Genomic DNA, 130831 nt, shown 5'->3' with positions numbered 1-130831 from the left:
ACATGCAGTGCCACGCTTCAACATCCAAAGCCACTCCTTAGTTAAGTTTAACACCATATGTAACTCTTTTGTTTTGTAACAACCAATAAACTCGCAATTTTGAATAACTATGAGTTTTTTCATTGATATTGTAGAGAAGAACCTAACTAAACCTAACCCAAACCTTGACTAAAATAATGTACCTATATTGTGCAGAAAGCTAATATCTATATATGCTACGGTACACCCTACCTAGGTAGGTAGGGTGTATCGTGTATGTACGACAACCCTGCATCACACACACTTGCACCCTCTCAGAGTCGATCGTAAGTAGTCTAAAAATATTGAGGTAGATCGCCAGCAGTTCAAGTTTGAGCACCCCTGGATTACGTGATTTGAAAGTAGTAAGATTATATTTATATACATATAGAAATGAGCTTTTAAGAAATTTCTGATATGATTTCGTTATTTTAAATTTTTATGTAGTCTCTTAGTATTATACCTAGTGTTTTACTTAAAATTATTTTTGAAAGTGAGTTTTGAGTTACGAATAAAGAATTAATGAAACACTCATTAATACAAGAGAAAACCATACCATATTATAAACGGACTTATATAATTACTATGAATAACTTATATGACCTTATAAGCTTCGGTTATACACAAATAACCCCACATATTTAAATTTATTTAATACCAAACGGCGATCAACAAAGTCAAATGCCTTTTTTATGTTTAGGAAGATCCAAAAACATAATTACCTCTTTCCAATTAATTAATATTTACGAAAGGTATTGGTCGAGATAAAAAAGTCAGTGTCACGAGCGGGATTCGAACCCACGATCTTCGGCTAAATACACCCCTACTCTACCACTAGAGCTATCGTGACCTTGATCCACTCGGACACTAACTTCCCATCTCAACCTACTACCGTTCAAATTTTCCCTCCTTTTTGCAATTTTTCAATCATTTCATCCCGCTCGTGACACTGTCTTTTTTATCTCGACCAATACCTTTCGTAAATATTAATTAATTAAAAATGTTAATTGGTCAATCGGACCACGAACTGTAACGGATTTAATAATTAAACTGAAGTATATCTTCACGAAAGCTCTCCGTGGTCATTTCATTTGTCGTCGAGAATCAAATAGATTACAGGACATTTGAAATTTTATTACACCATTCAACAAGTTTCTATATTTTTTGAATATAGGTAATAATGCAGGATTTTTACTTGCTTTCTTATATAATTTATCCTTACTTTTCATAGAAACTTGTTGTTACTTACTTTACAACCTTTGTTACAATATTTAGTCACCCAATCTTTAATTTTAACACTATTTTTCCTTATTTTAACAGTAATGACGGAATTATCTTTGTAATTGTCAACACGCTTGAAGAAAACCGGAATGACAGAACCAACAGATCGACAACTACATTCTTTCCCAATCCTTTTTAAAACATAGTTCCTACTCACAGTAAGTTGTTTTGCAACGATCCGGATTTCGAGCCTTTTAGCTCATCATCAGGTTGAAGGACTTCTACAACCACGTCTCTCGACATGAATTGCCAAAGTGAACCCGCTGATACCTCCGCCAACGCGCCGTTCCAATTAGCAGCTGATTTTTTTTAATGGCGCTCAATTTGAACGTGTGAAACGCGGGAATTATAACACCAATAAATATTATACTAGTAAATACTTAATATTATTAAATTGCTATAAAAAATAATAACAATTAAAATAATTAGTTTTTGAGAGGATGTTTTTAAGTGAATCCGTACTTCTAAAAGCTATTCTAAAACCTTCTTGTTTAAAAATTTTACTAACTTTTTCCGATAATTCACCAATGTATGGCAAACAACGGAAACCTACTGATTCATTTGTTGTGGGATGGCTGAGTCCTATTGTTGATTCGTTTAAAGTTAATTTTTTTATCCTTTTTACTAGCAACCTATCAATAAATATTTCTTGATGCCCGTTGTTTTTTTGCTAAGGTTTTAATAGTTTTTAATTTTAGTATTTAATTTTTAGTTTAATAGTTGTTTAGTTAGGTGTTAGCGGAAGTTTTAACATCCGGTCTATAAGCCAAATGAAACCAGCAGCCTTTTGGGACCATGGTGGGAAGAATCCGCTGGTATCATAGTGTCTGTAGATGTGGGTTTTCTAAATAAATCTATTTCAACTAGGTTGTTTATTATGGACAGTTTTAGGTCTAAAAAGTTCAAACAACCATCTTTGCCAATTTCCAATGTAAAATGTATATTACGGTGTAGAGAATTAATTAGTTGGAGGAATTTTTTGAGAGCTTCTAATGTTCCGACCATAAAAATTCCCAACATGACCCGTGGGTATGCACACTAGGTTTAACAAAGAGGACAAAAATTTCTGGTAGTACATAACACTTTATATCGTGTCCCTTAAAAATACAGACTTTGTTATATTTTTAAATAAATGATTTAATAATCTCTTAAAATATAGTATAACTAAATATATAAATACGTCAACTATTTGGCTGTTTTCTGTTTTTAGATAATGCACAATCGACAGATGAAATCATCTAGGATAGCAAACTAGCGTGGGTATACCATGATTAGCGGGACGGACTAAAACTGCAATTTTATTAATTTTTTTCGGAACATAAGGTAAATCCTTCTTTCAGATTGTTTATATTATTAGGGGAAATAGAGCAGCTATTTATTATAAACGGAATTTTTTTAAAAAGATAGCTCCTTAGAGACGGTATCGACGTTTTGAGCCATTAGTCTTTTCTACGGGGCAAAAGGTGAAAACAGAAAAGATCCGTGTACGCCGGTCCTGTTCAGCCTAGAACGAAGCCTTTTTTTTGGATATTGGCAAATTTCCGCTTTGATCACTGCATATACCAAACGTCCTTCCTCAGATTGTGAAAACCATAGCGCACACCGACTCGATGAGAAACGAAGGTGGGTTCAACTGGGTTGTTTTTATGTCGGGCATAGGGATGCATTGGCGGGTGTGCACGTCTGAATGCGTTATGACACAGGATCGTGATCTCACGACAAAACATGCTTCCTCTCTTACCCACGAACGAAACTGGAGTAGGTACTAATACACATTTCTTCCTCAACTCCCGCAACAGTCCAACTTTTTAGAAAATACCGTCACGACGCGAATCACTATAAACCTGGATTGAAAAATATAATTATATAAAAAAACAACGTCAAAAAACACGATATTAGTTTATGATGGTAATATTATCAGTCTTAAATCAAATAGTTACTTTAGCATCTGTTTTTGACCTTTTTCAAAAGAGAAGATTTTAATCGCTCTTTAAAAAAAATTCTTCTTCGTTAATAAGGTCGATTTTCTTTTTATCAGCCCCGATAAGAATTTATGTCAACTCAAAATACCTATCTCCGTATAATGCCAGTCACTTAAATCAATAAATTTCCCAGGACAGCCGGTCTTTTATCTAAGATTTCTTTAGGCGAACAAGGGAAGATGGAAATAAAAAAAGAGAACAGTTCTCATTTCTCCCAGGTAAGTTAATGCTTTTCATTCTCAGGGTTCATTCATAAGTCTGTTTCATTGAGTTAATTGGTAAGGTGATTTGTGAGCCCCGTGCCACGTAGATCAGTAGCCCACCTGAACCCTCACCCCTCATTAGGGCGGGGTTGAGGTCGGGAAGGATGCCTGCCTCCTAGGGGATAAATCAAACCGTAATCAGCAACCCTCTCCAGGAATTTTAGGGGAAGAGGACGGTTCTTCTTATTAGGCAAGGCATTTTTGTATTTTTGGAAACGTTGTTTATGACAGGAAATGCCCACTCCTTTTACAAAATTTTATCATCGATGAAGTCTGCGAGAACAACTGTCGTATGTTGTAATATTGTTCTATTGCTGGCTACTTTGGCCTGTCAAAAAATGGTCGGAAACGGCAAACTACCGGTTCATCCAAACCGCACCCTATGAGATATTGCAAAACATCTATTTAAATTTAAAATTAAAAAGGTAATTTTACTTTTCTGAATCGTACCCACAGTTCTGTGAATCGGTGGTTATTTCGATTCAGTCTGTAGGCAGAGAAAAACAAAATTAAAAACAAACATGTCTAAAACTTCTAGAGGCTTTGCTGCAAAAGCAGTGTTTTCGAAAAGATTCCCAAGCACTGAATTAAACTTAAAAAATTATTTAAGTTAATTTCCTTACCTTTGGAAGAAGTAGGAGAGGAAGAAGTGTAAGGTGTATCAAGATTTTGGACATTTTCATTTCATTTCTTTTCTCTTGAAAATATTTCTATCTAGAAACTACTTGTTAATTTCTTAGGCATATTAAAAAAATAAAACCAATTTGTAACTAATTTAATTTTTTTATTAATAGCTAAAAGTATTTACCAAATATTATACAAATTTGAAGGATTCAATTCCTTCGTATCCTCCAGACTCCTTTTGGCTTTAGGGCTGTGTTTCTGCTTTTGTGGCTATCTCTTGGCTAAAACGTTTTTCGGATTCAATTCTTTAAATTCACTAATTTCGTGGTCCGCTTGACCAATTAAACATTACAATTAATTAAGGTTTTTAGTTGAGATGAAAAAAAGTTAATGGCACGAGAGGGATTCGAACCCACAACCTTCGACTTGATACGCCGCTGCTCTACCACCTGAGCTATCGTGACCTCGATCCACTCGGACATCAACTCCCCATCTCAAACTCATAAGGTGGGGTTGAGATGGGGAGTTGATGTCCGAGTGGATCGAGGTCACGATAGGTCAGGTGGTAGAGCAGCGGCGTATCAAGCCGAAGGTCGTGGGTTCGAATCCTTCTCGTGCCATTAACTTTTTTTCATCTCAACTAAAAAACTTAGTTTTTCGGATTGTTCAGGATATCGAATATGCAAAAAGGGAAAACGGTAGCATTATATATAAAATGTATATACATCGATTATATTCTGTATAACATAGGTAGCCACGTATCGATTGTCTGCACTTTCTGAAATTAGAGTATAAAGGTAAAACTTACTCTATCAAGAAAAAAACATATATATATATATATATATATATATATATATAATGCAGGGTGGGCGACCAAGATCCGAGGGGTTAAATGCCTGGGTAGACTCGTACCCCATCCCTAAAAGGTCCGAGACTTGGTCGGCTCACGTGTCCTGCATGAATCTCTTGGACTTGTTCACAAACCCCAAGAATTTGGACCATTTTATCTCGGGGAGTGATTTGGTAATGTCCTTTCTTTCAGACTTCAAATCTGGACCTAGCATACCTAGCATCACACTCTGTGAGGTATTGCCTTGCCGTTTCTTCTTCTTTTATTTCGCAAAAACGGCAAAAAGGATCTGGTAGAATACCATTACAGAGAGGTGTCTTCTTAGTGAGCAGTGTCCCGTTAGAATACCTATCAGCCGCCTAATTTCCTTCCTTGAGATAGAGAATAGCCATTTCGATTCTGCTTGTTTGATCACCTTAACAAACTCCTTCGATTGCCTGTGTCGGGGGGGGGGTTAAATTCCACTTCTTGAGGAATTGTTTCATGCCCCAGTTATTAATACTCTCCTTCGCTGTGTTCATAGAATGAGGCAATACCGATTGTGGCCCGACAAACGCAGTATTAGAGCCTTGTTTGGCCAGGCTATCCGCTTCTTCATTGCCATAGTGTCCTTTACGTGCTGGTATTCAAATAAGGGTTACCAGGTTCTCAAACCTGGAAGAGATTCTATTGATAAGATCTAGGTTCCCTCCACCAGTCTTGAGGTTGACAAGTCTTTTTGTAATGACCTAAGACTAGCCTGACTGTCAGAAAAATTCTAATATCCTTCCCTTAATTTTATTTTCCGTAAGTATTCTACAACACACAATAATGGCCAAGATTTTCAACCAATTTTGATGATGAATTTTTAGAATCATTAAATAGATATTATCGTACAGTACGGATCTTTAATTGCAATAAAGTACATTAAGAAGTTTCTTACGGAAGAAGAAGAAACCCATTCGCTCAATTACCGTATGTCGCTAGAGTTGTCACCCATTACTTGGAGATTGAGGGATAACACAATGAATTGGCCAGCAGGTTTTTCTAACATGACTCTCACAGAAACCTTATCGTTCACTGCCTCGAGCAAGTGTTGAGCAGCTTCAATGTGCTATTGCTGAAGAATGGGATTTTGTTTCATAAGTCTAAATTTGGTCACTTATTTACTTGATCCAAGAAAACCCTCCGCGCGGCTAGAGAAGTGTGGTATGGCATAGTATAGTGAAAAAGGATACTAGGCAGCCTTCTGGGTTATTGTACCTTCCTAGTTCCTTAGTTCGGAGCAATAGACTCAATGCTTCTCATCCTTCTCCTTAGAAGTATTGCCTGTCGCTGCTGCAATTTGATTCCCTAAGTTTTTTCCGTACTTTAGCTTAAATCTCCACTGAGCTGTTCCTTCGCATTTGAAGATGATATGAGCGGTTGTTTCCTCCTCCTCATTGTATAATCTGCAAATGGGATCATCTCTGCATATACCCATATTGTGTAGATCTTTTTTCAGATGCCAGTGACCGGTTAATAGTACTACCACTCCTCTGAGTTTGGCCCTCTCCAATTCCAGCAGTGCTTTTGCACGTTTTGGTGAGGGTTGTTTCATCATAAGTTTACTGTCTAGCACCGCTAGAGTTTATCCACTTCTCCTTTTGTTTTGTTTGGATCCATTCTGCGCTGAAGGATTCTATATTTGTTTTTGTTATCCCAAGAATAGTTTCGGGGCCTATTTATGGTCTTGCAGATCCTCCGGCTAGAGAGGTAATAAGCACTATTAAGAGCAAAACCAGATAATAAATTGTTAGCTAAATTTTAATCTTTTACTAAATGATTTTCAAGTTTAGTGAAGTTTCTTTCGAGCTATAATAGTGACATAATTGTTGTTATAACTTATGATAACGTTTCACTTGGTTTACATAAAAAATTATGTTAATTAATATACCAAACAAAGTACATTTAGTTGGAAATAAACAAAAAATACTAGTGTCCGTTTTCTTTTGTCTTTGAATGTATATTATTCCAATTTTTATCAGAAAATTATAGTTTTTGTTAACCGGCATGTTTTAAAGGTTGTTTTGGCACAAGTTCACGAAGTACTCCGTCATTTTGTTTTCACCTTGTGCGAAATTGTTAATGGGCGATATTTAAATCTTTATTCAAGAGGGTGACATACATAAAGTTGTTTACAAGTCGAAATAATCCCACGCGCTTTCCTCTTCATTAGCAGTCAGGGCGTGCGCTGCAATACGCTAATGGCGTTCGAAAATAATTGTTCAAAACCTTTAGAGTTTTATACCGGATGGACTCGATGGACACTGGCACTCGGGTGGAAAATAATTTTTATAAATTGCCGTTAAATAATACAAAATATAAAAGTTATTGCAATTAATTGGGAACGAATGCCAAAAGTGTCCGTGGACGGAATGCTGCTTCGAACTGGCAAAAAATCACACTGATTAATGGGCAGATATTTTGAATCGATGCCTCTTAATTGGCCCGGTAGGTTAATCACGGCTCGAAATGACTAGAGTAATAATATGAAAAGTTTGACTCGTTTCAGGACAGTGCAAAAATTGAAATAAAACTTAAGATATGATTTTACCTCTAACGCTCTGATGAACCATCTCGATGGTTTTTAATTCATCACGGCTGAACTCAAACCGAAGATGAAGAAAAACGGGTCAAATCAAACAACGTGAGAACATTTCATGCTCGCCGCTATTGTTGACATGCAACATGGTAGGTAAATATTGAAATAGCTTACATTAGCAGCAAACTTATGTTATTAATTAGGTGCTAAATTTATATAATTGTATTATAAATTTATATATAATTATATTTCTTAGTATTATTATTTGGAGATCGAGAGATGCTCTGGTGTGATGTAGTTTTTAGAAAAACATTTTCTTTATCGTGCCAAAGTTTCGATCTTTAAATTCACTAATTTCGTGGTCCGCTTGACCAATTAATATATTACAATTAATTAAGGTTTTTTGGTTGAGATAAAAAGTCAATGGCACGAGCGGGATTCGAACCCACGATCTTCGGCTAGATACGCCGCTGCTCTATCACTGCAGCTATCGTGACCTCGATCCACTCGGACACTAACTTCTCATCACAACCGCACCTTTTGAATTTTCCCTCCTTTTTGCCATTTTTCAAATGTCGTGATTTAAAATGAAGTATACTTCACTAAAGCTCTCCGTGGCCATTTCATTTGTCGTCGAGAATCCAATCCGATTACACATTTGAAAAATGGCAAAAAGGAGGGAAAACTCAAAAGGTGGGGTTGAGATGGGAAGTTGGTGTCCGAGTGGATCGAGGTCACGATAGCTCAAGTGGTAGAGCAGCGGCGTATCTAGCCGAAGATCGTGGGTTCGAATCTCGCTCGTGCCATTGACTTTTTTCATCTCAACTAAAAACCGTAATTAATTGTTAAATTCACTAATTTCGTGGTCCGCGTGACCAATTAATACATTACAATTAATTAAGGTTTTTAGTTGAGATGAAAAAAAGTTAATGGAACGAGCGGGATTCGAACCCACGATATTCAGCTAGATACGCCGCTGCTCTACCACTTGAGCTATCGTGACCTCGATCCACTCGGACATCAACTTCCTATCTCAACCCCACCTTTTGAATTTTCCCGGCTTATCTAGCCGAAGATCGTGGGTTCGAATCCCGCTCGTTCCATTAACTTTTTTTCATCTCAACTAAAAACCTTAATTAATCTTAATTAATTGTTTCGATCTTTATTGAGTTCATCTTCAGGGCATTCTCAATATCGAAACTTTATCAATATAAAGATCGAAACTTTGGCATGAAAAGGAAAATGTTTTTGTAAAACCTACGTCACACCAGACCGCATCTCACGATCTCCACATAATCATTGGCTAACGGTCATTTAAACACCACACATTTCTTAGTATTAGTTATTTAACAGTCATTGATATAGGCAGAGGGGCTAAACTTCGTAAAAATTATGTTTATGTTCATGGGATCCCACAGATTGATTTTCATATTGGTTCGACGTACGGACATCAGACCTCTTCGATCGTACGTGTATCCTACGACCGAGCGTTGATAAAAATGTTACAAAATTGTATTTAGGCCGTAGCTGTCCGTTATCTGTTAAAGTGTTCGTACAGGTTTGTCCATATCTTTGAAGTTATAGACACGAGTAGACGTATATTATTTTTCAGGGTATATTCGCTTTGTCGTATCGCCTAGACTAAAACTGATTAGTCTATCTCTTTCTACAGTGTGACGATACTTATTTAAAAGAAGCATTGCACACCGGCAGAGCTTAAAAAACGAGGGCGTAGCAATATCGGAGAGAAATTTTGCCTAACTTGTCTATCCTACAGTTTGACATTATAAATGTTTAAAAATACCTAATGGTGCTAATTTATGGTACGGATTTTTAGCATTATCTGACTCTTTGAACTTTGCAGTCTTAAAAAAATCACTTTAGTGCTCACATTATATTGGAATGAACAAGGTAACTATTTTTTGATTAATTCTTTGTCAATGTTTTAAATGGATTTGAACATATTTCTCAATCAGCTTTTTTAAATTAATTTTAACAAGATCTTGACAGACTGTTTACATCGTAACAAAGCTTGGTTTTTAACTGTTATACGATATATAACTTTTCCCATACAATTAAACCTTTTAATTTTGAAATTAAGCATCTTTCGTATTAAATTAATTAATTAATTGATTAATAAAGTAAAATCCTTGCATTTGAAGCAAAGTAAAGCAATCGAACTTTTAAAAGCCAAATTAAATTTACATTTGAAATTAAAAATAGTATCAAATGAAAATAAAGTATACATTTCAATTTGAGATATATTTTTAAATTTCAATTTGGTTATGAGACAAAATATCTGCGCTAAACAGAGACATAAGAAAAAAGAACAATACAGAAGTTGTAAAAATCAACTTTATTATGATAAAAGCGCAAAAAATGTGTTTTATTTGATTTTTACATTGATTTTTTAAACTTTTTTTGTTAGATTAAAGATGGGGTTTACAACTTACGTATTGTTACTTTTTTTGTCTGTGTTTGATGAAGATGTATTCATAATTTTTCTGAGACGGTGTTCGTTATTTTTTTAGTCTTTTATTTATGTCTTTTGTTTCTTTTTCTTTCTTTTTAAGCTTTTTTATTACCACTTTTTATCCAATACTTTTTTCCCATTTAGTATAATGTTTTTTGCATATTGATTCGATATAATGAAGCTTAATAAACGGTGAAGTTGTTATGCATTTGTTTTCTGTGAAGATGTGTCATTCTTGTGTGTCGCGTTGAGAGTGCCCGAGAGTGCTCTTTTTAATGCTTTTTGAGGAGTCTCCAAATATGAATAGTTAATGGGCTACGAGTACATTTATGACGAAACCCGAACATAGTTGAAAAAACATAAAATATTGGATATTTGCGAAAGGACAATCGGGCTGTGGTTCGAACGAACATTTTTGTTGCATTTGCAGTGAGGAAGACCGGAACCCAATTATTTTATATTTAATTGTACATAATTTTTTATTTTAATTGTATTTAATTTGTATGTGGTGTTCTAACAGCCGAATTATTTTTTCTTCTTCAAATATAAAGGAATTTTACTTTACCTGATTACATTTTATAACATTTTCTCCGAATTTTTAACATTTTAAAGAAAGTGTTAATTTGATATTAAAAAGAGTTAATTTGAAATTTACAAGTGTTAGTATGAAGGTAAAAAGTTAATTTGCAGTTAAAAAAGGGTTAATTTGAAAGAGAAAAAAGTTAATTTGAATTAAAAAGGGTTATTTTGAAATTAAAATGCTTAATATTAAGTTAAAAAGGGGATATTTGCCGAAAGAAAGCTGTATATTGTAAAAGTTTATATTCAAAACATTTTAGAACTACTGGAAATAGGCGTAAATTCTGAATATACTGTGCCTTTTATCCGAACAATGATGTTAGCAACAAAATAAGAAAATTGTCTGATAGATATATTCCGTGGTTGATAAAATGGTATTACAGTATTTATTTTTGAGATAATAAAATCTGCCCAAAAAGAACAACAGCTTTCTACGGGCAACTCTGCTTCTTGAAATCTACGATTATTTTATCTAGTTAAATTACTGATAACTTACAATGAGACCAATAATGTTATAAAGCGTCGATGTTCTTCTGACGCGAATGTAGTGCCGGCCAGTATGACACTCAGTCAGCATAGAGAAGGCGTCTGGACGCTTGGATAATTTCGGAAATCTAGGTCATTAATAAAGAGCAAGAATAACAAAGGGCTAAATACATAACCCTGTCCAACCAGCAAATATTTGCAAGAAATGATGTTGATTTAATACCGGTACCTGAATGTGCAAATAGGGCAGCTAGCTTCTGAAGAAGAATACTTCGGACGATTGGGTATTTAAGGCGATTTTAAAGTTTTTTTAACCCTATATTTTGGTATATACTATATTATTTACAGTATGTTTTAAAATGTTGGGAACACCCTGTATATCTTCTTAAGAAAAGTTAACAACCAACATGGCTAAAGCAAGGAATGGATATGGCGGTGAAACCAAAGTACCACAAGGAGCAATGTCTTCCCATTCGTAGCTCCACACATAATTCAATTCTTTTAAAGAAAATCATTTTGGAAAAGTGTGGTGATCAGTGATCGTTAATCGATAATTATTCAGAAATCGTGAGATGCGTTCTGGTGTGATAGGTTTCAGAAAAACATTTTCTTTATCGTGCCAACGTTTCGATCTTTATTGAGATCATCTTCAGGGACTGGGATTTACAAACATTGTTTACATTTAACAAATACATTTAGGATGTGAAAAAGGGAATTTATACTATGCAAAATATATTTTTTTATTACGATTAATTAAGGGTTTGAGCTGAGATAAAAAAGTCAATGGCAAGAGCGGGATTCGAACCCACGATCTTCGGCTTGATACGCCGCTGCTCTACCACGTGAGCTATCGTGACCTCGATCCACTCGGACACCAACTTCCTATCTCAACCCCACCTTTTGAGTTTTCCCTCCTTTTTGCCAATTTTTATCTCAAAACCTTAATTAATCGTAATATATTAATTGGTCAAGCGGACCACAAAATTAGTGAATTTAATATTTTTTTATATTCAATCAAAGTATTTCTACTCACTCAAAGTGTTTGTCTTCTGTGTAATTGTGCCATTCTTGCGTGTTGCTCAACACGACACGCAAGAATGGCACAATTACACAGAAGACAAACACTTTGAGTGAGTAGAAATACTTTGATTGAATATAAAAACATATATTTTGCATTGTATAAATTCACTTTTCCGCATCCAAAATGTAATTGTTATATGTAAACAATGTTTGTAAGTCCCAGGCCCTGAAGATGATCTCAATAAAGATCGAAACGTTGGCACGATAAAGAAAATATTTTTCTGAAACCTACATCACACCAGATCGCATCTCACGATTTCTGAATAATTAGTTTTGGAAAAGCTTCCCTAGGAACATAAGATGTTGAACCGTGGCGTTTGCCGGAAAAGGTCTGGAGGAATACTCTTGCCTCTTCCGCTGGGGTTGAAATCTTCCCCGAACACAGCCACCACGCCCCAAAAAATCTATTATGTATGATCCACAAATAAATATGATAGCGGGGCGAGTTCGACCGGCCATTACCAGAAATTTATGGCTGCCCCTCCCCGACGTCGCAGGGGGGCGTTCTCAGATAACTTCCACAGTGGAAGGAACGGGGCGAAGGGGCTTAAAAATTTATGGCCTGATTTTAATTGTCCCGGGAGTAGGTGTGGCGCTATTGTTTTATTGGTCCCGCTCCGCTTACTTTTGTGTTAATTCAATTTTTTGTCTCTCCCACACAACGGGGATTTATTGCTCGGGCCCCATATATTTATTAAAGACGTCGCCGTCGTCGACCCCCCGATCTACACTCCCGGTCATCCCCGTATCGCCATTAGCCTATGTAAATGATTTTCGTTTTTAATTGGATAAAACTTTTATAATACCTCTCATTCTTTCCGGCCAGAACATGCATTTAAAATCCGAAGGTGCACTTAGTCAACCTCATTTAAATCAACTCATTCCAGGTAAATAACGCAGTCCTGGCTCATTTTTAGGGTTCTGGTTTTTGTCCTTCTCTCGATTAATACACAACGGTAACTCTTTTAGAAGCACATTTCGGTTGTACAGCCAGTCAACATTGTACGCAGGGAAAAGCACTAAAAAGAAATCTTGAAATTCCAAAAAAATACATTTGTTGTTTACAAAGAAAAAAAAGAACACTAGTATTGTTTAAGTTAACCTTACGTATTTTTATCGTTATATTAATTCCAACACACCTATTTTATTGTAAAACAAATTCAAGTGATCAGAAATTCATCAGTTTTAATAAAAAATATTTAATTAAGAAGTTTTGAAACCAAATTCACCAAACCACCATTTAGTTAAATTGGATTGAATCAAAATCAAAATTAAAATGAAAATTTATTACCTAGTTTTGCTCGTAGTATCTGGGATTAATATCCTCTGGCCTCGTGGAGGGTTATCTCCTAATAAATAAGAACGGGATTTCGGCTTGTGAAAGAGCATCCCATTCCTCAACAAGAGCGCTTTGAAGCCGTTGAAAGCTTGTTGGAGGCGATGAACAGTGTCTAACCCGTCTCTTTATCATGTCCCATAAGTGTTCTGGTGGGATTCGTGTCAAGAGAACCTGGTGGCCAAGTCATTGTGGTAACCTCTAAATACTCCAAGTAATGGGTGACAACTTGGGCTACGTACGGTCGAGCATTATCGTGATTAACACGAAGTTGACCCAAATAAATCGAGGGAATGAAGTTTCTACAAGAACATCCTCAATGCGCCTTAGTGCAATCAAAGATCTGTTCTGTATGATAATCAGTTCGATACGGCCATAGACGTTGATTCCACTCCATACCATAACTGACTGTCTTTAAAATGGCTGGACTTACGCACGATACATGAATTGATTCCGTATTGCTGTAAGAGCAATAAAACGAGCCGTCGTACTTCGTACTTACTGTCGACCACTACCTTCTCTTCTATCGAGACTTCCCGTGTCCTTAAACCGCAGTAGACAATCGTGGACTTGGTTTAACGTCCGTCGATGGCCAAAGCATGCTCGGACGAAATCTTCTTAACTTAAAACACCCTTTTAAGTACAAAAACTAATTTTTTTTTCATCAAAGAAAACCGTTTAATAAACGAAATAACAACAAGATGGATCTGAGAAGAATAAAACTGAACTGGTTTTATTTATTTTTAATATAAAGAGTGTAAAAGGTAAAAAAACAACAATGTTGTGCTTATACTTTAGGTCAAATATTTAACCTAGTTATGGAAAGTAAACCAATAAATAAAAGTATCCGGCTGTTTTTATCTTTGAGTGTATTTTAGGTAACATACGAAATTGGGATCACCGATTTTAGTAAAACGTTTTTTGGTGATACTAGGATAACAAATTTTAGACATATTTCCGAGCGTTTTTAACAGTGAGCATACATACTTATTACGGCAAATAAAAAATATATATGCAAGTGTTCACTTTTCTCTTTGTATTTTTCGAAAATAAGAGCATAATTAACTCATTAGTAAGAGCAACTTTTGTATAAGTGCCATATCTGTTCCAGTATTTATAAATTTAAAAAAAATCTTTCTTAATCTTAAGTCAAGAACTTCGGAAACTCGTAAAAGTTAATCTTTTAATTGATTTTGTATTTTATTTGCTTAAGATTACAATAAAAAAACATAGGTTTTTCAACGGGTTTGAATTGATGAAATTACATTTACAGTTGGATTAACATTTATGCGAAATTTTCGGCTTTATGTAATACAGTTGTGAAAGATTGTACTAACCGGAAAAGTTAAATATCTCGATTACAGTTGAGAATCAGGTTTTTTAGTCCAACTTAGCATTACCTGCCTGAAGTAGTGCAGTCTGTTCACAGGACCACTGTGTACGGAGTAGAAAAAATGTTTTTCAATTAAATATAAACACCTTTCCAAAAATAAAGGGGGGGTTAAAATTTAACTTTTTTTTATAACTTATTTTGTGTTAAAAGTGGCTGATCACTATTATAAAGGACTCCCAGAACAGGGTATCTTCAAAAACGTTATTTTGTTATTTGTTATGTTATTTGTTTGAGCGTATAAACGATTTGATTATGTGAAAAAACTTTAAAGATTTTTTCCAATAAACATCATTTCGGCCGTCAAAAACATGCCAAAAATTATGACTCTCCTGCAAGTATACGTATACTTTTAAGTTACATATAAAATTATCAAAATTACCTGAATGTTACCAAAAATCATCTTATTAAGTAACATGCATGTTGGTTCAATAACTGGCAAAATTTGGGCTACAACTTACCATTGTTATTCTCTGAAAATATGATTTCTTCGATGTTGTTGTACATAAGGTTCCACGTCATTTTATTTGTATTTTTAATGGTCACTTTATTCTGACTAAACCAAAAGCCGCATTTTCCCATTCTTGTTACATACGTGCACCTTGATAGGATACAAACATTGTGTAAAATTTTTCAACGTGGTCGAAACTGCTCCTTCCAACATCCAAAAAATTCCGTTTCAGAGGTACTTTTCTACATTACATAGAATGTGTGAGTTTAGTGTGTTTAGTGACCGTTAGTTAATGATTATTTGATGATCGTGAGATGCTGTCTGGTGTTTTAGAAAAACATTTTCTTTATCGTGCCAACATTTCGATCTTTAGGAGATCATCTTCAGGGCTCAAAGTGTTTGTTTTCTGTGCAGAAGTATTATGCCATTCTCAACACGACACACAAGAATGACCCATATACATAGAAAACAAACATTTGAGCTCTGAAGATGACCTCAATAAATATCGAAACGTTGGCACGATAAAGAAAACGTTTTTCTAAAACCTACGTCACACCAGACCGCATCTCACGATCTTCAAATAATCATTACCTAGAATATTTTTGTAAAGGTTATATGACCGTTCGTGATGCCGGTATTTTTGAAAAAAAGCCCATCTCTATGTTGGGTTCGAATGCAGGACCGCTGGATGTCAACTTCGGCCCTTAGAACCTCTTTAAATCTGGTTTAATGGACTTAATTAAATTTGTATATAAGCTTACTGATCTAATTATTTCAGGAGGCGGCAGATGTTCTTTGGGCTAAATTTTCCATGCCAAAAAGGCCGTAAGGTCATATTATTGGACTTAAAAAACCTAAAAAAGACAGAATTATGTACAGATAGACTGTATAAACTGTATTAGAGTGTCGGGAATACCGTTATCTCTGAAATTCAATTAAACCCGATATTCCAAGAAAGGTCGGGAAGCCTAGGAGTTACGCCCTCAGGTTTATAATAAATAAAGTCCCCTGTACTTGTCCTCAGGCAGACTACAAGAAAAGCCACGCTGAGAGGTGCAACAGGTTATGAATAAGTAAATACATCGGCTCTCGCTTCCTCTCATTACATCTCTCCCCTGGCTCCCAAATAAGCCGACCGTTTCTCTTTAAAAGGAAGGACGTATCGCAGTTAAAAACAGGATTGTTCTATTGAAATATTTCATGTGGAACAAAAATCTAAATGGTCAAAATTATGCAACAGCCCTGGACTACGTAGGTGCACGTGACCTATCACGTGGAATTTGGAGAATGTTGAGCTAAATCAAGTAGTTTCCAAATTATCGGCCGTTTATTGAACAATATATTTCTTTAACGAATAAAATTTTCGAAATAAGCCTAACTATGATTCGTTCTGGGGAGTTAAACATTTTTTTAATTATTATTTTAGGCATTATCAGACAGTGGTTTTCCCTTGTTAAATAATAGTGCAAAGAAACAAAATTAATCTTTGTAACTATGTAAGACATTAATAAAACAATTTCTCTTGGTTTTTCATTAAGAGTTCGGTAAAGAAAACTTAAGATTAAAAGAACAACTTTATTTATATTTTCATCATTGAAAAAAAAGCCACGAATAGATTATTTCCGTTCTTCTTCTATTCCAGAAACATTGATCTTAAGAATAGCAAGACACAGATGCCTCTCGCCAAAAGTAGATAGTTCGTGTATCTTTTCCAATAAATAATTCCACATAGCAATCTTAAAATTTATTTTAAAAATTAAAATTTGTGATACTTGGATTCAAGTGTTAAATTTCTCATAACTTGCCAAATTAAAACGAAATGATGGTCGACGATCTTTATGATTGTCTAGAAACATCGTTTTCGTTCTTTCATTCGAACACTTCAAAATAAAAAGGTACAAAATGTTCCTTGTATGTAAGTTAAACGACCGTCTTGTAAATCTTTCCGGTCATAAAGTATTTGTCTTAGCCGACAGATATATCGCCTTGGTTCAGTCTGTCTCAAAGTATCTTATTAACATAAAGATACTCAGAAAAAAAAGAAATCTTTTCAAAAATGTTCATATTGTTCAAATTACTGACCATTCTCATGTGCTCTACCTAAACTGTTTTCTTTTTATGATGTTTATGACTACCCGATGATTTTTTTCTTTGTCAAATGTTAATGATATAATGCTGAATTATGGGAAATCTTGTGATGAATATTACTAGTGGCAAAAAAGAAGGTTTAGTTTAATATGACGAATTCTAACCATAACAAACAAATGTTCAATTAATTTGGTATATTAAATACTGACATACTCTTACTATTTATTTTAATGTGTAAATTTTAAAACTTGTTCCGTTAAACTGAAGAAGAACATAATCTTTTTCTGTTGAAAATTTGTAGGAAAACCTTCAGCTGTTTTAAGTTCAAATAGTGCCTAATATTTTTATTGATGTATTAATTGATCAGTGCTGATTATGTTTCACTGTTTCTTTTGTACTGTGATAAGTTCAAATAATATTTTCACTATGGCCTGTTTAGTCTGTAAATCGTCGATCTGTTAAGTGTGTACCATACGATTTATTTTCAATCTGCCGACAATTATGGTTAGTGTTTCAAAATAATGGTTTTGATCTGGAAGCTCAATGATATCCTACTTTTCACATACTTCCTTCATTTCTGATTCTATGCTTCAAACCGACGCTAGCCTTTCTCAGGGAAACATAATTGTTCCTTCCCTCTTTACAATTTACAGGATCTTCTATGCAGCCCATATTAACGTTTGTATACGCCCTCGATAGAGCAATTCATGTGAGCAAAGTCGAAGACATATCTAAAAGGTTCGTTCATGAAGGTTAAAGAAAATAAAATCCCATAATTTCAGCGACTATTTTTGAGACTTTCCCTACATCTGGACAGTAGATTTGCTTGGAATAGCCAAACCTGATTAAAACGAACTGACTGTTGCTTAAGGTACTATGTTCTGAACAGAGTATTTAACAACAGATCCAAATTGTCATTACCAAACAAAGTAAACGGTCCAACTATGGACATCTAATTCCTCCCAAAGTCCTCTCCATTTTCTATGTTAACAAGAATGTCATCTACCATGAACTAAACATACGTTCCGAACCTTGTCCAATCCTACTCAATTTTCCTCTGATTCCAGTCCATTAGTTGTGGTAAGGATAGGGTGGTGAGGATACCAAGACATATGGATTTGGTGTTCCCTATGCAGTTTAGCTTTTTGTACTTTCAATATATTGTGGTTCATTCTACTCTTCTTTTAACAAGATGAATTTGATTGAATGTTATTGTTGCAATTCTTTTGATAATATGAGAATTGTCAAAGGGGGAGGCGATCAAGTAGATGACGAAGTTAATCAGTTGCATACTGCTTCGGAAGTGGCTAAGAGACTTCGTACAATCACACTCCCTTGGGTTTGCCACAGAACAACGGCATTTGTTAAAAACTGAATGTAGGAATGTACTGTTTTCAGAGGAGTGTCTGGAGTTCTTTTCATTCTCGAGAAGGAGGCTTTCGGGTCTTTCGAAGAGGTGGAGAGTGTTACAGTGTAGACAGTATTGTATAGAGTTAGTTCAGTGATGTGAGGCAGAATTTATTTGGAGTCAACAGAGCTCGATGGTTATTCATCGTCCATTATTTAATACGGAATTGTACGTAACGGACATTGTTCAATTTTATGTGATTCGATATGCTATTGCTTCCGACGATGGCCAGCCGATTTTCTATTTCATTCCGATTGATCTTTAGGGCGAAATCGGGTGTCTCGTGAGACGGCAAAACATTCGTCCTGGCCGTTAGATGACCTAAAGGTTGCTTTGGTACTTGTTTGGGATGTACTTCTGTAAATCTTCGTTAGTAACTCAATTACGAGCCCGCCGAGAAGATAAGAGTGTGTATTCAAAGCAAGAGGTGGTAACACACCCCACTAAACATTTTTCATGTCGCAATAATTTTTTTTTTAGACGCATATATGAAAGTGTCTTTTTTCCTAAAGCTTTTTGTAGTTCACACTAACCAAATTCATTTAGAAAATCTTTTATTATAAAAAAAAAAATTGTCGGTTTAACTAAAAAGTAGGTACATAAAAATACATATACATACACATAAGAATAAATATATATATACATATACATAATTCAAAATATATATACGTACATACACATAAAACTTCATATTTTTATTCAGATATCGTGAGATGCGGTCGGGTGTGATGGAGGTTTCAGAAAAACTTTGTTTTTATCGTGCCAACGTTTCGATCTTTATTGAGATCATCTTCAGGGCCTGGGATTTACAAACAATGTTTACATTTAACAATACATTTAGGATGTGGAAAAGTGAATTTATACAATGCAAAATATATTTTATATTCAAACAAAGTATTTCTACTCACTCAAAGTGTTTGTTGTTTGTGTTGAGAGTGCCAGTGAGATTTTGCTGTTTTAAACACGACACGCAAGGATGGCACAATTACACAGAAGACAAACACTTTGAGTGAGTAGAAATACTTTGTTTGAATATAAAATATATTTTGCATTGTATAAATTCACTTATCCACATCCTAAATGTATTTGTTAAATGTAAACAATGTTTGTAAATCCCAGGCCCTGAAGATGATCTCAATAAAGATCGAAACGTTGGCACGATAAAAAAAAAGTTTTTCTGAAACCTACATCACACCCGACCGCATCTCACGATATCTGAATAACTATCGATTAACGGTCACTAATCTGTACACATTCATATTTTTGTTCTAAATTTATATGTAAAGAACATTCTTGCAAATAAAGATTTTTATTATTATTATTATTATAAATTCATTAATAATTCAAATTGCGTCACTTTTGATGGATTGTTTTTAATCTGTCCAAATATTTCTTTTTTTATATTGTACACATATCGTACATACATCAAGTACAAATCGATATATTCTGTAGAAAGTATACACAGGTTAAAAGCAATATACTCACATGAAAACATTCACAGGAAAATTACACATCCAAATTATTATTTCTATTTTATTTTAATTTTACATATGATATTTTAAAACTAAGCCCTAATCTTTTTCTAGAAATCGACAAACCCATGAAAGCTGGGCTATATTGGAAGGTGGACATCTTATACCTTATGTTTTATTTCTGTAAAATTTCAAGAGTCGCCAATTAGTCGAAATAATTTAAACCCTGCTAATTTTCATCGGGTTAATCACCCACTTTTCTTATTGGAGCCACATTTTGTCTTGTGGATGCCAATAGTGTGGTCGTTTTTATTTCCAGTATTTACTTGTTCGTCTAGGCCCAATCGGCTGACAATAAATAAACTCTTCCCACGCACGTTTCATTCTCACGAGCGTGTCCCCGCACATTTGTACAGCCACCTTCCAACTACCACATACATTCCAAATAGTTGATTTTTTTCCCTATTTGTACTAGTATCGTCTCCTAGGTGGCTGGTTTGTCTCTCGACCTGTTCCCGGGACACTTCAACTCCTTGTAAACCGGGAGAGGGGGTAGAAACTAGTCCGTTTCGCGGATTTATCGGCGTTAAACGACCTGTGTTACGAGGTCCGCGGGGGCGAGTTAAATGCACTTTGTGCACTTTTATCAACACCGAGCACACAGATAGACGAGCGTTTTTTATTCTACGAATGCACCTCATTCAATTTTATCTCCTTCATAAAGCTACCTAAGATGCATCGATTATCCCATAATCGGCCGTCCTTCTATACAACTAAAATGGGTCTGTTTACATTTTTTTTCTTTATTCCATTTGATAAAAACACTAAAATATACGTAAAATCCTTTTAACATTAAAAAATTTGATGTATTTATCTATGAAATAAATTATATGGAATGCAGACAAATAGTCTTTTTTTTCTTGTTTATAAAAAGTATCTATCTCTTACCTTTGTAGCCTGTATATTCGCGTATTGTTGTAGTATTGAGTATGATTTAATATAAACGTTGCTACTAGTTGCTTTTTATTATCATTATCTCATTATTTATTATATTACTTTTAAAAATATAACTGAAAGTAAAAAAACTTACAAATTTTACAGTCACCCGTTAAGAAGTTCGCTATTCTAAGAGAAATAACGTAGGACGCTATTTCAAATAGCGTTCCGTTAAATCTGCGCATGGACACAGCAATCAATTTGGCGTTTCCATTCAAGTTAAAGTTATCCAAAATCTTGCTATTATGTTAAAATGTACGGATTATTAATTTTATTTGATAAAAGACCTGTAAATATTATTTGATAAAAGCTCGTTTTTTTTTAATTTATGAAACTATTTGAATACCTTTAAAATTGAATGGTAATAAAAGGTTAATTAAACATTTAACAAAACTGGAATGGAGCATAAGAACTATTAGTTTAAGACTACATAATCTTTGGATTACCCGACAAATTATTTACTTAATACTATACAGACAATGAAAAAAAAAATTATAAGCCCATGGTATATTAATTACCCCTGACTTTACCTTACTAACTTTAATAGAAAAGTTCAATTATTTTATTAATTTAATGTTTTTAATATATATATTTTTTTTAATTCACTAGTTTCGTGGTCCGCTTGACCAATTAATATCTTACAATTAATTAAGGTTTTCAGTTGAGATAAAAAAGTCAATGGCAAGAGCGGGATTCGAACCCACGATCTTCGGCTTGATACGCCGCTGCTCTACCACTTGAGCTATCGTGACCTCGATCCACTTGGACACCAACCTCCCATCTCAACCACACCTTTTGGATTTTCCCTCCTTTTTGCCATTTTTCAATCCTTCAAATCCGGCTCGTGCCATTGACTTTTTCACCTCAACTGAAAACCTTAATTAATTGTAAGTTTTTAATGTATTGCTGAAATATGACAGCTGAAAATAGTTTTTCTTTATAATCCGCCACGTTTTCCAACTGATTTGATTTGCGAGAATTGTTTTTACCGGTTGCCTTGGCCACGTTGTCCACAATAGCCCACTTTCTGAAATTAGATCCACTTGGATTTTGACGGAGGGCGAATACATACATATTTGATTGTATCGGCCTCCTAGTTAACATCGCCATTAGATTTAATAATTGATCAAAGCCAAGACCGGTCGTATTTGTTATTCTTTCCTTCGCCGGGGCAAATGTAAATGGAATCGGTGTATTTGTCCTGCACGGTCTTGGAATTTCTAACCATAATTCGATTAATATTCTCATAACGACTCTTCAAAAGTATGAACACTTGAGCGAACTACAAATATTTAACGGTGAATACAAACGAGAGGATTATTCAACTTTTAACAAAAACACCCACACAGACACAAATGAAAATCCTGAAATAGAAAAAAAATGTTAACGTTACATTGACATATTATGTGAGGTACTTTGTTATAAATCAGTTATTAATTAAAAAAGATGAAAAAATTATAATCATTTCTCTTCACATTCCTTGTTAGATGTAGAAAATATACCCATTCATATTTATTTACAACCATTCAATTAATTAAGGTTTTTAGTTGAGATAAAAAAGACAGTGTCACGAGCGGGATTCGAACCCACGACCTTCGGCTTGATACGCCGCTGCTCTACCACTTGAGCCATCATGGGGAAGTTAGTGCCCGAGGGGATCGAAGTCACGATAGCTGAAGTTGTAGAGTAGCGGTGTATCAAGGTCGTGGGTTCGAATCTCGCTCGTGACACTGACTTTTATATCTCAACTAAAAACCTTAATTAATTGAATGATTTAATTGGTCAAGCGGACCACGAAAACTACTGAATTTATTTACAACGTTTAATTACAACGAAAAATACACATTATCTATTTATCTATCTCTATCAAAAAAGGTTTTTTTCTTTAAATCTGTATTTTAAAATATTTATTTATTGTAAAAAAGTAATTATTTTCTTGGCAGCTATATATCAGCTTAATTTTAATTGTTATAAGCAGAACAAACTTAAGCGATTTTGATTGCGTATGATAAGGATTTATCACAGAACACATTTTTTGATGTGAAACCAAATGGCTCCAATTTCAAACGAGGGGTAATAAAATCTGAGGTCGTTTGGACTTTGCCCGAGGACAGGAGGAGATTAGCCGGATGTAAGTGCTAATTTAGAGGTTGCCTCATGGTTGTTTAACATCTGAACTAAATATACATGACTCCAGTTTTCCGTTTGAAAAAGGATCCGCTCATTTCGGCGTCTCTTCCCACGCTGGCCCTAGCTCGTGCTCGCTTGACGCTATAATGGCGACTTGCCGCCTGTAATTGGCCGGCCATCCTCCAGCTTTAATTATATGTACCGGCTTCATGAGTTATAATGAGAGCCGATCGCGGGTCACGACTCGCGCAATGACCTCTCGGACTAATTAGCCATATTGTCCACGTGAAATTAATTTAATTGCCTCTAGTTGTCTTATGTCCCAAGTGATAAATCATTGGCCGCGAGTTGGTTCAAATCCGAGGGGCATTGGAGGGACGTGTGCCCGTTTTTTATGAAACCGCCCTTGTGCGGTTGAAGTTATGCCTTTCCAGGGCGGCCAGTCGGTTGTTCATTCTAAACATGATCCTTGTTGATCCCATTCCACATATAAGAGTTCTTTTCATGCCCATAGTTTTATAGATCTTGGCGAGGCTATAGGACTATAGTAATAGGAATATTAAGAAATTACCTTAATTTTGCTTTGAGGTTATTTAAGTTCTGGGTTGGCCTTATTTCCGACCTTTAACAACAACCATGAAAGTGTTATAATGATAGCTTGACAGATAAATAGATACATAGCTAATACAGATAGAGAGATAGATATTATGTATAAACAAATAGATGTGCTGAATGATTTATCTTAAACTCAAAAATATTTTCAAACACAGAGAATAATAGAAATCAAAAGAAGTAGGCAAATAGTAAGTAGTGAACAATTTCTAGAAAACACTCTGATACCTCATTGCCAACCAATAAATACATTTTGTAATTCAGGCTTAAACAACCAACCTTTGGTTGGTATAATATTGTTCAAAATTTGGTAATATTCTTTTGACGTTTTACTGAGATTGTTTATAGAGAAGTAGTTAATATTTTCTAGAAAGGTTCGCTGCTAAGTAAATAATGTGTGGTGATTGTTTAAACTGTCCGGCATCTCACATCGGTCTTACATCCCAATATCTGGACAAGAGAGTAAAGCAACATATCTATGATTGCAAAAAACGCAAGCAAAATCCTACAGCACGCGCTACCCGCCATTTGGAACACAAACACAATTTCGACTTCAACAATGCAAAAATATTACACATAGAACAAAACAAACTTAAACGTAACTTTTTAGAAATGGTTTACATCAAAAAAAATAAACACAGCATCAATTACAGAACAGACACATGTAAACTCAGTCGGAGCTATGCCAATATCATTAATCAAATTCAATATCCGTTCGGTCTCGGCGGGGTCGGGCTGTGGACTGTCCGCGGGACCCACTAACAGGAATGGCTAGATGTACTAATGTACAAGGGGAAAAAAAAAGTCTAATTTTTCAACAATTTAGCTTTCCTTTTCCTATTTATCCCCGTCTATATAATCCTGAAAGGATAATCTGGCCGAACCATTACCAAATTTTTTTCCCTTCACCTCAAAGACACCGAATCCTTATACAAAAATGTCTTTTCTATACCGACTTCCTTCCCCACCCCTTCAAAATCCAACGTATATAAACATAAAACAGCAATATCTCACTGGCACTCTCGACACGGCACGCAAGGAAGGCACAAGTACGCAGAAAACAAAACTTTGAGTGAGTAGAAATACTTTGATTGAATATAAAAAAAAATATATATTTTTTTGCATTGTATAAATTCACTTTTTTCCACATTCTACATGTATCTGTTAAATGTATACAATGTTTGTTGTAAATCCCACACCCTGAAGATGATCTCAATAAAGATCGAAACGTTGGCACGACAAAGAAAATGTTTTTCTGAAAACTACATCACACCAGAACGCATCTCACGATTTCTGAATAATTAATTAAATAATTTCAATTTTTTTACAATAAATAAATATTTTGGAATTCAGATTTAAGAAAACTTTTTGATGGTATAATATTCTTCACATTTGGTTTTTGAGATTATGTAACTCACCTTACCATCTACCTTACCATACTACAAAGGAGATGTATTGATAGATAAATAGGATAAATGTTGATGAATACATAGATAGATAGACAGATAAATCGTTATTCAAAATGAATAATTTTAAATTAAAAGGTTTGTACTGTTTAAAACGCGGAGAAAGAAATACTGCAAACAAGAATAAAACAAAGGAAAAATGAAGAAATACAGAAGGTTTAAAAATGTACAATTACTTGCAAACCGATAATTACTTTTTTAATATAAATATGTGAAATACAGATATAGGAAACAAACCTTACGATGGTATAATATTGTAAAAAATTTGGTAACATTCTTTTGACATCATGCCAAATATTGTCAATGTTAGTTGAGATTGCTCATTTCCACCTTTCATCATCCTCCACGAAGGAGATGTATTGATAGGGAGATTGATAAGTAGGATATATATTGATTGATAGATAGATGATGGGTTGACACTTTGAATGAATAATCTGAAACTAAAAATATGCATTTTTTAAAACACTGAAAAAGAAAGCCATCAAAAAAGAATAACAAAATGGGAAAATAAAGAAAGAGAGATAGATAGAGATAGATAGACAGATAGATAGATAGATAGATAGATAGATAGATAGATGGATAGATAGATAGATAGATAGATAGATAGATAGATAGATAGATAGATAGATAGATAGATAGAGAGAGAGAGAGAGAGAGAGAGAGAGAGAGAGAGAGAGCGGAAAGAAATAGTGAGAGAGAGAGCGGAGAGAGAGAGAGAGTGAGTGAGAGAGTGAGTGAGAGAGAGAGGGAGAGAGAGAGAGAGAATATATAGTTATGGAGAAATTTTATACTGTTGGGCTGCGTTTTTGCACAGTGAGTGATGAACAATTAAAATTATTTTTTCTATTTTTTTTTTTTTTTCAGGAACTAGACAACCATCCAACTCATTTTCTTTTGATTGTCTAGATGATCATCCGAATGTCTAGTTTCAGAAAAGAAACCCAAGAAACGTTGTTTTTAATGGTTCATCAATCACAGTGCCATAAAAAAGTAGCCCAATAGTATATAATTCTCCGTAATTACATATATAAAAAATCAACAACCAGAAAAGAAAAGAAAAAAAAATGTTTGCAGTCCCTTCGGTTTTTAGATTACTATATCTTTTGTCAAATTATCCTGGAATCATCAATTTTTATTCAATAGGATTTTCGTTTGTTTTTCAAGTTGTTTGTTCAACTGTCCGACACTCGTCAAGATGTACTTACGGCTTTGTCTTTTGTTTAGAATTCCGCCATTTTTCCAGGCTGTGTCTACACAACACTGCTACTTAAAATTTGGGTATTAAATTTGCCAAATTGCCTAAATTTTGACCATCGAAAACTCGAATCAAGCAGCACTTATTTTATTTTATCTTATTAATTTGTAAAAAAAGTCAAGATGAATATAATTTTTTTTATCCTCCAAAATGTTTAAATTATGGCTAAAATTCATCTTTTCATATGTGGAAGTTCGTGACACATTGTGGAAAAGTGGTTTTTATTTTATAGTGTTGTTTATTGTCAGTATTTAGTATCAATTGGTTAACAATTGTTTGATAATATGTGTCTAAACCGTCGTGACAACTACTGATGAAGTTATGTTAGTTTATTTGTCATTTTTTATTTCAATCTTATGAGTTTTAGTATTTTCATTTTGGATAATTACACTTACTGTTTAATCTGTTTTTCATACTATACATTTTTTTAAAAAATCTTCCATTGATGTTAAAGGTTCTATTTGACCGAATAATTTTTTTCTTTACTTCACCCCTTCGTCATCTCACATCGAATATCTATTCGGGACAGGAAACCATTTTTAAAACGGTTCATTGTCGGTTTCCATTAGTTGGGTAGGACGATTGACAGATCTTTGGGCCAGATATTCCCTTCCCACTAAATCCAAGCCACGGCACTAAAAAAGGAACTGGTCGTTTTTGTGGGCTATGACGGGTCGTTGACGAACAAGACAAAAAGGAGATACCCTCTCACTCGTTCCCGTCTTCCTCCCTCTCGCTCTTGTTCATTCCCTCTCGCTCTCCTCAAACTCTCCGATTCGTTTATTGTCCCTTTTTATTGTTTTCATATAAGTGTCTCTCGGGGTTTCGACTAGGTATGGCCTGATTTACTCCCTTTTATCTCTGACACTCCAATCAACTCTCCTCTCACACTAAATCTAATTGAGGAATCGTTCTCTCTCCCTTTTTGACACCCTCGCCAGTAAATGTAGGAATACATAAGCGTTTAGTACGATGAAAATCCCCCATTTGTTCTCTCATTCCTCTTCTGTCCTGATTCGGTTTTTGTTGTTATGTAAGAAAGGAAAATAAGACTCAATGGGACTTGAACCGAGGGCCCTTCAAAAAAAAGAATGATTTATGGGCTTTTCTCATTTATTGGCTTGATTTTCAATTAATTTCCAGGTATATATCTTTAAAGGCAATCCTTCTCAAACCACATACCGTTGAAATAAATAATTATATAAATAATTATATAAATAAATAATTATATAAATAATTATATAAATAAATAATTATATAATTTTTATATAATAAATAATTATATAATTGCACCGTTTATTCTGTGTTACTTAGAACCCAAACGCATAATTACATTTTATATAGATATTTAGATTTAAAAAACAAACCCTTATGATGGAATAATATTTTCAAATATTTAGTAATATTCTTTAGACATTTTGTAAGCTGAGATTTTTTATTTCCAGACAAATGATAAAAAAAATAGAAAGGCAAAACATATATTGATGGATAGAATAAATATATAGAATCAATTATCGTAAATTAAAAATATGTATTATTTTAAAAGACACAGAAAAAGCCAATTAAAAAAGAATAAGAGAAAGGAAACATGTAGAGATTAAAAAATAGAGAATAAGAAAGTGAAAGAGTGATAACAGCGAGAGAGGGGGAAAGGAGAAAGAGTAAGATAGAAAGAGATAAAGATAGATAAATTTCATTATATAAAGATTCTAATGATTATTTAATTTTTTAGATAAGGGTAGGAGAAATAGTGTGTTTAAAAAAGTTTTTATGCAATTTTGAGGTATTTCAGCAATATCTGATGAACTTTAGAGAACTATCATCGGCTGAATTTGGTAATACACTGAAATATGGATATAATTGTTTAGTTTTTGGGGATTTTGGAAAATGTCGAGGAATGGAATGTGGGCAAAGTGTTTGTGATTTTTTGGGGTATTTCACAAGTATCAGTGATATCAGTTACAGGTTCTCTTTCTGGACCGTCTGGCACCTTTTGCATGGTCTGATTTATGTGACTTTCACTTATATTAAGCTCTTTTAAAGTCACATGGAAATTGATGAGAAATATTGGACGTTTGGGGGAGGGTTTGTGCTGAGTATTCTGTTAATTTTTGAACGTTTTGCTGTGCAATGTGTGATACGTTTTTAATAAAATTTTTCCGTTTTTTTTCCCCGTGGCTTCTAATTCAGGCCAAGATTTTATAAAACTACCAACGAGTGCATTTATTAGAGCTTTATTATTTTCATTTAAAACTACTCTGTATGTATGTTGGTAAGCTATCAATTTTGACTTTATTGATATCTCCATCTTCAGCCATCACGTGTTTTTTACACTTTCGATTTCGTCCCATTTTATAACACGAAATGTCAAGTTAAAAGAAAAGAATAACAATATAAAATCAATTTTATGATCACTGAGTTTTACGTTCTGCTACCACTATTTGTAATGATTATTTAATTTTTTAGTCGGAGAATCGTACCTGAATGTATCAATGAACAAATAGAACCAAAGAAACTGTTATCTTCTAAACGTATTCTAATCCCAAATTATAAAAAAATAATGCTTACAATAAAGAATAAAAAAATAAAAAATTAATCACAATTTTAGTGCACAAAACAGAAACATTCACTTGTGTATTGTAGACAATAAATCTTCAATTAAAATTAAAATTAAAACATTAAGTCAGAACTTTTTTATAGAGGCAAATATTTAAATCTTAGAGAGAGACAAGTTTCTTTCTCCTTTTTTCTCAACAAGAATCTGCCGGACAGCCCTATCTCACCTCACACTAGGTTTATGTTTTCTATAGTAGCGAAGGTAGGGAGAAATAGCGGGCTTTATGAATCTATGTTATAAGATACAGATAACTACATAAATACAATAGATAGATAGAAGGATAGATAGACAGAGAGAAAGAGAGAAAGGATATATATATATANTCAGAAAGAACGAAAGTTAAGGTATATGAGGGAGAGAGAGAGAAAGAGAGAGAGAGAGAGAGAGAGAGAGAGAGAGAGAGAGAGAAACTACAGCACGCAAACACAATGGTAAATACGATAGTACGATAATAAATAGAGAAATACGATTGACTGTATTGCTTAGTAGTGACTCTCCGAAATAAGTATACGTAACCATTCAATTGGGTTAGTAATAATTAGTAATTAGTAAGGGAATGGGATGACCATTGAGTGAGGAGTAGAATTTTTAGTATCTTGATTTGATAACGTGGGAAACATAAGAGATGATGACGTTTTGGTTAATGGTACGATTGGACACATAGAAAGGTGCTGTTGAAATATAACTTAGTGTTTTCGACTGGAAGGAATGGATTCGCTAGGAGTTGTAAGTTTTTGCTGGGCCCGATATTTCTGTACAGTATGTCCATGTCGGTTTGAGTAGTGTGTTGTAGATTAGTCTTTTATTGTTAAGGGATAGTGAGGATCCCATGTGTAAGAGTCGAGAGAGAAGTGTGTATCGTACATCAATAACTTGTCGTTTAAGTCTAGCATGGGGATTCCTCGTAAGGTGTTCGTGGATGTATAGGCCTAGGTAGCGAACTGTCGCGGGTAGAGGAACACGGTTGAGGTATGCAGGAGGAAGTACTGCTCGACCTAATGTAACGTAAGCTTTTATTTTCATTATTTTTATCTTCCACTTCTTTACCCAAGGTTCAAGGACGTAAGGTGAGACTGTAGGTAACAAACGGCAAGGACAGGGTTATTGTGAGTGGACAGAATTGCAAGGACTGCAACTGCGAACAGGGAAGAATTGGGGTGATTAGGGATGCCACCAGTATCAAGCAAAGGATTGGATCAAGAACACTACCTTGGGGAATCCTACGTGGACAGGTTGGATGAGGAATGGGAACAAGAATATGTCACTCAGAAGTAAAGGTCGGCAAGGTGAATATGAGGATAAGATGGTAGGTAGCACGGAGGATGCCTTTGAATTTACCCAGCATCCCAGAATTCCACGCGCCATCGAATAAGTGCGTCGAGAAAGGCAGCCGGGCAATACTGTTTTTTCTTAAAGGGGGCTGTAATTACGTCTACAATGCAGTGGCATTGTTGGACTAAACAGTGCTGATGTCGAAAAATAAACAGATAATCAGAGATTAAATGAAGGGAATTACATATTGGATAAAGACATTGTATGAGGAGTTTTCCGGGGATCTTTCTCACCAAGGAGACTTGTAGGACGAGTTTGATTTGTTATTTTTCGATACCATGAAAATTGAAGCAAATTTCCGTAGGATTGGGTAGTATGTGGTTCTTAGAAAGGAGGTTATAAACATCTGTATTTGTATAATCAAAAATGTAACAAAGATTTAAGTATTATATTTTCTGTTTGAAAAAAAAAGAGATTATTGTTGGTCGTCTAGGTTTGTCTATTCTATTCCCACTGTATATTTTGTCCAATATGTTTAATAATTTGATCCATAATTTGTGATGGTATAATCACAGAAAGCTTAGCAATTATAAATGTATATGTTAGACATTCTTTTTCCAACTCCTCAATTTTTCAACGTAATTATTTTTTAAATATTTATTATTTGAATTTTTTTATATTGTAGGTATTTATCATAACATAAAAAGAATTAAAGTTGTATTGTATATACAAATGTTCCAACGTGGCGAACATTTCTACCTCCCAGCAATATTTAGTCAGTCACGCCTGTAGAAAACCAAATATTTGTTTTCAAACTTATGTGTTGAAATTGTGGACAAATACTGTCGTAATAGCTTTCCATTTGGCTCTCTTGTTTTCTATAGAAATTTCTGTTGTTTTAGAGGTAAATTAGAATTGGCTAAAAAAATAATCCGACAAGTGAAGACCGATTGGGGTAAAAATGTAATACAAACCGAGTTGCGGAGCTTTCGAATACACTGGAAAAACAAAACAGGCCCACGTATTTTTAAAACCGCAGGACTTCAATGTTTTAAGCACGAGGGAAAAAAAAGAACCGAGTGATGGAAGGCGAGAAAGGCAATCATGTGAGAAAATACAGGTTATTTTTTGAATGAACGCGTAAAGGGACAAAATTGTTGAAGGGTTGTCGAACGTGAATTTGAGGTGGCTGTAAATTCAACTGAAATACCCAGGAGACAGGAGTTGATTTAATTATTTGAGTCGGTTCGGAATATAATGAGCCTTGTGGCCCAGACCTTTCCTGATAAAGTCAATACAAGAGTTATAATGCACTCCGTTTTAATGGCGTTTTATTATATTACTCTCAAACTTCTTGTTTTAAACCTCTTATACATTCCTCTTTCTCTTTTGTTTGTTTCAGCCTCCACTAATCTGTACGTTCGTAATTATTCAGTCCTACCGATGTCCATCACTCATAACATTTGCGAGTCAATATAGAAATCCCTTTTCGGACTCCACGAGGACCAGGGCAAAAACCGGGCTTAAGACAAGTCACAAAAGTCACAAGTTGTCACCTGGTGCATTGATTTATTCTCAACTTCTTCCTACGTCCAAATATAATTACGACGTTTTCTTTTATCAGGGGCCGCCGATTTATAAAATCTTGCCCAAAGCCGAGGTCCAGGACTGTTAAATTCCTGGAAGGCTATTTCCCACATGGGAAATGAACATTACCGTATCCTTTTGGAAATTATTCATATCCAAATAATTAATGGATATATGAACCAACTGTTTTAAACCCCAAAATAACAAACCCAAAACTGCAATTTTTGAAGATTATTTTTAGTTATTACAATCTCTAGGACCATTTGTTTTATTGAAATATGCTGACGAGAAGCTCAGAAGCACAACGCATTATTAAAACTATATTCAAATAAATAATTTTTTCTGGCGCCACTATTCTCACACTTTCTTTCTCTGCTTTGTATGACTCTCTCTTTCTTTTTCTTTCTCTGAATGACTCTCTCTCTTACTTTCTCTGTCTCTGCATGTCTCTCTTTATTTCGTTCTATTTCTCTTTTTACTCTGTATATATCATTCCCTATTTCTCTATTTTTTCTTCTCTTTAAGGGCCTCTCTCTTTCTTGCTTTTTATCATTTATTTATCTCATTCTTTTTCTCATCATTTTTTATTTATCGCTTTATCTCATTCTTTTTCTTTATCTTACTCTGTATGCCCCTGTCTTTTCTCTCTCTTAGTTCTCCTTCACTGTAAGTGTAAGTGCATCCCTTTCCCCTCATTTTTTCTCTTTCTCTTGGTATCTAGCTCTTACTCTCTTACTCTGTCTGTCTCTCTTTCTCAATCTCTCTCTCTCTCTCTCTATTTCTTTCCCTTTCACTTTCTTTCTTTATTCTCACGCTCTCTTTCACTTTATCTCATTCTATTTCTCTTTCTTACTCTGTATATATCTTTCCCAATTTCTCTTGTCGCTTTCAGTCCCATCTCTCTCTCTCTCTCTTGTTCTTTCTCTGTAAGGGCCTCTCTTTTTCTTTCTCTTTCTGTGTATTTACCGTTTTACTTCATTCTCTTTCTCTCTCGTTCTTATGCCTCTTTCTTTTCTCTCCTTCAGTTCTCTTTCTCTGTTTGTGTGAGTTTTCCCCCTCATTTTTTCTTTTGTTATTTCGCTCTCCCTCTATCACACTATTTATCTTTCTCTCTCTTTTCTCACTCAACCTAACGTCTATAGAATGATATAATTAATGTAAATCTTAGTATTTTTTCTTTATGTGAACTAGGCAGGTCTTCGATACAATACAATTTAAAAAAAAAATATCTTTAATGCCTATTTTTGTGGAGAGGTGAATGATGCTTGGAATTTTCTTCTTTTACAAAATTACTCAGCTATCTAAAGCCGAACATTCCACTTTTATAAAAATCCCAGATATCCATCAGAAGGGGTAAGGATATAGCCGTCCACGGCGGCTTTATAGCTTCTTAACTGTCCGTAAAATTGGTACCTTACGTCGGTTTCATGAAGGAAAATGAATGCCGAGTGACAGATTAATTTCACGTTATTTCTTCGGGCTAATTGGAGGACAGGCCTTGGGCCTGCGAGGCTTCCTCCTCGTCCAGGCTCTTTATTCTTTATCCCTAATCCGATGGAGTGAGTCAATTGGGGAGGAAATATCCTCGGATATTCCCTCTTTTCGGGAAACGCGGCGGATTGTTTCCCCGGAACGATTTCACCTTTCAAAATCCTTTTTGAGAAATGAAGTGAGAACCTCTCAGGGTAATTGAGCAGGGGGTTTCAAAATTTACGGGCCGAAGGATCTCAAACTCCGTACAATATTCCAGATAATCGATGGAACATAGCGTCAACAAATGATTTGGAAGTTTTTAAGAAAGAGAATAGGCAATAGTAATAAATTTGTACTGATTTCGTTCTAGATGCATTAAAAAATTAAGTTTTCTACGAATTTACTATCGTCAAAACGATCGACGTCAACGCAAGAAAACTAAACTAAAAAATAGTTTTTGCTAATGTTAATTATTACAGGATAAAATACACACAGATAGATAGATAGTTAGAGAGAGAGAGAGAGAGAGAGAGAGAGAGAGAGAGAGAGAGAGAGAGAGAGAGAGAGAGAGAGAGAGAGAGAGAGAGAAAGTGTGTGCGTGTGTGTATGTGTGAGAGAGAGAGAGAGAAAGAGCGAAATATGAATTAAATTTAATTAACGTTATGAGTTAATTTAATTGTAGTTTATGTGTAGGAATACATTCATCAAAACTCTTTAAGTGTCCATATTTTCCATTCTTTTTCTCTGTATATCTCTTTGTTTCCTCTCTCTCTCTCACTCTCTCTCTCTCTCTGTCTACCTCTGTCTCTCTTTCTCATCCTCTCGCATTTTCTCTCTCTCTGTGGTTCACAGTCACTCTCTCTCTCTCTCTCTCTCTCTGTGGTTCACTGTCACTCTCTCTCTCTCTCTCTATTTCTCTCTCATTTAATCTCCCCTCTATCTTTCTTTATCCTTCTCTCCCGTATTCTCTCTCTCCTCCTTCTCTTTCTCTCTCTCACTCTCATTCTCTCTCTTTCTTATTATTATTATTTCTCTTTTTCTTTATTGTCCCTTCAGTCTCTTCTGTGTGTTCATTTGCAACCCTTTGAACAATTAATGAAGCTATCTTGAGGTTGACTTAAATGACTGAAAATACACACAACACATACGGACATTCACAAAAATATGTTAAAATATCCCACATAATTAATTAGCTACAAACTGAGATATGTTGTTGAAAAGCCAATCGTGTAAATAGATTATTATTTTAAGCTAAGAATTTCCTATTAGCACACAAGTTTAACAATCATAGGAAGCAAATGAGACAGAAGACAGTGCAAAATTTAACCTTCGTTGCCAAAGATGTAAGCATAACGGTTCACGGTCTATGACGATCTAATTTGGCTTGAAATCCTTAATTTATTAATATAGCAGATGGCATGATAATTTTAAATATAGTTCGTCTAAACGAAGGAGTAGAAATATTTCTGTACTGGGCGTTATAATTAGGGGAGGCACATGTTTATAAATCAAATTGCTTTATAACGATTCCAAGAAACAATTATACCAATTTCAACTAGCCAACGTACGTCTCTAGTCTATTTATCATATTAATAAGAACTGAATTTCGCATGTTATTACTTGCCAGAAATGTTCTTTTGACCAAATGATTTACAATAATTCGACTAATGATTTATATTTTTATTCTTCAGAGGTTCCCGAAAGAATTAAGAGTTTTCTTTGCTTTCAAAATGGCAACATACCTGATTTTTTAATAGTGAATTATAATAATAAAGGTCGAAATAAATTTTATAGAAATATCTTTCTATTGACATCTTAATTATAATAAAGTTTCGGGTAGACGGTTTGCGAGCCAGTAATCTCATGTCACATAGTCCGTCTTCATTCGCGGGTTTCAGTATCACTCATATAATCAACAGTTTCTCGCTGAAGATGGCGAAAAGCCAAAACGAGTATAATTGATCCAACGCCAGTTCAACAATAACTAAAAGCGGAGTGGGATCATCGATTTTGATGAACTTTTTCTAATGATACTAGATCGAAAAATATCAGACACATGTCGAAACATACTTGCCAATAGCCGTAGGAGCAGATAAAGTTTTTAAAGCTTATTTTTAAAATATGGTTTTCTACCTTCGTTGTAATTTTAGGTTATTATATATCAGTAGATTTTTATTTTTGCCTTGGATAAAACAATAATATGCCGTATTCAATTAAAAGATAGATATATATAAAATATACGAAAACCAAAAGACGCTTGCAGTAAAGTATGCAAAAAATTGCTTTTTAAAAAGGCAACTCGGATTCGTTTTAACCCTCTGTAAAACAATTAAATAGAAATTTTCATTGCGATAAAAAATGTTTTTTCACATTTTGCGACAATTTTTTTTTGTATCCGATGTTTAGTATTCCGCTTAAAAATTTATAACTTTTCCGGATTTTATTCATTCCTGTCACTAGTTAGCATAAATAGATTCGTTCCTCATAGTTGAGCCAATATCAACGATTTAGATATTTTGCCAATATAAGTGAGAAAAACTAGGATGGAAACGACAAAAACTTTTCAAAAGTTACATTTTTTCTCTCCCGTTCTAAATTATTTATGGAGATTAAGCATAGTTAACGTGTAGTTTGTAAACTTCTAAAATTAAATATAAGCTTCTGAAATTAGTGAAATTATATCAAATAATAGAAATATTTTATATATGTAAAATATTTATTATTCTATAAATAAATAATATATATATATAATATTATTTATTATTATATTTATTATTATTATTATCGTCTGATGTTTAAATATTTCTAATTGTAATAAGACATTTTTGGATTTCAAGGTCAAGGGGGTTTGGTTTTGGTCTAGCCATATTTCCTTTTAGTCTGGTATCTAGTTATCATTTTAGTAAAGCGAATTTTTAAATTATGTTAAAAAAATATTTTTTAAGTAAAACTGGTATGAGATTTACTATGATAGTTACGACTTGAAACGTATAAAAAATAAGCTTTATTTCCAGAATGGTGAAAAGTTACAAAAATGGTTTTTAAATTTAATGTTTAATGGTTGATTCCAGGGATATTTATTTTTCACAATTTACACCTAATGTACAGTTGTATGATATAGATCATTGTTTTAGAATAATTATTCGGAAATCGTGAGATGCGGTCTGGTGTGACTTAGGTTTTAGAAAAACATTTTCTTTATCGTGCTAACGTTTCGATCTTTATTGAGATCATCTTCAGGTCTTGGGATTTACAAACATTGTTTAAATTTAACAAATACATGTATGATGTGAAAAAAAAGTGAATTTAAACAATGCAAAAATATTTTTTATATTCAATCAAAGTATTTCTTTTATAAGTTTTAGAATAAGATAAAAAAGTAATTAAATAGGGAAAAAACTTAAGTCATTAAAAAGAAGTCATACTTACATGACTTCTTAAAAAGAAATCACTCCAATAAATCAAAAATAATTATTAGTCAGACACTTCCATCAAAATTAAAAGGAATTTACAGGATTTTGAGATAGTAAAATAATTGGTTAGTTACAATTTACGATGCTGTTGTTAATATAAACATTATTTAAGTACATTAACAAAAGACAGTCTTAGTGTTCTACTGAGCTGTGAGTTTTCTTTCATTAATCAATCAATAGTATAATTGAACAACCTGAACAGTTGCCATTTGTTATCGTAAATATAATAAAATAAAATCATAGATGAATATTATTCAAATATTTTGAAAAATATTGAGCAAAACGTTTGGACGTTTAAATAGTCAGATAAGCTCACAAAGGAGAACATTTTTGAGAATTTTAGGTTAAAATTGTGGTATATATTTTTGACTGTCTATCATAATAAAGTTAAATACCGATATTTCGTTTATCAATGTATCATAAAAAATCGTATAGATCGTATGAATTTCAACCCCCGCCGTGTAGCGTACTTTTTTCCGCCTTCAAGGTTCTATAATTCGTATTTTAACATAAAAATCCCGATTAAACGTATGATTATAGTGGCAGGGATTTCCTTATAAGGATATACCGAGTTTCATGTCATGTAAACTACAACGGTCTATTGTGACAAGTGGTGGGTGTTTCCAGGATTTTGTTTGTTACATCCGATGCCACTGATTTAAGATAAACCACATTGCATACTGCAATGAATACTGCTGACAAGGAATGGAAAAAGGTAACGGCAACTACAATAAAAAAATGTCTTCAGACCTTGTGATTTTCGAAAGGACGATATAACGGCTATGGGGCCGGAAAATGAAAGACCCTCTTGTCACAAAATGAAAAAATTTCCGACACTTTTCAGGACTTCATTAATTTTGTCGAGGTCGCTGTTGTTACTGGTTTAACGACGATGAACTTTTAACTGAAACAGACGACGGGGATGCTGAAGAAGACGAGAACCAGAAAAGGAAGTTCCGAGTATCACTTTTAAAGAGGCCAAGAAATTGATCAATGGCGTACGTAATTTTTTTACCGAATCAAGCGTGGATGTAAACGTGCTCGGGACACTTATTCGGGGTTTATTGAACACTCAAGACGTTTCGGCTTCTCGCCATCTTAAGTGAGGAAGTCAACAAGAAACTAAAACAGTTCCTCACTGAAGATGGCGCATCCCTGAAACGCGTTTGAGTCCTTTAATAAACCCGCGAGTTAAGACGGACCCAATAAGACACCTAATGCAGGTTCAACATGAATTCACCGACTCACAGACCAACACCTAGCGACAAATCTATATAGGCAAGATTTATTTCAACGTATAAGTTGTTTATATGTAGGGTATTGCTCAGAAATATTAAAAGTACAGAGCCATCTGAATTATTTCCCAAGCGGTAGTTCTCAGGGGTGTTTAGCATTCACAGAAATCTACCGATTGATAAATAATTCATGGACAATGGGAATCTTAATTTTAACACGCATTGATTTATCACCGTCTGTGACATCTGTCCGTAGAAAACGTTTCATCGGTGTGCTCAAGGAGAACCGCTTGATTAGATGTCAGATAAATGGTCGGATTTAAACAATATTTTCGGCTTTTGTGAAATTTACGACAAAAGCTTCAATTATAATAAATAAATTCATGATTGACTGTCGAGGAGTAATTTGCATTGGGATTCCTTTTGAATGGAGGTGGCCACTTTACCTCCTTTGTAAATGGGGAATCGCCTTCTTGAATTAATTTGAGACAGATTACGACCTGGCATGTAAAGAAAAACTTAAGTTGCAGAAATATTTAGGTTTGTACTGGGGGTAGTATCATTTCTACAATTCAAATCACTTTTAAAGGATTTAAAATAAAAAAATGGATGTTAACTTTCATATTTTCAGAACTCAACTTTAGAGGCCAGCTAAATTTTAGCAAAAAATTAAATTAAGATCTAATCCATTACATTTCGTGGTCTTATTGACCAAATAACTTCTTTCAATTAATGAATCTTTTTATGTAAGTTATTGGTTGAAATGAAAAAGTTAATGTTAAGAACGGGATTCGAACCGACGACTTTTGGCTCAATACGCCGTTGCTCTAGCCACTTAGCTATCGTTACTTCGAGTACTTACCTTCCATAAAAAGATTCATTAATTAAGATTTAATGTTGATGTCTGTTGAGTGATGAACGTGGAATTTGGTCGATTTTGATAGTTGTCCTCCTACTTTCGAAGGTTTAGTGTAGTGCGTATCTTTTCACGCCAGCTTCAGCAAAAAAACTTCTCTCTGAACTTAATGTTAATTTATGAAATTCAGAGAAGTTTGTTCTTTTTTATCAATATGACTTTTCATAGTTATTAGTGAGATATGCTGGGTGGTAGACTAGGGTAGTTAGAACATTTCGATAATCCTAGAACGCCCGTCTTGTTCTCTCACTACCATTGTACCAGTAGTACATTAATTTACTTAGTTCCAGCATTCTTTTACTCGTTTTTTGAAGGCCGAAAAATTGTCATCAAATTATGCAACCTATTTCAGACAAAACCACGGCGAACTCTCGGCAATTAGTGTAAGACTGACTGCTAGTCCTATCAATTTTTCTCGTGACTATTTTATGTTTCACGATTGTATGAAAAGAACGTACTAAGAAGGTTAACATGCTGACCAACACAATAACATTTCTAAAATGCAAACCACGTCTGTAAGATCAAAGAAGCATAGACAGACAGATCCTCCATGGTCGGAAACGACCAAATTACAGAAAATGTTTGTGTTAACTGTACTTATAAGCCATGACCAATATATTTTGACAAAAGTACTTGCTTCGACTCAAATTCACAATATTTTGCTGATTTACACCGAAACATCGCGTTATGGCACATATGGTATATATCACCTAATGTATAGTTATAGAATTTCGCAATACACAGACGAGCCAGAAAATAGATTTAACTATTAACCTAAGAAAACATCTTTCATAAAATTGACAAAAAATTCTCAAAACCTCAATTAATCTTAAATCTTAAATCACTCATTACAAAATACAAAGTCTTAACCTTCTCCCAAGAATTAAGCACCTAGGTCTATAAATGATTTGCTAGAGGCTCAATTGGAGATGTCAGGCTACGTTCTGCATAAGGCAATGGCACTTACAAGCATTGGTTAGAGATTATGAATTAAAAATTGGGCAATAAATGCTAGGATGGAGCAAATGTTAGACCCTTGGTCACATAGCTTTTGTATGATGGCCAAAATGAAGATAAAACACAGTGATTATTTGGAGATCGTGAGATGCGGTCTGGTGTGGCGTAGGTTTAGAAAACCATTTTCTTTATCGTGCCAACGTTTCGATCTTCACTGAGATCATCTTCAGGCTCAAAGTGTTTGTTTTCTGTGAAAATGTGTAATTATTGTGGGTCGTGTAGGCACTCTCAACACGACACACAATAATGGGTTTCTAAACCTACGTCACACCAGACCGCATCTCACGATCTACAAATAATCATTAATTAACGGTCACTAAACACCACACACAAAACTCACTGCAAAATTTATAAAGACTAGCGTGTTTTAACATAACAGGGGCAATGAATACTTGCCCCACCATAGCGATGGATATCACACACCAAAAGGTGTTTCGATATTGCCAACAGATTGCTGAATTTCAAGGAAATAAAACCAGGCATAAGGAGAAGCATCACAAATTTCTTGAGAAAGTTGAAATAAATGAGATGGATATAACGGTACCTAAACCTAAATGGGAGGAAAAGATCTTTTGACAGACTCATCGAAGTGTTCATAATAGAGTTGTTAGGAATATAAATAACCTCATGCTTCAGGAAAGGAACCGAATATGGTTCACTGATGGATGAAAGAACAGATACTAGCTTTAGGTGAGTGAGACTTAACTCTCGCAATACCCGTTGAATTGGTTCCAACTATCTTCCGAGCTGAGGTCCATGAAATCCACTTTGTGCATAGGAGTTGATAAAGAAGTAACTGAAAGGTGCAAGGATATACATATTTCTGAACAGGCAGGCAGGCAGCTTTAAAGGCACTAAATGCGTATCATATTATATCTATACTAGTTGGGAATGTCTAAATTGCTTAGAAAAAGTTTACAGAATAAGTTTACCAGGACATGAAGGCAACGAAAAGGCTGACCAACTTGCCAAAGAGGGAAAGCCCTTTCTCCCATCGGTCTGGAATCACAACTAAGTGCATTGGAGAGTGTAATTTAAATTGTCCATGAATTAAATTTAGAGTTAAATGAACTGAGAAATAAAACTCAAGCCCTTAAGACAAAACACCGGGTATGAGGCAAGCTAAGAGATTTATAAATATTCCAAAAAGGAAGGCGATGCTCACTTTCAGGAATTAATTTGGAACTAACTTATACGCCCATTTACCAACAAATGCCAGCTTAACTAACTCCTAAAAAGACGGGTAAGAAACCGAAACATGCCAATCTGTCATGAGAAACCACAGACCTAGGTACATATCCTTTGTAAATTTAGACAAAAGCCTGGTACAGCAATTCTCATACCATGAGAAGTACGCAGAGAGGCAGCGAATAAAGTGCTTAGTTCCACAATAGACCTACCTATATAGGTCCCGTAAAGAAAAGGTCGGAATACTGGAAACCTTCAAATATGTACTTAATAAAAAGTTGTGAAATACCTAGATCGCAGAAGATTCTGGTCATAATAAACAAAGTCGAAAAATCAAAGAGCAATCCTTGGGCTGTACAATTGCATCTTGGGTTTCCCTTGCCTTACTACAAAAAAGGTCATGTGGTCAAGGCAACGTCAGTCTTCTGGCTTCAATTCAGACTAGTTCTGTCTCCTCTTTCGTTGTTCTGCTGCAACAAATTTTATCTTTCGCGTCTGCTGGCAATGTATTTAATGGACAAACTCTCCTTATAATTAAATAGGACTTCCAGAATAAACCCATTCGTCATAACACAGTTTTAAGGATACCGGTAGGAGATCGTTTGATCAGTAAATCGGTTCAGCCTTGAAATCAAAGGACAGCCCTTAGGACTCAAATTCCGATTGGAGCCTCCATTTGCTTTTCTGCTGCACAATTGTATTTCAGGTGCATTCCCCGGCCGGGCTATATAAAGGCGACTTTCCTTATAATTAAGGAGAACCTCCAGCATAAATGCAATTGTTCAAACGCGAAACAAACATTTCAGGCTGAGGCGAGGTTTTATCAGTAATCAAAGAGGACAATGAGCTATCTGGCCATTAACATTCTTTGCCGGAAAATAATTCAAATTGAGCAGACGAGGGAACCGTAAAAATCTGTTGGAATTGTTTTTCAAGAAGAGTCCAGTCGCCCAGGAGTGCGAGTCTCACAGAAATGATAAATATGCAAAGTCCGAAGGTCCAATTTGTTCAAGGATCCTCTAGCAGCCATAAATCGATATCCCTCATTCTTCACTAATGACGCCTAACCAAATTTTCTAGCGTTTTTCGAATGCTCGGCCCCTGGAAGTAGATGGGAAAAAAGACAATCCCGCCTATATTGAAATGCCGGAGCGTTCTTGGAAACCGTCCCAGATTCCGAATGGGGATGATGATGGATTTGGAGGAATGACGAGGCCTCCAAAGGGCGAATAATTTAACGATCGATAAGCATTTTAGCAAAAAAAGTCGTTTCCATTCGTTAATATTAATGTTTTGTTATTGTGTTACCGAACATACTTCCAACGCATAACTTTCAATGTTTAATAAGTTTTGTTTCACTCGCACACGAAATGTATCGGTCAACCTATAAATAAAGGACTAACGTTTTTTATAATCCTTCAATATGTCATTTTTGGGACTTTTACATTTACCATGAATAATTTATATTAGAAAGAAATTGATGAAGAAAAAATATAATCAATAACTGTTGTGATATTACAAAAAATAAATAATGACTTTATAAATTATAAATGAACTAATAAAAAATAATTAAAGAAAATATAACAAAACAGACAATGTATCAAACTTTTATTCATCTCAAACTTCTTGAATTTTTTATTAGGTGATCACAGTTTTGGCTTTGAAAAAAACGAGTGCTGCGTGGGAGCGTTTTCATATATCACCCAAGCTTCGACAGAGTCTGGCATTGGAGGATTATTTTCAAACTAAAACAGTTCTCTCCCAATTTTTATTATCTAGTCCCGAAATTACCTAATCGATCTTCAGAGTAAGTTGCGGCCTCGAGTTATCGGAGATAAAACTGATCCATGCCTGAGTACCACAAGGGACCATTCTTGTTCCCATCCTGTACCCTATTGCTGACATGCCAACTATTCCAACATCTGTCAAGCTATGCGGACGATATTTCAATATTGTGTACGAACCTGAATCTCATTTCACCGTCAATATCCAGGAACTTCTCGATTGATGATTGGCCCAAAAACAATGGACGATGAAATAGATTTCCAATCCAAACAAGAGAAATACTTAGAACTATACATAGACAACAGAATGACGTGGAATTTCAATACGAAACTGAACCGACAAGAATTGCACCAAAGGCTTGGACAATTAAAAAGACTGCTTGGACCAAAACATACATAGCTGGACAAAAAACACTCTACCCAACAATAATTCGACCTATTTGGGCACATGGAGCCGAATTGTGTACCACAAAGCCATTCAATATCCAACCCATCCAAGGATTCTGTTCAAAAGTCCTCATAAGTATCTCCAAGCTCCCTACTACTTATCTAAACGTACCATCCACTAATAACTTCAGCATCCCTGATGTTCCACTCAAACTTTTCTTTAAATCCCAATTCATGCATTCAAGCCCACTATTTCACATCCCCTGAACCTCCACGTCGCCTTAAACAACATTGGCTCAGAGACCAACTCGCTTCCTAATCCCCCGGCAGCTAGACTGGTTTCTCAAGACATGTGTCTTCCGGAATTTATTGAAGTTCATTTGTGTTTTGCTTTATTTTAAGTAAATAAAGTAACCCTGGTTTTATTGTTGAGAGTGGGTTGAAGAAGGGATGGAGTCAAAATTAGTATTATCATGTTTTTATTTTATATTTTTCATTCTGAAAAAAGAAAGACGTTTTGAAAAAGCGTTTATCCCGGCCGATTGAATTATTTCTCGATGGGACGCCGTTTATGTTTCGGAATCGTCGACGGAGCGTAAGAACCCTGAATGCAAGTCATTCAGATCGGCCGGTTGTTGAGACTGGTCAGGAAATCACGGCTGCTGACACCAACTTAATTCTGAGTCAGACAACGACCGTCGTCATGGTCACGTTCCGAGTCAAACCATCCGAAAATGACCAACTACGCTAAAATCTGAAGCGAGGGATGGCGAGAAAACCCCTACAGACGCTGACCAAGAAGGAAGTAGCACTAGAAGACATGGACAATGAAATATGCAAAATTGTTTAGAAAAGATCATGGATAACGTGAATTTGAATGAAAAACACTCAGTTCCTTCATCAGTTCTATTTTAAGAAAACATCTAATTTTATACAAAAGCTTATATTTTTTGTAGATGTATTGCCTCTTAGGTGTTTGACTACTCCTTCTGTCCTTTTTTTAGATTTTTACTGAACATCTTGCAGTATGTTGTCAATACAGCTGACCTTAAGCATTTCAAGTCTAGTAGGGAGTTGATCAGAACATTTTTTTCGTATTGTCACAAACATGTTCCTGGATCAAGATTAGAGCTTTTCGCTGACCACTCAAGGGTATGTTTACCTATGGTGTTTAGGTATTCTGAAACACGTACAAGCCTACGGAAAGCTTAAAAGGCACTTCATGATATTTTAGGATCATCTCTATCTGTCTTAAGCATTCAAGACTCTTGTGGTTTGGTAACAACCCGGTACTTGCTTTCCAATAAATGCCGCCCCAGAATATAATAGACCTCCTATTTCCAACGTGCAGCACTGTATACTCCAGATCTTCTCCAGACTCTTTCACAATTATCAGGCTTGTTAACGGTCTCGTCGCTAAATTGGACGTTTTTCCATTCCTTCATGCGCTGGATGTTGGATGGCTTCGCAGAACCCCACAGTGCCACCTCTTATGTTATAAGTGGTCGCAGTAAATTTTGTATAAGGTTAGTTTAGTTTTGATGGACAAGGTATTTCGGTCCTAGAAGACTCCGTAGTTGTCCAGGTCTTCTGTAAAGGTCGAAAGTGCGGTATCATCCGCGTAGGTGGTGATGATGGTATTTGGGTGTATAGATAGGTCATGATATTTTATAAATGATATAAAGGTGGGACCAAGAATGCTTCCTTGTGAGACGCCTTGTCTGTCTTCTAGAACTCGTTGTCACAGCGCACTCTGAATCAGCGGTCGGTTAGATTATTGGATTTCACTATAAGGCACATAAAAGGAGTGGGTAGGAAGCGTTTATTTTCATAAAGCAAAATCAAAGTCAATTTAAATCGTCAAAAATCCGAAATGTTTTGATTTGTAACCGTACAGTCGTGTTTAATAAGATGTAAGTAGAACACATTTCTCCCGGAATAGACTAATACTGGCTTGATCTTTTGAAATATGCACCTCAAGATTATTTGAATAAACTGTTTCGATTCTATCATGTCTGTACAATTGATAAAAATAACCGATGTACTTACGTTTATGACTGAGTAGCCGTTCATGATAAAGAACTATGGTATTTATTTAAAGTTATTTATGTATTTATTTTTTGTAAATACTATTATTTTTGACCTGAAGAACGATACAACTGACCAATTTCGGATCATATTCCTGATTCTTCAAAATATTTCTACTTATATTGCTTACTTATTGGTATATATATATATACACCAATGATTTAGTTTATTATAGAGTGTAAATGTTTTTTATATTTGATTAAAAATCTTTTAAGGAGGATCAAAGGTTTTAGCCATTGGGGTTAGAGGCAAAAATAAATGTAGGTCTATGAGTCGGTGAACACATGTGAACTGGCAGTTGGTGCACTAACTGGGTCCGAGTTCAACAAGGGGGTTAATGAAAAGATTAGTAATGGCTCGTGCATCGGTTTTTGCAAAGCTGCACTTTTTAAATAGGAATAAAGCACGTTTCTGCTTCTGATCGTGTATGCTCGAGAGAAGAGTTTTGACTTATATTATTGTATTTACTTTGGCAATTCTTCTATATTACTTGTAAAATTTGGAGAAGACATCAAAAATAATATTCTATATTCTGTTACTGTAAAACTAGTTTATAAAAGATTTTCCCCTGGCAGACATTGGAGGTAAAACCGCGAAAAGATATCACCGATAAACATCCTTGGGGGGCAATTAGTCCAAATTAGAAATTCTACTTATTTCCCAATTATTTCGGCTTTGAGCCGTTTCCCAGGAAGCGTTCGTAATGGACTAATGTAGTACTGGAGAAGTAATGGCCCCGTGCGCACCAATCCTCAATGACCCCGTATCCTTCAAATGGGGCTCTTCAGATCCGCTTCTCTCGTCGATTTCACCTTTGTAAAATGTTTTTTCTTTTTGTGTGTGGAAAATCGGTTTGTATCTCACGATAGAGAAGCCAGGGGAAAAATTCACCTGTTGAAATGGTTCAGAAGTTAAGGGAAAGTTATTTAACCGATACGTCCTCACAGCATGCTGTGGCTGCTTTAATGAGGAAAAATATGTCTTCCTTTCCTTTTTGCGCTTTTATTTATTTGTTTTACAACTGCATACAAAATGCAACAAGCAATTGTGTTATTTACAATGATAAATATTTACACATGCACATATGCAATATTGTATGCACATTTACAAGTCAAGCGTGATTGGTTTGAACTGCCAATATTTATTGAAGGTGGCCGTAATTCTCCATTATGACGAGAAGACAACAGCAAATCCTAGAGGTGCCGAAGTTACGCATCAGATCGTAGCGAGGTCACCTGCGCTTTAGTCTTCTATGAGAGTTGAAGGGATGGGTTGAACTGGAGAAGTTACGAATTTAATGGATAGCGATGAGAGTTTGGAGTGAAATTTATTTTAGCGGTAGTTGGCCAGGTTTGAGATCGGAGTCGACAATATGACTGGTGACGTAGAATGGAGCATCAACTATTGTGCGAAGAATTTTGGATTGAAGGGATTTTGGGGCGATTAGGGTAGTGTATAATATTTTTTGTGTTAAGTAATGTCAGTTTCGATCTTTTGTGAAGTCGTTGTTCAGAATTTTATATATAAGTCAATTTGTTTTAGTCGTGTGTGAGGATTCCGTGCCTTTTGTCAAAGTAAAGTCCAAGATATGGTATACTAATCGTTGAAGGAATTGGGATGACGTATACATATACAGGGGGGGGGGAGAGTTTTGCGATTAAGAGTGAAAACAATACATTTAGAGTTTTGATTATTTACCTTGATTCTCCACTGTCGGAGGCAGCGTTCAAATAAAGGCGGGATTGGATTTCGAGGGTAGTATGTAAAATATGTAAAATGGGAAACGAGTCCATTTGAATAGCAGAATGTCAATAACATAAATTTAACATTCTAGAGGAAGGGTTGATATGGGAGGTTGGTGTCCGAGTGGATCGAAGTCACGATAGCTCAAGTGGTAGAGCAGCGGCGTATTAAGCCGAAGGACGTGAGTTCGAATCCTGCTCGTGACGCTGATTTTCTTTATCTCAACCAATAACTTACTTAAAGATTAATTAATCGAAAAGAATTTATTCGGTCAATCGGACCACGAAACCTAATGGATTCTAGAAGGATTTCAAATATCAGCTTAGGTGCGTTTAGTCAGAATTAAAAAAAAAAATACAATTGACGATAAATCCTAGCAAGCTATTGTCTACTAAGAACAGTTGTTTTACCATGTTGGATATCTGCTGTCAGTCGACAATTGTTTCAAATTGTCCGCACATGCTTCAAAACATGCAAAATATCCGCTCACGACACAAGAAAGCACCATTGTTGCCTTCTCAAATGATCAAAATCACAGAAATCGCATTCTAATTGATCATCAATTTTAAATATAGAACAGACAAACAATAAAAATTAAATAAAAGAAAGTAAATCTTTATTAGAATTATTATAATACTGTATTGTTTTAAAGCCGATGAAAAGACACAATATTACAAGCGTTCATGGAAAACTGTTTTCTCAGAAGAGCCATAAAAACTATCATCGATATTCGAGATCCGAACGGCGTAAAAGGAACATATAAAATTTTACGCCTGTTTATTCAGTGCATTTCCTCTTATAGATCGCATCTGTCTGCATATTCAGATTAAATACCAAAGGGGGTCGTTTCGATCTTTCAAACTGGTATGACTTTGAGATGAGTCAAATCGTTGAATTATAATCAATAATTCTTATGCATAATTCATACCGTCTAGCTGCTGTTTACAGTCCGAAGGAGTTATTAATGTCGGACGGCTTGTAAGGCCCTAAGTCGACACTATTGTTCAATATAAATACCTGTTGGAGTGGATATGAGTCATTGAGGATTTATTGGTCATTGTTGACTCCCGTGCGGATTCCATGGGAGCCGTTTGCACGGCCTGACAGATACTTTATTCAAAATCAACTTTGCGGTGACATTCTTGCGGAATAACTAAGAGGGAATACATTATTTTATCATTTTTAAATAAATCGAGTGTTAATCACCCTGCACGTTTTAGATAAAATCAGCGAAAATTTAAAAGATATGCCATATTAATTACATAAAAACGAGCACAATAGAAACCTTATAATTTTATTGGTTGTTGTGATAATGATAACAATTTAAAGAAATCTAAAGTCTAAATAAAAATGAAAGGTATTACAGCAGCTAAATAATCAAAAAGGTTGAACCGGACGGTTTTTATACGGCGGTACAAACAAGTGTGGTAATTTAACCGAATCTCTTCTGCCAGAAAGCTTTCACGTTGGAATATATCGCAGGACGCTTGAAAATGGGTTGGATTATTGAATCAACAGGTGTCGATTGTAGGTTAATTAAAGGGACTGGTTCGATGCACGGCGGGAAAGAAAAAAAAAACGATTTGAAGTAATCTGTATCGACGATATTCTCTAAAATTCTGCTACAACTGGTAGTTCTCCAGCAAGGACATCAAAATTATATCGTACATTAAATTAGATCCACTTTTACAAAGCCTTCAATCGGCTTAAGAAAATAACGACTCATATTGCTCGGCGTTACTCATTCATAGGCATAACTCGCCTTTTCCTGTTTACAAACCGTCTTTGTTTTTACAGCTAGTCCAAACGCAATCCAAAATATGATTTTATTTTTGTCTTTATTTTCAGGTTGTACAGAGGGACAAAACAGAGAAATAATAGGTTTATTAAATTACGATAAATTGTGAAATCTCAGTAGCAGGTGTTCGAGATAATTCACCATTTCACTGCCCCGCTTCATCGAGCAGTTTCAGGCAAATTTGCGTTCATCTGTACAAGAATTATACATTTCAAAAAACTTAATTGCCAAAAAATTCTTTAACCAATAAGCTTTAATATAAAGTAAAAATGATGTTTTATCTGTTCTGGCAAAATTGAAGAAATGTGTAAAAGACGAGAAAAACGTAAAGAAGGATAAATAAAAAGAGGAACAATCCTCCAAAAGGGGTCACTTTTTATAAATTACGAACGTTTGAGCAAAAAGGAGTAAGATAGGAATAGATTTATATAAATGAGAGAGAGAGATAGAAAGAAAGAGAGAGAGAGAGAGAGAGAGAGAGAGAGAGAGAGAGAGAGAGAGAGAGAGAGAGAGANAAAAGAGAGAGAGAGAGTGAGAGAGAGAGAGAGAGAAGAGAGAGAGAGAGAGAGAGAGAGAGAGAACTATTTATTTGGATTTTAAGTTTTTGACTAATCGTGTTTAGAATTTATGCTTCTAATTTTATTATGATTTTACTGAATTGTAGTACCAGTTATTTTTGTCTAATTATTGAAATCAATTCTTTATTCCAAGGTAGGAGACCAGTAGAATTTAAGACGCGGTTCGGTTTTTTCATTACTTCTTATTCTCGTAATGTATTACTGTCATCAGTTATTCTGAATTGTTAGGGTTTCTGGGTATGTATATTTGTTTTGAACAGAATTATTTCAATTATGCCAGAGTAATTTGGTTTAACTAATTCAAAAGGTATTTTCCCTGATTAAGGATAATAATATAAACTGTTTATTCAATATGTATTAAAAAGGTTTTCAGCGGGGTAGTGACTAATAAACAGTATGCAACGGCCTTTATTAAGTAGAATCTGAGGACAAAAGCAACTCTTACTTTCTTATTAAATCCTTCTCCAATGACCTTATTATTCCTTATTTGCTGTTCTGGGTTTAAATAATAGAAAATGTTATCGACAAAATAAAAATCAAAGGTACTTTGATGCCACTAATCTAGCTTATCTGAATAATGCAAAATAAATTTTCTTATTTCGTACTACGCTTTTTGTCAAATTATATTTACAGTATACGATTAATAAATTTTTAAATTTTTTTTTATGTAACCCATGCTTCAATATATCTACAATATAACACTTCGTTTAAATATCTCAGTCAAATCAATATGTTTTTCTGTAGCTGTTAACTTATTCTATTAGCAAGTGATGTACTAAATTGAATCAAAAATAAATTAATTTAAAAAGTAGATTAAGCATGATCGTATAATAAAATCCTGGTCCGAGTCGTATTTGCCACGCCAAAATTTCTTGGTCCGAGACCCGGCATCGTTCATGGCATTTTAATTGAGAATAAAATAAAAAATTAGTGAAGGGTGGTTCAACCCCTCGTCCTTGACACCAATATAAAATAAAAAATTAATTTTAATGATTAAGAAAAAAACTTTAGAAATTAAATTCTATTAAATTCACTAATTTCGTGGTCCGCTTGACCAATTAATATATTACAATTAATTAAGGTTTTTAGTTGAGATAAAAAAGTCACTAAAAACCTTAATTAATTGTAATGATTTAATTGGTCAAGCGGACAACGAAATTAGTGAATTTAATGATTAAAAATGAAGTATACTTCACTAAAGCTCTCCGTGGCCATTTCATTTGTCGTCCGGAATCCAATCCGATTTCACGACATTTGAAAAATGGCAAAAAGGAGGGAAAATTCAAAACGTGCGGTTGAGATGGGAAATTAGTGTCCGAGTGGATCGAGGTCACGATAGCTCAAGTGGTAGAGCAGCGGCATATCAGGCCGAAGAACGTGGGTTCGAATCCCTCTCGTGCCATTGACTTTTTTTATCTCAACTAAAAACCTTAATTAATTGTAATTAAATTATATTATTATTCTTGTTGGCAAAGCCAGGCTAATTAACGTTTACAATTATTTTATTCCATTTAATCATTTGATTTTGAGTTGTTTACTTAACAATGAAACAATGTAAAATAAGGAATTTTGGCTTTAAATCCCAAAAACGGTTCACCTTCGTGACTCCCACAAACGAACTAGGCGAAAACAGGGGTATTGAAAGGTAAATTAAAGGAGAATGAGAGAGAGTGAGTGAGAGAGGGGGAGGGAGAAAGAAAGAGAGTAAGAGAGAGGCCTGATAACAACTTAATTATTTCACTTTATATTTCTTTTTTAAATTTTGTGAGATGTCTGTATGTAGTTAAACGAAGAGAGATATTATAATAGTAATAAAGAGAGAATGTGTGTGAGAGAGGAGTGAGGGAAAGAGTGAAAGAGGGAGAAAGGGTGAGCCGAGAGTGACTTTTACTGATGTAAATAATATTAATAACATTTATAATAATATAAAGCAATAACAATTTCAAAGAAGTGTATCACCAAACACGTATGGGGGCACTCTCCACACGACGCGCAAGAATGGCACAATTACACAGAAGACAAACACTTTGAGCCCTGAAGATGATCTCAATAAAGATCGAAACGTTGGCACGATAAAATGTTTTTCTGAAACCTACATCACACCAGACGGCATCTCACGATTTCTGAATAATTAAAAAAAAGACATCGATCCTGATCATTTTTGCACGCCATGCCTCTCTCAGTTAGAGCAACAGACTAATATCTTAGGAAAGTAATATACTCAGAATAAAACCTTATGTATAAAAATAAAGTGATTTGGGTTTAGATGAGACCTGTATTTCAAAGGATTTTCCTTTTTACAATAATGCATTTACATTGTAAAGTATTTTTTATTATTTATTTATTTATTTACTATTTTTATTATTTCATTTTAATTTTTTGATTAATTATACTAAGTGGTAACAAGAGATTATTTTTTAATAATAAGATTATTTTTCTATCAATACCGAATCCATGCTCTTGTGATGGGCATAATTACAATTATCATAATTAAAAGATTAATTGAATTTTTAACATTTCCTGTGATTCAACTGGTGCGAAGTTATTTTTGAAAAGGTCCACTGTTATTTCCGAAGGGGCCCACTGAGCTGACAGTTTTTGTTTTGATTCCCAATCTTAAGCCGAAAAGAGCATACCGATGAGGACATCGGACGCACAGAAGCTACATCTTAACGAACGTGAGCTCCCAGAGCACATTTCAATTCGCCTTTCCGTTATTCAACTGTCGCAGTTCACGTACGTTCACTTTGGTTTTTATTCTCATCGTAGCCCGACTGTAAACGGCCGGAGCAGCATTTAGCGCCAAGATATAACATAGCTAGAGAAAAGACCGAATCGGTCGTTGAACCTTTTCTTTCCTCTGATCTGGTTATTGGCCTATTGATTATGTTTAATTGAACTAAAAGGGCGGTGTTTTGTGGCTTGTTTCTCTAAATCCAAAACCAGTTGGTGAAAACGACACGTTTTTTCCACACTTTTTACATCAAACAATATTGAAATCATCTAAGTTTTTCCCCTTCCTACTATTGAACCTGTAGGTTTTCGTTTCCGATCATATTGATCAAACTAATATATTGAAATATTGAAAACAAAATCGCATTGCTCACAAAAGGAACGATAATGTCCTATGAACACAAAGCCTTGTATGACCCTAGAGGGGTCAAATATCACCCCCAATCGGCTGACAGCATGAGAAAAATATAACCATAGGAAGATATTGCTGTTTTTTCCAAATAAAACTCTGATTTATACTCAAATTCCTAAATTTACTTTATAAGGTTTGTTAGAATTTTTTTAGTTGTTTATTTAATTATTTATTATTATTCAATGCATGACATATAAGTGAAGCATGGCCAGTCAGATTTATAAATTTATCGGCTGGTTCCTTTACATATTTAAATTTACACAATAGTTTTGTTTCTTGTGCAAAATATAAATTACTTTATTAAATTATACAGTACGAATTTCATAAAAATAGAAATTTCTTTGTTCGTCCTAGGTTCTTTTTGAGGCAGAGAATTTATAACGGTTATAATTAACGTCATAAACTCCCGAGTGATGAGGATGTTGAGTCTTAATACATAGTGAATTATTTATTTTAATTTTTTCCCGCCCCATAGCTTTTTGCTCCATATGGAATTTTATTGATTGAAAAATGGCTTTGCACTATATGCCCTTAGTTTTTTAAAAGTTTTTTTTCCTATTCACACTTTTTTTTTTGCCATACCGTAGGTATTAGCCATCAGCCAGATAGTTTTCTGCTTATTTGAGCTATACTTATTATACATATATACATATGCGCACACACATATACCTATATATACACATACAGGTATTGCAGCGAAATAATATAATTTATATACTATATAAATACACAATTCTACACAATTTCATATATATACAAATTATACCTATATATGTACAAACGTGAATGTACATAAAAATACCTATTCACATAAAGACACACTAATATACACCTGTATATATTTACATAATATAATTTAATTTTGATTATTCATTCTGCAGATTATTATTTTTATTTAATAATTGATATTGGAAGTATTTACATTTATTGTTTAATTTTTCCTTATTCAAACTGCAATGTTACTAGCTTGGAAAAATGAATATATAGCATTGTAAATACTTTCTCTATCTTGCTCTAATAGTGACTTCTAATTGTACGGTTTCAGAACTTCTTGCATGGTATCCATCTTTTTGAACAGAGCTTCCCGTTGATATTCATACTCGGCACACGTGAAGACAATACGGTCGAAATCTTCTACCGTATCACAAGTGGGACAGTTAGGGGAGGGTCTGAGATTTATCTTATGGAGATACTGACCACAAATGCCATGATTCGTTCGTAACCGGTGATAGAAGAAAAATATTTTTAGTATATTACTAGCATAATGACAATTAATAGCATAGACAGTTAATAGCATAATCTCAAAAAGTCAATATGATGTCTGCGAGAAACTCGTGATCTTTAATCATAAACAAGAAAGTAGAAAATTAGGAAAATTAACATTTTGCAAAGTTTGCCGTTGTTGTTAAGAGAAAGGTATCAAATGAAATGTAAATTGTTAAATAGAGATTTTATTCGATTTTGGTTTATCTTTCAGACAAAGCGAATATTTCTATAATGGCTGTTTCTTTTCTTAAAGGCCGAATAATAAATTTCATCTCCATTTCTAAGCAGGCCGAAGAAAAGTTTTTCCAATTGAGGCCCAGGGTCATATTTATCTCTCGGGCCATTCGGCCGGACTGCATTTTGTGCAAATCCACAACGAGATCGGGCACCGGTCAACCTCGGGCCGGCCTGCGTCAAGGGAGCCGACCATTATATTTATTGGAGGCTGGTGGAGAAACAATGCGACCGAGTTGGTTTATGCCCCTCCTCGAATGCGGAATATTGTATCAGGGACCTCCGAGTAGGCCGTATAAAAAGAGAGGAAGGTGTCCCGGGGGCAGCCTGTGAAAGGGCCGACTGTAGATCCTGTCTGCGATATGACGCCCGGACTATCGACAAAACGTAATCGGCGACCGCGCTCAAAAAGACAAATTTCAGAAAGGCAACAAACCACCAGATGATTTTTTTTAGGCGCAGCTAATATTGAGAGCAAAGATAAAATATCACCTGGCCACTAGATAGATACTTCATTATTATTAAACATAAAAATTCATTCATTTCTGATGTCTACCTATTGCTTGAAGAGACAATACCAACACCACAGGTATATCAAATTCTCTCCCAAAATAAACTACATACGAGATAGTCAAACATAAAAAATTACTCATATTATTAGAACACAAATATTCAATGCATACATTAATTAAACAAATATATTTATACATAAATAAATAATTGAATTAAATAATAGCCAACTGCATCTCTCTCTCTTTTTACTATTTGTCTCTACTACTACTACTATTTGTCTCTTTCTTTGTCTCTATTACTGTTTATATTTTTGTCTCTCGTTACCTTTAGTCTGTCTTTCTTTTCACTGCCTTTTTTCACTTTTTCTCTCTCTCATACTTTCTCTCGTTCTCTTCCTTGCTTTCTCATTCGCTCCCTTTTTCCATTTTTCTCCTCTTCTCTCTCTCTCTCTCTCTCTCTCTCTCTCTACCTTTCTTTCTCCTTCTTCCTTTCGCTCGTTTTCTCCTACTTATTGATTCATTTCACAATTTCTCTTGTTTTCACACTCGAATACATCATATCAACAGAAATTGTATAATGAATACATACAAATGAAGTTTTATAATCAATTGAAAATATAAATATATAATAAATAGTGTATAATTAAATATATAAATCAAATAAAAATCAATTGAAAATGGTTATATAAAGTTAAACTATTCAACAAAGGGATTTCTCTTGTTCTCTCTCTTCATCACCCTCACTCTCTCTGCCTCTCTCACTCTCTCTCTCTCTCTCTCTCTCTCTCCCTTTCTCTCTGTCTCTCTCTCTCACTTTCTCCATATCTCTCTCGCTCTCTGTTTCTCTCTATTTCTGTCTACCTTCACATCTTTCCTCTTTTTTTATCCCCGTCTCTATCTATCTATCAATTCATGTACCCTCCTCGCCCGTTCGTAATTTTTAGAAAGTAATCCGTTTTTGGGGATTGTCCACCGATTGTCGAGAACGTTTTCTAAACCGTGTTTTTGTCTGAGAAAGAGCGTGACACAAAAGTTTGGCGCCACCGGTCCGGTCCACAATATGTACCGCTAGGCGGGCACGATATTGTTGAATATGTACCGGTAGAATTGTATGGAGAGTCGCACAATGGTCAGCCCGGCGTGATTACATTCAATCAAGCCTGTCATGTCTTCATCAGCGGGCACCCTGATTGGAAACTTCACTCAATTCACATTGACCAGGACGCGATGGGATGCCGTCCCTTTCCAATCAACCTGCGCAGTTCAACATACTTTCGTACTGGTAGGAATATTTGTTCAAAATTAAATGTACATTTTACTGTCTGAAAGATTTAAATGAAATTTGTCCTACATTTTAATCGTTTTATTAAAAAATTATTTCAATTAATTGGGCGGAATATAGTGGCGGGAAAATTGGAGAATGTACACCATTCGGATAATAATACTGTTTTACATACAAAAGTACTGAAAGAGTTCTATATGTTGGAGAAAAGGAGAAGCTGAAAATGGGTTAAAATACTGGGAAAAATTAAGGTGAGCATAAATAAAATCGTCTGACAAGAAGGCGATAAGATGAAATTCATCTGCCAGACATAAACCGGGATGATAGACAACCAGAAACGATCGGAAACGTCCAAGCTACAGTTCTTTTGTCGAATTGATCGAAACCGGTTACATTACTGGGTCCGTCCATTCTCGCTTGTTTTCATTATACTGTGAAAACGTCAACGAATAAGGTGAAGTTGAAACACGTCTAACTGACAAACACCGCGAGGATAGGAAACACAAATGATCTAAATCTATCCTACTATCTGTTACGTTGAATTGAAACACGGGTTACATTTCGTTCTAACAGGATATTTTCGCTGGTTTACGGTGTATACTCTGAAATCCTCAATGAAGAAGGCGTGAAGCCGAAATGCCTGTGAGTGTGACGTTAACCAGAAAATGAAAGGATTCAGTAAAGTGTTGTTTTGATCGTTTTAATATTGGGTCAATCAAAGTAATATTCCCCGGTAAGAAAAAGAAGATTTAAATATAAGGACTTTAAAAGCCAAATTATAACTGTATTGTCAAAATCATGAGAAAATTGGCGGATCAGAGTCGATCAGTTGTGATTTTTTTGTCCTTGATTTGCGCAGTTTCATAAAATCTGTCCGATTTCGGCCATTTCTTGTTTTATCAAGTTTTATTATCAATGTTCATAAGCAAAATATTTACCACCAGGATTTGAATTATTCAGTTAATGCATTGTACATTTTGAAAATATCAATAATGGAAGAGAACTCAATTTTTTAATTTCCACCATTCCACAACTTTCAACTTTGGTTGCCCGAAGTTGCGGACGTCGGAAAGCGTATTCATGCAATAATGTACTTCATTAACGACGAAGCGACTTGCCCATTTGGTCGGGACCGTCTTGTCCGACAACTACCACTAAATTCATGTCTATTTCCAATCAGGAGTCTTTCGCTGACCATTTCCTTAATTAACGGGCCTTGTCCCACGGCGTCGATGCCACCCTAATTTCCCGGCAAAAGGGATCGATCCGAAAGTAATTCTACTCATCCCGATATCACTAATGACACACTTGTACGGAAAAGTATGATTTTATTTGAATCTAGTGTCAACATTAAATTTCATTACTACTCTTTTTTCCCGAAAGCAACGTGCCAAATTTAAAACTTCTCCCTTGTGTGTAATATCTAGTTATTAATGATTATTTAAAGATCGTGAGATGCGGTCTGGTGTGATGTAGGTTAGAAAAACATTTTCTTCATAGTTCCAACGTTTCGATCTTTATTGAAGTCATCTTCAGGGTTAAAAGTATGTGTTTTCTGTGTTGTCGTGTTGGAGAGTGTTAGTGGTCACATAAAGAAAATGTTTTTTTCTAACCTACATCACACAAGACCCCTTCTCATCATCTTTAAATAGTCTTTCCTCTTATCTTGTTACGAAGAAGGGAAGTAAAATACTTTTTATGGGCCATTTATAGCAAAATAAAATTCTTTACGTGTGTAATTATCAGGTTTTAGGTCAGAATCAGAATAACTCCAACTTCATGCAAGCTTTCACTGTGTGAACTTCTTCCGGTCTTGTAACATAAACATAAATATTACGTTACAATTAATTAAGGTTTTTGGTTGAGATGAAAAAAAGTTAATGGCACGAGCGGGATTCGAACCCACGATCTTCGGCTAGATACGCCGCTGCTCTACCACTTGAGCTATCGTGACCTCGATCCACTCGGACATCAACTTCCCATCTCAACCCGACCTTTTGAATTTTCCCTTCTTTTTGCCATTTTTCAAATGTCGTGTAATCGGATTGGATTCTCGAAGGCAAATGAAATGGCCACGTAGAGCTTTCGTGAAGATATACTTCAGTTTAATTATTAAATCCGTTACAGTACGTACGGTCGGAAAAACATAATTTTCAATACTATTTACTTACTGAACTGGATTATAATTTCGTTTAAGTCATAGAAAATATTATTGATATATAAAATATAAATATAAATTATAAATAAAAATTAACAACTGTTAAAAACTATTAAAACATTTAAAAGCAATTAAATTAATATTTGGCTTTTATAACATGCTCATGCAGCTTTTTTTATGGCCTTATGAAGTCGCATTCGTACGAAGTTGAGTATTTGATTGTTTCAAAGTAATTGGAGGAGGAAGGAAATCATGAAAAAAGAGCCAGGGGCGACGGGGAATCGAACACACGACCGCGTGGTCTACGAGAGTCTATCACGTTAACCTCTCGGTTACTGCTGTCCACGGAGGAAAAAGATGAAGAAAATGAAGATAAATGAAAGTAAGTGTGTTCATGTCACATTCACACTCTAAAGCAAATTTACTCTCAAAGTATACTACAAAAATGTCCCTATCTCCAAATCCGACTGTGTTCATTACCAATCATAGAGCTGAATCAGTATACAGGACTGAAACGACAAGACTTAGTTATAGGATATGGTCTGCTGCTTCAAATTTATGGGACGACAATCCAAGCTGCCGATGAAAAAGAAACTTACAGTCTACAAAACTCTACTACAACGGATTTAGAAATCATGAATAGAACTGTGGGGAACCGCTAAACCTTTCAATATCAAAACCCTTTCCCCAGATCAATTATAAACGCTCCAGTATTATACCTTAAATGCTACTCTCAACAACGAACTTAAAAATTCATTTATTAAAAAATTAATTACTTAAAAATTTACCACACCATACACTCTCATCACTCAAATAGTCTTCCCCAAGCCTTCTCCAGTAGAACCCATAAATAAAATCCCATAAGGCTGGGCCATAGTGAGGTGAAGTAGGAGAATAATATTGGTTATTTGATCCCCTCAATATAAATATGTAGATAGTTGTATTTATGTCTTACATGCTGCAATTACACATTGCGGATTGTAATAAAATATTTTTGAAAATGTACTGTTGATTTGAATAGATATGATATGCGTCATTTATTTTTCCTGATTCCTCCAATCTTTGACTTATGACTACTTAGCCTCTGCTGTAATAAAACGGACAGTTTCATATGATCGAAGAAAGGGACGAATAATTCATTGAGTCACCGCCTATAAAGGCAATCGCGTTATGGCGATCGACCGGACGGAATTCTGAAAGTGGAGCTCCCCGGTCGAAAGAAGGAATCGCTTCCAGCCCCAATAAATATTTGAGGAAGGGTAAGATCGTTGCCTGAGATAAAATTGGCCTATGTTAAAAACTCACTATCTGCCCATGGAGTAACCGAGGTATTTAAACAGATAACAAATAAAAGAAAAAGAGTGTCTGAGTGGTTGTGGAATGTCAGCCGGGTCGTTGTAACGAACGGCAATAAATTTGCCACTGTTATATTTGGCAAGGGTTCTCTCACGGCGGGGCATTAGTATGTCGCGTCGCGTGTGAACCTGGCTATGTGACTCCGCCTGGCTGACAGTCTTGAATTAGTTATTCATATCTCTTCATATCATTCAGGGCACATTTCTATTGCCCGACCTTGAATTCGTAACTATACCAAGGTCTTTGTCCGAACACGGAACGCATTCGGACTCGGCAATGTGTTGTCTTAGATCCGGGTCTACATCGCTGTAACTTACAACGACGAGCCCTTCGGATTTCTCGAGACGGTAACCGTGTAAAATGATTGCGGCAATTGGAGGCGAAAATTGGCCCGGTTAAGTGAGTGACGGGGAGACCGCTGATATTAGTGTCATAACTCGGCGAAGGGCGACATTGATCAACCGAGAAGAGGATGGCCTGATAGAGCGATGATGATTGTGATGACGGCTCTGGCTCGGGAGACGGACCGGAGGATGTGACGCTTTAACAGACATCCGTCCTCGGGTGTTATAATATGTGAAGAGGGAAGTAATTTTGTAAAGATTAACCCATTGTCGACGTCTTGAAATGGATGTGCAGAGGGTCGGATCATGCTCGTTTACCATGCTAAAACATGATACACATTTATATTGGCTTTTTCAGCTTAAAAAAACATATCGTACCACAATATTATTACTTACTTTTTCCCAAGGTAAAACCTGTTACTTTCCAAATTCCAAATACATTCACTAATTTCGTGGTCCGCTTGACCAATTAATATATTACAATTAATTAAGGTTTTTAGTTGAGATAAAAAAAGTCAATGGCACGAGCGGGATTCGAACCCACGATCTTCGGCTTGATACGCCGCTTCTCTACCACTTGAGCTATCGTGACCTCGATCCACTCGGACACCAACTTCCCATCTCAACCCCACCTTTTGAATTTTCCATCCTTTTTGCCATTTTTCAAGTGGTAGAGTAGCGGCGTATCTAGCCGAAGATCGTGGATTCGAATCCCGCTCGTGCCATTGATTTTTTTATCTCAACTAAAAACCTTAATTAATTGGAATTCGAAATACATTTCATTGACATTATTAATTGGACATTGTGAGTCCGCCTTTCAAAGCACAAAGTTCGTCGACATCAAGCAGTAGATAAAGAATTTTTTTCAACCGTAACAAAACTATTATTTTTGTATTCTTGCATCGTGTGACGGCGTTTGATGATAATTGCCGCGAAAATACAACGTTTACGGTATTTTTTTTTTGCCAAAAATCTTTCAATCATTCAATCAATCGTTAACTACAAAAATCAAATACCGCAATTAAATATAATTAATAGCATTTTTATGACCATACCATATATTTCTGCGTAATATTCTGAACGTTATTCCACGCATTTTGAATTTAACTTGATTTCTTAGTCTAAGACTTGCGCTGTTTTTCCGCAGATCTGACAATAAGTCAAACGTAATTAGTTCATCTATTTAACGCTTAGCTTACGAGTGTTGTCCGTTATTTATAACGGACACAATCATAAAGAACTTATTTCCGCATGTTCAAACAATGATCGACCGGTTGTTAGTTCCTTTTTTTGACATGCTTCGAGCGTCGACGTGCTTTAAATCCGTGAAAGTTCAAAACGGTATCGTGCACAGTGCCCTACTCAGAAATAATTTCCAGTTTAACAATCAATCTGCTCGGGCTCTTTTCTAACTCTTTAAAAAAAAATCTTCATTTCTTATCTTTTCAATTACTGGTAAAATTTCCATTGTACAAATTTTAAAATTTCCTGCTTTATATTTAACAAACGTCAAAAAGAACCGTGGAATATGGCGAAAAGTAGAAGGACAGTGCCTGACTAAAACGGGAAAGTTAACAAAACCAAATCGTCTCATCGACCCCCAAGAGGAAATATTACAAAAAGCAAAACGCTTATCAAAATTTGCAAAACCACACATTTCTTGTAACTTTTATAGATTTTTAGAACGAATATTTTTTGTATTTTGAAATAAAGTAAATTCGTCACTTTTCTGTGCATTGGGCGGGACTTACCAGTATATAATCTTACCAGTAAGAAAATAATCAAAAATAAATATTTCGAGTAAAAATATGGAAAAAAGTAAAAAACTGCGATATTAAATGTTATCGTATACCCATAAGAAAAGTTACACAAGTCGAAAAATTCTAAAAACCGGATTATTTCGTGTTGTTTTTAAGTATTCTTATGAAGTATAAGTAAGTATGACATCACTGTAAGAGGAGTCTTAGGTGCTAGGCAGTATGGGTCACTTTTGAATTGGCAGGAACCACTGTCTCCATTCGCGAAAAGTGACATATCATAGTTCTATGTCCAGCTTTACAGAAACGGTGTAAATATTATAATAGAAAGTAAAGTATTTGTAATATTTTACTTTGAAATATTACAAATACTTTGTTTGTAAGTAAAGTAGTAAAATTACACATTTCTTGTTAGGTCAGTTTTCTTCGTGTTCAGCGAAGGATTTTACTGATTATTTAGAGATCGTGAGATGCGGTCTGGTGTGACGTAGTGAAAAACATTTTCTTTATCGTGCCAACGTTTCGGTCTTTATTGAGATCATCTTCAAGGCCTGGAATCTATGAACATTGTTTAAATTATACAAATACATGCAGGATGTGACAAAAGTGAATTTATACAATGCTAGAAATTTTAGACTCAATCAATGTATTTGCACTCACTCAAAGTGTTTCCTTTCTGTGTTGATGTGTCATTATTGGGTGTCGTGTTGAGAGTGCCATTGAGCTATTGATGTTTTATGTTTATATACGTTGGATTTTGAAGGGGTGGGGAAGGAATAGAAACACATTTTTATATTTGGAATCGGCTTCTTTGAGGTGAAAGGTCCAAATAATCATTAACTAATGGTCACTAAACACCACACATTTCTACACGAGAAGGATTTTACGTTGCTTCGGAACAACCTTCCTGTTGTTACAATAACCGAAACATCTTAATGTTTTTAACATTTATGTTTCGTGGTCTAATTGACCAAATTACATCTTTCAATTGATTATTCATTTTATGTAATGTCTTGATTGAGATGAAAAAAGTTAATGACACGAGCGAGATTCGAACCCACTACATTCGACTCAATAAGCCGCTGGTCTAACCTTGAGCTATCGTGACTTCGATCCACACGGACACCAGCTCTCCATCTCAACGTACAGCCTTTCAAACTTTTCCTCCTTTTTGCCATTTTTCAATATATAATAAATAATTTTTAATATATAATACTCCTGTGCGTCAAGGGATCGCAACTTCCAGTATTGATAAATTCATGATTTAGAGTTTATTTGCATATTATATATATATATATTTGTAAAAGTCATTTTTACAAATATTTAATAAATAAATAAGTAAATAAATAAATAAATATAATNTATATATTAAATATTTGTAAAAATGACTTTTACATCACGTGGATAAACTGATTCTAAATTCGTTGACAGCCAACAAGAAGGAAACTGCCATCAATAAGTAATGAAGTCTGTCAGCCTTCCACGTAGGGCAAAGTGGGTAGGGTTATTGGATCTTCTCAGTTGCACTTTGATAACAGGCAATCAGAATAAAAATATGAGTTATAATACTGATAGTTCTAGATCTTTAGATTTCACTAACAAATCTGGGAAGCATGACTGCTCAGCTTCAAAATTGCAGGAAATCGAAATATTGAAAATACCGAATTACTACAATTATTTTTACCGATAGATAACATGTCCTTAATTTAATCTGTCAGCATTCCGAGCTCTTTTACTGCAGTTTTTACTTCACTGTAAGAGCAAACTAGTACTAATTTTATAATTATTTTAGTTTTCAATGTTTGAAGTATGGACCAATTCTTCATTCAAGAACACTCTGGATCAGTCTTTCAGAAAAAAGTAAATTCAGTTGTTACTGCAGATTATCAACTTTTGACCTATTTAAAGGTCATCATTAATAAATTAATTTCACAACATGAAAAAAATTGTTAAATCATGTTTTTAATAACAGATCTTTATGCTTGTTTGTTTGTATTAGAAAAAATTATCACCCTTACAGACATTCATTGACCATTGTTGTTCCAGCAAACAAACTGCTTAAATTACTGAGAGCCAATATACGCAAGAAAAGTGTCACAACTCAAAAAGCAGTAGTTTTTTGGGGTAGTACAGCTGGGTTTTTAAAGTTTTGTGTTTTCGTAAAGACAATATTGAGAGATTATGACAGCTTTTATTGCCAACAACCGTAATGGCGTGTTCTGTGTGATGTCCATTTCACTCCATTTCATCCATTTCACGTATATGAAAAAAGTAATCTTCCACCTGTCTCTCCTGTAAAATTTTCTTTTGTTTAGTTGTGCCAGTTTTCTTGCAGCTGTGCGATATATGTATAAAAAATATATACAAATATGCATATAAATAGAACTTATGTAGAAAACGTTACGTACGGTATAAAGAGGAGTTTGTCCTATAAATTGTAAAATACTGTTCGATTCTGTTAATATTTATGTAAAGCTGACGAGGATGTTAAAGTGTATAGGCATTCCAGAGTGTTATCGCTAGTGTATATTACAATTAAGTTGATTTAAATTTCACCCCCTTCCACCGATTGCGCTGGATAAATAGTTATACCCGGTGGAATTGTAAAAGCCTTGCAGGCCCGAGGGTCAACATTTACCGAACATTATAGTCCCCTACGTACGATTCGACTACAAATTCCAGTCGCGCTCGCTACACCAGCGCGTGTGTGTTTGGATTAAAAATGTAAATAGTCGCCGTGAATACATTCTAATTAAATGGGGGTCTGCCGTCTGACAAATGAAACAGAGGCTATTTTATTGGGCTCGGATGCGCCCATCGGGGCCAAATCATTATTTGTCCTGAAGCGGCGGGGTAGCGCGCACACACACACACACTCACATATACAAATGCACAGGTATGGACTCACATGCCTACAGAACTAACCCGCGGATTAAACGAAATTATATTAACTGCAGAGGTTGAGGGGGGGGGGCGAATGAGAACGTACACAATGCGGTTCGGCTCGTCTGTCGAAATGCGAGTGATTGACGTCAGTACAGTGGCTATGGCAAATCAGGTTATTGACAGATCAGATCAAATGACATTCCATCATTTCGATTTATTTATCCCATTAAACGTAAACTTACTAAAAACAAAGTCAACTCGTGACCTACCACGGTCGTTATACATGTCCACAGACGGGCGGCAAACTTCATTCAGCTCTTTCCCCCGAATTTTCTGGCTTCCCTATAGAAGATGACCATGTCTATTTACTTCCGTCTGAAGATGACCATATTATTATTGCTCAAAATAGGGACGTTGCAAAACTCTTGCTAGAAACACTAAAATAGACTTACGAAAACCATGGGCTTTCAAGAAATTTTCATAAAACAGAATTCCTGGCATTTGATGGTATGCCGACTGTATATGATTTCGGGAAAGTAGTTTGATGTCTGACAATAAATCAATTTTAATAAGGTGAAACCCAATCGGATATTTGTATTATAATGTTGATTCATATTTCCCTCTGTCATTTGAATGCCTCTGCACCTTATAAGAGCTTGGACATAAACATGTCAACGCGTCCTCATCACGAACGTCAATCAATATTTTATCCATCCGGCCAATCTTCCAGGGATCCCATTTAAGGAGATAGGCGACTCTGGGCCAGCCGTAAACGATCTTACATCCATTTGAAAACTCCTTTTCAATTCTTCCGATTCGAATTACCACATTTAAAAACCACTTTATGAAATAAGGATACATAAATAAAATTGAATAGTGAGATTTAATATTTTTTCTTTTGGAATATCAATGTTTAAACATTACGATGTTCAAAAAAAATTGTTATGAAAATCATCGTTGTTTCGAAACATCTTTTTCGCAGGAGTTATTTCAGAATCGGATTATTCTTTTTTGATATATTTTGCTTAATCGGCAATAATAATAATAAGCCGAAGGTCGAGGGTTCGAATCCTGCTCGTGACACTTCTTTATTTCAACCAAGACCTTACAAAAAAAAAAAATTAATTGGAAGAAGTAATTTGGCCAATAATTTACTAAACATAATGGGGTTACAAATAACCGAGAGAGAAAGAGAGGGATGATTTGATATATTTTTACAAATCTCGCAGAGTTAGATCAATTTGACCATTCTTACCCTCAGCGGGAGACGAGCGTTTTACAATTTGAACTTACATTACTTCTAGATGATCATATGTATATAATAATAAAAAATACAAAATTTAACCTGAACGTGGAACAATAATAATCAAATAAAAATTTACATTCATTTAACTAATTCAATTAACACAATAAATCAATAAAGAAAGAAATTATATAATTACAAAATTTACTAACAATGCTATAGAATAATACATATAAAATTAAATCTTCATCACCTCATTAAATACTGTAATAAATCTATTAAGAAACAAATCCGGAAAAGAACTTAAAAATTTGAGCAAAATAACATACAATACACTATAATAGTTTGAATACTCGACAGATATAATAAATTCAATTATTAATCATTCTTTATTAGCAGTTTGATATAACGTTTTTTCATTTCTTCTATATTGGTGGCTTTTTTAATTTCAACTGGTAAATAATTATATAGATAAATAAAAAAAAAGATTTTTTATATTTTACAGTATTAAATCTTGTTATTGTGAAGTATTTTATACTTCATATGCTAGTTGTAACACGTTTAACATGATCTTGAAAAGTATATTATATTTAAAGTAAGTATATTTAGGTTGCTTAAAATAAAATGAGTTAAAAACAATATTCGTATTTAATTATTATTTTATATGTAAGGTCTGGGTTGAGATGAAAATGTCAGTGACACGAGCGGGATTCGAACCCACAAAATACGCCGCTGCTCTAACCACTTGAGCTATCGTGACTTCGTCTTTTTCATCATAACCAAGACTTTACACAAAAAAATTAATTGAAATAAGTAATTGGGTCAATTAGACCACTAAACATAAATGGATTAATATTCATAATAGATACTTTTTGTAGTTGGACATATTTTAGTAAATTAATCTTATTTCTCGTAAATCGAACTATCATAACGTAGTCTTAATATTTATTTAATACATGAATTTAAAGATATTTGAATCTTTCATTTATTTTCTTCAGATTTATCGCACATAACAGGACACTCTATCTAAAATATGAGGTTTTTAGAATTTGTTCAAGTTTCAATCTTATTTTATTACCACATTTTTACAGGGAGATAGTGAGAGAGAGAGAGAGAGAGAGATAGAGAGAGAGAGAGAGAGAGAGAGAGAGAGAGAGAGAGAGAGAGAGAGAGAGAGAGAGAGAGAGATGGTCTGAGAGAGTGAGGGAGGGTGGGAGAAAGAGAGAAAGAGAAATATTCGCAGAAAGAGATTAAATAAAATGAGTAAGAAAACATTTCATATTGATTACATACCAACTGTTTTTTTCATCGATTAAAAATATTGCAAACGTTTTCAAGTAAATTACAAGATCAAACTAACCCACAAATAAGATTTCGTTGTCTCCTTTTCTCAGAATTTCCAAGTAGGCTACTGAAAATAATATCGATAAGTGACCTCTTGAATGATTAATATCATAGGATATTATTAATCCATTGCATAACCTACAAATGAGGAAATCATTGAATGCCCATGTTGTGTAGATGTTTTCTCAGATGCTAGTGCTGGTCAATAGTCCTACCACTCCTATGAGTTTAGCCCTGTCCAACTGGAGACCTGGGTCAGGGTTGTTTCAGCATATGTTTACTGTGTCTAGCGCTTCTATAGTTTATCCTTTCCATCTTGGTCTATTTTGCATCCATTCTGTAATGTAAGATTCTGTGTTTAGTTATCCCAAGAATAGGTTCAAGCCTATGTACTACTAAATTCACTAGTTTTAGTGGTCCGCTTGACCAATTAATATATTTCAATTAATTAAGGTTTTTAGTTGAGGTAAAAAAGTAATTGTCACGAGCGGGATTCGAACCCACGATCTTCGGCTAGATACGCCGCTGCTCTACCACTTGAGCTATAAAAACCTTAATTAATTTAAAAATATTAATTGGTCAATCGTACCACTAAAACTAGTGAATTTAGTAGTACATAGGCAGGAACCTATTCTTGGGATAACTAAACACAGAATCTTACATTACAGAATGGATCCAAAATAGGCCAAGAGAGAAAGGATAACTAGTGAATTTAATAAGTAAAAATGAAGTATACCTTCACTAAAGCTCTCCGTGGCCCTTTCATTTGTCGCCGAGAATCAAATAGATTACACGACATTTGAAAAATGGCAAAAAGGAAGAAAAATGCAAAAGGTGGGGTTAAGGTGGGGAGTTGGTGTCCGAGTGGATCGAGGTCACGATAGCTCAAGTGGTAGAGCAGCGGCCTATCTAGCCGAAGATCGTGGGTTCGAATCCCTCTTGTGACACTGACTTTTCTATCTCAACTAAAAACCTATGTACTACCTTGCAGATCCTCCTCTGGCCAGTTTATCTATGTTAGGTTGTTGTGTTTTCCCAGATTTTGGGTATTTCAGATGCTGCTGACTAATTTTGATGTGATTTTTACGTGCTAATGTACTAACAGCTCCTTAGCTATCCGGTGTTATGAGGATTTTTGCCAGTGTAACCTCTTTTACGATTTTTTATGGTATAAGCGTTGATGGCCATGTATTTCAGCTTAAAAGACCTAAGTGTACTTCCCTAATGAGCTTGAGTGCTCATAGTTTGGGCTTGTTCAAAAAACGCCTGATCAGGTTCCATAATTTATTTTGGAGCCATCTGTATACCACATCATGGCATCTGATATCCTCCTGAATTCATTTTCTTCTTTGTAATCTGTTGAGATTTTATAGCAAGTCCAAAAGGGTGTTTCCGGAATGAATGTGTCAGTCCCCATTTCTAAGAATGTGGGTCTGATTTTATTGATTATTGAGCCGGAGTTGTTTAATTTTAATCCATCGTGATTGTTTCTGGAGTCTAAATGAGCTTTTTCTGCCATGGTATAAATATTTCCAACGGAGGTAGGTTTAGTAGTGTTTCGAGTGAAGTGTTGTTTTCGTGGTCTCTGTGATACATAGGCTAGTCTTTTAAGCTGGCAATGTTGGGTAGGTTGTTTTCGCTGATCTTTTTGGTCTACCAGATTAGTGACCCGTAGTATAATTTAGCTCACTTTTTCATTAGGTTCGTTTTTCATGTTATAAATACCGAAACCTTACCATTCCCCTTTTCTGAAGACAACATACTTAATGCTTAATATATCTAAGGTTTCAATCCTAAGATTGTGGTGTATGTTTTGATGATGTGACAATATTTGGCAGTATCTATATATGTTTATAGCCTTCTTCTTCTTTAATAAAGGAATAAATAAATAAAGACATAAATAAATGTACATTGGAACATACACATGTCCACACGTTGCATTTACCTATCTATTTATTTATTCTTAGAGTATGGATATATGTGAGTTCATATGCATATGTATGCAATCACCTATTTATCTGTGAATATATACATGTACATATTTATTTATTATCAAATTTATTATCTATTTATTATCTAATTTTTTATCTTATTATCTAAGTTATTATCTAATTAAATATTTATTATATTTATTTATACTACTTATTCATCCTATTTATTATTTTACTTTTTAAATTATACATGTTTAATGTTTATACATAATTTATAAGTATGTACATATAAGTTATTTAAATTTGTTATCTCTCAAAAACTCACACTCTCAACACGACACGCAAGGATGGCACAATTACACAGAAGACAAACACTTTGAGCCCTGAAGATGATCTCAATAAAAGATCGAAACGTTGGCACGATAAAGAAAATGTTTTTCTGAAACCTACATCGCACCCGACCGCATCTCACGATATCGGAATTACTATCTCTCAAAAAGGTGATTCTCACTTAAAGTAGTTTTAAATTGTTCATATAATTTAAAATCATTACTATGTATCAAAAGTAACAGCGGGTTTTTTTTATAATCAGTTTTTCCCCGCTAAACGCAGTAACAGGCTACATAATACAAAATGATTCCAATGTTAAGGTTGTAGAAGGTTATAAAGCACAGTGTCTTTCGCACTTCTAACGCAAATGTAAAAAGAGTCAGGTTGCAATCTGCACATATGTAAATATTTGGTCAAATATACTAGTTTTTCTTCTTCTTCTTCTTCTCTTCTTTAATAAATGAAATAAATGAGTGGTTAAAAAAATGTTATCGCTAGTTAAGAAGAATCCAGTACAGACATTAACAATATTTTGAACTCTTCCTAGGCTTTTCCTCATAAATAAACTAAAAATACATACTCATTTTTTGTTTTATTGGAGAAGCATAAACCGTATTATTTCCGGAATTTCTGGTGTATAAAATGTTATATGAATGCCCAAAGCAATTATGTCTCGTGTGGAAAAAAAGGAGTACGGGATGCGAAGACGGCACGAGCATAAATTAAGCAAAAATGCAACAAAAAGATGTGAAGGATGTAAAGAGTATAATTTGTATAAAGAGGCCGTTTTGGGCCCGCATTACACCGCTTCATCCTAGATGTAAAGAATTCCAACCGAGTCACTGACAAGTGGTACATCATGTGGTATATGTTTTTATTTATAGAGGAGTTGACGGACATTTTTTATATTATTCATTTATTTATTTTTATTATGGAGGTTCGGACGTTCATTGAATGGCAACACTGTAGGGATGTAAGGAGGTGCAGGAATGATTGTTGATATGGGAACTTTCAACTCTGTTTTTAATAAACGGTAATAAAGTAAGATGTATCCCGTTGAAATTAACACAGAAGGAAGGTTATTTTATAAACGAAATTCTCTTTGGAAAACAGGTTGAAGAAATAGTTAATAAACGTCTCTGTGTAATGACGGATGATCAGTTATGGCCCCAACAGTTAAAATAAGCAAACCATTGATGGGATCTTATACGGGCTGCAGAACCGCAATTCGCACCCTCTGCTCTATAACATCCGACAAAGTTGTAATTGTCTCTCATCACGTATCTCCCAAAGAGCACATTAGGCGGGCGGGCTAGCCCTTCGAGCTTCCGAGGTTTTACAGCCTCGGCTTTTACACATGATACTAACAATCCCCCACACAGTTCCATCATCATACCCGAGTTTCATTGCTCGGCATCTTCTGGGAAAAATTTCTCCGTTGAGGCTGAGAAGCCCCCAGGGGACCGGTGCCATAGCTCTGGCCGTAAACCTTCCATTTGTCTCCGTGGAGGGACACACGATCCGATGGGTTTACAACCTTTGCTGACTTGTCACCTGTTTCCCATGTAATTTCAGTCTCACCTTGCTTTGCTTTTCAACAGTTTCATGACAATGAGTAACTTGGTTAAAAGATTTTACGCAAATTTCCCATGCAAAACAATCTTAACCCTTTTATGGAAGCGGTTACTATGTAAATTCATAATTACCAAAGTTTGCTCATGGCTATTATGGTACCTTTTCAACCGGATGGGCGGGACATCTTGGTCCAACCAGAGGAGTTTGATTAATTAAGTGATTCAGTTCACCTTGTAATTGTTCGGGCTGAGGGAGCTATCTTCGGATCTGCTCAGCACAATGCATCGGTAATTGGGGCCTCTATAAACTTTGTCCCTTGTGATTTGTGATTTGGCTAAGGGCAAACCTCCACCAACTCGGGGAGGTTTGACAATAAGGCCGGCGTACAATTGGAATTAAGTTTAAGTTGAGAAACCCAGAGAAAACGTTATTTGTACAACGATCTGTTGGGCATAGTACACAATTTGAATTTTAAATAAAAAGTAAGGTTATTTTACGTTGAAAAAAAGTTTTAAAAATAAACCAAGATGAACTAAGCAGAACAAGCAAGGTGATGCTGGTATAAAAGAAAACTATCTAAACTAGCAATAAGTACACGGGCGTATAGCACAGTTTTTAAAGAACTTGCTACTTAGTGAAGCGTATGGGTGCTTTTTATTTATCTAATTTAATATATATTATATAATTAATATTTACTAGATATAAACAAACTGAACTAAACAAAAAAAGAACCAAAATCTTTGTAAATAAATCCAAGCAATCAATTTAAGTTTGTATCATGCACAAGCAATTAATCTTACTGAAAATTTTTCAGAGAACCTGACTGTTAACGTGAGACGAAGAAATATGTTTTATTTTTATTGAAAGCGTTTAATTAATAAATAATAATAAAAATGTCATACTGATATAAACGAAAAACGAAGTGAAAAGCTCTCACATAACAGCTAGTGTGAGTTTTTATTTAATTTAATTTTTTATTAATTCGTTTAAATAGTTATGAGCCAACTAGGCTAATTAAAAAGAAATAACGGTTATTCTAGCATAAATATAAGAACAAGCACTGGTAAAATATCTTACTCAGATTGCTTAGCTGTAACGAGACGAATACCTGTTTTTATTTTATTTTTTATATTTTATTTAACCATTAAATAGGCTCAAAGGATTCCGACCTTTGGAAGTGCTTGGAATAATTTTATGAAGTAGTGAATTATGTGTTTCATAGTATTTTGTTTTGATGAACTTGCAACTAATCATTCCTTACGCAGTTTGAAGACTCTCTCCTTTTAAGCACAGTCTGAGTCAAAAACACTTTCTCAAATCTTCTATCAATTTTCTTCAAGAGGAATCTATCTGTAATGTTTTCTTATCGGCGAAAATTTCCAACTCGATCAGAAAATAGTTTCTCTTAAAAAGTTGAATTTTTTCATCTTATCTTCAAACCTCGTCAATAGATTGAAGCGATTCTATTTTTCATCATGTAGAAGAATAGTTGGTAAACAATCTGAACGAACAATAGATTGAAAAACAGCCAGAAGCGCAGATATAATTTTTTTAGGGTGTTCAATTTCGTCTCAACATTAGGTTTTATTAATAATTTATGTTTACTAAATAACCTTGAAAAAATTCTGAAATACGAGACTATTTTACAGTTTGATGCTTAAAAAGTCCATCCTCTCTGCTGAAAAAGAAACGCGTATCAAAATGAAAATCTTTTAAGTAGAAGTGAAGATAACAGAAATAGGAAAAAACCAGTTGTACCGAAAAACTGTCGCTACCCATACTAAGGGGTATATTACTAACTCCTTAAGTTTGTTCTGTCTCCATAGGGTAAAAATGGACTTATTGTTAAAAAAAAAGAACAAAACAATGGTTACAACATAAGTGCAATCTTAAAACTAGTAAAAATAGACATATATATAAACAGAATGACACCACAAGATAGGACAGTGAGTGGAGAACGATCACATACATAGAAAAAGAGACTGCTAATTAACCAATATATTTAACAAATTAAGTATGTATACAAATTGAACTAAGGACAACCAACACTATTAGAAAAACGCCTGAAAAATGCTAGACTAACTCACTAAACAAAAGTGAAGTTCACAAATAATAGATCGACAGAAATGAAGAAATTTATGTAAACAGTTACAAAAAGAGAACAAAGTATTGAACTCAATGATTTCGAAAAAGTAGAAGTGGAGTTTAAAAACAAATACATAGTTTGTCGGAAATAACGATTCACCTATACCCTTAAATATATTAAAACTAAATTAAATGGAAAATAAGGCCAATGATGGCCTAAGTTTCTTAACCAATAAGTCACTGTGCTTACTGAAACGTTCTCAGTGAGCTTGGCTACTGAAATAGGCATCAAATCATCCAATTTATAAATACTTTTTCAGCTAAGTGTTCTCAAGTATTTAATTTATATAATTTGTTTTAGATACATACAAGAGGTATGTACAATCCTGAAAAAGAAAGAAGTATCAAAATTAATTTTTTATCGAGAAGGGGTGGAGTTCGACAAAAAGAAAAGGAAAAAATCTAGTTTGTTCAAAAACGATCGCTATCCCCTTAAATAGATTAAACCAAAAGGAATTAAACGAAAATCAAAGGACGATGATGTTGGGCTTGGTTTCTTAGCCAGTAAATCCAGGTGCTTAGTCAAACGGTCTAAGAGAACTTGACTACGAAAAGAAACATCAAATTTATAAGTACTTCCTTCTCTATTCTTCAATTTAATTTGTTTTGGCTATGTCTGGGTTTCTTCACACAGGAGGTTGCCCAGATGAGAAATGGGATGTGGTTTTTTTATATTTTTACGACGATGGTGATTGGAAACGAGAGCCTAATCGGTAGGAGTTGTAAATTTCTCTAAAACAAGATGTTCCAACGGCCGTAAATACTGTATGCATTGGCTACTTATCGGAGACGGCCGAGATTGGACCGTGCATAAATTATACGACCATGGTGTCGATATAAACAGCCTCCTATCTGCAAATGAGACAAACACCTAATTCATCCAAGAGGTAGACTTTTGATCGTCACCGGCTGTTCATCAAACCCGACTGGCGATATTTAGTGCGATGTCCTTTCAAGATTTCCACGTCCGGTCGTGAAGAAAAGGGTACATCTAACCCGTCGAAAATTTCAATACTGCTTATCAATTATGCTTGAAATCTGTTGAACCCATCGATTTTTAACATAATAAAGTCAATTATTCACGTTTATTTCCTGGGCATACAACAGCTGGAGAGTGCTGCAAGCGGTTACGAGATCTCAAAGCGATGGTGCTTTGCCTTGAGCGACATTTGTAACAGATGGACAATGGGGTTAGTCTGAATCAAAAAAATGAAAGGCTCGTATTAACTCTTCAAGAAGTGTAACGAGTAAAACACTTATTTCTAAGCTTAAAAGAAGGAATAATTTTATTGCCGTCGTGTTGTCGTTCGTTACAACAATTTTTTTTATTGTGCCCTGCTACAATCATACTGTCAATATATTTAAATAATTTATTTAGAGATCCAAGATATGAAGAAAAAATCAACAAATATAGTGGCTATTCTATTATACTGATATTGACATAATTTGGGACACATATTCAAGATATTAAATTGAATAGGCAAAGCAAGTTTCCTAATATTTTGTTGTATAGATCAAAAGAAAGCATACATTTAGGGGTTCCCGTATATAACGGAAGAATCAACAAAACCGGCGGCTATTCTTGAATACTAATTTGGATCAAATTCTGTATAAACATACACGATCATAAAATGAATATACCAAACCAAGGTTCAAAACATTATGTCGTACAGGTAAAAAGATATTTAAAGCATACATTTAGGGGTTCCCAGATATGAAGAAGAAAGAAATGACTAAATCTAGCGACAATTCTTTTATACTGATTTTTTGCAAATTAGGAATAAATATACACCTTAATAAAGTGAATAAAATAAACCCAGTTATGTGGTATATGCCAAAAGATATTTCCAAAAGTATAATGTTTTATTAAACGTGCTGGCAATTTTGTGAAATTAAGTATTAATACACTAATCGATGATACTGGTAATTAAATAGTACTTCAGTCAAAACTTCCGATCGGCTTATATCTATGGTTATAAAGAACAAATAATTTTTGTGGGAAATCATAACTTTTTGCAATGTCTTACATATCTTATGTTATATACGTTAATGTTTGATGTATAATTTCTTCTTGCTCTGTGTGGTCTGCAAGGTTGTGAACCTTTATAAACTAGTTGGGGGCGTCGGTGTCTGTGGCGTGTGTAGTCTTTGACAAGACGGTCAGGTCCGGGGTTCGAATCCAGCGGCCCTGCAATCGAACCCGACCCACTTACAAATGGGCTTTTTTTCAAAAACACCCTGAGGGTTTATATGACCTCTGCTGTTGCGCACCCCGAAAAAAAAGTAAATTTTTCCGCAATGCTGCCCGTGGTGACTGGTAGAACCAAAAATAAAGCTAAAACAGTCCTTGAAGGCTTGTTTTGCCTTGTTGTTTGTTTTGGTTTTATTTTGTGTTAAATTGTCAGATGCCAGAAGCTAATATAAAAGTAAAATTAATCAACTGTTTCATTCAAAATGCTATCCCTCCAAAAGTACTAACAAATGACACGCTTTAATTGTGCCGACGTACCTAACTTGTATCCTGAGGTCTAACTGCCTACAACTTTGTAGGATATGGGATGTATCTATTATGAATGAGCGCATAAAGACAGGTCAGAAATTAACAAAAGAAATGTGTTGGTCTGATTTGATTAATATGTATTTAAGAATAAATATACGTGTAAACAAAAAACAGCTGTTAAAATCATGGCTGCCATGTTGGGTACCTACGCTCTAACGGATAGCAAAGTGACTACATTTTCGGACCTAACACCTCACAGTGGCTCTGGCCTGTTAGATCGAGCCGATTCTTACAAGTCTACGTAATTTTTTTCGATCTAACAGGACCTAACAGAGCTAACAGGGTTAATACAAAGATCGTGAATACCCCTAATATAGTGGCATGTGTTGGCAACATGTTTTACCAACTACTCAAGGACAATTTTGAAATAAAAACCAAATCATTAGTTAGTTAGTTGGTGTTCGGTTATTTTAGTATGCCTATTCTCGTTGAATTTGTCTGTTTGTCAAAATATTCACTAATAACCTGCATTTATTATTAGAAATCTTAGACATTCCGGAAAACTTGAGTCGAGGAGCACGGCTAAAAATTACATAAAATAAAGCACAGAAAGACGAATCGCTAAAGATGGCGAAACTTGATGAACTTATAAGTCTTTAATAATCTATTTTCAGTGGTGCCTCACCCTGTTAAAAACCTCTGAATAACAACTGTAGTTGACGAAATGCGTTTGACAGCCCAGAAGAACGAGGTAAGCGGAGCAAAATGATCAGAAATAACCTAATTTCCGAGAAAAATTCACCATTGTTGTAATTTAAAGCGGTATCGGTTGTGTGATTATTTGTTGAGATCTGCGGTGGGGTATCCTTTTATGTTGGTCGTCTTCCATCATCCGTTTTCAGTGGTAGGCTTCGTTTCCTCACCCTATAATAAACAGGTTATTAGTTTATTATCCTTACACAGCTAGAGAAGATGGTGAAATGCGTCTAACATACTAAAACAGAGAGGATGGGAGAAACAAAATAGACAGGAATGATCGAACTACGAAAAAAATCTATCTGCACTCGTTCTAATTTAAATCCGTACAGGTTGTGAGTTTTCTTGTTGAGATCTACGGGGGGTATGAATTTGCAGGTTTTCAACTATCTATTTTCGATGGTGTGATTGTGTTACCTCACCCTGTTTTTATCCTTAGCCCTACCACTGTGGATGACGAAATGCGTCTGGCAGGCAAAAACAGCGAGGATAAGAGTGGTATTATAAGAAATGCAAAACTACCAATAAATAAAATAATAATCCCATAGTGAAGTATGCAGTTATTGAAATATGACATTAATATGTGACAATGTGATTTTTTTGGTTTTATTTTTTTGACAATTTCATATTAACTTACCGGTTAATTATTAGCAAAACAATTTTTGCATCCTGATGAATATATAAAATGATCAAGAAGTAAGTCGGTCGTCTTCGATCATCCATTTTAAATGCTCGGTTTGCGTTGCCTCATAGTGGGTGTACTCGTGAACAACCGCTAAAACCGGAATGGAAGTGATGATACTTTTTTTATTTGGAATCGTCGTGATTTCCACAATAAGCACATAAATGTTCGTCTATTTTGTCCGATCATTGCTAATGGAATCTTGCCTGAAAGAATTTCATTTCTTAATTAAGTAGAAAATAGCCTTTTTGTACGTAGCTATTGTTGCCTCTCGATAGATAATGGACATTACTCATTTTTTAATTGTCCCATTTTTATTAGTACTATTACACTAGAGAGTCATCTAAATATACTTGTTAGAGCTTTTAATTCTTTTCCGTTAAGGAAGATTTCCTCACTCTTCCATTGGGTGGTTTTTGCAAGTACTCCTTTGTTTCTTCAAATTTAGGTATGCCTGGTATTTAATTATTATTAACCAATTAATGTTGGTGTATCCATTCAATTGCTGTATATTTTCTTGATAAATTTACAAAAAGGTTAAAAATTTAATTTATTTAATTTAAAAATATTCAATATAAGCCCAGATTTGTGTGGTGATTAGTGACCGTTAGTCGAAAATTATTCAGAAATTGCGAGATGCCTTCTGGTGTGATGTAGGTTTCAGAAAAACATTTTCTTTATCATGCCAACGTTTCGATCTTTGTTGAGATCATCTTCAGAGCCTCAACACGACATGCAAGAATGGCACAATTACACAGAAAACAAACACTTTGAGTGAGTAGAAATATTTTGATTGAATTTATATTTTAAAAAAATATTTTTTGCATTGTATAAATTCACTTTTTTCCACATCCTATATGTATTTGTTAAATTTAAACAATGTTCGTAAATCCCAGGCCCTGAAGATGATCTCAATAAAGATCGAAACGTTGGCACGATAAAGAAAATGTTTTTCTTAAACCTACATCACACCAGACCGCATCTCACGATTTCTGAATAATTAGGCTCAGATGTTTAAGACACCTGATATGGTCTTTAATTTTATATAAGTACAAAAAATTCAAAATTTTCGAATAACTTCAGACATGATCATTCTAAATTTTTTCACGTTTGTTTGCGTCCTACTTGTGATGAGTTTTGATTGCACATTGGGCGAGGCTGATTCTAAAATCAAGGGTGGCCATGCAGCAAATAACGGCGAATTTCCATACCTGGCCCTGATAGCTGGGGGAAACGCTTGCGGTAGCGCGTTGATAACATTACAGAAAATAGTCACAGCAGCGCACTGCTTCAGGATCGAGTATTCACCGGCGAAGTACGTCGATTTGAAGGCGACGTACGTGTTCGCCGGCTCTATTGTATTGGCCGACCAGGATAACGGTCAAATGACTCAGATCAAACATTACAAGATTCATGATCAATACAAACCGAGAGGAGACGGCAAGATGCTTTACGACATCGCTACAGCAGATTTGCAGAAAGCTTTCGTGCAAAACGACATGGTTAAGCCTATGACGTTACCGTCCAAAGATCCAAGCAATTTCAAATCGGCTTGGGATACATTCGTTGCGTCAGGAAAAACTTGCAGGATCATGGGTTGGGGGACAGAATCGGTCACTTTTGCTAGTGGACAACCGGTGCCAGGACAACCGTCACCAGCTTTAAAAACCACCGACGTCAAGCCATTGAGCGTTGCAGAATGTAAATCGGCGCAAGGACCCGGACAAGACCTTATGGACATGGGTTACCATTGCTTTTTGGGCGTAGAGCACGGTTCGATGCCACTCTTCGGAGATTCAGGAAGTCCAATAGAATGCGGGGGTAAAGTTTTTGGTGTAGCATCGGCCATTACATTCAGTAAAAACAATCCAGAGAAACCTACTCCATTTTTTTACGTAATGTTTGGAAACTACTTGAAAGACTTGGGTATTGATGCTGCTAATGGTGCTGTCCCGTTTTGCAACGTCGGAACATGGCCGTTTATATTCATTCTATTAACAACAATCATTCACACAATTTTATCTACTGTGACATGATACCAAGAAATAAAATTTATTCATTCCTCACTTATTATTTTATCTCAAAATAACACCTAATGAGTGTCTAAATAAGCTGAAAATAGTGAAATTTCCTGCTAGAGGTCTGTGGAGTGATATACCTGTAGTTTGGTCACCGATTATTTCTGATCTGACAGCGAGGTTAGGCGGAACAAAATGTTCAGAAATGACTAAACTACCGCAAAATTCTGCATATTTATTTAAATCAGTATTTGTGAGATTCCTTGTTCATATCTGCGGTGTGATGAACTTGTAGGTTGGTCGACTTCGATAATCCACTTACAGCTGTGGGTTTGTGTTACCACACCATGTTTATAACCCTGAACTGGTACTGTAGGTGGTGAAATGTGTCTGACTGATTAAAACAGCGAGTGTAGGTGGTGGAAAATGATCAGGAATAGCTAACTACCGAAAACAATTCTAATTTATTTAAATCGGTATAAGTTGTGAGATTTCTTGTTGAGTTCTGCAGTGTGATGTATTTGTAAGTCGGTCGTTGCTCGGTTTGCGTTGCCTCATACTGGCTATACCCCTGAACAACCGCTAAACATGGTGAAATGGATCTGGTCTATAAAAACATGATCATGAAAAATGATTACATACGACTACTGAATAAAAGATTTTCACTTGTCTTAATAATCAGTATAAGTTATGAGATTTCTTGTTATGATTTGCAGTGTGATGAACTCGTTGGTTGTTCGTCATGATCTCATAATTGTTTCTAATTCTTATGACTTTATTGTTCAAAGAAAAATAATAGGGCATTGTTTGATCCGGACAATCGGTCTTTACAAGAAAAGAATCCCAGTAGACTGCTGGCCGAGATAAGGGCTGATCCGAGGGATTGGCGCTAGAGATCATCTTCCCTTTCATATATCTCTTACGCCAATTATAACTTACCCTCTTCGTGTAACATCTACGGTCAATTTTTATATTCGAGTTCTAAAATAATTCTTATGAAAAAAGTTCGTTTTTGTAAGTTTTATTATGATTTTCAATGTAGTGTTGGAAATTCAGAAGTAATTAAATGTATTATATGTAATGGTCTACTGACCAAATTACTTCTTTCAATTAATTAATCTTTTTATGTAAGGTTTAGGTTGAAATGGAAAAGTTTGTGTCACGAGCGGGATTCGAACCCACGACCTACGGCTCAATAAGCTGCTGCTCTAACCACTTGTCATGATAGCTCAAGAGCGTATTGAGCCGAAGGTCGTGGGTTCGAATCCCGCTCGTGACATAAACTGTTTCATTTCAACCTAAACCTTACATAAAAAGATTAATTGATTTAGAACAAGTGGTGACAACATTACTGTAACGGATTGAAACAATGTTACATTTAATTGAGTTAATAAAAATGGTAATATTTACTTAGTTATAACGTCAGTTTAATCGTTGATCATATTTTGTTTAAAAAAAAAGATTTTAATTGTAATATAAATGTAATATTACTGTAATTACGTAATATTACTACAGTTGTAACAATATTTATGATATAATACATACATATAGATATCAATGTGTTGACAGCTCAAGAGGTGTTATTGGAATTAGCCCAAAATGCATTCATTAATAATTTAAATTTATTTACTAATTAATTTATTTAATTTAATAATGACTATGTTGTAAATAGTAAGTAAGAAATTGTTCTCACCAGACATTCAACTTTACAATATATTTTCCATACTAATTCATTAAAAAACCATGGGCTCTGCCGAGATTCGAACCCAGAACCGCTAGTGTGACGGACGCCCTAACTATTTGGCCAGTTCCATTTGAAAAAAGAGTAAAAAAAATTAAATACTGGAGTTCTTCAATAAAGTAGTCACCAACGTCCACGGGTGAATAGGAACCAGTAATGAAAAAACAAAGAATTAATTTTTTTTTATAAACTTGGACGTTATCGAACATTTTGATCTGCCTGACGTCAGACGATAGCTGTGTAGGTGTGTCTGACGCGTTTTGGCATTTTGCATTCTTCATTTTCAACTGTATTATTAACCTCAAGTGTAAAGTCCCTCGGCTAGTGCACTTCGTGTCATTCCGTTGAAATACCTTAACAGGGTCGACGTGTCTTTGGTAAAGAATAAGGTCTCACGGAAACACTGAAGATGACGAAATACTGAAAGCAGACCAATTCAGTGGGGACAGGCAGACCAAAATGATCGGAAAAACTAGATAAAAATTTACAAATATATAACGCTTGTTCATCCCTGATAAAGGTGATATAATAAAAAATTGTGTAATAAAAGTATTTATTTCCAAACTTGTCTGGAAGATAGCCAGAACTCCACTGAAGATGGAGAAATGAGGAAACGCATCTGGCAGACCAAAAACCGAGAAAAGGAGTAGCAGAATGATCAGCCATGACCTAACTATCGAAGAAAGGATCTGCACCTTTATTTAAATCGTTATACGTTCCGGTGAAGAGGAGATAGTGCTTTATTTGTTATCGGACTTGTCACCTTTTTTGTCAAAAAATAGAGTTTTTAGTTTTAATAATGATAATGCCCGGAATTAAATATTTTCCTTTCGCTCGATTTTGTTTTACTACATTTTATCTATTGTAATAACTTAGTTGAAAACACAACATTACATTATCTTAAATTTCTTTTTATTGGATTCACCTCGGTACAACATTGATTTCAATAAATGTAATTCACTCCAAAATAACTTATATTATTAAAAAAATTATCTAAAAAGTCAATTATTTGTTTACTTCGACGAGATTTTGAATCTGCAACTTACTTTTGTCAATGTTTTCGTGAATTACAAAACGAAAGAATTAATTAATTATATTATGCTTCTTTGTTTTAGTATAATTTATTTTTCTTAGCGTAACTTGGTAGTTAATTAAGTGCAGTATTTAAATGTAAATGCGAATCCACCTACATATTTTACTAGTTGGCTTATAATTGATCGAGATGGCTATCTTGCTTCTATCACAGCCACCGTTATTTGCATAAAACTCGGCCAATAAAACACGGCCAACTGCTAATTGTCATGTGCACAATTTGCCTAGTATTTTTATTTTATTTTATTTTTTTATTGAGACTAGGATATAAATCCTTCCGTCTACTTAATCGTGCGCTGTTACCAGATTACTGTAGTACATATTAGGAAGAGTGGGATAACTATTTATTCCTCGGTTGTAAAATTCATTTTCAGGACGTAGACGAGACTGTGAAGTCGAAGGAGGTAGTGGAGGAAAATAAAATTCTCATTGCAAGTTAGCTTGGCCCAAATTGAATATTTTATCAGAAGAAGTGTATAAGAGATCATGTAGGGTAAACTCGATGGGATTTAGGGGCAAGATAAATTACCAATAAAATAAAATTAAGGGTCCGGTCGCTCCCTGTTAATCTTTAGGACTGTCCCGAAGGCGTTTCCCTTCCTCCTGGTAAATATTTAGAGGTGCCTGGATGTTGTATGTGTGAGTGAGTGAATGGGAGGTGGAGGGTCTCGTGTTTGGAGATTTACAAGTGTACCTTCTATAAAAGTGTCCTGGGGTCACTTGGGGTGTAGTAAAGTTGGAAATCTCTGCGGTAAGTTATTGAGGAGCCTTCGGTAATTTCCCATGCGTATTGCTTCCTGCGACCGCCGAAGTCCTGAATGTCCGAATAACGTTATAAATCTAACGCCCGAGGATGAAATGCTACCCTTTTTTACCTTAGGCTTTTTCCATCTCACTTTTGATAATCTTCAAATAGAAAAAATACTTCAAGACAATTGTTATTGGAATTTATTTTAATTTTACACCAAAAGGCAAACATTATTTATATTTTAATCTGATAATGAGATGACATCAAAAATGTTGTCTAGCAATAAAGTTTCATGCTCAACGGAACAAAGGAAACAGTTTGAAAAAAAGACTCACCATTGAAAATGGGGGTCGCCTAACTTATTAAAACAGCTAGAATAGTCAGATCGAAAACGACTAAACGATAAATTAATGTTTTATTTATGTTTGTACTTCTCTTCTGATAACGTTGATGGTGTTGATTTCTATCAGTTGTGAACAGAAGAAATTTCGACGCACATTTGTTTAATATAATTCACGTTTGTGTAAACTGTAAGAAAGCAAGTAAAAACGCGGTCAGGGCGATGTCGCCGAAAGTTACACTGGAAAAAAATTATCCATAATCAAACCCCCCTCCCAGGATATTTCCATCGTACGCCGAAGATTATGAGGCATTCTCCTATGGAAGCGCGAAAAGTTTAAGTAGCATGAAATTTTCTGGAACCAATTCTTGACAAGTTGGAGCCAGTTAATCTCTTTTGACCAAGTATTAATTTTGCATAAAATTCGAAATCGAATGCCAGGAAGCTGGAGCATAGATCTCCTAGGAATATGACTAAGGGTGCAGAAGAAGGATGTGCCGTCTCTTTTACGTTACATATTCCGCAAATTGGCCAAGAAGGCGGCTGGGTAGAAGATTTTTACAATTAGATTGACGAAAATTTTTAAAATGCTAAATGCCCAGTTATAACGTTGACTTTAAATTGGAGAGTTCTAACCATTCTGTCAGTAGCATGTTTCTGGCAGTATATCAGTTTCCATCGAATATAATCTTTTACCTCCATGTTTACATTGGCTTATCCCCAGAGTATTTTGGGCGGATAGATGAAGCTCCAGGGGGATAAAGTCGTCTGAAGTATTGTAAGTAAAAACTAGAAGAGCCTTGAATGCACAGACTCCCGGTCTTAATTAGGGAATGGTGATGTAGGCAGATTGAAGGTTAGTCCACGATGATGGCGCCGATCCTTTGATGATGATGATACACTAAGAAGAGGGGTTTTGTATTCCCCATAGACTGCAGCCTCCTAGTTTATCGTACTTTTCCTAGTTCCTCAATTCTGTTCAATTGATCTTGAACCCCTTCCCTTTCTTAAGAAGTAATAAGTTATTGGCTGACATTACCGCAATTCTTTTTCTCAGGTCTTACTTTACCCTAGACTACGTCTCCATTGAGCTGTTGCTTCATATTCAAAGATAATATGAAAGGCGGGTTCTTCCTCATCGCATAGCCTAGATATATACACCGATGGAGTTATCGTGAATATACCTATGCTATGGATGTATTTCCACAGATGCCAATTACCGAGTTCTTTAGTTACAGTTTGCCAACCTGTGCACGCAGCCTAATTTTTGGCTACCTTGTTTTTGTCAGATGCCTGAAAGCAAAGGATGACTTACCAGATATTGTTAAATGCCGCTAAATTTTTATAATAGTGATTAATTATAACTTACATATTTTCAATTTTAATTTAGTAATCGTGTTTTCATGGTCAGATTTATAAGTTACCAAAGCAAATATATATATAAAAAATGTACATATATAAAATCAATATTTTCTAATTGAGTTATATTTAATAATAAATAGTTTGTACATGTAACTGAAAAATAAACAATTGATCTCCGTTTCATGGGCATATTGAGAGATTTGACGTCTTGGGGGCCGGCTCGTCGGAGCATCTGGCCGTAATTAACCCAACCCCCTTTTGTTGCTGAACATCGATGAACTTTTAATCATCCGTTCAGATTCGAATGAAGAGATGGACGGAAAGAAATTCATAGGAATGCTTACTAAGTCTTCGGCTTAATCAAAATAGTTTCAACCCTTCACCTCCTAATCAACCCGGCCCTTTTTAACTGAAAGACTCTTTTCCCCGTTTTTTTCCTCTCTCCTCCACCCTCCTATTATTATTCTTCTTCTCTATCGACGGTGTTCTTGGAAAATCGAGCTTGTTTTAATTAAGATGTTTTGTTTGGAAGACTATATTCGAAGGATAATTAGTCCCCAGGGGGATGACGGTTTCCTTTAGGAAATATCAGACTCTTGCTGCTTCAGTACTATTTTTTTCTAAAAGAAGTGGACCAACATATCTATACTAAATAAGGAATTATGTTACAAAGATATTGTATTGGGTTGTCCGGAAAATAATGCAGGATTTTGGTATTAAACAAAAAAAAAGAAACTAGTTACTTTAAAGCAATGTTCTTTAATCAANCACTCATTCCGTTTGGTCGGTGGAGTACTTGATATTCCTCCACCGACCTATTCTCAAACTAAACTAGATTGGGGTCGATGGAGTACTTTTATAAATATTCCGCCATCGACCCCGAACACCCACTCAACGCTCTCAACGTTCGAGGGGCGATGATGATGTTATATTTCACCCTCACCCCTCGCCATTCACGCTAATAAATACATGCACTCAGGCAAAACATATAGACGCACAACACATGAGACATACTATATACAATAAAAAAACCAAATTTCCCCTAAAAAGCGGAACAGGGGACCCTGAAACTCGCCGCAGTGCTCGAGTACCTTCTTCAGATTAGATGGCATGCCTACACGCTCCCTGTAGGGAGCCAATGCATGACATGTTTCCAGTATGTGGGACACAACGAGCAACCTTTCTCTGCATAAGGGGCACCTGCGCGGGCTTTGGCCCAACACAACAATTCTTATTGTAAAATTTTTTGTAATAACTTGTTTATGCTTGTTCCTATATGGTAGCTAATAAATGTATGCACATATTTGATCATGCTAGAAGAAAATACTTAGTTTTACAACCCGGTGTGAGATCTTTGAAAAAGCTTTACAATCTTGTCCACAGTAGCCTCGTGTTTTGATTCCAAAGATTAAAATTCTCGGCACTGCGCCATACATGGCCTGGTCAGCTCCTTTGAAAATTCAGTATAAATAGAGATTATGAATAAATACGAGAGGTCGGCCTGATAAAGGACGCTCTACCAAATAGAGGTCTTCCAGATCATCTCTCATGTAAGATTCATAGGTTGGAACGGTTATAGAAAATATGTCCAGTCTCGTTCAGATATCATCTCCGGCATTTTTCACACTCTTTCAGACCACGCCATCAATCTATGCTTGACGGTTTAATGAACGGATTTAAATAAGTTTAAACGATCTTTTCCTGTTTTGGCTTTAATAAGTATGCGAGGAAGAATTTATCTATTGAATTAGATAAATTAATTAAAATAGGCCGATAAACTATAAATAAATCTTTCACACTGCTCTATGTTATGTTGGATATGCTAGCAACATCAGAAATGTGTATGGTTTACTTCGATATTTCGTTTATTGACCTGAAGTTTTTCCACGATCAAGTCAAAACCTCTAAGTTATTCCAGACTTAATATTTGGTTGAAGAGCGTAAACGAAGGTTGGATCTAATTCAGTCTCTAATAAAATAATATAGGTTGAGGAGATACTAGGCAGATCAAACAGTTTAACCCTTCCCACATCCAACAAATATGTAAGTCCCTAAACTTGCGAAAGCTTAACAAACAATCGAGAAACTAAGTGAAATTCTTGGAGTTTGGCATTTTGGCGTTGGCGGACTGAAGATGGATGATCTCCGCGTTTCCGGTGGTATTTAAATGCAAACTTAGCGATTTTTGCTTTTTTATATTTCTTTAAGGGTAAGTGAGAAGTGAGATTGACCTCCGAGTATTTAGATTCATTAATAACACTGACACTATTGTTTTGATATGTACAACTAAACTAGATCTAGCTCAGCAAATATGAACATTTTAGAATTAACTTCAGTTTTTAGCTAACCTTCAACCCTGAAATTTCGTAAAACGATTCAAATTTTCAATGTTGTAATTTAAAGATCTTCTGGGATTGTTCATCAGCCTAGGATCAATTTTTGCAAACAACGCCATCGATCTCCAATCTTTTAGGCAAAAATCAACGAGGTATATGTATAGGTAGAATAAGAGAAGGCACATCAGAAATCCTTGTCAAATACCGTACTTCAATTCGAAGAAATCAGATCTCCTTTCAAGGCACCATGCAAGCTTTTGATCCATTTAAATCCTGTTACAAATCGGGATGTAAGGAGAAAACCCAAGATTTTAAGCTTATGAAAATATCTCGGTCAACGGAATCAATAGCCGCTTTCAAGGCCACAACATAGAATGCGTAAACCTTTTTTGCCGTGATTACTATGACGAAAATTAATTAGCCTAATTAGACTCAAACTGAAGTCAACCTTTTACAAAGTCTGAATGGACTAAGCTCAAAATGTCATTTTTTTTGCAAAGGTTAATCTGCTGAGTTAACAGAAAAAAATTTAAGTGATTCAAAATGATAAACCTCCATTGTTGCAAGTCGGCGTCCCACAAGGAATAATTTTTGGTCCCATCCTTTATAATATTTATACAGCTGACCTACCTACATACAATACCATCATCATCACGTATGCTGTTAATACCGCAATCTTGCCTTCTAACTCAAATCTCATTCAAGCTACCTCCAACATCCAAGGACACCTTATGGAACACAGTTGCAAAATGTGGAGGACAAGACTGAATGAAAAAATATGTACTCAGTGTTCACATTTAAAAAAAAAGTGTTGCTCTACACTGTATATCAACGCAAAGAGATACCGTTTTTATTCATGTCAAATACTTACGATTATACGTATACACCGGACTGACGTGGAATCCCCACACAACACTTAAGATACAACAAATAAACATACGACTTGGACAACTACAAAAATTCTAGGACTAAAAATGTCAAAACTAGCCTTGTACAAGACATTCCGCGACCACTTTGCACATATGGAGTAGAATTGTGGGATCTTTCAAGCCAACTAACATCCAGCCCATCCAATCCTTCCCATCAACAGCCCAAAGAAATATCGTCAAAGTCAATAATCTCACTATCCACAACATTCCCAACCCTAGAACCTGGCACCTTGTCTTAACCAACGATAACCTAGGGACCTGCTTGCCCGTTACCCCTCATACTCAGTGCTAGCATTGGCAGGTTTCTCATGGCAGTGTCCTCCGGATGCAGCGTAGGCTTTTGGGTTAGTGTTCTGGGTGAAAAAATATATTGTGAACACATTAGTAATATCCTGTCAAAAAGATCTCATGGCAAGACGTGGTTGTAGAACTTATTCAACCTGATGATGAGCTAAAAGCTCGAAATCCGGATCGTTGAAAACAATTCACTGTGAGTAGGGACTATTTTTTTTTTTTAAGGATTGAACACCGCACTCACTCCACCATTCATCATTAGTAATATGTACAGGCGACAAATAAAAACGTGAAAAAGTCTTTTTTAAGTAAATATTTTTTTGCACATGTCCAAAATACATATCTCCTGTTACATTTTTCATAGCGTTTAGACTATTTATTAAAAAACTTCAACATCGGATTGACTAACCAAAATAGATCAATAAAAATAAAATAAATTGACACTACTACAATACCGAAAGAGAGATGAAGCATTACACTTTCTTTTCTACCTTATGAAATTTTGAACAGTTATTGATTTATCAAATACATTTACCAATAAAATGGTTAAAACAGAGGGTTCTCTGCTACGGTCATGAAGGCTCCCATGTTTTTTCCTACCATTGAATCCAGTACCAGTCTTTTATTTATTGAAGTGTTTTTATTAGCAATATGTACAATTTGGAATACTTGCAATTTAAAAATTGCTCCAACACATAAAAAAATAAAATGAAAAAAATAAAAAAATGGCATGAGCTTTTTAAGAAAATTGATCAAATTTAATATTCACCCATATGTGCTCTATGTCTCAACATACAATGCCTAGGACAGAAATTAATACTTAATTTTATTAATTCACACAAATCATTTATGTACAACTTCATACAGGCAATAAGTCTACTACCTACGTTGGGTAAAGTTTTAGAAAAACTATTACTGAAAAGGATTCTTCCGATTCTAAATTCTCAAAACATAATCCCAGCACATCAATTTGATTTTCGCAACCGCCACTCATCTGTCCAGCAGTGTCACCGCGCGGTAGACATTATTTCATCCTCCCTTGAGATGGGACAGTACTGTTCCGGAGCCTTTCTTGACATAAGCCAAGCTTTTGATCGAGTTTGGCACCCAGGCCTGCTGTTCATGCTCAAGGACATCCTTCCATCCATCTACTATCTCGTACTGCACAGTTACCTCACTGACCGATTGTTCCAAGTCATCGAAGGCCATTCCCTTTCTTCATATTTTCCTATCCATGCTGGTGATCCTCAGGGTAGCGTTCTGGCCCCTACACTGCACCAGATTTTCACAGCTGACATGCCATCTCATCCCGAAACCCCCACATTCACATTTGCAGACGATACGGCAATTCTCTCCAGCAACTCCGACCTTGTCATTTCCACTCGAAACCTCCAGCAACACCTCATACTACTAGAGTCTTGGTGTAAAAAGAAAAGGATAAAATTTAACACAGACAAATCCACCCACATTACCTTCACTCTTCGTAAAAAGATCTCTCCCTGTTTTCTTAAACAATATTCCCCTCCCAACTGCGGACAAGGTGCGGTACCTCGGATTGTACATCGACAAACGCCTGACGTGGAATCCTCACACAAGACTGAAACGTCGGGAGGTTATGACACGATTTAGAGTTCTTGCACGACTTCTTGACAAACGCTCTAATTTACCTCTCAAAAATAAAAGGCTGCTTTACAACACCATAGTTAAGCCAATTTGGACTTACGGACTGGAAGTGTGGGGTTCAGCCAAACATTCCAATATCCACCGAATTCAAACTGCCCAGTCTATAATACTACGAAAAATACTAGATGCTCCATTTTATGTATCGAACCAAACTACACATACAGATTTACATATTCCTTTCGTACAAGATGAAATACGTTTCCGTTACCGTAAATTTCAAAACAACCTCCCACCTAACGTAAACCAACACATCAGAAACCTCGCATCCGACGAATCCCCTCAAACCCGCCCCGCCGACTGAAGAGACAATGGCCGCGAGATCTCCTAGGAAGTGATGGTGATGATAGTGAAAGTGATAATGACACACGTATCAATTGAACAAACAATATTATTGTAACATTGGAGTAATACCAATGGGTGTTTTCTCAACTCTTGGTTTTAATTTTGTTTTGTTTTAATTACCTTGCTCACTGTTACTTATTACCTACTTTAAGGTAGTTGTAATGTACTACAAATTATTTAAAAAAAAAATTATATTATTTCTATTTAAACATGCGTGCAATTTAGAGTAATTACAATTTACCAATTACTTATGTTATACTAATGATCATTTTTAGTCTAGGCTTACAAAGAAGATTTATCAAATCATATTTGCACCAAAATGTGCTCTGTCTTATCATAAATGGCCAGTACTGTAATTAATAATTTTATTGATTCACATATAAGAATTATGTAAATTTAAAGACATTAATTTAATTAAAGACATTAATTTAAAGTTATTATTTCTTAATGTTTGAATTTCATAACCAGTCCATAACCTCTAGTCCAACTTTTTAGCCGTTTATTTTTATTGGTAGTCCAAACTCTGTTAAACAATCATCTTGCATGCTAGAGCACAAACGGAAATGATTGAATTTTTTCTGGCTGTGCTATCAACACTACGAAATCGCGTATTTTCAAGGATAAAATGTTATTTTAAATACCAAAATTGCAAATTTTGTTTTCAGCCGGAACTAGTTTAAGGTCCCGTTTATCTAGGAAATTAACATATTTTGGAATATCTACGGATATATATAAAGAGTAGGGAATTTTTTTTGCATTACTTCGCCATGAATCAGGTACGAGAGAAGTGCACTTTATTCAGTTTCACTCGAGTTAATTTATTCTGTTACAGTTATTATATTTCCTGCTGTGCTTCGCTCCGGCCGTTTTGGGCCAAAGGCCGTGGAACGATTTGAGAGGTCTTCTAACGAACCCATATATTAAATGAATCGACGTACTTAAATTTCGGCTAATTTTCAGCCCGATTCGCCGTCGATCCGACGCAAGGATTCTACGAGCTGCCACTAACGACAAACAGCCCTTTAATGTCGAATTATGTACAGGTCAACGCAAATTTCAATCTTCCCGTCAACGTGTACTGCTATCCAAACGATCCGAGAGTTTGTCTAATGTTCGACTACAGTGGCAACATTGCTGGAATACAAATATCGGTAAGTAATTGTTTCTTATTTTACAAAAACGTTAAAAATGTTTATATAGTCAAATGTTTGCCCAACTTAATGTTTTTAAATTTTTAGTATTTACAACAAGACGTTGCTGGGGTGACTAAATACAATTATTCTTCAGTTGGAGGTTTTACTTACACGGATATTTTCAACACTCCTGCCTGGGGATTCAGGGCTTACTTTACAAACCCTCGTAGGTAGTTTATTGTTTCATAAATAACGCTAAGTTACAGAAACGTATGTTTATAGAAATGCTCACGACCGCCGGCCGGCAAAACTTAAACGAAGTCGTCGAAGGGCTTTGGGTTTACTTGAGAGGCCAGCTCTACCAGATCCAAAGGCAGGAACCCGACCCGTCCCAGCTTACAATAGGGCCGTTCAACAGACAGAATTGCTTTCCTAGAATGGGTAAATAATTAAGTTCACTAATTTCGTGGTCCGCTTGACCAATTAATATGTTACAATTAATTAAGGTTTTTAGTTGAGATAAAAAAGTCAATGGCACGAGCGGGATTCGAACCCACGATCTTCGGCTAGATACGCCGCTGCTTTACCACTTGAGCTATCGTGACCTCGATCCACTCGAACTCAAAAAGGTGGGGTTGAGATGGGAAGTTCATGTCCGAGTGGATCGAGGTCACGTTAGCTCAAGTGGTAGAGCAGCGGCGTATCAAGCCGAAGATCGTGGGTTCGAATCTCGCTCGTGTCATTGACTTTTTTATCTCAACTAAAAACCTTAATTAATTGTAAATGATTAAGGTTTTCCCTTCCAAATTTGAAATATTTTTAAAAATCGTTCCCCAGGACAACACTACTTTTACAATTTGAACACGAACGTCAGCTGCAACGAGTTGATTCCGTTTTATCCGCTGTACGACAACGGCCTCGTCGGATTTGGAATTGCTGATTTCGGTCAAGCATCCACGTACCAGAGGGTCTGGTATGAACAGCCTCCGGTCAGGGGTGTCAATGTGAGTTTTATTTGGTATATTAAAAAAAAGATTGGTCATACTGTTATATTATTGTTCTCATATTTTGTATTTTTTGCAGGCAATTATTTATAACAGACCGGCTTGCTTGGACACGTGGGTCGAACAATATGGAATTTATTCTCTCCATGTTTATTTCGTCGATCATCCATGGAATATTTCTTGTCCCGCGTGAACAAACTAAAAACATAAACCAACTATTAACTATTAAATCAGTAAATAAATAATATGATTAATTGACAGAGTATTAATTTCACTTCTCGGGGACAAGACCATTGCCAAAGCGGGTATGGTGGTTTTCCAAGGGATAAGTCGGGGTTCCGCGATAATCCCCAAAGACGAGGGGTGACATGTGAGACACATAATTCATTATTTAACTCCGAGTCAGTGACTCAATCCTCTCGCACTCACACATCTGCCGGTCCTAAATACTTTTATATTAAGTTATCGAGGCCTGATGATCGGCAGGATCGTTTCGCGCCGCCTTAACACCGCACCGAAAAGGATTAGTGAAATCCACCAGATTGAAACCCTCGGCCGGATGGGAAAATGCGGGTAATTTGATGGACTGGGGTGTTAAAACTGGTTTGGGCCCAAGTCGGCGTAATAATTCATACGGGGTGAATGCCGGCATGACAATGTTTCAAAAACCTACTGCTTATAAAAAAATATACCAAAACTAATGACAAAACATTTTCAAACACATTCCAACATCTCGTCTGTACTTACACGAACAATTTAAAAAGATAATATTTCAACCTTTTTGTTTTTAATAAATCAGTTAAACGCAAATCTATGTTTCATGTTTCAGCAGCATAAAGAAAGATTATTAAGTGCTGGTACCTAATGATATTTGTAGAAACATACTCATCTAAGCTTTAAATGTCAATTAATTTTGAAAGTTGGAATTTCATCAGAATTAATTTTCTTATAGTAATAAAACAATTTGACATCTTAAATTGAACAAAAAAATTTCAAATATTAACATTTTCTTCTGATTTTGTTTTAACGTCGATGTTTTATATAAAATAAAATTACTTAACTAGCTTAGGTTAAGTACTAGTATTTAGCATTAAGCTAACTAATACAATAAATTGACCAGTTTTATTTGGGGGCACTGTCCACTTTTCCTAATTTACACCACAGCACAAAAACTGACCCTCTTCTCGCCTGTTCATTTTTTTCAGCGTTTGCTTAAATTAATAATAATTATAAGGTAATAGCAAGCAAGTATGATGAATTTTCATTATTTTTTAAGAATTTGAAGCTTATTTGCAGCAACTTTTCTGTTGTGGACATGATAAGTGATGGCATTTCGTCACTAAACTCATGGATTTTCAAAATACTTCATTTAAAAGTGATCTTAAATGTTGTATTTTCTAAAAAAAATTATCAGTATAAGGCAGAATAGTAAAATAATATAAACACTATGTTTTTAATGCAAGGTACATTAAAACATGATTTTAATCAAGTCTCGTCCTCATCAGGATCCATATGTTGGTCGTGATATCAAGATGTTGTAAAATCTTTTTCACTTTCAGTAATGTACTGTAGAACTTTCTTAATGTCTTCTATTTTAAACGCACTAATAGCACTCATTTCAGCAAAAGCATTTTTGTTAGGATTGAAGCTCCAATGTTCTGTTTTCTGAGTTTTAAGGTTCTCATCACCAGCTCTTTTATTGTACTAACTTCAACACAACTTTCCTCATCTCAAATAATAATAATACGATATTATGCACCTTATTTTCTCAATATTATTTCTTCTTTGCAATGCCAATTCCTCAACAGGGACAGTTGGTTTTTTGTAAAGCTTTGGCCACCAGTTTTTGAAATCCATGTTGATGCCATTGTCCTCCGTATAATTGCTTCAATGTTGTAATAACTTGCGTAGATCAGTATACTGCTTTGGATTGTAGACACGATCGATTCTTCTCAATTTCCTTTTAACCAAACCAAACGCCCTATCCCAAGGAAGGAAAGAGTGATCTTTCACAGGGAAATACTGCTCGATTTCCACATCCACTTCAGAAAGCGCCAATAAAAAGAGCAGTAATGTGTGACTGCGATTAAAAGTTAATTTTTTTAAACAAACAATAAGCCTTCAACCCTACGTTTAGTAGGACACATGTCCTGGACGTGAGCCATTTCATCACTAAATGACTATTTACAATGCTTATAACTCTGCAATGTAGCAGATGAAGATGTACCGTTTCAATTGTAAACAGTTCTACAGTAGTGAAACCACATGGCGCCAAAACCTAAATTTCTAAAAAAAATGGACATGTGACCTTTCAAAACTAAACAATTCATTTACTGAAAAAGCAAGGATTAATTATGGTTGAAACAATTTCTTGGTTCGTGTTAACAAAAAAAACTTATTAGAGAGGGTAAAAAAGCTGTAATCCAACCTGGCTGCTGCTGTACCTCCAACGACTTTCAACAACGTTTAATTTTTCAAAACATAGTGTGTGTAATTTTGTAATGTTAGTGAGGTGTGGTATAAAACGACAATTAATGTATCAGGTATTTTATTTATAGCCCCAAGGATCAGTCTGAAGGAGCACCGTTCTCGTTTCGGGCACTTATCTCGCAGAACCTAGATTTGTAATTACAACTCAGTTAATTAGATCCAGTACTTTCTACTAGATTTGTTATCTCCCTTATGCAACAATAGATCCCTTTCAACAATCACTTCTCATCCACTTTTTTCCAGCTTTCATGGATCCATAATGATTTGAGAATTGCGTCATTGTGCTCATTGTTCCCTAATTTATCGTTTCCTCCGCCCTCGTTATCCCTCCAAGGATTGAAATTAACGAAAACAGTTGTAATGAGCATGTGAGAACGTCCTCCACCACCCCATCCTTTTAAACTTTAACGAACTAATACATTAAATTATAGGTAACATTCCGCGTTTTTCGAATTAATTGCAGATCCTTTTATGCAAGGGAAGAAATAACTTTCAAACTCTTCTTCTTATTATTCTTCTTCTCGAACACCATATAAATCCCAGTCGACACAAAAATAGTTTTGAAATATTTATTTACAAAGTAACGAGTAAAAGAATTTTAAATCAAAAGGAACCTAGTTGTAGAGAATGCCGAGGTTACATATGAGAGTGTAGCAAATTCTTAGCATTTTTTCTGATTTCACCGAAAGAATTTTTTCAATCATGTGAACACTGACTTGACTATATAGCATTTGAGGTGGATCAGGTCGAATTTCAGGCGGACAAAGTAATTTGGAATACTACAAGCAAGCCTTAGTACCTATGTACCTAGATGCTTAGATACTCAAATCCGTTCTAAAATTTCGGTGTTATGGACATCTGTAAAGTTCTCAAAGGCTATAAGGAGGGACTAGTAATGCAGGTTGAGTAGTCCACGACGATGGTGCCAAAGCCTGGGAAGATGATGATAACGGAATATTAGGAATCAGGGGTGTTGAATTCCCCAAACACTTCAGCTGTCCAGCGAATAGTACGTCCTAGTTACTTACAAAGGGATAGACAACCAGATTGGTGGGTCACGGATTATGACCAAACTTTTTTTTGTGATTCTGCACTCCAGAATATCGGACACGTATACCCACTTGTTGTGAATACGCTCTGGTTTCGCGAAACAAAATTTTTGAAACTTTCCATTTTTTAGTATTTTTATATCGCCCTTCTACTTCAAATCAACTATGTGATACATTTTTGTACCAATACGAAAATGTAAAATATTCTTTCTCTTTTCTAGATCTAAAGGCTATTCCATTTCATGAGGTTTGTTCCATTTCAATAGATTGTAATTTTCTTAGTAATATTAAAAATCCACAGTGCCTTTCTGAAAGCTTGTTCTAGTTTTCATGATTCCACAAGATTGGTAAGAGCTCATTTTCAGCATTATAGTTTGATGGCTGAGTGGTCCGCAGCCAATACTTTGAACTATTAAATTCACTAATTTCGTGGTCCGCTTGACCAATTAATATATTACAATTAATTAAGGTTTTTAGTTGAAAAATGGCAAAAAGGAGGGTAAACTCAAAAGGTGGGGTTGAGATGGGAAGTTGATGTCCGATTGGATCGAGGTCACGATAGCCCAAGTGGTAGAGCAGCCGCGTATTTAGCCGAAGGTCGTGTTCGAATCCCGCTCGTGCCATTGACTTTTTTATCTCAACTAAAAACCTTAATTAATTGTAACTTTGAACTGTTTTTAATGTTAGTTTTTCACCTCAGAGTGCCGGTGTTTTTGAAAAAAAGCCCATTTGTAAATATGTCGGGTTTGAATCCAGCGGCCCTGCATTCGAACCCGGGACCTTGACCTTACAGTGATGAGCGCCGAGTCAACGCCTAATCGTTGCGGCCACCGACGCCCTGATTAGTTATTCCTAACATTTTTTGTATTTGCTGCTCCAAGGCGCTAGTTTGTTCTGTGGTTGCCCTTATGTCCCTTGTGTCAATATTTTATTTTATTAGCACAGTTTTTTAACAAAAATATTATGCGAGTTTATTTATTTTGGACATTTGCGCTACTGAGTAAGGCTACTAAAACAACGAGGAAATATTAAAAAACTTTTTTTACTATCATTTAACATACGTATTATTTTGTTGTTGTACTTATTTACTCTGCGTTAATATGCTGAGCAAGTGAGTTATCAAGTCTGACAGTGTTTCAGTTTGTTTGCAAAAAGATCAACTGGTAAATACATTGGTTCGAAAATACATTGATGACCACTTAATCACTGTTGTGAACGCTCATAAATCAAAGATTAATCGATCATTGGTTACCAGGCTGTTTTGAAAATGGGGCGTCCATTTTCTAATTTTAGCCTTTTCCACGGATGATTTCGCCAAGCAGACCACTTGAAAAGGAAACGGTGTAAAAACGGAGCGCCCGATGAAATATTGCGGCCCCCGTCTGAAGGATCGGCCTTTGAAGGTTTACAGTTTACTGGCTACGGTAATAACTGGGATTCGATGTTTAGAAAATGAACACAACAGATGCTTACATATGCCCTGTGATGGGAGGGGCCATCTTTATTACGCCTGAGACCGGAGGGGGTTGAAATAAACATTTCCGATATGACCGAAGATATTTTCTTTCCAGTTAAGACAAATAGGGCGGTGGAAACATCCGGGGACATGGGCGTTACTCGTTATTTACGACAGAGGCTGGCGAAATTCAAAGGAGAAATAGAGCGTTGAAATTAAGGCTAGAAGAGCTTTTTCCAGGATTTCACATTTTAATCTGATCTCCTCATCTTAGTAATTAGCTTTCAACCGACTGTGGAAATCAACAATGACAAAGATAAATTTTGAACGGAAAAATCAACCCGTAAACAAACTGGATGTTTCTCATGGTGCAACCATGCGACACTACCAACTAGTTTAGTATTATTATTTATAAAATTCATTTTAGTTGGTATAAATTCAAGAAATTAAAACTGGATTGAATACGGTACGTCAAAACTTCGGAGGGCAGATAAATCTAATTAATTAAATATATTTATATATTTTTAAGGATGGTTTTAAGTCAAAAAGATCTTGCCCGGATAGATGCTTTGGCCACGAAGGACATAGACGCCAACCATCGACGATGGTCTACAGCGTTTTAGGGATACTGAAAGTCATGACCGAAAAGAAGGTTGTGGTAGTAGAGGACCGCAATGTACGACTGCTAGAGACTAAAGTTTTTATTGCTCTTACCGCCCTACCGAATTGTCTTTTGAAGGCTACCGTGGTGGTAGTCAACTCCAAATGGATCATATTGTAACAGTAAGTTTCGTAAGGTTAGAGGAGGTAATACGCGTTATTAAGAGCAAAATCAAGTAATAAATTGTCAGTAAATTTTAATCCATCACTAAATGATTAAAAATAGAAGTAGTTTGAAATAAAAACAAAATATTAGTGTCCGGATTTTATCTTTGATTGTATAATTAAGTAATAACTAATAAGAAACTGAATGTCATGTGAAGTGAAGTCAAAATGTGTCTGTAGTTGCATAGAAGCCACAGAAGTATGTGACAATAATGTCTTAACCTCTCCTGGGTTCCATGGCAATCGTGGTTATGAGCTGGCCAACATATTGGCTCATAGTGGAACCAACATGGATATTTGTGGACCCAAACTGTATGTTCAAAATTTCAATTTTTCAAAACCCTACTTCCAAGCAAGCAATTTTTAAAAAACAAAAGAGAAACATTAAAAATGGAGTCCAAATCCTGGTGGATCAACCCTCCAAGATATTCTTAGATGGTTAAAACACACAAAACGCACATAAGATTTACTCGAGGGTACACTACACTCTAAATCTAAAAATCTAAAAAAAAGTGCTCGGGATTTGGTATGTCACTGATCATTGTAATCTAAGAACACCATGTTCATCGGATAATATAATAGAAAATGGAAGAGTAGAACCCATTCTGTGCTCTGTGAGGATTTATCCTAGTTTCTGCTACTAAGGTAATAAACACCTAATGAGCTCTAACAAAATTTAGGGGCACAAAAAATCTATTTTAGTTGAGGTGCAAGAGTTTCCGTAGCCACCTATATTATCCCTATCCTTACGTGTAAACACACTTTCTCTTAAGAATATGCTGTGTAAAACAAAAATCTTGTCACAAGTTCAACAGCGGAAATGGATGGACCGCAGGTGGGCGATTGTAACCAACTGTTAAAAATTTCTATGATAATTGATTGGGTTGGTGCAAAATTAATGCACGTTTAGAAAATTTGTTTTAGTTTGCAGGTGCTTGTCATGTAAACAAAGCTAAATCCTCCTATATAATATATGGATTATAACAAATAGTTTTAACTGCTATATTTTATACAAAACATTTTAGTTTATTTATTTAGAAATCGTGAGATGTGGTGTGGTGTGATGTAGGTTTCAGAAAAACATTTTCTTTACCGTGCCAACGTTTCGATCTTCATTGAGATCATCTTCAGGGCTCAATAAAGATCGAAACGTTGGCACGATAACGAAAATGTTTTTCTGAAACCTACATCACACTAGACCGCATCTCACGAATTCTAAATAAATATCGATTAACGGTCACTAATCACCACACATTTTAGTTTATATTGAATTTTATAAGATTGAGGACCTGGGAAATTAAATATGTCAGAACTAGATTTTCGTTAAATTTATTTGTACGAATTTAAACTTGGGGAAGTGTGGCGCGTAACATAAATATAGTTTGAGGGGAGGGAAGCATTAACGAATGAACGGTGCAGCGATGGTTTCAGACTTTTCGTCTTGGAGATTTCGATCTCAAAGACACGGAAGGTCACCGTAGGCCTTACGTTGTCGATGACTACTACTCAAAATCGAAGAAAATCCGTTGATCGAAGAAAACTCACGTAAGACAACATGGGAAATTCGGAATTCCCTACGGTCGGCCACTTTACCGTTGTTCGCAATTGGTAAAGTAAAGAAGCTCGACAAGTGGGTACCGTACGAACTAGCCGAAGCCCAAAGAAATTGAAGCTTTGAAATGGGCACGTATCTTCTGCTGCATCACCAAATTGATCCATTTCTCGTTCGGATCATCACGTGCGATGAGAAATGGACTCTTACAGGAGGTGTACAGGTTCGACAAGGATGAAGCGCCAAAAAAGGTTATTGTGTCTGTTTGGTGGTGTACTACTGGGCTCTTTCACTATAATTTTCTGAATTATGGTGAAATTATCACAGCAGAAAAAATATTGCCAAGAAATTGCACAAACTGCAGGGGAAACTGTAACGTCTTTCTCCAGCATTGGTAAAACGTAAGGGGCCGATTCTTCTTCAGGATAAAACCAAGTCACATGTCTCAATTCCAACCCTGCAGAAACATAAGGACTTAGGATATGAAACCTTACCACACCCTCCACATTCACCCGCCTTCTCGCCTTCAGACTTCACTTGTTTAGGTATTTTGATCACTTCTTGAAGGAATTTTTTTTTAGAGAACGCGGTGAAGCCGAAAACGCCTTTCAAGACTTTATTGTGATTCGAACTGGGGATTATGTTAGAGGAATTATTACACGTTGGCAAAGATATACATTGGGATGGAAATGTTTCGAATAAATTTTCTTTAGTTTATAAAAACTAAAAATAGTTTTGACTGCCTTTTCAAAACCTGCATTATTTTTGCACCATTCCAATACCTCACAGATTTAAGGGTGTCGCTACCTAGACCTTCTTTCTGTACTATCATCTTCAAGTCCTATTGACCAAATTTAATCTAGTCAGAAAAGAGTCGGTCAAATATACGTTATTAAGGGGTAATTTGAAATTTAAAATGGTTAATTTTAAATAAAAAAGTTTTTTATTGGTTATTTTGTCTGCCTATTAGCCATGACTCAAAAAAGGTTTAATTTAACTGGAAAAAGTGATATTTGACAGAAAATAGCTGAGAGCATCAATTCAATGCTCTAATTACATAGTTATGTGTCAGCTATCTTTTTATTTTTGTATTCTGTCTTGGGATAGAATTGAGTAAATATGTCAATTGTATGAACCTAGATGGCGCCAAAATCCATGGCGTTTCTGAGAACTTGATTCTGGAGCCAAAAACCCAATAACCTCTTCATTCTGGTTACATTAGGGGGTCAACGGATTATGATTTTTTTGTAACGACAAGGAAATAGAAATCGTCTGAAAAAATTAGGAAGGAAGCAATCCGTTACAATTTATGTCAACGGTCCGACCTTTTTAGATATAGCCATTGTAACATCGAAGTGATTACAGGAGCGGAATATAAATGTTTGCCCGGTCCCCAATTCGATTCGAGTTATGACAATGGGAAGAGCCATCGGTTGTTTGTTGTGTCTAAGTCACGGGCCATGGACCTCCTGGGGCTAAACGTCGGCCGGCTATTAACAGCTATTAACCGGGCGAGGCGCGTGCCGCTGAACGGGATGGCCGTGGATACGGGCGTGGGAATCGTCGAGGCGCCCTCAGCCTCCGTTTTCCGCAGTCCCCCAGCATACAAGCATCTCTCGCCGGGATAAAAAGACCCTTTTGTTGTCATAAAAGGATACACGTTGTTATCTTTTCTCCCTGTTAATACATATTAGCCCTAAACGACGTCCCGCATTATAATATCGTCAATGTTTTGAAACGTGACGCCGTTACTCTAAATGCTTGTCTGACGGGGGTCATGATTTGTAATTTTTTTGCGACCCAACAAAATGCATGTTTTTCAACAGAAGAAGTTTTTATTATTTTATATGACAGTTTTCGTCATGGGTCAGAATTTTTTCCTACATATCGCACTTCAGGTGAATGATGCTACAGGAAAAATGACATAACTGTAGGTGGACTCTTAGCTGTTCGGCAGCATTATGTGTCATTTTTGATTGGCGTAACGTACTGTCACCATTCACGAAAAGTGTCATCTCTTGCTTCGGTGTCGAGCTTTAAAGCATCGGTATGAGTATTTATCAGGAAAAGTGGCACATTTTGAGTTTATGCTGTACTGTAGTCACATTTTCCCAGTATGAAAAACAATTGTTAAATCAATTGTAAAAATAAGTTTCTCGTAATGTGAAATTAATATAGGCTCTGATGATGACCTTAAAATAAGTCGAAAGCTTGGCAGGAACAACTGAATTTGCTTTTTTCTTCAATACCGTACTTTGGTTTAGAGTGTTCGTGAATTATTTTAGTTTCATTTCTCTTATTTTAATAACGGTCTTAATTACTATATTGTTTTTTCATCATTTTTTTAGCAATGTTGCCTTTTAACTTTTTTAACGATTTTTTTATTTCAATAATTCGTTTCGTATTTTAAATAATTAATTAGCCCTGACTTCAGGAGAAAAACACATTTGGGTAGAAATAATTCAGTAGTTTTGTGGTCCGCTTGACCAATTAATATCTTTTAATTAATTAAGGTTTTTAGTTGAGATAAAAAAAGTCATTGTCACTAGCGGGATTCGAACCCACGACCTTCAGCTAGATACGCCGCTTTTCTACCACTTGAAAAATGGCAAAAAGGAGGGAAAATTCAAAAGGTGGGGTTGAGATGGGAAGTTAGTGTCCGAGTGGATCGAGGTCACGATAGCCCAAGTGGTAGAGTAGCGGCGTATCTAGCCAAAGGTCGTGGGTTCGAATCCCGCTCGTGACACTGACTTTTTTTATCTCAACTTAAAACCTTAATTAAGTTAAAAAAATCTTAATAAAACGTACTACTATGTTTATGCTCGTTTGTTAGGTTTGTATGTTGTCTGTTATTATCACAAAAAAATTAATATCCTTACACCATTCATTAACTCCTATTATCGTTTACTAACTTAAATTACTAAGATCCAATATATTCAACAAAAGTGTCACAACTCAAAAATGGATAGTTTTTTGGGGGTAGTACAGCTGGATTTTTAAATTTTTTGTTTTGGCTTAAGTCTTGGAGAAACGAAAAGACAATATTGATGCCAACACCGTTTTCGCGTATACATAATACATAAGCCAACAAACGTCCATTTGTCTCTCCTGTAAAATTTTCTTTTGTTGAGTTGTGTCACTTTTCTTGTGAGTGTGCGATATGCGAGCGATGACTATTTAATATTCAATTTTGAGATATTCTGATTTTGGGTACGCCTAATGAAACACTAGTTTGTTTAAATGTGTTTGTCTTGTACCCGTTCTTCTACTATGTTTCTCTCTGCGTCTAACTTCATGTTTATGTAAACAGAACGAACTAACATAATAATTAAGGGGATAATAGTTTTTTCCTATTTTTTAATTTAACATAATGCCACTCGATGTATTTTCATTTTGAGAATCATTTACATTTCATCAGAGAATATGTCTTTCTTTTTAACCATCAAACTCTAAATTGTACCGTACTTTAGCAAATTTGAAAGTTATTTCAAAGAGAGGCCTAAAAGTTAATATGCAGTTTTTATCTTGGGTCGTCTAATTTTTAAAAGCTTGGTTATTTGGCATACCTGTTTCATATGTTGTCTACTTAATAATACATTTTTGAGGTGTTGTTCTGGTTTTGCGCAGAAATTTATACATAGCATAACAGTAATCGTTTTTTGATTGAACAGGTCCCCCGAAATTTATATCTCTATTTCTACCCAATATATTTAATTTTGATTTCATCTTTGAGAGGAGTAAGTTCTTTTTAATCATTAAACTCTAAAATTATACTGTGTTTCAGGATTTTTTCAAGTTCGTTTAGTTTTTTTAAAGAGAAACCAAAAAGTTGCTATTTTTCATTAAAATTTTTCCAAAATGTACTTTTATATTACAACCAATGTTATATTTTATTAGTATACTACCACTTTGACGCCAAGGAATTTTTAAAGTAGTGAATTATACATTTTTGGCAACAATCTAAACTTGAGAAAAAATTGTACAACTTCTTATGGATTAGAATATATTTCTGAGCTGTTGGGTATTTTTGAATTTATTGTTTGCTAAGATTATTATTAGTTATTAAGATTTTATTAGTTACAATTATTCTTCTAATTAATGAAAATATAATATTTTCGATGTTATAAAAATGTTTGTAGAAAGATGAAAAAATACAGCTTTTCAATTGTAACTATTTTCTGTTAGAGTTGGAATTTTTCCTGTTGCAACCCAATTTAAGCAATAAAAAAGTTATTGACACATTCCTCTTGAAATATAGAGTTGTTACGCTATATTTTAATTTGAAAGGTAGTTTCTGACTTAGAATATTCATAAAAGTTGAGTGTGTACGAACAGCTTAGTAATGACATGTTTCAAGTTCATAAAGGAAAAATACAGCACAATACTCGACTAGCTATTTTCAAAAAATTATATGAAGCTCCTTCTAAAGCTCAGAACCTCATGGGGCCAGTTTTGCTCAGTCCTTAAACAGTTGTAGATTCATAAATATGTATAATAAATATGTAATATTTGTACACAATAAATGTATATACATACATAATATATGACATAATAATGTATAATATATAATACATAATGTACACAATACATATACATACATACAATATATACACAATAAATATGTAATAAAAATTCACATGGAGATTTCTTCAAATGTTTGGGTAAAAATAAAACCATAGGTCATAAGAATTTTCCCAATAAGCTTATTTCCCATTTCAAGTTCAAATATGGCCAGAATCGACGTTATTTACTTTTCATTAGCCCAGTTTGTTTATAAATATTTTAATGAGTCGACAAAATAAAAAAATAAAAATTTTCGCGCTCACACCAGTAACCAAGTCCACTGGGATTTTTCAATAAGCACCTGCACGTACTGATAGCGTAGACAGTTTTTTTGGATGAGAATTTTTCGTTTTTCTTTAGTTCAGTTTGATATATTTATTTAAACGTTTTAAATAAAATAACAGATACTTCGACGTCTCTTTTGAACAGCTGAAAACTTTTCAGTAAGCTAAATTTCCTGCGTTTCAAAATACTTCTACTGATTGCTTGGATTCATATAAAAGGGACGTGGTTCTTTGTGTTCCTTTTAGATCAGTTTGGTTATATCTACTAAATATTTATTATATATTAATTGAAAATAAATGGTACCTAAACGCCTTTCTCTAATAGCCAGTTCTGTAAAAACTATGTCATAAGCACAAATACATATTACTGGTTTAGAAATTTTTCCTTATCCCAGCATTATCCTATTGTTGTATTTAGTTACCTTGGTAAAATTTGAAAAATACAAATGAAAAGCACATTGGTACATTTTTACAACGAAAAATAAGTTTCACTTCTCATTTAAAATTCAAATTGCGTACTATGCCCAACAGATCGTTTTACAAATAAAGTTGTCCCCAGGTTTCTCACCTTTTCTAGATTTCTCAGTTCTAAATCAACGAATCTCAATGAATCACTTTTATCCTATGCAGAAAGGGTTATATGTTAAAATAAAAAAACCGATTTCAGAAAAATCTGAAAATATAAAAAAATATTTTGGATGTAGAAACATGCAGAAAACAACATCGAACATGCAATATAACAAATTGAAGATCAAACGCTTTTAAATTATTACATAACACGGGAAAAGCTGTACAATTTACTGTACTTGAGAACCTCGAAATGTATAAACAAAAGACTTTCCATTTAGGTAACACTTTAACTTAAATCACTATCCCATAGAACTTTCACTTCATCTGATACTCTTACAAAAGCTAAAGGAATAATGGCTTTAGTGACTTAAAATCCGAGGAACCCAGATTAGGTTAATAGTATCATGCAATTCTGTACGGGAGTTTGCACGTTGTCGACCAAATACTTTACCATATAAGCTCTTCAGAATGTTCTTAATATTTTAAACAACTACCTCCCGCAGTACCTTCCAAAAATTCCAAATATCATCAAAACTCTTAATAAATGTGTTATTTAGATGCAGCCAGATATTTTTAGGTTTATCAACCCTAGCGTCTTGAGAATGTGTTCTCTACGCCCCTAGGTAGTATATTACAATTTATAAAAATCCCTTATAACTCTTTGATAGTATTAAAACGAAAATGATTATCTTCTAATTAATAATTATTTAAATATCTGCATATTTAAAAAGGTTTAGTCATTCTGGCATTTCCTTTCTATTTCACTTCAATGTCCATCTTCTTGCAACGACTAATCTATGCTCAGTTTTTGAAGCGGCGATGCATGCCAAGTCCGAAGGTCCTCTCAGCCGGAAACTTCCGTTATGACGGTTCCGGTCGCCATTCCCCCCGAAGAGGTTGGGCCTCCGCGGAACAAGCGAATCCGGTAAATGTAGAAACTAAGGTGGTGGATGGCTTCCTTTCCCTAATTGCGAGGACGACGGACAGTTAGCCGTGATTGTTCCACCACCGCAAATGGAACTGCCTTGTTCTTCGAACGATTATGGTTGTGTACCTTGGTATATTGCTAGCTAATTGGGATCACAGCTCACATGGGGTTATTGAGACGGTTAAACTCCGCAGGCGAAACGGCCAGGACCCTCATTAGAACTGGTTCTTCCCAGCTGTTAAACTAATTTCATCTTCAATCAAAGGTGACATCAGCGGAAAAACCATTTTCATTTACTGTCATTATCAACATGATCGTGAATCTGAACATCCTTACCCGCACGAATCATGTGTTAAATTGTTTCCAAGTGCAAGTTGAACTGTTCCCGTCTGCCAACATTCAAGGCATATGTAGCTAATGGGTGGTCAAAATAAATTCCTAAGCAGGGACTAGGGATTAAGAAAAATACAGAGGGTTAACGTGCATAGGGAATTGGTCATAACCAGCAGAAATCAGAAAAGAGGGCATCATCTATGATTTTGACTCAAAAGCGCAGGATCACTCCTATCGTTTTTTGAGTGACCGAAAAATTCTGTTAAATGGCCAAAAGGAACAAATAGTGAACATGAATGAATCCTTTATTCTCTGCATCCAGTGTTTTTATAAAGAAACTAATGTCACCAAAGGCTGAAAGATAAGAAAATACCTGAAATGAATTAAATATCAAGGCAATCTTAAAACTTGGTGGTGGTTGTCCGTGGGTCTGTTAATCCTCGCTGGTAACCAATCCAACTAGAGTAAATAAATAGACGGACTCAGTTAACTCTCATTCAATTCAAGCCGACTTAATCCGGCAATAGTAAGTCCCAGTAGGAAGATTTTCTACAAAGATGGGGTCATTTGACCAAAACTAGAAAATATTGATACAAATAGACTTAGAAAATTGTTATTTCATTTTTTACTTCAATCCTTCATGTTTTATGTCAGTATATATGTCATATTTTTACTGATGTTTGTTTTGTAAATAAAGAGCCGCTATTTTCCTCAACAATTTTCTTCTACCGTTGCCACTTCCACATCTGTTATGTCATAAAAATTTAGATGTTTAGTCCATAGTTTTTTTTTTTTTTTTTTTTTTTTTTTTAGATGGACTAAACTAAAAGCAAATGGCCTACTGGTCGATCGTCTAATACTCTTTCAATTTTATTTCTTACTTTCATATTTCGATACGCCAGGGTATCGATACTTTTAAAATATGATTCTAGCGATTACCAGCGCGGAATGACGGACCCAGTTTAGTGCTAATCAATTCAATCTGATGTTTATTTAATACGAAAACAATGGTCCTAGTAAAAACATTTTTCCGAAGTTATTGCTATTTTAGCCAAACTAGAAAAGATTGCAGATTATAGTGAGATCTCTAGGGGTACTCACGATTCTTTATGATTTTATCAGTATAAACTTTTTGATTTATGTTTTGTAAAGAAAACTATTATTTTTTCTCTACGATTTTCTTGTATTTTCATTTGTATATCATCTACTATCTATTGTAAATGTAAATGTTTGAATATGTGGGTGCTTATTTTTTAGCAATTTCAATTTTTTTAAATTATTGTAGATCGTTTAATCCTTTCAAATTTTTTTTTTTTTTTTAGATCCTGACATTCCAGTTCAAGATCTAGTAAAATGGGTTACAGGCAAATGTCATACTGGAGGACTTTTGATCGTTTAATGATCTTTCATATTTTCTTTCTTTATTCTTCATATTTTCTTTATTCAATATTTTTCCGTCATCACTACACTCAAGCCATCCCACGTATTTCTTCATCGCAATATCATAATACACGATCAATCATTACCAAACGCTTTTGTCTCCAAGGTTGGTTTCACATAGAAACTGTCAATGCAGGCAAAATCAGCCGTGTCAACTCATGTCAATGTAAGCACCCGTCAGTTCTTTTCACGCCAGGAGCGTCACGTCGACTTCAAAGTCCTAGTCGTTTAGAACTGGAAGAAGTACATGCAGTTGACAAAACATGCCCTTCATTAATGAACGATGATTAAATGATTTTGGGAAACAGAAAACTTCACATAAAACTTCATTGTAAACGTTGCTATGAACAGTATTTTATATTATGCAGTAGGTATATTTATAGTGTAAATGTATAATCCCCATAATGGCCATTGTAAAGGAAAATATAAATTAAAATTTTGGGACAAATACGAAGAAAAAGTGAATCAATGATTGATGACTGAACGGTCGAAAATGTCAGTACTGACGAGTCGAAACTGGTTTTGATCGTGACTCAGCTGCTAAAAACAGGTTTGAATTATCCTATAAAAACAATAATGAAGTATTTCATCAAACTGGACTTTCTAGAATCTAGGGTCTGCGTAACTTACAGAAAAACCTTTAGGCGTTTCTTTGACTTTCTGCCAAAAAACTTAATATTCAAAGTAGGAAAACTAAAAAATTGTCTTGATAGTTGGTTCTTTTGTTTAAAAAGGGCCGGTTGACTAGGTGTTCCGACGGAAAGGGCGGTTTTCGGAAAGAACGTCCCTTGGAGCCGGTCAATCAATCGGCTCCCACCCCCAAGGGCCCGATCCTCCTATCTCACTCTAATGGACAATCGATATCCTCTGTCCGTCAACCCTCGGTTACCACATCACATCGCCACATGGCTACACTTCCTTAATTACACATTGTCTTAGCTAGGATCAACCGGCAAACTCATCCGGGTCCAATATTCCCTTGGGATCGGTCAACGAACTCAAGTCGGTTACCAATGTCCGAGGATCTCTTATTTTTTAATGTTTTTATGTAACTCAAAACTATAAATTATGTAAATTGTGAGATTTTTTGTTGAGGTCTGCTGGGGATGAATCGGACCTCAGATCATCGTAGCGAAACATTGAAGATCACGAAATTTTCAAACTCGTCTTACGGATCAAATCAGCGATAATAGGCGGACCTGAAGATCGTAATCAACCCAGCTATAAATTTAAAATTAATTATCGATATATCTCAAGTTGCAACAAATAAGCGTACAATAATATCCAAGTGTGAGAAACAGCGATAGTTGGCGGACCATTTTTGCAAATACATACTAATAAAATTGCGTCCATTTTCCCGACACATCCCTATGAATCTTTAACATTTCAATCACATCTGACCAATCAATGGACATGGCAAAGTTTTGGAAGCTCCCGAGAAAATAAGAGGATATGTAAAGAAATATACGTGAAAGACAAAATTGGTGAAAGCGTTGAGCAGTTATCTTGAGCAGTCCAAGGTACCCACTATGGAAAAAAATGGAAACCACAATGAACAAATTTCCGGCAGAGTATGGTTTGATATGGACCTCCTATAATCAGGCTTATATGGTTAACAAGGCTCAGTTCGGCGGAACATGCAGAAGAATGAGCGCTGAAGGGATCCTCAAAATACTTCTAAATTTACGTGGTACTCGCCCAGAGAGATTCCAGAGCTAAGCTGGCTGGACGGCATAAAGGTAGATGCCGAGAACTTGCTGAGTTAGAGACTTGAGTGCAGATACGATGTAGCGAGAACCGGCGGATGCTCCTCGAAGAAGCTAAAATCCACCGGATTGTCGAGCTGTTGATAATGACGATGATGTATGGTTTGATGGAAGATGCCAGAGAAGGCGGGAAATTTCGGAGGGCAAGCAAAATAGAGATCTAACTGCTTTACCAATCGCAGTGAGGTATCAGTGCAAATAAAGAGTTTCTTTTTAACTATGAAGTTGAAAAAATGTCAAAAAAGATACTGATTCGGTAAAACGAGATTGCGATCAGCATATTCTTCGATCCAACGAAAAGGAGTCACGATATAACACGAAGACTAATCACAGAATATGGCAACCTGTTGACGGGCCAAACAGCGCAGGTGATGTAAACTTAAAATTGTCAATTATCGAAATGAGGATTTTTTAAAGATAGATAGATTTCCATCTTTTTTGTTTTTGTTTGACATAGTGTACTTACTTTTCTAACTCTTCTGGATGAATGCAGAGTTAAGAGAAAAGACGTTCATGAAATTGACCAAGTCCTCCGCTATACTTCTCATTTCTCATATAACTTTGTTAATATGGCTTTCTGAAAATGCTTCCTTGATTTATGTACATCCCACGTCCGGGATTTTGAAGCTGAGGGAACCCGAAGAGTTCTCACGACCCGAACGTGAAAAACTTGATTACGTGCTCACAGCCTGTTGCGACACCGGCCTATTTTAAAGTCTCTTACATTTAATTAAAACCTCAGGCCTTCCTCGTCTAATAAACAATGGAAGAAAGTCTAAATATTTCACTGGTAACTATTCTACTAGTCGAGTAGATTCCGTTCGCAGTCCTAACGACAAGGCTTCATACTTGTGCTTACAGAACTGAACCTAACCGTTCTGTAATTTAGTTTGTTTTATCCCAATTTAGGCCTTACTTTAGCCAAATAAAATTTGACAAAATTGATCTGAAACTCCATATCGGCATGCTTTGATAAACGGCTCTCGTCATCTACTTTAAAGAAACAGCGTTTAGTGTCAAACTAAGTTCGGCTAACAGCTCGAATACATCCTTTTCCGTTTGAAAAGGGGCCGAAATTGGCCCGGTTAATATCAGAGGGCCGGACGTCCAAAGGGGCCGCGAGGGAAGGAGTGTCAAAAGGGTAAACGTCGTAATTGCCACCCCGGGGGCAAAGCGAGCCGGCAATTAAACAATGAAATATACCCGGAGGAAGTGAACCGGGCCGATGGACGTAACAGATGCTATCTGATGACACCTTCATCATAATTACAACCTCTATTCATTTTAAGGCAGATGCTAATTGAATTATCTAGATGATTTTTAGAGATAATACTATTTCACGGCGAGTGTAAATATGCATGTTCCGATGACAGGATAATTAATAAGTCGTTGCTTTTTTTTATCGTGTATCTTAATTGCCGTGTGATAATTACGATCATTGATAGCCCATGGTTAATTTTTTTTGTCTGTGAAACCTTGCAGGGCTTATTTTCGGTTTTTATTGCAACCCAACATTTACACAAATTGAAGTATTGCGTTTAATTACTATAACTTAAATTCCCAATTAAATTTATCTAACTGGTCTGCACAATAATTAGAAACAATACATAAAGAAGTCAGTTTAATGCATATAATCTTATTTGTTTATATTTGGTTTGTATTTTCTATTTTGTTTTATCCAACTCCAATATATCGGTTAATTTAATTAAAATGAATAGAATAGAACAAATACAAATATCCTTATTCATTTTTGAGCAGTTTATAATCTAAAATAGCCCTAATGGTTATTTTATAATTTGATTTGTAGGAAATGTTACACAAGTTTACTCTATTTATCAATACAGTGTTTATGCTTTTTTCTTTACTTTAAGATTACTATATACAAAACAAGGGAATTTGACAATATTGAAATGATAAATATCTAGTTTCACATTATTATCAACATCTGAGAAGAAAAATGATATCAACTTGAATAATGGGAATAACGTGTAGAAATGTGTTGTGATTAGTGACTGTTAATCGATATTTATTTAGAAATCGTGAGATGCGGTCTGGTGTGATGTAGGTTTCAGAAAAACATTTTCTTTATCGTGCCAACGTTTCGATCTTTATTGAGATCATCTTCAGGGCTCAAAGTGTTTGTCTTCTGTGTAATTGTGCCATTCTTGCGTGGCGTGTTATCGTTGGCACGATAAAGAAAATGTTTTTCTGAAACCTACACCAGACCGCATCTCACGATTTCTGAAAATTATCGATTAACGGTTACTAATCACCACACATCTTAAATAGTATTTTTTCCACTCAACGTATGTTTTGTAATTTATCCAGGCCTTGAAGATGACCCGAATAAAGGTCGAAACGTAGCAAAAAAATAAAAAAGATGTTTTTCTAAACTACCACTTTCTTGACCGCTCCTCACGACTTCAACAATTTATGAAAAACATCGTTAACTTAAGTTTTCTCTACAGAAGCCTCAGAGAAGCCTAGGGGGCAGGGGTTTCAATGCCAGGCCTATACAAACAAGCGAACGACCAAATTTATTAAATAACTCGAGTCTGTCATAAACACGCCGTACGTCGGCTGAAGATGGCCCGATACCAAAGTCGAAGATGTTCTAGCAACAGGTTCCTACTTCTCATAGATTTAACCTTTGCCTCGTACCCCTAACGTACCAAACGAAATAAAAACGATTTAAAATATGTCACGATTGACTAAATCTGACCGACAAAACCAACGAGTATAGGCGGACCAAGGGGATAGCCGATCAAGCTTCAGGGTCTTCATCTCGCCGGCTTTACCTCGATTCCTATCTTCACTTAAAAAATTGGAAAAACCATCGAAAAAACACTTATATCTTTAAAAACCGGAAAGAAGGAAGACACTTTTTTATTTAGAAATCGTGAGATGCGGTCTGGTGTGATGTAGGTTTCAGAAAAACATTTTCTTTATCGTGCCAACGTTTCGATCTTTATTGAGATCATCTTCAGGGCCTGGGTTTTGTTTGATTAAGTGTGTCAAAATCTCACTGGCACTCTCGACACGACACAAGAATGACACAATTACACATAAGACAAAAACTTTGAGTGAGTACAAATACTTTGATTGAATATATAAAATATATTTTCCATTGTATAAATTCACTTTTCCACATCCAAAATGTAATTGTAATATGTAAACAATGACAATTAATTAAGGTTTTTAGTTGAGATGAAAAAAAGTTAATTGCTTGAGAGGGATTCGTACCCACGACCTTCGGCTAGATTCGCCGCTGCTCTGCCACCTGAGCTATCGTGACCTCGATCCACTCGGACATCAACTCCCCATCTCAACCCCACCTTATGAGTTTTCCCTCCTTTTCATCTTAACTAAAAACCTTAATTAATTGTCATGTATTAATTGGTCAAGCGGATCACGAAAGTAGTGAATATATGTAAACAATGTTTGTAAATCCCAGGCCCTGAAGATGATCTCAATAAAAATCGAAACGTTGGCACGATAAAGAAAATGTTTTTCTGAAACCTACATCACACCAGACCGCACTCACGATTTCTAAATAAAAAATGGGAATAACCCTGTCCCTCACGTAAAAACAGTTATACTCTTTGTTTGACAGGTAATAATATTTGATCGGAATTACCGGATGGAATTGTTTACAATTACAGCCAAAAAAAAAGCGTTAAAAAGTGCATCACATAAAATAAAACAGAGAATGTAAAATAATAAACACTGAATTGTTTAATTATTAAAGCCAAGATCGATAATTTTCAATCTCATTTTGGCAAAATGTAAAAAATCAGATTATGAAAACCATAAAGGATAATGAAAGGGAAAAAATGAGGAAGTGTGAATTCCTTACTCGGGCCTCGCTTGTGAAAGCAAATACATTTTGACGAAATCTCTCCGGTTTTCTCACGGTTCGCTCTGTGTCACATCTCAATTTTTATAGTTTCCCCACTTCGGCCGTAATGGATTGGGTCTGTCACTTGTCCGGGATATTCAAATAAGTTTTCGGCTGACTAAAACCCCGAAATCGTGATGTGCTCGTGATGCCCCATTCCGAAATGGCGGCTCCTCTGAACCCGGGCAAATGTCTAATTGGAAGTGTTTCCTCAAAAAGGTTTTTATTTCGGTCCTTTCATGAGAGTCATTGCTCTAAGACTTTTATCTTTTCACGCCGCCCGATCGATGTTTTTTACGTTTTTCTTAGCCCCTTCGACTTTTTTTTTTATCTAACCCTGAGTTGTGTGATGTAAAGACACTCAGAAAAACTCGAATTTACTTTACATATACTTTGTGTTTGAAATAAAGGACGAGTTGGCTTTCACTGAAATTGGGCATCACTCCGGAAAGAATTTGAGGCGAACGGCTCATATCCTTCACTCCACCCTTTTCTACCAAAGGCAAAAGCAGCACGCTCTTCCCAACGCCACTCTTTTGATTAGAATGCATTCTAAAAGTGTAAAGTTCTTAGATTTTAATAGGTCAATTGTACAATTGATCCTATCTTGCTTAATTCTTAAGTTACGTCCCATGTAAAGACCAAGCCACGATAAAAAATGAAGATGATTGAAAAAGAAGAATAACAAAAAATATACATTCACATGAATCTAAATTATTTAATAAATTAGGCATAAAAAAACTTACGTGACTTATCTTTGGCGTAAAAAACTTAGGCATAAACATAAGAACCAACGAAGACTAAAGCAAACCTGAGTAATAAACATTTACCAAAAGTGTTGCTCTAGAAACAATGAAGAAAATCCATTATGTTTAATGGTCCGATTGACTAAATTATATCTTTCAATTAGTTATTCATTGCATGTAAGGTCTTGGTAGAAATGAAAAAGTTAGTGTTACGGGCGGGATTTGAACCCACGACCTTCAGCTCAATACGCCGCTGCACTAACCACTTGAGCTACCGTGACACTGTATTGAGCTGAAGGTCGTGGGTTTGAATCCCGCCCGTAACACTAACTTTTTCATTTCAACCAAAGCTTTACATACAATGAATAAAGAAAATGTTCAATTCAGCACGGAGTATGTCCTCCTCCACTTGCATTGATCACTCTTTCCATTCGAGGTGTCATCGATTTTATGAGGTTTTGACTTCATTGCCGATGAATATTATCAAACTCCTCCAACAGCGCCGTTCTTAAGTCCTGCACATTCTCCGCCATCGCCGGCCGATTTTTTACTCGTACTTTTTACTCTTTGACAACACGAAGGCGTTCAATACGACTTAAGTCAGGAGTACATGCTGGTCACTTGAAAATAAATTGAAGCTGTTCCAAGTAGTCATCAACGACTATCTGTGGGAGCCTTGCATTGTCATGCATAAAACTAAAACCGTAGCCAATTAGGGGCATATAAAGAATTACTTCTTCCGATAACACATCTTCAATGTTTCAGATGTTAGGAAGCCCTTGTTGAAAATCAAGTTTGTGCGTTTTCCATAGAAAAGCGTTCCAAAACCATCGCACCTCCTCCTCCAAAGCTTCTCTGTAGTGAAAATATTTGGAGGATATATCCTTCTCCTGTTCTTCTCCAAACCCTCTCGAAAAAGCCTTGACTCCCATACAACATTTTAGCCCAATCTTGAAATTGAAGTGATTTCTTGCAAACTTACCCGAGCTGTTCTAACCATTGTCATAGAGTTGTTACCAGTGGGAGGCTAACCCAACTGCAACACACCCCACACGCAATTTTCATAGTCTCAACAATTCTAACAAGTTGAAAGTTAGTACAAGGCCAACAAAAAGACGAAAAACGAACCTGTTGGAAAATGCTCGACAGACGATCTAAACTCACTTCGGCAAAGAAAATATGACTTTACTTTGCTCTGAAAGACACGCTCCTCAAGCCGGGAAAGCGTACAACCGGGTGAAAATAACACTCCGTTTACAAATAGACCAAAAGCCCTCACCAAATATATTCCAAATTCCGCTATTTTAAAAAAAATTTGGAGTACCCACAATGGAAAATGACGGAGAAGAACAGCCAACCACTAAGGTACTCTCACCAGTTCAATAAGGACAAATTGGACGATAGATCGCCTCTACCCATTTTTATGAAAAACGTCATGAATCCTTTTACATAAAAAATATCCAAAGGTATAAACAAATCTTACATAACAATAACTGCCCTAAAAACATAATCAACAGAATCATAAACAATTATAACCCACCACTATACAAAACAACACCCTCCACAGTACACAACACACCATTAATACAATCATACAGAGCCAAACCAATACACATGTCCATTCCATTCATCCACACATTGTCACACAAATTAAATAAATTTCTCTTCTCAGCACACATTGAAATAGCTTTTAAAAACTATAAAACAATGCACACACTTTTTTCCAAAGTCAAAGTCCCAACATCAACAACCTACAAATCCAATGTAATATATAAAATTAATTGTATGCACTGTCCAGCAACATTCATTGAAATTACATCGCAATATCTAACGAAAAAAAAACAACACATTTATGAATGTAAAACCCAAAACCCAATCCCACAGCATAGGCCACACACACCACTTTGAAAAACAACATGACTTTGATTTCGACGAAATACAAATATTAAACACGGAAAAAACAAAAACAAATAAAAACGCAACTTTCTAGAAATATAAACCATTTATAGAAAGTTGCGGTTATATTTGTTTTTTTCCGTGTTTAATATTTGTATTTCTTCAAAATCAAAGTTATGTTGTTTTTTATTAACAAAGACATACACAGCATCAATTACAGAACTGAGGCAAAGCTACACTATAAAGCAAATAAACTATTAAACCTTAATTTTATTTTTCCCTTTCCTTCGTCCATTGACCTTAATAATTAAATCCATTATATTTAGTGGTCTATTGACCAAATTTCTTCTTTTACTTAATTAATCTTTTTATGTTTTTTTTTGTCGAAATGAAAATGTCAGTTTCACGAGCGGGATTCGAACCCACGACCTTCGGCCTCTGCTCTAACTACTTGAGCTGTCGTAACTTCGATCCACTCGGACACCAAAAAGGAAAAATGGCAAAAAGGAGGGAAAATTAAAAGGTTGTAGGTTGAGATGGGGAGTTGGTGTCATAGTGGATCGAAGTCACGATAGCTCACGTGGTTAGAACAGCGGCCGAAGGTCGTGGGTTCGAATGCCGCTCGTGACACTGACTTTTTCATTTCGACCAAAACCTTACATAAAAAGATTAATTAATTGAAAGACATGATAATTAACTTCCTTTCCAATATTGAATGCCGAATCACAAATCCAATTCAAAAAATTCCCATTCTCGACTTCCTTTGAGTTAAATAAACCCGTCTATGATCAAAGAAATTATCCCAGATTTACCGTGTCCCCCACCCAGTCATAGTCATACAAAAACAGCAGAATACAAATTCACGTTTCACAACACTTTCATACAAAGCCAACATGACACCACAAGAAAAGCACCACACTTTATGTGAGTTTGAAATACTTGGTTCAAAATTTATATTTACATCTTAAATAGTATTTTTTCCAATCAACGTATGTTTTGTAATTTATCCAGGCCTTGAAGATGACCCGAATAAAGGTCGAAACGTTGGTAAAAAATAAAAAAGGTGTTTTTCTAAACTACTTCTTTCTTGACCGATCCTCACGACTTCAACAATATATGACAAACATCTTTAACTTAAGTTTTTTTCTACAGAAGCCCCAAAGAGGCTTGGGGGCAGGGGTTTCAATGCCAGGCCTATACAAACAAGCGAACGACCAAATTTATTAAATAACTCGAGTCTGTCATAAACACGCCGTACGTCGGCTGAAGATGGCCCGATACCAAAGTCGAAGATGTTCTAGCAACAGGTTCCTACTTCTCATAGATTTAACCTTTGCCTCGTACCCCTAACGTACCAAACGAAATAAAAAGGATTTAAAATATGTCACGATTGACTAAATCTGACCGACAAAATCAACGAGTATAGGCGGACCAAGGGGATAGCCGATCAAGCTTCAGTGTCTTCATCTCGCCGGCTTTACTTCGATTCCTATCTTCACTTAAAAAATTGGAAAAAACACTTATATCTTTAAAAACCGGAAAGAAGGAAGACACTGCGGAAATTAGTTTATATTCTGTCATTACACATGTTGTAGTCTGAGGGACACATGCATCAAAGATTGGCCGAACAATATGACGTTAGGAAAAGATCTACCTTATAAAAGGAAGGATCTCTAAAAAAACAAAGAACTTCGACTGAAAATGACAAAACGTGTCTGACTTAGAAGTCCAGCAATAGAAGATCGATACAATCCAACTACACTGAAATAGTAATTTGTCTCACGAATCTTAATTGACAACACATATGACGTACTAGTTGCCATTTGGAAAATTTGAGATCACTTGTCCATTCCTCATCCAAATCCCTCTATCCGTCTAATGGATTCGAACGGCATCGGGGCTCATTTTTCTGATGGGGCCACGTGTTGTTATTAGGACGATCGTCAGGTCAAGTAGGGGGCACGTGTCGGCGAAGCATTTTCTTCCATTGTTCGCCCTGCATACTGTTGTAAAGTTCCTAGGGCGTGGGCGTGCGTATGAGCTTCGACTAATTGAAACGTCGCTAATACCTCAACCCCTTTTATGCATACCTCTCCCCCGTTTCAGGAACTGTTTAATGCTTTAATATCATTAACGGGTGAGAAAGGGGCGCCCCTCCCGTCGTCGCTAACTCGGTCTGTTCATTTCCTAAATATTCAGACAGTCAAAGCAACCCTCACAATCACAAGAGTTGTGCAGTTTAAAAGCCTTCTTTGTAGAAATTAAACAAAATAGAAATCTGCGAGAACGAGATCTTAAACAAATAATCGTTGCTTTATAATATTTTATAATGCGTTATTAAATTAATAATATCTTTTTTCAACTTTACAAAAGTTAAGTTTTTCCAAAGTTACCAATATCCAAACTAACATGAAGCATTCATAATGTTGCACAATTGAACATTTTTATTTTTCCTGTTGATTCATTAAAATTCAATTTGATCTTCTTAAAAAAAAAAAAAAAAAAGTTTGCAGTCGAGATAATCCGAAATAGTGGACTTGTGTGTTTGTATGCATGAAATTTTAAACTCTACTGTAAACCATAAACTCAGCAACTAAACTACTACTGGATACTCAACACGACACGCAAGAATGGCAAATTATGCAGAAAACAAACACTTTGAGTTCTGAAGATGATCTCAATAAAGATCGAAACGTTGGCACGATGAAGAAAATGTTTTTCTGAAACCTGCGTCACACCAGACCGCATCTCACGATTTCCGAATAATCTACTACTGGCTATTAAATCTTCTGAAGAAAAAACAAAAGGTTTGAAAGATTCATGCAAATTACGACAAAACATTGACAATATAGAGTATAGGCCATTTAGCCACTAAATTTAGCGAAACGCTGCTGATCATAAAGCGCGATAGACAGACCAAAATTATAGGAAACTAAATTCACCAATTTCGTGGTCCGCTTGACCAATTAATATATTACAATTAATTAAGGTTTAAAAATGGCAAAAAGGAAGGAAAATTCAAAAGGTGGGGTTGAGATGGGAAGTTAGTGTCCGAGTGGATCGAGGTCATGATACCTCAAGTGGTAGAGCAGCGGCGTGTCTAGCCGAAGATCGTGGGTTCGAATCCCGCTCGTGCCATTGACTTTTTTTATCTCAACTAAAAACCTTAATTAATTATAGGAAACGCTCGAACTACTTCATCACTCCTCAGACCTCAATAGAAAAGTATATATGAAAATAAGGAACTAAAAGTGATATCTGAAGATCGTCAAATGCCAAAACGTTTCTATCTGTAACAAGGATTTACATTATTACAAGAATATGAGACCAACCAAAGACAAGAAGAAAATCAACGAGAATAAATTAGTAGAATGATTGCAGTCGATAAAGCCGCTGGTTCTTTATTTCGCAAGGCTCTAACACGACTCTTTCTTCACCTAAATTACCGGGTGAAACTCAAGGACAGTATAAGAAAAACACAAATATACCATCAAAACAAAAGAGCATACCACCAACACAAGGTCGAGAAGATGACAGAACAATAGCAAGTATTGATGGACAGGGATGATAGATTCTTCATAGGTCTTCATTTCGCAAGATTGTACCTCGGCTATTCTTACCTCACTTACAAGAAAATGCAACAAGAATATTAAATATAAATAATGTAACATGCGATCAACAGAGAAACCAGAAGACGAAAGATAAAATCAATGAGAATACATCGACAAGGATGATAGGTGTCGATCAAACTGGTTGTTCATTTCGCAAGGTTCACCTCGAATGTTTCTTCAGCTAACTTATCGGAAGAAACATCAAGGGTATATAATGTAAAAATTAGGAACATGAGACAACGGAAATCCCAGAAGAGGTGAAAATAAGTGGCTAGTATGGTATTAGTCGACGCTGCTGGTCCTTCATTTCGCAAAGTTGCATCTCTTCATCTAACTTATCGTATGAAACATCAATAACAATAATGTATAAAAGAAAACTTAGATATACAATTAAATAAATAAAAAAACCTAAATAATAGAGCACGAGAAGACACAAAACCAGTGAGAAAATGTGGACTAGGATAATAGTAGTCGATCAAGCACTGATTCTTCAATTGGATGTACCTCGAATCCTTCTTCGCCTAAGTTACTGGAGGAAACATATATAGAAAAACACAAGAGATACAGATTATATTTAGCTGTTGTTGCAAAACATGGCTTTTAAGGAAAAGATTTAGCAACTTTTTACAAATAGGAAAACGTATGTGTTCATATGTTTCTGTAGGACTGAAAAGCACATACTTTTAGGGTCTGAAGTCAATTAAAGCAATAGCTAGTCATAGAGTAGTCATTCTATTTATTTTAATACCCAAGAGAGAGAGAAGCATGACACTTTATTATTTCAAATTTTAAGCCACCCCATCAGGGAAAAGGGTCGGGGTTTAATAGTCTTAATAAAATAATGCGTCCCCCGAGGCTGTTTATCCGGCTGATCCCTCGAAATCTGCATACCCCACCATATTTCACACCCTTGTTTTCCGAGGAAATTGCCTTGGGGATGATAGGGACGTCGGTGTTGTAATTCTACAAGGTTCGGGGTGCTGTCACCTCCTAGGGTTCCATTTTTCTCCTCGGACTTTACTCCACAGCTGAGCGGCGCGGGTGGCCAGCTCGTATTCCGGCTCAACGGGCCCTCGTTGATTTATTGGCGAATGCCAGCGGCCCAAGTAGATTTGGTTTGTTCAAATAACAAAATATCAACCGGTTGTTTCCCCCGCTGACACGCCCGACTGAGCGTGAATCAGAGCGTGTTGTTCCGTTTTGATGCCCGCCACAAACCTCAAACGGACAACTCAACCGTCTCCTCCTTTTTGATATAACCTTCGGAATCCAAAATGGCCGTCTTTGCAAATAAATATTGTTAATACTAATTACATAACCCTTTCTTTTCAATCTTATTGGTGATCTAGAAGCCCATGGGAGTTTTGTAGTAGTTTACTAATTTTTGCTTAAAAAGGGACAAAAGAGATAAGAGTACGAATATAACATAAAACCCTAAATTACGTCTTGGACATAAATAGCAAAAGAAAGTTATATCAACCAACTGATGCTACTGATTTCATATTTAGTTCATGAAAGATAAAAAGAAACCTAAAATTTAATGAAATTATATTTCAAACAGACAGTCGTTCTCTAGTGCGATGTGGATCCTAACTAGAAAAGAGAGAGAGAGAGAGAGAGAGAGAGAGAGAGAGAGAGAGAGAGAGAGAGAGAGAAAGAGAATGAGCGTGAGTGGAACGGAACACCTTTGTCCTATCTGTAGAGAGTAATAAGAATAAAATATAATAATAACAATTGTATAATAATGTAAAATAAGAGCTTGTGATAATAAATAGAAAACCTTCAAAGTTCATGTTTAAAATATGGCTGGCAAGTGAAATTGCATGGTCAACCATCTACTCTCTCATGAATTGTTTAGTGTCTAAATTGCTAAATATTTTAAGCAAAAATATAGAACGCAATAAACTAGTTAGTTGAGCTCAAGAGACACATCATCACCACTTTTACTAGAGATTATTGCTCGTAAACGCTGCTACCTGAAAATGATAAATGATTCATGCTGAAGATGAGTTAGGACTTGACACTGCGTTCAATTATGAGCTAAATTTTTACATTTAAACTAAAAACCCTGATAAATAAGTCAAATATTTATGCAGTTTAATGTAGATAATTTTTGTTCATTTTTTGCAACTGCAAAATTATCTCCACTTTTTCTTATAAAGACATTTTTACAATTTGCACAGTGAGTCGAAGATCCTAAAATCTAAACTTTATCGAGTCGGTAGTTAATATAAGTATGTAAGCATTAAAGCATTCTAATTTTTTTTTATTATTTAAAAGTCTCAAAAGTCAACAAATAAATTTTTATTTACATTTTGTTCGTCAAACATTAATTTCTTTAAGTTAGCATTTGTGGACCGAAATTTGTACCGCGCTTTAATGAACAACATCCAGAACGTAGAGCTAGTCGATGTTATTCGAGGAAATAGTTTCAAAATTTTTCTTTCTGTATCACAAGCAAGTAATTTACGATTGATTCAAATGATAAATAAATTGTTTCTAGGTTACACATAGTGAACGAAAAACATTGTTCCGTAAAAGTATTTGACGAAAGGTTGCTCCAAATTAATAACTGTCTGCACAAATGAATTCAGCATCAAAAGCCTTTTGAAAATGTACATCAATGAGCATGTTCCGTTTTGAAACAGTTATTTTCCAAAACCAAACACTAATAAATTACACAAGCCAAGCATGAAACTCTTTGAGACCTCGTTGAGAAGGTTAAAATCCTTAGGGCCTAATGTAACATAAATTCAGCCATAGGGGTTTTTAAATTGATTTTCACCTGTCATTATAATACAAGTTTGTAAATAATTAGTTATATCAATTGCGCATAACATTTTTATCAGTGAAAAAAGGAATTGTCATGGTGCTAGAGATATTGTTTTATACATATGCCTGTAAAATATGGTAAATAAACATTTTATGTAATGTTTTTGGTTGACATGAAAAAGCCAGTGTCACGAGCGGAATTCGAACCATCGACCTTCGGCTCAATACGCCGCTGCTCTAACCACTTGAGCCTTCGTGACTTCGATCCACTCGGACACAGGCGTATCGAGCCGAAAGTCGTGGGTTCGATCCACTCGGACACTGGCTTTTTCATGTCGACCAAAAACCTTACATAAAAATATTAATTAATCAAAAGAAGTAATTTGGTCAATCAGACCACTAAATATAATGGATTTAATAAGTAAAACGAAGTAAACTTTACTAACAGCTCCACCTGGCCACTTCATATGTGAGAATCGTATCCTGAATACACATTTGAAAAATGGAGGAAAAAGTAGAAAAGTTGTGGGTTGAGTTGGGAGGTGGTGTCCGAGTGGATCGAAGTCTCGATAGCTCAAGTGGTTAGAGCAGGGGCATATTGAACCGAAGGTCGTGGGTTCGAATCCGCTGGTGACACTGTCTTTCCATAACTAGTTCTAGTTATAAACGGTTAGTTTAGGTGTCTCAGGATTGTTCTCCAATACACCCAATAAAAACATATGGAGGAACAGAATTTCTACTCACTCTGTATGTGTGCATAACCAGAGTAAGTTTGCAGTACAATTCGATGTTTTATTTGGCCAAATTACTGTCAGAAGTGAAGAGTGCTTATGTACTCTTTAGTTGAAGACAAAGTTTATTGATTAATGATTTTACTGAAGCTAGTATGATATGTTAAGAAGTGTCTTTAAAAAAGGGGTTGTTAACTTGAAAAAGTAATGGTTCCCGGAAATGGCGTTTTATGTATTATCATTAAGACCTTTACCATCGAGAGTGTAAAAAAGAGTTGTAAAATTGGAAAATAAAGAAATATTATTGGCTCCCACGGCGTTAACCGTTTGCAATATTCACATAGACTGCTTTATTATTTGAGCCTTAGATGTTGCCATTACAGCTTCGGGTTAGTGCCACATTTACTACCGATGGTAAAAAGTCACATCTGAAATATCGTTATAGCGGCCTGTAGCGAGCGAGTGCGAGGGAGTGTCTGTTTTATGTTTTGGACTTTGATGCTTACAAATCGTGCCTGATCCCACATATCAAGCAAGAGCCTTTAAAGAGGCGCAGGCAAACATAAATACACGTGTAAAATATCTATAAGGGTACGAACCCTGCCCTCTCCCAGCGTACTTTATTGATATAGATGCGCTATGGAGGGTGAGTGCATCATATAGAAACCCTTCAATCTTTATAAGGAGTTTATATCCTCTTGCTTTTTCATCATCAGGGGATTTCGGTGGACGTAGCAAGTTACATCTGGCTGGGGTAATGGCGATATTTTCGCTAAATCTACTTCATTTTTTTCCATGAGGTTTGTTTCATAACACAACAAAAAGTAATACATTGTTCATCTTTCGATAATAGAACAAATCATAAATGTTTTTACATAGTCATGTCCTTGTGAGTTTTTATAACAGACATAGCCTTTTTCTTTTTACTCTCCATATTTATTCTAAATCTAAGTACGGTTCCAAAAGTAATTTGTCTTGTAGAAACTGCTCCTGCTGTTGGCATATTAGCATAAGAAGGTGGCGTGTTAAGCGTCCTGGTGATGAAATTTTTTGGGATGTATTGAATGCTCTGTTTATTCAGACATTTTGAAAGTCCGTTTCATTCTAAAAAATGATGCCAGAAGCTCAAAAATTCATCGATTCGTTCTAGAAATATCTAAGTTTTATTATTAAAGTTTATCGTGTTGCTGGTTAAAAAAGAAGAAAATTTAATTTAATAACATATGCAAATTTAATTTGTATTGATTTATTAAAACCTAACTTTAAACGCCAACAATTACGATACACGATAAATTAAATTTTCGAGTTCTGAAGGCAAATTTCAACATCTTCAGAACAAAACGATGAATTTTCAGGATAATTTTTTTCAAACATTTTGAAAGTTCTTTCAATTCTAAACAAATTATATAGGGAAAATTGTCGATTTGTTCTGGAGATGTTGGAGTCGCATTTTTCTTCGTACTGGAAAATTTCAATTTATCGTGTGAATGATTATCGTCATTTTCAAAAACTTCTGACAATTAATTAATCTTTTTGTAAAGTATTGGTTGAAACGAAAAAGTTAGTGTCATGAGCGGGATTCGAACCCACCCAGCCGAAGATCGAGGTTCGAATCCCGCTAGTGACACTAACTTTTTCGTTTCGACCAATATCTTACATAAAGATTAACTAATTGAAAGAAGTTATTTGGTCAATCGGGCCACGAAATATAATGCATTTTCAACAACGTTTAAAAAAATCAATCCAATTTTTTTATATTTTATTCAAAAAATTTTTCATATTTTGCGCAATTAAATTTTGATTTTTCTATTTTTTAACCAATTAGTTTAAAATTATCTAAGTCTCATGGAAAATTTCAATACCTCCAGAATGAATTGACGCATTTTTGATTTTCTGGTATAATTTTTTTTTATAATAGAAAGTACTTTCAAAATGTGTGAAATAAATTCATCCTCAAAAAGGATCTTCATCGCTTCGATTGTTGTTAAAAGTTAAGTTTTAAAAAGTCAATGAAAATTACATTTTCATATTTTATTAATTTAAAATGTCAATTTTGTACTTTTTTAAATTACAAGACAAATTGAAATTACCGAATTTTGAAACTTCGTGATTACTTAATATCTCCTGAAAAAATCCACGCATTTTTGAGTTTCTGCTATTTTTTTTAGAAGGGAAAAGATTTTATAAATGCCTGACTAAAAGAGGACATATTTGAAAAAAGTTGATCACCAGGTCGGCTTAATACAATTCTAATAGCATCTGTAGATTCTACCTGGAAAGTTACTTTTATAATCATACTTCGTTTTATAATAAATAGGCAGAGTAAAGCTAAACACCACGTCTTTTATAAAAACACACAGTAGAACTAAAAGGCATAGAAACTAATATTTCATAAGGGTAGGCTAAAAGTCAAGAAAACAAAGAAAAATTATAATAAGCATAAAATGTTCTGAAAATGCTGTACCATTTTATACTAATTTTGTAGTGTAACCAATTTTCTATGCATTGTTTGGTTTTCGAACTAAATCTACCATAATAGTAAGTTGAATCAGATGATGAATATTAATAAAATAAAAAAAACCCTGCTTTTTCTCTATATTCCTTATGTTTTATATGTAAAAGAGTTCTGGAATGTTTAATCGAGCTGGCAATGGAATACAGATTTGTTAGGATATTTATGAACACCGAGGTAAAATTATTATTCACAAGCGTGTCCAACCGAAAAAAACAAAAAAAAAACAACAACATTGTTATGAATACTCTCTTCCATATTTTAATAAGCGAACCGTAAAGAGTCCGTCTTCGACCCATATGTATGCAAAGAATGTCATGTACGAACATTGCCGATCCGTACGTAAATTTAGATCAGATTGAGTCATGTCGGTATAAGCCCCGATGTATATACAAGTCGTTTTTTTCCCTCCTTTCTCTCGCCATCCGGGACGAGAGGGTGGCTCAGATATAATGCAAAGAGGGTTACAGATTGCTTCTACATATCTGACGAGTCGTTATGGGGTATCAATGCATTCGGCTTCCCCCGGGACTCGGAGGAGGGAAAGCTCCCCATCCTGGAACCAAATTGAATAACGCCTTTTCCATTTAAACTTCCATTAGATGTGGTCGTTAGTTTAAAACGTCTTTCTTTCTGACTTTTATATATTTTTAATGTCATTTTTCATTTCTAATGGGATAAGTGAAATTTTTTTTTAACTTCATCTCCTTAACTTTTTCAAGTCTTTATTAATCAACTTTCAATTCATATTTAAAACACACTAAAACATTAGCAAAATACACACGATATTGTAATAAAAATTATGTATAGGATACTTCTTAATTGTTGTTGTTTTAAATGCTTGATTATTACTGCTGATATTAGGGTAAATTTAGGATAAATGGGTAGGTGTATTGGCTGCATTGTATAGGATAACAGGAAGGAGGTTAACTTTCTGGTGTATAAGACGGGTATTTGATCTCATTAGCTGTGAATTTAATTCACAACTTTATTGGGCTCGAAACGATTTTGCAAATTCTTCTTATTTAACATTGTAAAATTTAGTAATAGTTTCAAAATCTTGTAAGCAATAAATTTCTCTAAATCCCGTCAAAAGAATTTGGCGGTTTTTTCAAATTTAGGCTTATCTCTGAGTTTTTAATAGAAAATCATTATATCCAGACTGTCAGTATTACTTAGAATGTAACCAGTAATAACATAATTAATTTAAATAAGAATAAAAAATAATACCATATACATAACAAATTATTTCACTATGAAATTGAATTTGAATGTTCAATAAAACTAGAATTTTTCAAAAGGGCAGTGTTCATAAAACGTATTCCTAAAATTACTATTTTCTCATCATTTTGTTCAAAGTATAGTTTATAAAACTACGGAAACAAACAGTTCAGGGATATTCAATAATCACCTTATCTTATAAATACAATTATTTTCTAGCGGACAGTTGTGTCTATGTTTCTTTCTATTAGTTTACCTGTATTGTTACTGGTCCTTAGTAATGCTTTTAGTCCAGGATTTTGTTTATATACGTTGGATTTTGAAGGGGGGGGAAGGACGTCGGTATAGAAAGACATTTTTGTACAAGGAGTCCCCCAAAATCCAACGTATATACACATAAAACAGCAATATCTCACTGGCACTCTAAACACGACACGCAAGAATGACACAATTACGCAGAAAACAAACACGTCGAGTGAGTAGAAATACTTTGATTGAACATAAAAAATATTTTACAATTAATTAAGGTTTTTTTTTAGTTGAGATGAAAAAAAGTTAATGACACGAACGGGATCGAACCCACGATCTTCGGCTTGATACGCCGCTGCTCTACCACTTGAGCTATTGTGACCTCGATCCACTCGGACACTAACTTCTCACCTTTTGATTTTTCCCTCCTTTTTGCCATTTTTCAAATGTCGTTTAATCGGATTGAATTCTCGACGACAAATGAAATGGCCACGGAGAGCTTTAGTGAAGTGTACTTCATTTTAATCATTAAATTCACAAATTTCGTGGTTGAAAAATGGCAAAAAGGAGGGAAAACTCATAAGGTGGGGTTGAGATAGGAAGTTGATGTCCGAGTGGATCGAGGTCACGATAGCTCAAGTGGTAGAGCAGCGGCGTATCTAGCCGAAGATCGTGGGTTCGAATCCCCCTCGTGCCATTCACTTTTTTTTCATCTCAACTAAAAACCTTAATTAATTGTAATGTATTAATTGGTCAAGCGGACCACGAAATTAGTGAATTTAATAAAAAATATTTTTTTGCATTGTATAAATTCACTTTTTTCCTCATCCTACATGTATTTGTTAAATTTAAACATTGTTTGTAAATCCCAGGCCCTGAAGATGATCTCAATAAAGATCGAAACGTTGGCACGATAAAGAATATGTTTTTCTGAAACCTACATCACACCAGACGCATCTCACGATTTCCGAATAATCATCGACTAACGGTCACTAATCACCACACATTTTTGTTTATAGTTTCTGTAAAGTGTTTTTTTTTTTATTTTTTATTGCTATTTTCGTTATTGTTTGAAGTCTTTTGTTGTACCTTTCAGTGTTGAGTGTTGTTTTTAGTCTGTAGATCATGTGTCGTAATCCTGCAAATTTGTTTTGGCGTACCATCATTACAATCCTAGTGACGGACAGTTTCTCATGAACGTGATGCGATACCGAAACGCGTTTGTGTAGTTGAACAACTCGCGAATGAAAGCGGACCCAATAAGTACCCAAATGACGGTTCAGCATGAGCTAACCAACTCGCAGTCACATCAAATCTAAAATAAAATTGTCCCATTATTAAGAATAATTTTTACTAAAAAACCGTGATATAAAGAATCTATAAAATCTGAAAATCTAAATTCATACGACTATTTAAAACGTGTTTTGGTTTACTTCCCTGCTTACCTTCTTCTAGGACAACCCTTTGCACCATGCAAGACTAGTATATCTAATTAGTTTAATTCTTGTAAATAAACAATTGAAGTGAATTTTCACTTTTATCATGAATGGAAGTGGGATGCTCTTAGGGGATTTTACTGACATCCTCGAGAAGTGTTCATCTATTCTTGAATTTATAAGCCCAGTCAAATGAGTCCGCTTTATAAGGGATCCATCCACTTGTCGCATGTATATGTCATCCATGTCCACAATGAATGGTTTTTTTCTGTCTAGGTCCCTGGGTCCCACGTAGGTATTTCACCACCGTGGTTCAGAATAAAAACTTTTGATTTATTGGTGCGCATGACGAGAAGGAATTAAGTATCTAGCTCACGATTTTCTATCCGGTATCAACATTCTGTGAGGAAGGCGTTCTCGTAAATAACCCAACTCACACTGACAAAGCGGCTGTCAATTTCATGAAACTTCGGCCACTGTATTCTTAATGCAATTTTGGATTGAAAATTTTTGAGATGGATGGAATAGCGGGTTGTTTTTCCTTGGAGGATGCGAAAGAAATCAGTTAAGCCTGAATCCATCATGATCTATTATAATTCAATAAACAATCGATTATGTTATAAATCAAGATAATTGAAATATCAAATACCTTTGAAATGGTCCTTAGGATAACAAGGATCTCATAAAGGGTTAAAATTAAGACAGTTTTTGTCATTCTCTTCATTCACCGCCCGTTATGATCTCACTTAACATTATCGTCCTGTTGTCATGGGTGGTTCTTCAGTTTTTGCCCTCATTCCTAAGCCAGCTCCTTATGTTTATTGATGACAGTGTACGCCTTAAAACATTACGTGGAAATCCGTTTTCTTTTTTGAACCTTTCATACGTTGTGGCACGAAACCAAGTTTGTTTAATTTATTGCCTTCTATCATTGGCGCTTAAAAGTACCGTTGTAATCAGCATAAAATAATCTAGTTTGGGATTTATTTATATCGAGGTATTACGAAATTACATAAGTATAAACCTGACATTTATGTTACAAAACAAAGTGCTTTTCCCATGAAAAGGTTTAGTGGAAAAATATACCAGAACGTTTTTTTATTGAATTTATTTGATATTTACAACTTCAAATATTGTATAACGAAATATGTTCATACATGTTGAATTTGTCATATGAGCCTCTTGTAGGAGATGCCCAGTGACAACACTCCTTCACACCGAACGCTGAAGTTAACCGTGCAAGCAGGACAATTGAGACTGATCTGCAGTATGCAGAAGATATGAGAATCAAGACATGGGACATGTCCTATTGTACTGTGCTCATTACCAAAACCACAGACAGCCGCAAAAGGAAATTTTGCAGGAAAAAATTGCTGATATTAGACAATAAAATATATGAAACATTCAGTAAAGTTGTGATTGACATTGAACTAAACAAGATTAATAAAGTTAAAAAGGTGTAACAGTACTACGGAATTCGGGTAGGTTTCTCCCGTTATTTGCTATAGTTTGATTGATAAGAAGCGAAGGTAAGAATGAGTGAAAGTGTGCCTAGCCTTTTTTTTCCGGTATTGCTTAATAGCCATAAACCATGTGTACCCATGCCGCAGCCAACGCCCCGCGAACCGCCGGAATGGGGGGAACCCATCTACCCCCGGCACTGCTCATGAAAGCCAGCATTCTCTCCTTTTTTCTTACTGTATTTTGTTTGTTTTATAAACCGTGGCTGACTGTTTTTGAAGAATGTGCATGTGTGTCACGCCATTCACATCCTTCTCCAGAAACACAACCCAGCACCGGCAGTCACCGAAGTACCGCCCGGAGCAGTAGACCCCCATTGTCCAGCGGCCCCCGCGACGCCCGGCCGCAACCACAACCACCACCCGATTCTCCTAATGTTTCTCTTTATACATTATGATGAATTTTAGTTAAATACTTAAATAACAAATTATACACATTTATACTCCCTGAACATAATAACGCCCTGTAGTCAAAAGGCGTGTCCACGATTTTCCCTAGCGCATCAAACAATTCGTTTGTTGTCTGTCTGTATTTTACACATTTCATAATTATATG

General features: G+C 35.2%; 2 protein-coding genes across 2 annotated transcripts; both read left to right on the top strand.

Moving 5' to 3' along the window:
- The first annotated feature begins 9292 nt into the window (after nucleotides 1–9292).
- On the top strand, nucleotides 9293–92644 carry LOC106665587. The gene is made up of 7 exons (XM_024227204.1): nucleotides 9293–9492; nucleotides 91123–91189; nucleotides 91251–91441; nucleotides 91529–91649; nucleotides 91706–91864; nucleotides 92261–92427; nucleotides 92507–92644. Exons 1-7 carry the CDS (start codon nucleotides 9484–9486, stop codon nucleotides 92618–92620), a joined length of 828 nt encoding a protein of 275 aa, XP_024082972.1. The 5' UTR covers nucleotides 9293–9483; the 3' UTR covers nucleotides 92621–92644.
- LOC106665781 (trypsin beta-like) lies at nucleotides 78419–79471 on the top strand. Its single transcript, XM_014392485.2, has one exon. The coding sequence runs from the start codon at nucleotides 78491–78493 to the stop codon at nucleotides 79439–79441; it is 951 nt and encodes a 316-aa protein (XP_014247971.1). The 5' UTR covers nucleotides 78419–78490; the 3' UTR covers nucleotides 79442–79471.
- Nucleotides 92645–130831: the final 38187 nt, after the last annotated feature.

The sequence above is a fragment of the Cimex lectularius genome, unplaced genomic scaffold (assembly GCF_000648675.2).
Source record: "Cimex lectularius strain Harlan isolate CLEC.00 unplaced genomic scaffold, Clec_2.1 scaffold83, whole genome shotgun sequence".
Taxonomy (NCBI): Eukaryota; Metazoa; Arthropoda; class Insecta; order Hemiptera; family Cimicidae; genus Cimex; species Cimex lectularius.
The sequence above is the reverse complement of the archived record's forward strand: the minus strand, read 5'-3'. Positions and strand labels throughout refer to the sequence as shown.

Bases quoted from the DNA above. Each gene is read 5' to 3' on its own strand.
- LOC106665781 (XM_014392485.2), top strand. From the start codon at position 78,491: ATGATCATTCTAAATTTTTTCACGTTTGTTTGCGTCCTACTTGTGATG.
- LOC106665587 (XM_024227204.1), top strand. The intron at 91,190-91,250 runs GTCTTCTAACGA...GCTAATTTTCAG, and splicing joins GCCGTGGAACGATTTGAGAG to CCCGATTCGCCGTCGATCCG. The intron at 91,865-92,260 runs GTAAATAATTAA...ATCGTTCCCCAG, and splicing joins GAATTGCTTTCCTAGAATGG to GACAACACTACTTTTACAAT.